The sequence below is a fragment of the Falco cherrug genome, chromosome 6 (genome assembly GCF_023634085.1).
Source record: "Falco cherrug isolate bFalChe1 chromosome 6, bFalChe1.pri, whole genome shotgun sequence".
NCBI lineage: Eukaryota > Metazoa > Chordata > Aves > Falconiformes > Falconidae > Falco > Falco cherrug.
Genome location: NC_073702.1, coordinates 66403582 through 66525477, shown reverse-complemented (window position 1 = coordinate 66525477; position 121896 = coordinate 66403582). Strand labels below are relative to the sequence as shown.

Here is a 121896-nt window from a genome sequence, read left to right as displayed (position 1 = left end):
ACATCATGAGTCCACTGAGTGGACACTGACAGATGGCATGCAAAGAAATCCAGGCATCTCAGCATGGATGCTTGGAGGAGCGAAGGCAAAGTCCCCGTTGTCACTGCTATCCCATTTCCCGGCTGCAGGAAACATCAGCCTGGCATATTGGTGAGTATGGTCTCATTCTGATCCCTGCATAGTTTGGGGTCTGTATCCACCACAGAGGAGAGAGCAGGGTGGGTTGACAGGGTATAATGGTACAGGGTATAAAGGCTACAAAAGATGCGGTATCTATGGCATACATGTGAACTCTGGTGATGGAAAACCATACCTGAAAGCCAGGAAAAACTTTTACAGCAAGGGCAGGATTTCATTTTCAGCCACCTTAAGTTCCAGGTGCCCTCATACCAGCCTGGCCTTTGGAGCGTCTAATAACCATGCTGAAGCAAAGCCAAAAGCAATGCCTGGTGATCCTCACCGGCCTGCGTGGGACCAGGAACGCCCCGGTGGCATCGGGGCTCTCCCAGATCAGGGACTCCTCTGCAGGAGATACCCACAAGATGTCCAGCTTTTCTAGGGTTTCTCCCCAGAATGCCTCCAGCTTTATGTTGTGAAGCATCTAGCTATGTTGCTTGCATAAAAAGGAAAGCACTCACACCTTATTTTAAAGTAAAGATGGATGAATTCAAAACAATTGCTCAAGGTGGTCCCTGCAGCCTCCACTGTGCCATTAAATTCCACACATGCAATGTAACAGTAACGTCTTCCCTGTTTAATTATTAGAGCATATACATGGAAAGCTTATACACAGTGAAAGGTTGAAAATGTTTCCTGACTCAGCACATGTTTGAAATTAAATTTTAGGTAGAGTGTATGCAATTTGGCTTTAAAATATTATTATTATTTTTACAATCTATTGTGCTAATTAGATTTATTAATAGGTTTGCTTGCCGGTAATAGTTCTGTTATTTAACTGAATGATAAATATAAGCAATTTTGGCAGAAAATTACTTCTGTTAACTATATAGTGTCTGTGTGGGCTCACATTGTGTCTTAAAACAAAACATTGACATGAAAGAAATTAAGTGCAAGCCATGAACATCACCCAGATGTATAGTGTGTACAAATTTGGTATCCCATCTAGAGCTCAATACTGACCACAAGTCACCCAAAGTTACCTCTTCTGTTTGTTCCCGGACTTGCTAAGGCCCCAACATAGCACCAACAGCAAAGCATCTGCTTACCTTACTGAACAGAAATGAGCTTAAGCTCAGCCTCTAGTCCAGCACTCGGAGGCTGTGCCAAGTCTTCGACAAACCCTAAGAAAAGAGAGCACCATCACCCTGCGCAATTTTAAAGACAATACTGCCAGGGGCATTTTTAAATGTGTTTCTGCACAGAATGTAAAACTCGAGTGACCATGGCACACTGTGGATGCCCGCAAGGCGCTCCAGGTACCCATAAATCAGCTCTTGGCGGTGTGGGCATCCTCATGGTAGAACCACCTAACATACCTCGCTTGGCAGAGTTTAAAATACAGCTGAATTGGAGATACCTTCACTTGTCTACCTTAAGCAAATACTTTTTTTTAAAAAAAAAAAAAAAAACCAAAAAAAAAACGGAGCAACGTTTAAGGCTCAAAATGGATGCTTAAGGCTCAAAATGGACTCGTTAACACCCCAATTCCTACTACAAAAGGAGGGTCTGCCTTTCTTTGCCTGCCAAGTTTTTATTTTAAAAGAATTAAATGATAATAATAATTTAAATGATTCCAATATTAGAATTAGTTTTCTTCATCAGTTTTTAAACAGTCAGTAAGCAGTCGGGGGGGGGGGGGGGACGACGACAACACAAGACCATGAATAAACATATAAAAATAGGGGGAATGCATGTGTAGCAGTAGAGTTTCTTTAAAAGAAAATAAATAGACAAAACAAAACACCATCTATGCCTTCCCTCTCCAGAAAGGGGGAAAACAAAACCAAACCTACAGCTCAAAATCCGCTAGGTCTCCCCTGGGAGAATCCCGGGGTTTCCTGAAGAAATCCATGCCCTTGCCTCCCTCTGCTGGAGTTCAGCCTGGAACTGCAGCCACGCGCTTGAAAAAGCACCATCTCTTCCTCTGCAGCCTAAGGGTTTTCCCGCTCACGAGACTTTTGCAACTTAGGGAAGGTTTATCCGGTTTTTGCACAAGTGTAACTTTCTGGTCACCCAGCATCACAATAGGAAAAAAGTGAAATTTCCTTTAATGTTAATCAACGACCGTCAAAATTGGGAGGGGTGGGGGGGGTGGGAGGGTGCATAAGGTTAAATCACTTGATACAAACAAAACAAACCTCCATTTTTATAACTTGTTCCTTTTATTTACACATATCTACTCCAAATTTTTCCCGTATTTCAACAAGCAGTGTTTATCTGCCCTAAATCTAATTCATGGTGCTTCCCTCTAGTAATTGGAAGTTACGGCACACGTATCCATACAAAAGCTGGGCCAGTTGTACCACATCATCATCCTGCCTATTTTAGCCAGGTCCAAATTTTTCCCTTTGGAAGCAGCTTACTGCAGTCCCTGAAGGTACTTGCAGCGTCTCTGCTTGGGTGGGCAGTCCAGCTGTGCACATGCCTGCTCTGATACAGAACAAAAGGCTGCAAAGAGGAGCGTGACAGCAGAAGGGCAGAAATACTAGATTCTTCCAAATTATGCTTGGGCTGCTATTGCACAGAGGGTGCAGCAGCAAAGCAGATTTTAGTTCTAGAGTATTTTTACTCTTCAGCTACTAGTCGAGTTTCAGAAGAGTTAGGTGTAACATTGGCTGAACTCATTGCTAAACTCTATCAAAAAGCAAGGCATATACAACAGTGAACACAAAATGCTCTTCTTCCTCTAAAGTTTTACCCCTGGTAACTGTTATTCAAGAGACAGTTAGTCAATCTTTGAATGACAATTCAAATTGTTATTAAAAAATGGTTATTAATAGACACACCACATGATAGATGAACCACCAATTTCATAATGTAGTAAACACTCGTAAGAGTGGTGCATCTGCAGTTGGTGTTTTTAACTGTGTGAAGCTCCATTTTGCCTCTGCCTTGAAGATGTTGCAAAATGATGCACAACTAAATAGCTGATATTCTTAGGAGAGAAAGGATCAGCATGCCTTCCTTGGATTTCCAATACCACTACAGTTCTTTCCCTCACATCTTCTGTTAAGTTACCTTGACTGTACAGGAGATCCGCATTTGAAGAAGTATTAGGTTTAGCCTTTGTTAGCCCAACAGAATTATCCTTGGTTCGCACACTTTCAGTGTAATCCCAGCTGTCAGCTTCGATCTTTAATACTTCAGTGTTCAGACAAGGAACCTAATTTTTCTTCTTTTTTAAAATCACCTCCATGTATTCACATCTTGCAAGTATATACCTTGACTTTTGATAGCAAAATTTAGGAATTAGTAGCAAGAGCACACACATACCCTGCCCCATGCTCTCGTTATCAATTATATCTCCTAACTATAGTCATAGAATTGTTCAGGTTGTAAAAGACCTTTAAGATCTTTGAGTCCAACCATTAACCTAGCACTGTCAAGTCCACTTGGCCACATCCCTAGACCAAGTGTGGTCCCTAAGCACAACATCTACACGTTTTTTAAATACCTCCAGGGATGGTGACTCAACAACTGCCCTGGGCAGCCTGTCCCAATGCTTGACCACGCTTTCGGGAAGAAATTTTCCCTAATATCCAATCTAAACCTCCCTGGCACAACTTGAGGCCGTTTCCTCTTCTCCTGTCACTTGTTACTTGGGAGAAGAGACCTACACCCAGCTCACTACAGCCTCCTTTCAGGCAGTTGTATAGAGTGCTAAGATCCCCCTGAGCCTCCTTTTCTCCCAGCTAAACAACCCCAGTTCCCTCAGCTGCTCCTCATAAGACTTTCTCTCTAGACCCTTCCCCAGCCCCGTTGCCCGTCTCTGGACACGCTCCAGCACCTCCACGTCCCTCTTGCAGCGAGGGGCCCAAAACTGAACACAGGATTCGAGGTCCGGCCTCACCAGTGCCCAGTACAGGGGACGGTCACTGCCCCAGTCCTGCTGGCCACGCTGTCTCAGATACCAGCCGGGATGCTGGTGGCCTCCTTGGCCACCTGGGCACACTGCTGGCTCACGTTCAGCTGGCTGCTGACCAGCACCCCCAGGCCCTTTCCAGCCACCCTTCCCCCAGCCTGTAGCGCTGCGTGGGGCTGGTGTGACCCAAGGGCAGGACCCGGCACTGAGCCTGGTTGAACCTCATGCAACTGGCCTGGGCCCATTGGTCCAGCCGGCCCAGCTCCCTCTGCAGAGCCTTCCTGCCCTCAGCAGATCAACATCCCGCTCAACTTGGTGCTGTCTGCAAACCTACTGAGGGTGCACTTGGTCCCCTTGTCCAGATTGTCAATAAAGATATTAAACAGGACTGGCCCTGATCCTGAGCCCTGGGGAACATCACTCGTGACTGGCCAGCAACCAAACTTAACCCCATTCACCACCACTCCTTGGGCTTGGACATCCAGTGGGTTTTTTAACCAGCAAAGCATATGCCCATCCAAGCCATTAGCAGCCAGTTTCTGCAGAACACAGAAATGATGTCAAAGTCTAGGTAGACAACATCCACAGCCCTTCCCGCATCCACTGAGCAGCTCACCTTGTCACAGAAGATCAGGTCAGTCAAGCAGGACCTGCCTTTCATAAACCCGTGCTGACAGAGCCTCATCAACTGGTTGTCCTGTACGTTCCACGTGACAGTGCTCAAGATGACCTGCTCCATAACCTGCCCTGGCACCAAGGTCAGAATGACAGGCCTGCAGTTTTTTAGATCCTCCTTCTGTCCCTTCTTGTAGATGGGCATCACAGTTGCTAACCTCCAGTCAACTGGGACCTCTTCTGTTCGGCAGGACTGCTGATAAACAATTGAAAGCGGCTCTATGAGCACTTTCACCAGCTTCCTCACTACCCCTGGATCACTTCCAACTTTTATCAACCATAGAAGTTCACTATCAATTGTTCTTGCAGAACAACACAAGTTTAGTATGCATTTTGCCTGCTTGATAACAAGGAGTCTTGTGACTCTTTTCTCAAGCATTCCTCTCACCAGTGTGGTATTTGGCTTGAAAGCCCATGGAATGCAACCAGTGCTTTTTTATTGTTATTTCTCTGCTGTATTTCGCAAATAAAAACTGGAGTTAAAGGGTATGAAGTGTACGAGCCGTTTAATTTAAACCTAATCTTCAGTCCTGAGTCTGCATACCCTGACACTGCTCATGCTTTACAGGTTTTTCCTGCACAACATGTACTAAGATACCATAATCTCATTGAGAACATTTTCAATTTTATTTGCTACTATTGCAATTACAAAGAATATAACAATGTAAATTTGCATTTTTAGTGACAACCCTTTCTAAAAAACAAGGTCAGAAATTAGTGTGCAACTATTCTGGCTTTGGGCAATTTTCATAGGATGGATATTTTCCTTCATGAACATTTGTCACATTTTACAGCATTGCATTTTCATAGTTCAGTACACAGGAACAGAAATACATCTGTTCCTACTTGCAGAACACTCATATGTATTTCTGAAATATAAAAATACAACTTCTAATTAATAAATTTCATTTGTTTTATTGAGAGGAAGGAAGAATCCATCCATGGCTTTTGTCATGTCATACAGCACACTACTAGCTCTGATTCTCTCCTCCCTGAATTTATTCTCTAATGAGACTTGGTTTTTTTAGCACAGGACATGGGATAGAATCACTGTCTTGCTCACAGCCCTGCAAGAGACTGAGGTAAAAACTCAAAGAGATGCACACTATTACAAATGCAAAACAGCCATCAAATTTTCCAGTTTATTGATGGGAATTCAAAATTGATACAAAACATGCCCTCTTTGCATGTTGTATTTTACCATTAAAATGCTTCCGACAGCGTCAGGTAGATTCAGAGTTAAGAATATACTTCAGCTTTTAGCATGTACCTTTTTTAAAGGTATTACACAAAAGCGTCTAACTTAGGTAACACATGGTCCCAAAATTGCTTTCAGACTTTTTCTTTATCAAAAGACTCAGATCTTCTGCTGATCTGATGAAATAAGGGCTTAAAAATGTTTTAAGCCATTAATAAGTATCCTGTGGCGGAGTCAAGGAAGTTTATGATTTCCATTATAATCTTGGGCATATAAAGGCAACAGTCCTATAAAAGCAGCCCTCCAGAATATATGGAAAGTGGCAATGGGTATGACGCCAATTTATATAATTATCAAGTAAAACAGATTTTTAAAGCTATGAATGTGAGCAGTATCACAGCAAAATATTTAATGAATACCACAGAACCAATCAAGTTTGAAAGTTGAGCAGATGTTGTTTCAATCAACAGAGATTTGTAATGTCAAATATACCAAAACGTTTTCTAAAATAAATTCCTAATGCAGAAAAATTGACTTAAACTTCGCTCCTAGCTAATAGTACCTTTTATTTAAATTGGACCCTAAACTGATCAGACAATACATAGCCCACACTTTCAGACATTTATAATAAAAAAGCTTTTATTTTCAATTGAAACAAACGCACCATCCTGCACTTGAAGGCTATAATGAGCCGTAAGCATATTCCAAGGTGTATCAATGGCAACAGATTGGTTTCACCTCCACTGAGAAGATACATAATGCACTCTTAATTGGTAAAGAAAATTAAACTGAGCCTTCTCAAAGTTTCTGTACTGTGTTTCTTATTATTGTACAGTTCCACAGTCAGACCAAGAGTTTGCAGTGTGTGCAGATATTGTAGTAAATCAACAGTATTGTTTAATCATCATCTTCCTCCTCTTCCTCTTCCTCCTCAAAACTGTCTTCAAAGCCCTCACTGTCCTCCTGGTCCTCATCACCTTCTATTGCCGTATCCCATTGTGGATGATTTTCTGGCACTGGTTTTGCTTCATGAACTTCCAGCTGTAATTGGGTAAAGAAAGAAAAGACAGGAAAAAAGGGTTACAAACAATACACACCAATGTGGAAAACCCCCCAAAAAAACACCAAATAACCAAAAAAACCCCAAACAAATGACACACCACACAAAGCTGACAGTTTAAAACCAACAACAACAAAAAACCCCCAAAAAAGACAGAACAAACCCCACCCAAAACAAAACAACAGCAGTTTTCTGGGTTTTTTTCTTATCAGAAGTAAGGCATGCCAGATTTTTCTCACTAACTAGATGTATCTAGGACTAAGGGCAGGGAAAAGGCATGGCAGACCTCAAGGTATAAAGCCAGAGCCAACCATACTGCAGAAACTGAATAAATGTGAGAAAGCATGTATTAAAATATGCAGACACTCAAAAAGCATCACAAACTAGTGCCATTTAATCCATTGTAAAATTGCCACTACTGGCATCAGACAGAGCTTGAGTCCCCCTCCTTGACACTATTTTAAAGTTTTATTTCTTAAAGATAACGGGATTTTGGGGGTTTAATAGCCCTATGAAGTAGCTTTTCATACAATACAAATACGTAACACAATTAACTATCACACCTTCAATGGTTTAATCTGGTCCAATCCCATATATGAATCCGATCTTAAATAAACTGTGTACTGATAGTTTCCAGGCTTGCCTGGCGCTGGGAACTTCAGCTCTACCTACAAAACAGAATCGTCATCATAAGCTCTTACTGCTTTCAAGAGACACATTAGAACAAGTACCCGAGTACCCTAATAAGCAGTAAATGCTACTACAGAAGAATAATACTTGTTTTCTTAAAACATTTTAGTTTCTTACAAGTGACATTTCTTTGAAAATCTCTACATAATAAAATACCCACAGAAGAGAGAATACCCAAACACAACACCTTCCATGAAAGCTGAATAATTAAGTCACATTTTTTTCTGAATTAGACCAAGTAACTTTACAACAAGTACAGTTTCACCCTCTTGTATGCCTCCTAAATCCCAAAAACCCCAAGAGGTTGAAATACTCGGTTTGTTGAAAATACTAGCTTCACTCTTCTGTTACTTGAAATTGAATATGAAATCTAGTTTGAAAGAACAAAATACATCAATTCTCCATTTTTCAGAAAAGCAAGGAACACAGCCAAAGGTTACAGTCTCAGAAAGGTTCATATGAGCCGAGGCTAATTAATTTGTCACAGTCTCTGCTTTACAGAAAAAGAACACTTAGTATTTCAAACACATTTGAGTAACTTTATTTAAGAATGATCACTGTGTACAAATACTTGTTTTCATCAGCTTTTGATATTGGGGAAAAGAAACATATAATGCCAAGAAACTTGAAAGTCTTAAACTATTTTTTCTTTCTCCATTATCAATTTTCACAGTTAAAAGGCTCTTCTCTACTTTTATCAGGAGAGTAGCGCGTGTTTTGCATATTAAAGAGATACATATGAGAAAATTAAAATCTAAATGTATTTGTATACTGTAAGACACATCAGTATAGTTTTTTAATACCCCAAAATAAAATTTTTCAAGTACATTACCTCTTCTTTATCTTTTAGCGTACAAACATGATATGGCATACATATTAGCATCTGCTCCTTCCGATCTGCAATATATAGCCACCACCATTCTTGTTTTTCCTTTCATAAAACAAAAAAAACAACCCAGGATTATTGAAGTCATATAGAATTATGCCCCTACACTTTATAACAGGTCCTTACAATACAGATAGAAAGGAGGTGGTTTGTGTTTGGCGAGGTTTGTAAAAACTCTTGGATGTGTATGAATAAAATACATAGTATGCACTGCACACTGAAAGCAAACAGGTTATCACAAGTAACTGACTGTCTCCAAAGGCTTCATTCCAGATATTCAAACTAAGCTACCCTGTGAGAGATGGAACCGTTGAAGAATTGTGTCCACTGAGGATTGACGAGCAACTTTATGCAACACAATACTACCTTAAGTCCTTCAACAGAAATCCAGCCTGGATAAAAAGGTCAGCATACAAAGCAAGGCATGCTAAAAGACTGATAAAGTTCTCTTTCCAGTAAAGGATCTTTTCCAGGTAAGTACCCTTTGCCCCACTTCTTCTCTCCCCCTCCAAAAAGTAGGAATCTGCTGAAAGTTGGAATTTGGACATACCAAGATTTCACTTCAAGGAAGCATGAACCGCAGGCACTACTGGTATTTGTTAAGGATACCCAACAACTGTTGCCTATCACACAGCCTTCAAAACAGCTACAGGTCTCAAAGGTCTTGCCACCGGAGGCACTAAAGCAGAGCTCCTAAACTAAATGTGTAGTCCTCATAAAAGACAGCAACATTGTACAAGAACAATAGTTTATCCCTCAACTGAGTCAAACTTTTAAGACTGTGGTGCAGTTCAGCAACTATTCTCAAATGGGAAAGACTACAGGTCTTCAGCATCAACTGTTCATTTAACCACTGTTCTTTGATTAACCCTCTGGCACACATTTTAGGCAAAATCCACTTTGTTTTAATAGAAGCTGAAACCTTTCTATTGCAAAAAAGTTAGTTTAGTACTGCAAAGTAAGTTTCCATTCCTTCACCTCCTTAAGTCTTGTCTTAAAAAAAAAAAAGAATGACAATAATGAGGGACAGGGGGACAGAGGGAAGACTTCTTCATATTTACGAATAAGTATTTTAGTAGACAGGTAACAGTCATAATAGCATAATCTTACCCTAGGGAAAAAAAGGGGGGAAACCCACACCTTTTAGACAGCCCTGATATTAGACTCCTGAATTGTGTTCCAAACCCGTTTTTATTCACTCCTGATGTTCTGGTAACTGTTCACATTTACAACGGACTGAAGCCCTAAAGCGTGAATCTTACAACAGTTGCAAGTCACGCTCCGAACCAGGAGACCAATTTTTGTATATTTACACCAACAATGATCAAGTAGTTGCTTCAGTGCCACCTGTAAATGGTTCTTCTGCTTTGTTTTTAATCTAACAACATTAGAAAGACTGAATGAAAGGATTTTAACGACACCACTGAGCCACTTTCAAATTCCACAGGTGGGAAGCAAATACTGTTAATATGTAGAATCTGAAGAATTTTTGTCTCTGCTGAAAGAGTCAAAAGTTCAGTAGCTTTGCTGTGTTGTTTTGGGGGAGGTTGTTTTGGGTTTTTTTTTTTTAAACACTTCAGAAGCCAATGGTTAGTGAACTGGAATTTAAATAATGCAGGTGAAAAATTACAAAAGCTAAATTAACTCCTTTTCTTTTTTGAAGTGACTAATTGTTATGCTGGTAATAACTGTCACCATCTCACTGAAATATTCAGCTAGCAAACTAGAGATTTACAATGGCAAGACACTCACACCAGCAACCAAAACACCATGATTAGCACCGTTGAGTCCCAGAGCAGAGGAGTGTAAAATTAACTCAATATGTTAATGCCCATTTTACAGCATATAAAAGTAAAAGGAACTGCATCACAGTAAAGGAACTGCATTCCTTCACGTACTTAGAAAAACAGGCTCTGAGAACAGGACAAAATCCTATTCATATACTACTTAAGACCAGAATCTGCAGAATTATAAGGAGTCCTTTTTACAAGTATTCCAAGTGATTTTATGAAAAACCATCCCATGTGATTACAAGACATAAGTTATTTTATCTGTAAGTTTCAACAATAAATATACTGTCAATCTGTTTGACAGCTGTAGCAAAGAGGAATCTTATGCAGTCAAAGTGTTTATTTCCCAGCCAAGGGGCCTCTAGAAATAGAAGGATAAACAGTATAAATAGTACAGATGAACAAGAACTACAGAAGCTAGATTCATTACAGAAATGGCTACTTGCCATTTGGGCCTGTAAGGATTCTGACCATAGGAAAAAAAGATCTGCATTTGTATGTTATTTTTTATTTTACCAAAACAGTGTGCTGACTTACTATACACTGTGTACATTTCCATCACTATCAATGGCAAGGAATTATTTTTTTTTTTTAGAACAAAGATCAAAACTGGATTTTCACAAAAAAACAGTAAAAACAGCCAAGGGGGGAAAGAAATACCAGAACAAATTACATTCATTGATCTAATGCTCAAAGGAATCTATAGCCTAAACTCTTTGGAAGTAAAGCTCCTGACCTCAAAAGCCATTGCTTTTTTATAGAAGGACAACTGTGCAGGAGTGTCATTTTCCTCTCTCTTATTGGGTGGAATTTAAAGTTTATGCCTGTGAGAATCTGGCAAGCCAACAGGCAAGCGGGCAAAATGCCCTTTAACAGATGGGTGCAAGGTTTGGCATGCCAGGGAACCAGTATGTTCAATGAAATTGGAACACCAGGGCCAGTTTCTACCTAAAAATGTTAAAACTACAATCTGTGCAGTTTCTGGATCCATGGATGCAAGAGCAGAAGATATTTAGGAACCTGCACAGATTAAATATGCATCTCTAGCAGTAATCAACTACCCAAAAACTTACATGAAACAGTGTTAAGGCTATCTCCCAAGAACAAGTGTATTAGGCTCACCATACTCAAATATATATGAGTATTATACACATATATATAAAAATGTATGGTGAGTGTATTATACTCACCATACCCATAAACTCTGGAAACTCAGATATTCATACAACTGCAGCATGTTATCCTTAACTCTGTACCTCTGAACTGGCCGTGACCACAGTACACATGATACTCTAAATCACAGATGAAAAACACACTTATAGAGTACGATAGCTTTTGTTCTTCAGACGCTGCAAATGAACTGCAGCTACAGCACCAAGTACAGCTGCGCTAAACTTTCAGGAAATCATTGAAGAGAGGCTGGAAAATTTACAGCTGCAGAACCCCGAGAGAATACACATGTATCTTCAAGTTCAAGCATTCAGTTCAGCCCTAGATTTATTTTTTTTTTTTTTTTTAGCACAGTAGTGTACTTAGGTTTTATCACAAAACCCACCAGCAGCTTGGTTACACAGAGCTGAAGCAGCTTTGTACAGAGTTAAGTATAAGCAAAGTCTCTGAAGGAACCCTCCAGTGCAGTCAAAGAAATATGAAAAGTTAGTGCCCGTGTGGCACTGGGCATAGCACATACCCTGTTTCAGCTCAAACTGATGACCAAAGCCAGCTGCCTTTGCAGCAAGGAGGTATTAAAACTCTGCTGCATATTTGACATGATCAAAGGCAGCCAGAAGAACAGAATGCCAGCACACCTTTTTCTGTTATGCTGGTGTACTGCTGGAAGCTTCACTGAGAGAGGGGAGAGTACCTAAATGTCAGGAAAATACAGCATTAATATCAGCCATTACAAAATTAGACGTCATGAGGCCACACAAATGTCAGCTAAGGCCTTCCAGAAAACAGCTTCTTTGGTTTATTTGTATATCTTGTCTGGCTCCTTAGCAACAGGTCTTGCTTCCCACACTTCACTTTCTAATGATGGCACAACTAGGTAAAAACAGCAGGAACAGTATGATCACAAGCATGGAAACAACAGAGCATTTTACAAATGCAAGAAGCTGTACACGGTATAAAGAGCCTTGGGGACTGAAAAGAGGGAGCAAATACATACAGTGTCTTCCTTTTTTCTGATGTTTCCCTGTTGGTTCTTCCCAGTCTCAGCTGCCTCCTTTAAACCACAAAAGCAGGCATAAGCCTTGCATCCCACCCCCCTGTTATTGGAGACAGCACAACGACAGAGAAGAGGATCCTAGATTAGTTCCCTAGTCAGACAGCAAGGAGGCAAAGGAAACCATCTGAACCACTGACTTGGAAAGAAAGCGTGGCCAAATACTCCTTCCTCCTGGTTCCAATCTGGTCACATCCCAAAGACCTAACTTATTTTCTCAGAACACAAAGCGCACGCTTTGAAAAAATCCTATCCTCTTCCAAAATTTTGTTGCTGTAATGTGTTGTCAGACAGCTACTGAGTGGTTACTTACACAAACACCTAACAACTGATACCTCAGAACACACTTTCAACACCAAAGGCTGCTGTAGATACCACAGCCTATCCACCATACTGAGTCACCACACGCTCAAATACATCCCTTTCTCTGATACCCATCCACACCTGATGATGTATTTTTGAACTCTACAGGAAAGACTGTTCCACAAATGCCTTTTGCCACTTCCAGACCACACTGGCAGAAAAGAGGCAGCTTTGCCAACCCTCTCCCATCTTCCACAGCTGCACACCGTGTTGCCACCACACTGTTGCACTGAGACCTGAAGTCAAGCAGCCAGCAAAAGAATCTGCTGATCCAAATGGCCGCCAAGCTCTCCTGTCACTACTGTTAACACAGGAGGGGTCGGGAGCTCCCCCACTCACAGGCACCTGCAGTTAGATAAAGAGCAAGTATACTCTACCCGTAACTCTACCTTAGAGCTACTGCTGTACTTTCACCTTCCATGGAAAAAAACAGAAAATACTGTAAATCAGAACCCTATATCTCTGAAAGGTTTAATTCTGAATCTATCTACATATAACAGATCAGCAGAAAAAAAGACCACTTTAGCACTACTGCCATCAAAAAGGAACCTTAAATTCTATACAAGTTTCCAAGTCTCTGGGAACTGGCTAGAAAGAATAATATATTAAAAGTTTTTAGGAAAGTATCTGAAGGAGTTTAAGAGGATTTTATAAATTAAATGAAGACTATTTATAAATGTAAATGAAGATTAGCGATTTTTTCAAATATTAGACTTTTTAAAAAGCCCAGTGTTTACAGTAAAAACATAAAAAGAGCAATTGATTTGTATGATATTAATTCTCATGTTTCACAGTTGTAACGTTTTCCATTACTGACCTCAGGAAAAAAAAGACTGTAAACAGGATGCGTTATCTTTGACTTCGTTTCAAGAAGGGCTCGTTCCTTTCTCTGTATACTTTGCTGTAGCTCTTGCCATTCCTGTCAAAGACAAGTTTAAAGGGTTACTGTGCACTAAAAAAAAAAATATCTTTTGCATTAAAAAAAAGAGAAAGTTTAGCCCATGGAATTGATACATATGACAGGTTCTCATGCTACACTACACATTATAAAAGGGAAAGGCACACAGGGATTAAGTTTACAGTATGATTAAAACCAAAAATAAAAAAATAATCAAGTAACAGTATTCATGTAAATATTAAAAAACAAAAAACAAAAAACACTAAAATTCAAAAACACAGACCTGCAGGGCTTACACACATTCTTCAAAACTCACTTCTACAGCACTGCCTATAAGCACTACCTGAGTTGTTACAAACTTGATCATCCTTATCCCATCAGCAGCTTATTCTCACCCTGTACAGGGCTTCCAGCTGTCACTCTCAAGGCTTTCATTGTAAGACCTGTGGTGCAGAAGCCATCTACCACCACAACGCCTCATTCTCAATTACAATTACAGTTTCGAACAACTAACTTCACCATTACTAGAGTTCAGTAAGCACATGTCTGAGTTTGTTCAACTACTGCATGCTTACAGTATGCATTATGCAGTATGCAACAGCCACTGCATGTAAAGAGCAAAGTTCAGAGGAGAGTATCTCACAAAATCCGCAGCAGCTAGTAATCAAATTAAGCTGAAAGAAACATTACTATCTTTCCCTAAAGTTAAGCTATTTTTCTCATGTCCTTTTGAGGTTTTCTGCCCATGCTGCAAAGACCCTTCACTGTTCTCTCTGAAACAGTCTTGCAATGACAAAGCTCTTATGCCAGAATGAGGTCTGAAAACCTCTGGAGAACCAATATTACTCCTTCATCCTAGTGTTGCCTAGCCTGAGGGGATGCTAGAGGATTAAAATGCATTTTCTCTTAACCCCAGAAGCAACATTACCCTTCAAGAAAAAGTAAGGCTTACAGCTTCATCATCTTTGTTTTGCTTCTCATCTTGTTCTCTGTCAGTGTCTCTGTCACTTCCATCATCTTTTTCACTTTGAGAGTCCCTGTTTGTTTCTTCTTCTTCAGATTCACTTCCTTTATCAGAGACCTCCTCCTCTTCTTCCTTCGCAACTATTTCCTAATGTGAAAAGAAAAAGAAGAAAAAACCCCAAAAACCTCTTAGTTTGTCTGCCTTATTGTAGTATGCAGCACTCAAAGCACCTGTCTCAAGGCCATAGACAGCCCTTATTTCCTATCTGGATCTACACTCTTCTGTGTCACAGAGTATGTCTACAGTGAAGATTAATCCTCTTCACCTCATGTGCTAAGAGAAGCAGGGAAGCAAATTTCCCTCTCCATATGGCACCCACAATATGAACAAGAGAAAACAGTATTTGATTCTGGGGTCACATTTTAAAAAGTCCTAACAAAATTAGAGAGAATAAAAGAAAGTACCTACAGCATAGCCCACGAAGTGGACAGAACACCATGCTGTGGGAGCATAAAGATACTAAAGCTACTTAATTTAAACCAGCTACTTACACAAGAATAAAATCTCATTTCAGTTTTTTCCCTTTAAAGGAAAAGCAGAGGGTACAGCACAATTCACCTCCCAGAAGGCTGCATAACTTGTAAGGGACTGTGAAGCCAGACTTCTAAAGTAGCTGGGCTCAACTTTCAGCAGGCCACTGGAAACATCACCGTGGCGGCTCCCAGATTATTTTACCAGTAATTTTAAAATGTAAAGAAAAAAAAAAGCTGGTTTAGGATATACTTTATGAATGCACAAAATTAAGATGTGACAGACATACAAAAACCCCACCAGATTTGAAGTGCTAAGATGAACAAAACAGTAAAGTATCAATGAATCTATGAGCTACCCCATTAGCTTGTTTTTGCTTCTGCTGTTTTGGTGGCTGCAATGAAGGTGGCACAGGTTTCTTTTTCAATGGTTTCTTCTTCTTTGATTTTGAAGCTTTCTTGGTTCCTTTATTCTTTTGCTGCCATCCTTTGCTCTTAACTTTGTTGACATCTCCTTGCTGTGTGAAAGCAGTATTTAAAATATTTATTGTTCATTAAATTTCAGGCATTCACTGTACTTTAAGCATTTTAAGCTGAAAACCAAAGTCAGAAAGCATAGCTCAAGACACTTCAGTAAGCCTTTCTAAAAAAAGTTTAAAATTTAAAAAAAAAAAAATGCTTGAGAAGCACACAATTAGCAACTCAAGATCTGAAAGAAAGTTCTCTTAGCTAGCAAGAGGAACATTCATTCTTCACTTACCCCATCTTCTGTTGGTTGTTCTTCCGCTGCACATATAGACTGTTCTTTTTCAAACACTTCCTGGTTAGAGAAAGATGTGAAAACTACTAATGCCTCTCTGTACCAAAAGAGTAAATTACTATTTTGTATTTTAATGTAATCACCTTAATCGGGTCTGAAAGTTTTACTCATTATGGCAAATTCGTTTATCACTGACAAACACAACAGGGGATTAACAGATCAAACTTAAACACTATTTTGAACATTTGGTCTAGGATTTTTCCATCACTAGCATTATAAAGAAATTTTGTAACAACATGTCATCTTGTTCCAAAGAATCTACTTGTTTCATAGAGCACAGAAATCCTGAATCACAAAAGCAAGCAGTAGTAAAATGCAAATTCTGCTCCAGTTGCCAGAGCATTAAAACTTCAACAGCTGCACTGCTACTCAGGGACAGAGGACAACAAATCACACCAGAAATATGAAACGTTAAGACAAAAACAATGTTAGTGTTGTGTAGACTAGAATATCTCTATGCAAATGGAATTTTTTCATGCATTTCTTTCTTCAAAACATACTATATGCCATTTAAAAAAAATCAGTCATAAGGAGCTGTCTTTATATAAAGATGGCAAATAGAAGATATGACCCACAAAAAAAGCATCATGTGAAAGGCCAGCTCTAGTTTTTTAGGTCCTGTATCTCAATGCCAGACTGCCTAGTGGAGTTCACATAGAAAACATCTTAAATGAGTTTTCTACATGCTGTCAGACATTTCAATTAATTTCAAAGTACAGTTCAATATGCTCACAATTTTCAGTTTCCTTCATTTTTAAGATCCAGCATAGTGATCTTTTACTTTCTGGCTACTGCATCTTCAGTTAACAATGAGATGATGCATTCTGAAATTCCATAGCACAAACACATAGCACATATATACAGACTGTTTTCTGCTGAACTGGCTTCATTGGTTAGTCTGATCCTCAGCTGTAATACGCACACTTGTATGCCTTACCTTAGAGGCATAACTCAGACTTTCTGTTTACTTAGATAATTATCTGAATAGTAGAGATGCAAAAATTGACACTGTAGGTTTTGTTAGGTAAGTTTCTATGCATTAAGTTTTTTGTTCAAATACAGTCATTACTGCCTTTTAAGCTAAAAAATACGCACATCAGAAGATTAACTACTAGGATGTAGTATAATTTTAGTTATGCTGCATTGCTACCCATGCAGGAGTCCACTTCATGTTGCACTGCTGTACCACCTTTATATTAAGTTATGCATATTTTGCTGGACTGAGTTTCTTTTATGAAAGTGTCTAAAACACCCAAGAGATTTGTAACATTAGGAGTCCACATAAAGTGAAATCAAACACTGTCCCAAGGACTTGAGTGAATACTTTATTCCAGTTCAAGAACTAAGTTTGAGCATCTCTTTTCCTGTTATTTACAAATCTCAGGCCAGTATCACTTGCCATATTCTTTTACTGTTCCCTAGACAACTGCAACAGGTCAGACTGAGCTTTGGTTTGATTCCAGGAAAACCTTCTCATTCAGAAACAAAAACACAAGGGAGGATTAAGAGCAGAAGTTCTGAATTTCAAATCTTAATTTTACAGTTATATTTACAAAACACTATGTTAGCTTGCAAAGAAGAAATGCCTGTTCATTGGCATATACTTGCACTTACACTGAAAAAACAAGTACTCTTGATACTTACCGCCATGGTCTGTCTTGTTAGTGTGACCAGAACAGTGACAAGAGAACCTACTGTAATATTGTTGCTGTCTTCATCATCCAAAACTAGTATAAAAAGAAACGCAACACATCTACTAAACTTCTTTAAAGCCTTTTTTTCCCATTAAACATTGTTTCTGCTATGTCTAAATTTAGGCATACAAATTCCAGAATTTTTAACAAAAAAATAATTCCAAAATATTATTTAATAAGTCTCTTACAACCTCAAGTATACTATCAGGATGAGGGCTGGTAATTCAGCAAACTATAAAATAGCAACACTGCGTTTGAAATTTTAATTGCATCAAAGCTAGAAAATTCAAAAGTTGTAGCTGTTGTGGGAACCATAATTCTGTTATATTGTGCATTATATATTAAAGCATAAAACTTCAGAAACATGAAATACCACACATGACCAAAGGGACCCTGTTATATTTGTTCTGGGAATCATAACTTTGTTTTTCTTGACTTTCATATGATTAACAACTCAATTTCAATGCCACATTAACCATCATGCATTTAATTCTTTTTTAAGTAGAAGACAAAAGAAAATAAAAGAATGGCAATGATTATTTTAACTAAAACATCAAACATAACACCCACAGGAAAGCCACTGAGGAGTTTATATCTCCAATCTATGAACTGGAGAATGTTCCACGTTAGGGAGGAATAAAGTTATATCCCAGCATAGACATGTCATTTATTTTCCCTGCCCTGCTCTGCCCCTCCTGAGAAAGCAGTTTTACTATTCACTAGTTTTACAGATATATTTGATATAATGGTAATACTGAGCTAAACAGAAAAGCATATGCGCTGTGTAATCCTCCATACCACACCTGAGTACAGTTGTGTGACAACTGAAGACTACAGGCAAAAAAGGGTTCCTTGCCAAAATATGGGAAGGTGCTCCAAGACTGAATTTTAAGCCGATTAACAGGACTGTGCACAATCCCGTGCTACAATAAAATAGTGTTTTGTTCGGTTGTGTTTTTTTTAAATGTACATAAACAACATTTAGAAATACCAAGGTTAGCAGACATTTGCTTCCTTAATGGATATTTCAATTAACATTTGCTTCTCACAGAGGATTACGCATAAGCCAAATTACAAATCAGGCTACCCAAAACATATCACATTTTGAATGCGATCACTGTAACCACAGTAACAATATAAATTAGGATCAGGTATTAGAACAATCTTTCAAATATCTGACATTTACTAGCACTGAACTACAAAGGAAAGGAGACTGCAGAACCAATTCACTTTCCACTGAAAGGCTGCCTACAGGAACAGCGTAAAAATATACCTAATCTTCAGAGGAAGAACATTATACATTCATTGAAACAATGCACACAAAAGGCAGCTAAGCATAGCATGGACAAATTCTGCCAGATATAGAAAATACACAAGGATTATCACAAAGGAACCCATGAATATTTAGTCATCGGGGCCTCCACTCAAAAAAATCTCACAGAGGACTCTCCATGTTGGAATAAACTGAGCATAAATTGTGGAATAACCACAACTTTTTAAGATAGCTAATAAAAGTGGTATTTCACCCAGAATTCCACATTGCTCATGAAATATTAAATCAACAGATGAAATATCAGATAAGCTCCTGTAGGAGCAACTACTGCTGGTTTGGGAATCTGAAATGTTCAACGTACTTTATCTCCTCAGGCTATAAATCTCATGTACAACAGCCCACTGCTCAAAAACCGATGTCATTTCCAGGCCAAATAATAACAGCGAGTTGTGTTTCAGCATCCTACAAAAGCTTACTGCCAACAGACTTATCAAAATGTCAGAAGAGCAACATACACAGAACAAAAGGACCTCCCACTCACCCTGTGGTTTTATATCCATAGTGACATACGGAAAGCTGCCAAGGACAGCCATAACTTCATCGTATTTCTTATCTTCTAGGAAGTGCAGTAAATTGCGACGATCAGAACCTTTCAAACTCACCAAATCCTGAATACTTTTGATTTTATACTGAATTAGGAAAAAAAAAGGAGTCGTGGTAGAAGAGAACATAGTCCACAAACTCTTAGTAATACATCACTTGTGTCCCCGTGTTACTAATATATACACACACCCCATTTGATTTGTTCTTTTAGAAACCCCAGACTTTAGGGAACTAGCAAGCCTATGTTTTGAGAAACAATAAACCACAGGGGCTGCATTCAAATCTACCAAATAGCACAGCTTTGAACATTGGGGTGTTCCTTAGTATGTCACCCCTTGGAAACTGGATACATTTCTTATAAAACTATTATTTCAGCCAGCTTTTTGAGAAAGCTGAGCTGAGAAATCTTACTGATCAGGTTCTTTATTTAGATAGAGTAGCTCAGTGCTTTGAGATTTATATTAGCAGGAACAACTAAGTGCAAGTTTTTTGTTTTGGTGTTGGTTTTTTTTCTTCATACCGAACTGCAAACAAATCTAAAACCAGATTTGCAGAACAGATCTAAAAGGATAAAACAAACAGATTCATCTGAACACCTGGTTATCTTACCATTACAAATGTACGCATCCAGATAGACTGATTGTACCTCAAATCTAGGGGACTATATTTTTGAAGAGCTCAAAGCATGAGAATCCTACCAAAACAAGCCTACTAAATTGGTCTCTTCCCTCTTTCACATGAAGGATAGGTAGGGTGAGACAGCCCAATGATTGATTTTTATACTTAGTTACACTGCATGTGAAAAAATACATCTCAAATCATGTACTTTTTTGTATGCTGCCTGTAGTTTAGGGCTGGATGAAGAAAAGTAATTTTCTCTAAGGGAATGATTCTTTTATTCATCCAAAGGAAGACTACTTGACTACCTGATGAACAAGCACCTTCAAAGGGGATTAAAAAAATGCAGTACTTTAAGTATTCTTTCTCTTCACACCAACACAAAAGCATTTAAACACCCCCTAAAGCTGTAGTTAAAGCTAAGCAAAAGTTTCATTAGATAAAGAATATTTTTGAGATTGGTCCAAACTAACCATTGTAATAAGACTCTCAGAAAAGTCAACAGCTTCTACTAGAAGATAACTGCTTGTTTCTAAGCAGGCATTCCTAGTAGATATACTACAGTCAAACAAACAGGTTTGAATACAGCAACAGTCTGACACATGGTGAAGAAACATACGCAGGTATTCATACAAGACTATTCACTTCTGTCCTTAAATTCTACAAATACCAACTACATAGAAAGAGCTTTATAAAGCATCCTCTTTCATACATGAAGGATCATAAAACCTGAAATACTTCCCACAGGAACTGATAACATTCTTCCCTTTAACGAACTCCTCTGTGCTACCTTCCAAATATACTTTCTATCAAACCAGATTAAGAATGACAAAGCCAAACAAACAAAAAAAAAAAGTCCCAGTAGGATATTCCAGCCACATTCTAGACAAATATTAAATAGGAGATTGTAATAAGAAATAAAGGGTTTCTTCTGTTTGTGAGGTCAACATACACTGATCTTTTACACTTAGCAGATCTCTGATCTTCATTCCCACCTCCTAACAGAGGAACTTTAAAGAAACAAAAACTACACAGATCACCCAGGAAGTATTGTAGTGAATTAATGAAAAATAAATGTATTTTTATTCTCTTAGTTAATTCATGTCCTTGCTTGCTTATAGACAAATAGGCAAGAGAAATAACAGGAAGTGTTTTAAGAAGTTACCAAGTATCATTTGTAGTTTTATACCTTCTTATGATTGGAGACTCGCCTAAGATTGTCCTCTTCAATGTGAGGCAGCTGCAAAAGGGGAGACTTGAACTGCTGAAGTCCCTGGACAGTCATCTGGGAAAGCTTCATGCAATTTTCCAAAGATCCCAAAGATGGAGCACGAAACTCCCTTTCTTGGGGAGAATGAAACAGATGACATCACTTTTATATTTTTTTCTCCTTCTTACACTTTTACAATGTATACTTGTATTACAGACTACAGAAAACAGGTTTTTCCAGTCAACCAAACAAGAAAGAGAGGCATCTTAAAATGTTCAGCGTAACTAACCAGGCAGCCTTGTTACTCTCACTGTAGTCACATAGCTCAGCAGACTGTTTTCTTCCCCCTTTTTAAATTATCACATCTGAACTCTAAGGAAGGGAAAGACTTCCATCTAACTTTGTCTCAGGGAACAACATGTTGCACAATGTATCTGTGCAATTATTATAGACAGAAACTTCACCATTTAAGTTTAAAAAAAGCAGCAGCAAAACCAACCTGGTTTAAATTTGTATATTTTATATATATGTGTGTATGTATAACGCTTAGCTCTACTTTGTAAGCGTATTGTTAAACATAGTTTATCATTCATCTTATGACAATATAAGATTTTCATCTTGAGAGATGAACATAAAGGTGGCAGCCTATTACATGCCAGAAAAAAACCGTAGGTATAACTGAAGCTAAGCAGAGCATGTTATGTTAGAAGGCAGTAACAGCTGTAAAAATATCAAAGGCGTGGCTTAAAAGAGGTGTCTGAGCAAACACCTATTTGACTTTTCTTTAAAATACTGAAGGAATTCTTGATAATTTCTGAAAGTATAAAAAAGTATACACTCTACATAATTAAAATTATTATAAGATAGACAAGGAGAAATCCTTAACCAGAACAGAGCAAAAGAAAAAAAATAAAACAGACATTTAATACTCTTCATTATGGCTGCAAAGAAATGAAAGACAGGTTTCCACATACTGTTATTTAACTTTGTTAGACAACCATCCATTCATACCTAAGACTTCTCAAAGCCCCATTTAGAAAACTCATTTCAGAATTCCATACAGCTCAAGAGCTGCTTCAGGTTTGGAACTGGCAATGTTCAGCTTACTCTATGTGTACTTTACAATGACACAGAAAAATAAGTTAGATTGTCTTCAGAGAGACAAGAGGAATTTAAGCTATTTGGGTCTTTTTCTGAACTTGTATGTGGCATACGAAAGAACCAAAGGCAATTTCTAACAAGTATTACAGAAGGCACCTGTAATTTACAATGTTTCTCATTTTATTTAAGAATCGGTATATGTATTTTCTTATACTTTAAAACCTTTCCTGAGAAACAATCAGCCTTTGATTACCTTGACTGTTACAGATATATTCTGTATATAAACATATAAAAATCAGTATGAATACAAATGTGTTGTGTACGTACACAAAAAATATATACGTACACAAATACATATACTTGGTATGGACATATTTGGGACACTACAACAGGGACATAGCAGTATCTTTCAATAGATTGGTCAGACAGATGGTCAGAAGGAATATGGCCACTCTGCTAGGGCTGTGTGATCAAGCTTATCACACTATCAAGGCGATTAGAAGTGTGGATAAAAGCAGGTTTACTTATGCCTGGGTGGGAAGGTAGACAGGCCATATATCACCTGCACTGACCAAAAGGGTCCTAAAGCCAAAAATTGCTGAATGTTTATTTTAAGTGCCAATGGCCATGTAAATAGATAAAAAGCAAGTTTAAATTAATCTTAGAACACTTTATAGAGGAAATACGAGAAGGTAATAAATCTGATGCAAAACTCCCAGATTTGGTGCCTTCAGTATGTTTCCTCCTTCCTTTACACCACTACCTTGCTACAAATTTATAAGCAACTACCAGGGCATGTTAAAGGCACATGAAAGATCACTCTCACCTCTGCTCCACCTACCCCTCTCCATTCAAATGGCCTGTTTCTTCATTAATTACACCAAGCTATAAATATAATCAGCTATCAAATCAAATTACATGGCAGGAGTTTGTTTTTTTTTAAAACCCAGTATATTACACTGTGAAGGTTATACAGAACGTAAAGAGAAAAATACCGTATGAATGGAACTATCTGGCTAGACATACTGATAAGTAACAAACATGTAACTTGACATTTAAAAAAAAAAAGGTAATGGAAAGGCTGATCTCCCAAATAAACAGCACAAAATTTACTTTTTGTCTTACCTATCTTCCACCTCCCCTGTAATTTTTTGGCTGCTGCTAAGGAGAATCACATAATTTTTTTAAATTAAAAACACCCACACTATAAACCAAGTTAATAAAAGAATCTTAAATACTCTCTGACAAACCGGCTTTTGCGGGACATTCACATAAAGCTTTGAGACCACAGAGCACTAGTCAAAGAGTAGAAATTCTTCTCTTTCTTAAAGCACTGACTCATAATCCATATGACAGCCGAAAAATATTTTAATAAAGTTGGAGAATATTATTTCTGTTTCCTGAAAATAACACTGCAATTCCCTGACAGTGGATCTAAGGACAGAGTATAGCTTTTAACACCACCTGACTGTCCCCGTAACATGAATGCCATTGTTGCACGTATTTTGACAGCTTCTGCTTGTCAAAGTGCACAAGACAAGATGACCTTTAAACTAAGGTCATCCAAAACATATGACATTAGTCAATCACAAATTCCAATGCAAATCATAGTTGCTTGTGAAGGAATGGAAGGATTGGTATACACCTCTGTCAAACCACCACCTCTACCTTACACCACAGCTTCCAACCTGAATTAAGAATCACACTTCGACTGGACAGCTGAACTGATGCCTAACCTTTCTGCAGACAGTTACCACAGCACATTCCATGTTTCTGGCAGCGAACGCCTTGCTTGGCAGGGCAGCTGCCTGTGATAGTTAAGGATGAAGAAAGAGTCAAAGAAGCCATCAAGATAATTTAGACCTGCTGATTATCAACTACCAGTTAATCACCACAAAACAATACATGCAAGCAAGGGATGCCACAGACCAAAGCGTATTTTCAGGGAAGAAAAAGAAAAAAAAAAAAAGAAAAAAAAAAGTCTCACAGACCATGTAGAAATCAGGCAAGAGAGTACAAGACATTTTATCTAGAGGTAGCTCACAATTGCCACCAGGCTGGAAAAGGCTTAGCACTGACTGGACTGAAACAAAAACATCAATTTTGGTTTTGTGAAACCAGATCCTTGCAAGTTCCTTGCAAGTAACAAACCCAAACTCATCTGCAAAGAATGATAGCTCTGTTAAAACTTAAGCAGTAACCACAATTAAATTATTTTTATGCCACATCTACACTCATTTGTTCAAGACAGATTGTTTCTAATGGCGCTTGTTAAGAAAGTCCCTGTCTTATGAGGATGTATCAGCAGCCTGAGGTACCACTTTTCACTATCTTGGGAGGCAAGATGCTTGTTCCTGTGAAGGGCTCACACAGAACTTCAAAAATCTCATTCTGTGATGTGCTGTTCTTAGTGTTTCTAAGTCTTTCCTGCACCTTCTCCAAGAACAGCTGGTACTGGACCAATAGTGGAATGCTATACGGACATTTTTAAAACTAAGAAAACTAAGTGCCAAGATCATGAAGATTCATCCAAGGTGGTTTTCTTCAAAAGATTTGACTAAAAAGTGTGCATAAATGGTTAGTTATTAGTTATGCTAATGACAATGATAATTATTATCGTAGTTATTGTGATATATTATTATGTATTATATTGTTATTATAATTCAGGGTATTTGAAAGACATAAATGAATGCAGCACAAACTGAGACTCCTTGTCCCACCATCAATTTAGGTTTCACAAAATAAGATTTGTCCCCAAAATATTTCTTTAGATAATATTAATGCATGCCATCACATTTTTCGCAAATCAGAACTGCTGAACATCTATGGCTAATTATAGCACGTAATAATTTTATGAACCATATCAAGGCTGATTTAAATGAAAATTAGGACTAAACCCAAAACCATCTGTAGTTAATTTTTAAGCTACTTGTGTTGAGATGACAAATACATGAAGAAAAACAGTCTCTCAAAAATTTCAATATCTGACCTTAATTTTACACATATTTTAACAGAAAAAAAAAACCACCCAAACAATGACACCTTTTAACTTTCCAGTTGTTTTCCAACAATAGTCAGGCATGGGGGCAAAATTATCACTACATGTACAGTCATCAAAAATAGGGTCAACATTTTAAATTTGCTGAGTGGTAAGTAGCAAAAATGGTGATTTCCTTTAGAACAAGGACCAAAATTCTGAAGTAGTTTACCTTCAAGTGCTCAAAATCGTTATTGTCAGCCTGATGGGTAACTGCTGGGTATCACCATCCCTTTGATGCTTTGTGCTGAGCATGCACTGGCATGGAAGTGAGAGGAAATGTTTGGTACAAATTTCTGAATATTGCCGTTTTAAAACTCTGGAAATAATTTTAAGAAAATCTGCTGAAGAAATACCAAACAAATCCTCAACTATATCTATGACACCCTTCTACTTTTTTTCAAAATTCTAGGAAAGTAACTTTTACCATACGTAATGACAGCTATAAATTCTCATCAACTTGCACAGACTTACTAAGGTTGGAAGGGATCATCATAATCTCTAGGAACAGTTATAACTAAAGGTTGTTTAGGTTTGGTTTTTTAATAACCATCACTTCCATTTCACATGCAAATAAATGGAAAATCAGTTTCCACTACTGTCTTCCAAAATACTGTTTGATTTTTTTCTTTTAATTTAAGCTAAAGTCTACATTTTCTGGAACTGCAGAGCAGTTTATTAAATACACTGCATCTATAAATAATCATTTTAATGTCAAATTAAAAAGATATCTCCACGTACATACAGAACTAGAGAAGAATACAGCTACCTGGAGGCCATTCAAGTTGTGAAGTACATCATGCACTCTGTTAAGTATCTGATTTCAGATTTTAAAAGAGCAGCTATAGGTGTTCTTCATTTTTCAAAGACTTCTGGTTCTGTTGCATGCAAAAGCTTCTATCTGTAATATTTTGGTTTCATTTTGCACATGACAAAACAAGTATTTGATAGCTGATCAATATATATATAGGCCATCTTAAAAGACATCTTTCAGAAGTTTCAAGTATTTTTATGCAAAAAACCTATCCAGGTTTTTTTAAAAATACCTACACATTTGGCATGCACAAGGGCTTATAAACAAGTAAAAAGATGCACTTTTCATAATTAGCTATAATATGAGGACTTGGTCTAGCTGAACTAGCAAAATTTCAAAAAAACCACCAACAAACTACCAAAACCAACAAAAAAAACACTACACTTCCAAAACAGCTACTTAGCTTTTTATGAAAAAAATGACTAAACTATTACACTAATAAAGTTTCAAGCATATCTCTATGACTTTTGTTGCAGTGCTAGTCTGGAGAATATTCACAAAAACATATCCACAACTGAGCTCTTAATATGATACCCATTAATAACAATACCATTTAGTGTTAGGTGAAGATTACTTCTACAATGAAAAATATGGCTCCTGCTTACTTCAAGGTTTCAAGTTTTCTCTCCAGCAGTCTCACAGACTGGTAAAGGTAAGGTTTAAAAGACAATTAGAAATACATTCCATCAATACTTCTTTCTAAAATAGGACGTAGGCCAGCACACAACATCCTTATCTGCTCATGTCCCCCCTTCTCACACTTTATTTAGTTATGGAGCACAATTTCCAGCACCACACCTGGGAAAGATCTTCCCCAAAACCATTCTTGTTAGGAGGCTATCTATGCTTGTTTTGTCTAGTAAAGATCAACCAGTAAGTATTACCTGATAACAACCAAAATGGTCACCAGTTTGGCATAAAAAAATGCCTTGCCTATGTTTGTTGTAATAAAGCAAGGAGATGCAAGCCCTTGTTTCTTCACACTGCAAGCAGCCATCTTTAGCATAACTGCCTTTTTACAGTAAGAATAAAAAAAGCTTAAATACTACATTTCAATTAAATTTAATTTTTATGGCAATTACAGCAAAGTAAACCTGCCCCTACAAGTTCAGGAAAAAAAAAAATCATAGCAGGCTAAACAGCACAGGATCCTAAAATGGAGAAATATAAGCAATAAAAAGAAATGATCCAAAAAACCAAATGATACTCAAACAGAAGAACTGTTCTTCACCAAGAGTGGTGAGGCACTGGAACAGGCTGCCCAGAGAAGCTGTGGATGCCCTATCTCTGAAAGTGTTCAAAGCCAGGCTGGATGGGGCTTGGAGCAACCTGGTCTGGTGGAAGGTGTCCCTGCCCATGGCAGGGGAGTTGGAGTTAGATGATCTTTATGGTCCCTTCCAACCAAAACCATTCTATGATTCTATGAACTGTAAAAGTGCAAATGAAAACATGGATGAACACAAGTAATTTGTCTTACATTAAGTGCTTTGCTACCAAAAATTGACCAGATCTTTAAGAAAAGGTTTTCAATTGCAGCATTTCAAGTGAAACTTCCAATTGCAAAAATTACAAGCTGAACACAAGATTTCAGAGTAGAAATGCTGCTGCCACTGCTAAGTGCAATCCTTAAGACAGAGAGTGCTCTCGTAACAGTAAAAAGAGCAAAAGTGCATTTAGGCGTTTCTAAATATCACAGGTTAAGTTTTCCACAAGAACCAAAGACTATGAAATACTGCAATGAAGAATCATATTTAATAATTTTAATTATACAGTTTCTTTTCTTACCTTCCCGGCTTCGAGCCATTATTATTAGTTGGCAGATCACATTAATCATTTCTTGCAGTAGTGCAGGACTCTTTTTCAGGATAAACTGCTGATCTGCAAGACATTAACTGGCTGCAATTATGCTGCACTTCTATTAGGAAAAAAGGAGGACAGTTTACATGAACTGGACATTTAATGATGTGGTTTTCATTTCTATTCATTCCTGTGTTACTGAAAGTACCACTTTATTCTCATTGACACATCCATCTATAACGCTCCCTAACAAAACCTGAAAGAGCAAGTGCAAACACAGATTTTGTATACCGGACAAGCAGCTTCCACATCGAACAAAGAGGTACTTACTAAATCCATCTAAAAAAGCAACAGGATAGCAAGCAATTTACCAGTCTTATTAAAACAGCGTGACCTCTTTAGGTAATCACAGGTTTAAAAAAAAAAAAAAAAAAGGATTTTTGAGTGAAACGTTAGTTTTGGCAAACATATTAGTTGTAAAGCACTAACTACGTTTGAATACAGATCTGGGAAGCTGTAAGTATGAACAGTAAGTAGCAAGCACGGTAAGAGATTTTTACTGACTGTTTAAAACTGATCATTTTTCTTTTGAAAGAAACTGGAAAGTTTGAACCAAAGCATCTTGACTGGTTTGTTGTTTGGTTGGGTTTTTTCAATTTGCATTAAGATACAGAACATATTCAGCTTGTTGGTCAGCCTAAGAAACCACGAGTTTCACAGCTGAAACTTAAGAACTGCATTTAGAAACATTTCAATTTGTATATTTACAAGTATGAAAAATTGTAAAACACAAACTGAAGCCCATCGGTAACTGATATTTAAAGTTCTGATCTTGCCATCTTTGCTTCACATAGTGGGCTAAAATACTCCAAAAATAACCACGTGTGGTGGAAATGTAACAGCAAGCAGTATTAGGCTTATCTTGGATTTCTTTACTCTGAAAAGCAAATATACTTCACATTTAACTTTTTTTCCTACTACAAAGAAAAAAAATGTCAAGGTCACATTTGTAGCCAAAAAGCACTTAAAAGTAGGATATCAGTATTACAGGGCTGTCAAGTGAAAGAGTAAATGTTTTAAAGAGTCATTAAAGTTGAAAAACCTAAGTACGCTGCATAAAGTATTGAGCAGAGATCCACGCAACTCCTTAATGAACAAGAATTAGGAGTACTAAAGCATGCAACATGTTGCTGTTTCCCACAATATCCCATTAGGGGAGAAGCTATTACCTTCTTCAAGCACTTCAGGAACTTTCATCCTGGCAAGATGGGTCAACAGCAGAACTCTGGCTTTCAGGCTGTAAGGGCAGGTGAGCGGAGGCTCATTCTTCTTTAAATTTATGCCACCGATTTCTCTGATTAGCTAAAATAAAATAATTAAACACACAAATACAGGAGGAGAACAGTTTACAAGGAAAAAAAATTACATTCAGAAAAGCAAGCCTTTAAATAACTTTTCCCTGGAAAGTTCTGTAGAGATGAATGTTAGCCATTTTTATTCATAACCCAGCTCCAGAAAGTCAAAAAGTATCTTCAAATGCCTTGCTTCAATGCAGGAGGGAGGTGGGAAGTAACAATTTGCACACAAGAAATATGCCTTGAATAACACTGAGTGAATCTGTATTGATAGATAAATAGTTTTTAAAATCTGATTTTATTGCCAAAGTTCACTGGATTCAATCATATTTCTAAGGTGTTTATATTAAACTCAATATGCACTAGCAACAGCATCACCTTGAGACCTTTCACCCACCTAAGACCCAGACAACTTCCTCAGAAGCAGTCTCAGGTGTCACAGGAAGGAGGGTTTATAAGCCTGGACTCCCTGGTAGGCTGAAGATCAAGTATTTTAACTTATTTCTAAACAGCACCAACGTGAAAAAAGCGTGGTGTTCTTCATTCAGGATGACCTCTCTTGATCCTGACTAGACCAAGACGTACAGTTTAAACAGGTTTCTCTCACCTGACTTTGTCGGAGATCCTGGAGGGAGAGGCTGCAAAGCTGAGTAAAAGAAGCTTACAGTTTGTAAGAATCAATACACGGCCCAGAAGCTTCACTTTTTAGGTCAACAGGTCACCTAAGCAGAGACTGAAGTTCCAAAAGCTCCAGTCACAAAGGGAATTTAGCATACCAACAGCCAGGCTACACTGACCTTCAACCAGCCTTTCCCTACACTTAAAAAAAGATCTTCTAACAAGAAGTTTGTTGTAAGTACATCCTGGTATAACACCAGATCAAGAGCAGCAACATTTTGGCAAGAAAACTTTATAAAAATTATCAATTCTTGGTTTATGATAAAACAGTGAAATAAAAATGGGAACAATGATCATGGCCCCAAAAGCAGGATACACTAACAAAGTATCAATACAGAAGGATGTTGCTAATAAAGAGACCTGTACTGCCATATACTTAGAAAAAAGAACACAGCAGATAACTGATTACTGGACTTTTAGAAATGGAACAAAATCCAAAAGCATAAAATGCAAGATCATGCACTTGCATGCTAACAAAAGTGCAGCTCAAATATGAGAGCTTGTTAGCTAGAAATCAGAGGTATATAAGACAAGAGAAATCCAGAAAACTGCAATCCCACACTAGTTGTATTAAATCACCGTATGAAACGGCTGTGGAAAACCATATGCTGAAAGATATTCCCTGCAGAAATTCAGGAATAGTTGTGCCACCGACTAAGGCACTGCTAAGACTTAATATGGAATACCGTAGAGAATTCCGAGCACAAAAATAAAATTAAAAAAATGTAAAATTTAGAAATATTTCAACTGGGAACAGTACCCCAATCCAGCACATAGCAGGATGAGGAAAGAGCCTTTTGGGAAAGAGGGGATTAAAAGACAGCAGCTTTTCTAGTTTAGCAAAATAAAGACAAAAATAGAACAAATAGGCTGTTGCTTCTGTCTATAAATGCATTAAGGATAAACACACCAAGAATCATTTAGACTCAAGAATAATGATGACAAAAAACATGGCTATAAACCGGTCACAAACAAGACTCCTTACTGTTAGAACAGCAAGTCCTAGAACAGCTTCTCAGTACAATATGGTTACAGAATGCTTGAGTGCCTTTTAAATAAAGAACGATTAAATGTAAAGGGCTTACACAATGCCACTGCTTGCAACAGCACAGGAGAAGAACTGATGATCAAGGTGATCTTTTCCAATCATGTGCTCCTACTGCCAAACCTCACCTAACCACAATTCCAGCTCCTTCTCTTAAAAGTCCACAAGATAAAGAATTTGTAAAAGAGACGATTAAGTATTCTCAGTGTATTTTCTTTATGTTTAGGACAAAGTACATTTATGACTTGAAAATTCAATTGTGTACATGCAAAGGTTAAATCTGTGAGACTACCACCCCCTCATTTTGTAAAATCTGAACATTTTCATTGGAGCATTTTGTATACTGCGCTTTAAACTTTTGAAAACCAAAGCATTCGTTTCTGATAAATAAGATGTCCTAAAGCTCTGCTAGCAGTAATTATTTGCCACAGTATGCATTATGGCATCTCTGTTGGGGACACTGAGTGGAAATGAAAATAAAAGGCAACCTGGGGGGGAACAGACATTCATGAAGGATTCTTTGTAATATTTAAAGACACTATTAATTCAGACATCAGATAATTTTATTTCATTATGAACATAATTAACCTGATCTGTGTTAATGATTTAAAAGAACTTTATCAAATGGCAATCACCTCTTTATATCAGTACTCAAAATGTCTTAAGGACTGACACTCTAATTCCCTATTTAGTTTATCCCTCCACAAAAACCCAACCCAGCAGTCTATATACTAAACTGAATCCATTTAAGCTAAGCATTATCACCAATAAATGTCATCTTTTAAAAAAATTAAATCAATCTAGCTTCTAATTCCTACTTCTGAAGGGATACAGTTGCATCTCAACAAAATTAATGCTTTTAGAACTTGAATTCTGTCTGCTAGTCACCTAGAAGTGCCATCTCTTTCTTCCCTTGATGGGGTCAATTATTTATATTCTTGATATAACGAACCTGTGGTATCTGAATGTTGTCTGCTGGTCTACTCGTAGCATCTTTGTTGTACTGAGGATCAAATTCAGATGCCCCTGCTAAAACCATGATAAGCCCTGCAAAGATAATCAGAGGCAGACAGAAAACATCAGCAACATGCTAAGCCATGAGTGATTTCTTCAGAACCCTCAGCCATAAAACTTATTCCCACTCTTCCCCCAACCCCCATGAATATTCACGTTCTCTATTTAGTGTGTCAGCTACTACTGCCACAGGAGGCAAGAACCAATGCCTGGTACAAGACAAAAAATGATCACTCAAAGCTCCATTTTGCATGGCATCAAGTCCACCATTTGACTCAATGTCTTCACAAAAGCATCATTAGGCTTCTTTAGGACTGGTAGATGTCACTGCACAGCAGCTTGGCAACTACTGCATGCTCACAGAACCATTCCTCTCAGCAAATCATGTGCCTGCACCACCACCACAGCATGTGTACTGGAGGGGAAGGCAGGAAGGATAAAATTTCAAGTCAATTATCTGTTCAGTCAGCACTGAAAATTCACCAAAAAAAATTTCTTTTAATTATTAAAAAAGTAAATACCCCTGCAAACAAATCCCATGAAGATGGACTGCTCTCTTCCTAACATGATTAGGAAAATCCATGCTACCTCAAAACATTCTGTTGTGTAATTAAGATTAAAGACCTACACAATAGGATATTTTAGCCCATTATGAGCTTTCTGCTGATGAACACAGACCCCTCAGCCACAGACAGTAAGAGAATGCTCACTCCATTTGCTCCAGTTAAAATCATTTTCAGCAATACTCAAGCTTCTTTCTTAAATTTCGAGTGAGTCCTCTTCTGAGCAAGTTAAAGTTATTTTGGCCTCCTCGCAGGGGTGAATTCCAACTACTAACAACTAGTCAAGTTCCCTGAGCATCAATTTTCATTTCTATTCCCATTCTCAATTATCTATTTACTTCCTGAGCAGAGCATATTGAAGAGTTCCAGACAACTACAACTTCTTTCCTATTATTTAAGATCAACAACTGTGGATCTTCAGGAAAGGGAAGTTTAAAAAAATCCGTTCATCCAGAACCCTAAATAAAACACCTAAAATAAGGCAAGTCATGCAGATTTTTCTCACCATTTCCCTAGCCTGGTTTGATTACATTTGCCCAGGCATAAACTGAGTTTTGGCACTGGTGCCTCACCACTGTGGGATTCACAACCAAGCAAAAGCCTTACTTGACCACTGTACAGTTTGTCTAAACCACCTCAGCTGCACAACAGACTTCAGTGGAAAAAAAACAACCTGCCTCTGACCCCAGGACTCCCTGAAAAGTGTTAAGACCTTAAATAAGGCCACTTAAACTTCGGGTTAACTTTTTAATCAGTCTGTAGGAGAGAAAAGGCAAGCTTCAAAGCTATGTTTCTCAGCAAGGTTCAACATGAAATAAACTACCGATGACAAGTTTGGAGAAAGAGACCAGAGTTTGCAGAGATCTCCCTAAACTTCTAAAGTAGTCTCACCTACTCTCCCACCCCTCCTTTCTCACCTACCTGTTTGGAGACAGGGAAAAGCATAACAGTACAAGGTGGAGAGCATAAACTGGTCTGAATTAATTCCACACACAAACCCACGTGTGCTGTGACTAGAAAGCTAACATATCTCCATATTCTTATCTCCTAGACCTCCTGGATTCCTTCTGTGAAGCATTTCTGTTCAGTAGGAAATAATGTATCAAGAGTGGGCTCCAGCAATGTTCCGGCAAATCTAAAGCAGAACAGTGCAATTCAAGGGAGTAAGAGAACACATTTATGAATCCTTTTCAGGGGTTTGGGAGGCTTTTTTATTCTGCTTTTCAATTGCTCACATTCAAGAGCACACATTCTAGTAAAATCTGATCTAGAACTAACTAGTACCATGCAAATTCTTCAGGCCCATGCTAGGCTCCAAACTGAAAGATCCAGTTCTGCACCAATACAATGTATTTACAGATTTCCGCAGAAAAAGTTTTTTTTAAATCCCTTAGAAGTGAGCAGACAAGAAAAATAAGTATATCAAAAACTATAAACGAGTAACAAAGTAACAGGAACTTGATAGGGAGCAAAATTTTTCAATGGAAATTTAACTATGACATAACAAAGTAAGCATTTCTGGTTCTCTATTTCGTTCTTTGGTGATACAAAAAAATTTGTGACAGCCCCTAAGAAAATTCCCAAAGCCTATTTTGTTATGGTAACTGAAGAAAACACAGAGATAGAGGCTTCGCTCCTACTGGCCACACAGTGACTCAAGACTACGGGCTGATCAGCAAGTTTTTCCCAACTTACAAGATCTTTTAAAAAAAAAATAAAAATGCACAGACAGACATAAACATACATCTATGTTACCCCCTCTCCCAAATACTTAAGTCTTCACCTGCAACAAAACGAAGTTTTTAAAAACACTCCAAAAGAATCAGAAACATTATTTTAACCTAACAAAGGCTTATAAAGCAGAAGCATTTTAACATCGGATCAACATTTCCAGATGAACAAATCAACATTTCAAGACGCCTTTTACTTACGTTTCATGTCCATGTTCCGTGTTTTATAGACAAAATATGTATATATTTGAGTTGTCCGAATGAGAATCTGATCTCCACTATATCGTATTGATCGGTACCACCAGGAACCCTGAAACATTTAACAAAAAACAAAATTATGTCAGCTACGATAAAGCATTGAAACATCTGGAAAACATCTGAAACACTGAAAAAGCTGGATCATCCCATATGTCTGTTCACAACCAGGTAACTCAGCCCAGCCATTTTACCTACGTTACAGTTAAATGAATTTCAGAAAGGTGGGATACAAAAATTTTTTACACAAATTTCAAAAGCATACCAATATATTTATCTGAGAGCATTTGATGCTAAAAATTTTTAGATGATCTCTAGCTAGAGAACTCCCTGACATGCATGCACATACATATACACTGCTTAGTTTATTTTTGGTGGGGTTTTTAGTGAATCACTAAGCAGTAAATCCACCGAATTTACCACTTTCTACATACATAGTAACTCCTTACTGTGCAACTCAGCATTCAAATGAAATTCAGTTTAGAAAGAACAAGGCCAAACCAAGAACAAAGTGAGACATTTATTCCACTGTAAGAAAATTTGCAAAAAATAATTTAAGTTACCTAATCAGAAAATGCTTTTCAGAAGGGGAACCTGGCAGTGGTCCAGTACCCTTGCTGCAAATTTTCAAACCCCTATGCCTTCAGGTTGACAGAAAAAGTTTTCCAAACCTGGAGAAACACTCCAGTAATTCCCTCATTAACATTATACTAGTGACTTCAAATTATGAAACTCACTTTACTGTGATTGTACTCTATAACATATTTTTAGAAAAATGGTGTGCCGAGTTAGGAATTGCAGTCTGTTCATTAAACTCCTCCTTATAAGCAAAGCTCATTGACATGAGAAAAAACATCCAAGATACATCTCAATCTATTGTAAAGTTTATCACAAGTGAAAAGTAACAAGCAGTAGTAAGTGATGTTTATCACTATTTAATTTAATAGCTAATAGTGGAAATTCCCCTACTACAGCAAGAACTTCAATTTACTTATTTGGGAAATACTCTAGGATTGGCTCCTCAATCTTTTTTTTTTTTTAATAAATCAGGTTTGATTCTTCTATAAATAGATGAACCCTGACACAACATAGTACAAAACTTTTTTTTTACAGTTTTTGTGCAGAAAAATTTAACTATAATCCCATAGCTATCAAATTTTTGTCCAGTATATGTAATGGAAGAAAAATATAACTATAGCCAGTCTACATGAAAGACGCTGCTTAACTGCTTTTGTAGCTACAGATAGTCTCTCTTGCCTCATGTACAGAACATTATTTAGGTCAGTAGAGGTCTAGGAAGAACTACGTATCAGTATTTTCCTTTTCTGTTGATCTGGATTCGAAGGGTAGAACCAGCCTTACTTTATTTTAGATGCCTGTCTGGGAGATACAATGACTACACTGTAGTTAAATTCAGCTTCTTTATTGATTCATAAAAGAGAAACAGGCCCATTAAAGCCATGAATCATCTTGTATGTCTACTTTAGAATGAAATGATAAAATAACTTGCTCCATAAAAATGACTATTCCTCTTCACTGACTACAAAAGAAATTTACAGTGACAAGTCTGAATGTACTGAATGCAGAAGTCTACATCTGGTATAGGGGCAAGAAGAGGCAGATTATTCTCTCCTGTGCTCAGGACATCTCTTCGTAGCAACAGAAAGGATGTTTACTTTCACTCGAGCTATGATAAACCTGACATAAATCACTAAAAGTACATGTATACAAAAAAGCCTCAACAAACACCAACTGAAACCAAAAAGGAAAGACAGGAAAACTGTGTCGACACTGTACCCTGGATTTTAGACTTCTTATTCAAGAACTTGTTGAAATCACCACAACTAACCTTCTACACTAAATCTACAATTATGCAAAAAGACTCTCAAAGAGAAGGGATACTGCCTGGCTGAGCCTCTGCACAGAGAGATGCAAGCAAGTTGCCAAGATCCCAGGGCACTTTTTCAAACGAGAATCTTCTTCCTTTCCAAGAGCATGAAGGTTTCTGGGTGTCAATTTTCTGAGTCTTTCTTCACGCCATACCCCAAATGCACAATTGCTGGAAAAGTGACATTGTTCAGAAACTATACTACAAGGCAAACCCAAGCCCTGAAATATCACTCACCTAGCAACTGATTTCTCACACAAAGGGCAGACACCTCGTGGTGTACAGAAGATCAGTAAAAACTGAAGTTATGAAAACAAAGGCAGCCAGGAAAAACAACAACCTGTTCCACATGCAGTAATCATTCTAGTACCACCAGCTACAGACATTTCAGTCTTGGCTCTACATGAACACCACTGAATATACTCAAGTTCATCACATCATACTCATTTTCACGTGATGACTGACAGAAGGTACAAGACAAGTTATATAACCCAGCTACATTTATATATACATATACCTATTTATATATACAGCAGCTAAATTTTTTTGCCATAACAAAATAATAACACACCCACACTAAAAAAAAAAAAAAAAAAAACACACACACACCACAAAACAAAAAAGCTCAGTTGCTCACTCTCTCCCTGAAAGGCAAGAATGAGCAACTCTATGTCTAAGAGAGCTTTGCTTACAGCTTGGTTACAGAGGGTAGAATATGAATTGGATAATACTTACCACAACAACTGGAAGAATAACCATAAATGCTAATCCATATACAAGCAAAACCTGAAGAAAAAATATGAAACATACTGCATTAGATACTTCCGTTAATGTCATTCTTGTTTAATCTTTATTCTAAAATACAGTCAAGCAGCATTACCACAAGCCTACTATAATGTAAGCTTATTGCATAATATCTGTCATTATTTCTGAGGAACAACTTACAAGTAATATAAACAGTTGGCCAGGTTTAAATAAGGAGTATCAGTTTAGTGCAAGTAATCTTTTAAATCATCCATGCATTGATGTAGGTGGGTTGGCAGGTAACTGATGTAGTGGACAGAGATGACTACTGCATTAAAAGAAATCAAGCAGGTAACCCAAATACCTTGCAGAAACAAATGCTACAGAAAAAACATTACAGCATTTCTAGCTAATCAAATGGAACTACAGAAATGCAGCAAACAAACAGTTCTACATGTATTTCCCTGCAACAGCAAACACACACTTTGTAGCAGGGATGACCACAGTACAACTTCGTTATCCTGAAATATGCTTCAAAGATGTGCATTTAGACCCAAGTATTATTACCTATGTGCTTCGACTAAAATGCACAGTATTAACCAGAAACATTTCAAGGTGAATACTTGGAACTCCACCTTAAAATCTTGAGCTAAGTAAGTTGACTCACCAAAATTGAATTTTTCTGATCCACAATCCAAGCTGGCAAAGCTATACCGAAGCTTGTAGCTGTAGAATGAAATTAGAGGAAATTCACTATAAGATATTAAGGAATTGTTCTGAAGTCACATTAAGTCTAAAAACCAAAAAAAAACCAATCCTCATGTGTATCACTTCAACAAGCAAAATTCAAACAGATTTAGCAAAATCAAAAAACAAATTAGAAAGACACTCAAGCGTGCAATAAAATAACAAGACTTAAATGCAACATCTGAAATACGAAAGATTTTAGCTTAACATATTGCAATAAAATAGATATGCAAGATTTATTAATATGTAAGAAAAGAGAAAGGTTTCACAGATGGAATGATTTATGCGTTTTGCTTTGCAGGGTTTTCAGCAGTTTAAATACATAGAGCTCAGTTAATACATGAGCTGCAAGAAAACTGTGCAAATGAATTCTATGGGAAAAGTTTTATTAGTTTGTAACTTCAGAAAAGTGTTCTAAGCTGTGTATTGTAAAAACAAAACTCTGCCAATTCAAATTCTTGTGTGATTGGCAAGAAAGAGAAAGGAACACTTTTCAATTCAAAAGGAGACAGGCTGCAGAAAATAGAAGACATGATTCTCTAACTATAACATTTACAGTACACAGACCCAAATACAGAATAGCATCAAACAGCTTGTCTGCAGACACTTTAGCAGTAATAAATTGAACTTCACAATTGCTACCTATTCCCACACTAAAAGTTCTAGGAAAACAAGAAAAAAAAAAAACAAACCACTTTACAAATTTCTAGGGCCTGTTTAAAAAACAAACAAACAAACAAAACCAAAAAACATGCTTTCCTCAGTACTAGCACGTATCAGCGAGGAGTACTCCCTTAAATAAGGACAGGCTAGGATCTTCTATGTAGTTAGATACTACTGTCTATTAACAGATTGCGACAGACATCAATTCAGACAACCTACTGGTTATGCACAAGCCTAACATGACTTCTATGTAGTTAAGTTGGAAATTACTATTTGTGGAGACTCAAATTAAACATCTGACCAACTTAACCACACCTCAAGCTGAGGAGTTCAACAGAATAACACTCAGTAAATTAACCACAAGTCATAGGAAATGCCCTGCTCTGGAGAAGAGTCTGGAGACACTGCTGTCTGTGAATGGTTATGGATTTTTAGAAGAATCTACTAAAAATGTGTGTCTTTTACTGGTGATACCAATTCCAGTTTCCCACAGTATTTTTGACCTTTAGGATTTTAGCTTCAAACTGTTCCAGGAACAGAAGTAGTTCAGTACAAAGCTCCTCTTCTTCTGTTCTGAGAGTCTCCTTGCCCCTATCCATGCTCGCTGAGCTGAAGCATCAGCAAATACAAGGGAAAATAGTCTACTAAAACTGCCTTACATTAATAAAAGTATATTTTTCTGCTCTCCAGGTCCCCTCACCTACTTTTTACTCTTCAAAAGATTTTGCACATTCAGTATTTTACTTCTAGTAAACAAGTCATGCCAAAGACAAGAATATCTTGCTTGCCTGCCTCTAACTTCCATGCTGCTTCGGTTGGGTGGACACAAATACTGCTTGCTGTTCCTTTGCGCTGGGCACAGAGGGTGGGATGGACCTCATGTAACTTGGTTTAGACATGTCTAACACCAGATGTGCTTCACCTTATCCCAGAATATACCTCTACAAGGGACTGTCTCCAGTCCTTAACTACACAGAACTGGAAAACTTAAGAGTGCATAGCTTGGATACAAATTTTACACTACTGGTATATAAATGAAAAGAAGATGAATTTCACTAAATTAGAAAGCTTCTCACACTTCAATGTGGAACAAGGTTACAGAAAAGAGGATGGGAGAAAGAAAATTCCAGGCTTCTGCCCACCATTCAGATGAACAATAAGAGACCTAGAAGCAAAGCAGGTAACTCCAGTTCCACTGTAGACTGAGTTCAAGTTTCAGAAGCGCAGGAGGCATCACACTTATAGTACGAAGTGCTACCCTACCAAAGGGTTCATTCATTTCACCCTCTGGGAAACCACAGTCCCTTAAGTTTGTGAAAGCAATCTGAGCCAACTACACAAGGATGTTCATGCCTTTAAAGTCTCAGCTTTTAGCTTTTCAAGTCACAGCTTCAGGTCCATTCAAGGACACAGACACACCGCCTAACTTGAAATCCTATGCCTTGGCAACACTAAGTTATTAGTTCACGGATGCAAAAAACAGTTTAGCGTCAGGAAAGGTCCTAAGCAAGCTATTTCTGCATATATACCAGACTAAAATTTACAGTACCATTTTGCTGATACTGTGATAGCATTTCTGAAGCAAGATGTTATTTTCATTTTGAAGCAAGAGGGAAAGATTCCTCCTACTTGAGTGGCTAGGAAACCAAGAGAAGCTAGGAACTGAAAGAAATTTCCTATGCTATAAAACACTGTGGTTAAGGAAAGCAAACCACCACTTTAGTGCATCAGAAATGCCTTTGTCAGGCTATGGTTTAGTTGGCATTGTTGGTTTTTTTTGAAGGGAGAGGGAAGATTGTTTCTTTGAAACACTAGTTCAGGGGCTGGGAGGGGGTCCCTTTTAAAATTTCCCATGTTGGATGGATCCAAGTCAGAAGAAGAATTTCCAGCACAGATTTCCCTCACATCATCCTGTAATTTCACAATTGGGTCACAAATCCCATTTATTACTCCCAAGCTGTCCTTAACTCATTCCACACAGATATGTAGTATAACTCAGTCCCACAAACTGCAACGCATCAGCAAGCAGAGATCTATGGAAGCCTGTCCTAACAGATGGCAAGTTTCCTTTTTGCTTGTAATGAGTATTAGAAGCAGCTAGAAACACACAATATTCTTCCTCACAATTAGTCCACTTAAACAGTCACAAAGATATTTTACAAGCAACTCACCAACTGCAAACAGGAGGGAAAAATATCTATTGACTTTCAGTCTTAAAATTATTTCAGTTTGGATCATCTACTGTAAAACTTAAATACACCATCATCAGGATTATTTTCAGGTAGCTACCTGCCCAGGAACAATCTAGCAGCACAGGGATAACCACCAGGACTTCTCAAGATGAAGGTGGCATAGAGCTACGTTTAAATAGCACTGCTTCCAGCAAATGGAAGGCAGATGTGTATGTAGTATTTACGTAAATAGATACATATCCTCACATACATCCCTTTGAAGTGTGTTTATTGCATTATGGCTAGTTGGTAATTTTTCAATATACATCTATATTATCTGATCATAAATACTAAGAAATGCTTAACATTGACCAGTTTCTGATGTGTATTATTCTATTTTTCACTTATACCTCCTTTTAACATTGGCAAGTCTCTCTACTGACTGAAGCTGACTAATTAAAAAAAAATACCCTTCCCTCTTTTCCCCCTGCCAATGAGAAGTTTGAGAAAAGTGAAAGCAAACTCTTTCCTGCCTTTCCCTCCCACCACCACCCCAGAATCAGTTTCACAAGCAAAGAATGTATTGGATGCATGGCTTCAAATCACAGGAAAAAGTTATTCTATATATATGAAGATCTCAGTGTTTCTTGAAAGATCTGATATTATATAGCTCAATGTACAGAAGTTACAGGACTTCCATCATTCGTAACTGTTACCTTGTGGTCCATCTGGATTACCAAATTCTTCCCAATTTTTTCGTGATTCTTCATCAGTTAAGCTAATTTCAAGAAGAGATATTAAGTTAATACAGAAGTAAAGACATTCCTCTAAAAATCATTAACATACAGAAACTTTAAAATGTGCCATTGGTACTATCCTTCAGAGACAGTTGGCAAGCTAAACCACTTCTGCTATTGTTTGTATGAAATCTGATATGAAACAATACTGCTATGTTCCTTCATGATACACAGGTGAATTCTTTTTGCACTCCGACAGCAAAAAAAAAAAAAAAAAAAAATCAAGACACAGAGAGCGTGCCCTTGTACAGGAGGTGGAACAATCACATCTCCTTTTCATGAGAGTGACCGCGTACCCATCCAGCAAAGAGTACTTTCAAAATCTGTTGTACCGTAACCTGACATTGAAAGACAACAAAAGGTTGAAAATATCTTTTTTTTAGAAGGAAGGAGAATATGCAAGATGAGCTGATACAGCAGAAATTGTCCATATGGACTTTTAATTCTCTTATCCTAGACTTTTAGCCTTTGATGGCATGGTGTTTGGTTGGTTGGTTGTTTTTCCTGGAACTCCCTAGTTTCATATTTAAGAATAGAGAAAAAAATAAAGCCACCACCTCCTAAATCTTACAGTTGCTATGCCTGTTCTGTAATGACAGTTTCTTGGCAATAATATACCACCTCAAACAGACTCCCTATTACTAGAAGGCAGAATACTGCTTTAGGAAACAGAACAAGGCATTTACTATACAGATTTTGTCTCACACAAGAAACCCAGTGAATAAGACATCTCCTGATCATTTCCAAGTCTCACATTTGTTAACAAGCAGACTCACTGAATGGGTAGCTTTTACATTCTTTCAAGACAGCATGGCCAAGAAATTTCACCACTGTTTACTTCAAGATATGCATCTGTCACAGCCCTTGTACTAGCATATGAAGTATCAAATTGTATCACCAAGCATTTGAGCACTAGCTTGCAAAGCAAAGTAGTGAGCTGTTTCAGGAGTTCAGAAAGCAATACCAGAATATCCTATGGAAAAGACTCATAGTAATGCAGATGGTGTTTAAGCAGAAAGTATGATTTCAAAACCATTCAAGTGATCACGGCATTGGTTCTCCTCACCTCAGCCCAAAAAGGACTCTCAAGCAGTCAGCAAGGTCAATCACATAGACAATTGATTTAAAAGCAGAAATCACCAACTTGCTAGGTTCCTTGATGATGTGACTGACCCAATAAATTCCTACAATGGAAGAAAGCTCAGAGGGGATGGGCAAGGGCGATGCACCGGGAAGCTCAGACTGACCATAGTAACTCACCACAGCTGCTGCAAAGAAGCTGACACTGTCTCACCACAAAAGCGGACCAGAGGGTGATCTTTGTTTTAGATACACATCAACATGTGATTAGATCAACTAACTGATGCTCTAAATGTTTCCCTCGAGTGCACTGGGAAACTATGAATGTCTCCTCAAGCTTGCAAGACCAACATGGGGCAAGTGCATACCTGGCTCAGCCCAACACAGTAAAAAACTAGACAACTAGCGAAAGAATTTTGAAAGGAGCAGTGGGCTTGAGCTGGCTTCAGCCCACATGTCTTCCCAGCACCTGGGGACACCCAGCATTGTGTCACTGAGTGTATCAGAGAGACCAGCAACAGGAATTACATTGGTATTGTGACTGAACTGTGTATTGAAATTCCTGTATTTTGCAAAGCCTAACTTTGTTTGTGGTAAACATTTGTTAAATGTTTGTGGGTTTAGTATACTTTGTAGCACCCTGCTAAATCAGAAATTGAATGTAACATCAAATGTCTTCAGATAAACAAATTTGGTATTAAACTTTACAAGCTCCACATGTGGAATATCTAATAGAACCAGGTCAGAGACTATTGGACTCTGACAAATTATCATCTAGAGTAGAAAAGAATATAAAGGTGTATTAACATTCTGTGTATGAACAGAATTAGAAAACCTAAACCCTCATCTTTACTATGGAAAAACTCAATAAAAAGGGACATCCTTTACACCAAATTCTAATATTAGACATCAACTCTCAAAAAAAAAAAAAAAATCACATACACAAAACCAAAAAACACTATAAGCAGAGATAAGGCCAAAAAATACTCTGGAGGAAAAGAGGATTTGAGGATTCAGCTTTCAAAAACTACATAGGTAACATGACACAACCACCCAGTAAAAAATCAGGACTGCAAGGCAAGGCGAGTGCAAATGAAAGGCGTGCGGGGGAGCCAAGAGAAAACTGAGTCAGAACCAAACTGAAATATCTTTATCGCTATATGGGAACAGAGTTAAAATAGGATCTCTTACTCTTTGGTTTTATCACCAGGCAAAATGAACAGTGTGTTTATTTTCTAAACCATGCTTCACAATTGCTGCGACAGGGCTGACTGGTTAAAAACTGCAACACCCATTTTGTTCTCTATCATCTTGAAAGATTTAATACTGGAAACACTTTTCCTAGCTGACATAGAAGTTTAATACAAAAATCTAACAGTATTCTCACAGTTACTAAACAATTAAATTATCCTTCCTAACTTGTACAAAGCAAATATGCACTGAACTGAGACATGTTTTGACTTTTGTTACATATCTAAACACATTTTTCCTGGCTGCTTAAGTCATCCCTGCTATTACCTTAAAGGTTTCCTTCCCCATAATATCAAGTTCCCATTTTTTATAGACAAAAAAAGAAACTTACGCTGCATAGGCCTTAGCAATCCTCATGAACATAACTTCATCTCCTCCTTTATCTGGGTGGTATTTGAGCGATAGTGCACGGTACTGCTTCCTAATTTCCGATATACTTGCTCCCTTAAAAAGAAAATTTCTGAGTTTATTAATAAATTCTTAAATCAAATCCATTATTCTATATCTATATTCTAAACACGTTGTGAGATATTTCTCCGAATCATTCACTGAAGAATTATACTCTAATATATGATCATGAAACTACATATGTATTTCATGGAAACATCATTTTATTATTTTTCTAATAACATTTTTATAAACATTATATTTTTAAATCAAGTCAGAAGTCACAGTCTAACCAAAAGATATGAAGGTGACTGGGTTGGGTTTTTTTCCTGGATTACTTTGTTCATCCATCTATAGGAAAAAAAAAATAAGGTCTTCTTATCTGTTTCACAAATCTTATCTTTTCCTAAACATATGCATGAATACAAGGAATTCTCACTTGCAATATACTTCTATTTAAGTAAGAGTTCATAGATCAGGTATGATGGTTCACTTGTAGCTTGTAGGCAGAAATAAATCTGTCAGTCACCAGGAACAGTGGATTACCCTGCCACTTAAGAATACCTTTGACTAGAATTATCGTACCCATGAATTATTTCAAACTTCTTGAACAAAGGGAATACATTACCTCTACCTGAGAAAGAGACTGATTTTTATTCCACTACAGCACTTCATAGTAAATGCAGACAAAGTTTTTCTAGTACACTGTTAAGTTTCACAGAACCATTACCACTGGACTTTCCAACATTTTGTGACAGAGGCCTGGCATGCTGACCTTAACTGTGTAACAAACACAAAGAAGTTATTTAAAGATGATGGTACTGTTTCAATAAATTTAAACCAGAAATTAAACTAACCTGAGGCTTCATTTGCTGTTACTTTATCTGTCTTTATACAATGTGTCTATCATTTTCCAACACTATTTTTCAACAGCATGCCTGCCTCATTTAATGCATAGGATGAATTTACTCCATAATAAATTAGACTTCAAGCAAAAACAGCCATTTCAGATGAAGATCAATCTTGAAGTGATCTATTTTCACACCCATCCCTTCATCCCCCTTGTAACATCTCTGACTAATTCAGCTTGTCCTTAGGACAACATACTCCATTCCTTTATCAACAGATGAAGAATGTCGGATGAGTAGCAGAAGCTAGAAAGTATGTGTGGAGGGGGGTGAGAGGGAAATTAGGTTGCTGGAGAGGAGATGGGTCTTCACGGCTCACATGAGTGCTGCCCATAAAAAGAAAAGATCCCCATTTTTTCTCTCTCTGCCACAGAGGGTGCATTGATCCCCAATAAGCTGATGACAAACTTTCTATTTATCATTAATTGCTTATTCCTCATTTTCAAAAGCCAGGCTACAGAGATTAGGCCTGACTTACACAAACACTTAGTACCCTAGGATAGTTGGTATCAGTCAGCGCTTTGCGTGAAACACAAAGCTCCCCTGTATTAACTACTTGCACAAAAAGAATTAAGGCCCCAGTTGTCTGTCTTTATTATTTTGAAATTATTTTTTAACTAATTATTTTTTAAAAATAAATATTATCTGTACTTTGTTTTGAACTTCATCTTTATGCCTTGGATCACACCTCTGAAATGGCAGTAAGGATACTTAATAAATCAGTAGTAACATCAAAGTGCCTTATGTATTAGTGAATTTAAGTGATGGGCTCCAAAAAAAAGCTATTCTGTTGACGCAGAAGGCTTGGACACAACTTATACAACCAATGTGATCAAGTTAGTGCCGCTTTATTAAGGGATACACAGTAGTTTATACTCTACAGGTGCTATTAATAGACCCACACCAATTTATACCCCCAGCTAAAAATACAGCTGCTACACAGGCTTTGTTATGTAAAAGGCGAGAGGTTAAAACTACTCGTTCACATGCTTCCACCTCCCTTATGATTGGTCCCGGTGTGGTGCCCACACGCTGCTCCCCCCTTGTGCAGGCATCCTGGTTTTTCTCATCTTTCTGTCCAACTCTCTTATCTCTCTGTGAATACACAGTTTCTTTGTCTCCCTTGGCCTTGCATATGACCTTCACAACACCTGCAGCTTGTTAGAGCTGCAGCCTGTTATTACAACGAAGTTATTTGGTCTGGATTGCTCATAATATGCCCGTTTTCTTCCAGCCACTCCACACTATTCTATGTTCAAAATAAAGTGCTGATACTATATATAAAATAAAGGTGCATGTACATTATCTGGACTTTGTGTTGTGATTCTCCTTTGCAGAAAAAAGCCTCTTGTTGTAAGTTGATATGCTAACATAAGATAAAAAAATTATCTTGGCCACAGTCTGAATGCAAGGAAGCAAATGAATTATTGTGTACCAAGTCTTTCAAGTGTTTGCACCTGCGACTTCTTTTCTTTTAGTTTGGATTTTTGTTTTTTGAACAGCAACAATTCCATTATCTTGCAACACTTCCAACATCTGTATCACTTCAACATCAGCAGGGCTGGAAACAATGCTAAAGGTTCCACTTTGATGGTAACAGAAGAAAGCTGTTAACTTTCATGTAGTCTGAACTACAAGTTTTCCAAGGGGATTGAGCAGACATCATCTGATAGCACAGAAATACGTAAAACAAACACAATCTGAAACATTGGACTACTTCAAGCCCTACTTCAACTTATCTATCTTCACACCCATCTCTTCTTCCTCCTTGTAACATCTCTGGCTTTAATTCAGCTTATCTTTGTGACATATATGCTCCATCCCTCTATCAGTTCTTGAAGCATTTCAGTATTGGTTTCTTTGAGTGCTTATACAAGTTTTCATTAATAAACATTAAGTTACAATTCACTACATACATACTTTTTTCCTCTCAGAGTTGTTACTCATAGAAATTTGCCAAAGATGACAAAAGACAATCCTCTGATGACCTAATCCCTAGCCTGATTTGTTTAAACAAAGTTAACCCAGATATATGAACATTTAAACTGCACGGTTACAACAGATACCATTCAGTATAAAAATTTAGCCTGCTCCTGTGCATCAGTGAGAGAACACAAGTCAGCAATTAAGCATTAACAGAGGAACTGAGCAGAGGTTGAATTTAAACAACTTTCCTCCACACATGACAGGCAGATCTCGTTCTACCTGTCTGGCTAGAAATAGGCTAGACTCATCTGCTACAATGGCTTTCCTAGGGTAGTAAAGCAGTACTAGTGATGCCTATTTTTATGCTGACAAGCCACATCACTAATGGCAGCAGATATGTTTGTTAATGTTCATATACATATTAAGCTCTCCCACACTATCAAAATATGTCAGGTTTAATCAAAACAAGTACATTCAAAGTTCCTCCATATTCTTGTGCTGAGATGTTTCCACAGTGTACTACTTCAGACTGGAGAGTAAAACATACCTCAGACTTCAGAACTGAAAAGATGACTCTACTGTTATTCAGAAGAGGAGCTTTGTAACAGGAAATAATTAACATAAGCAGGATTTGCTCAAGGTATTGTGATTAAGAGACGAGTTTGATGAGGCTAAGTAAGAGTTTAGGGGATGTCCGAAGGTCTATGTGTCACCTTGGAATATATAACTTATGTTTATTTATATTGAAGGTCTGATTCAAAATGAAGTACTGCATCTGTTTTCTAGATAAACACTACATTGGTTTTTTTCCAATTTAATAAACCAATTGGCTGGTATCACTATTTAGAATTTGTTGTTTGCATTCACAGATACAACAGATTCAAGGTAACCTTTATTACATCAAAATGTGCATCACCAACACCCTTTAGTGAAATCTTTCATTTTAGAAGAGAAATACTCCTGTACAACTGTAAATCAAATTAATCTACACTCTTGTTTATACAGTTCATTCAGCAGCATCCCTAAAAATCACTATGGAGAAAGTTTTCACAGGGCAAAGCAGAATGACTTTTTTGTTTTCCTGTACCAAGCAAGGAAAACAACAGAACAAGATTCAAAACAGGAAAAAAAAAAACCAAAACCCACCTCACTATATTAAGTCAGTCATTAGAATTTTGAAGGAGTTAGATATGAAAGTTACAAATTAGTACAGATATAGGCAAAGAATATCTAACAACTGACTTTGCAATATGCAGCAGCAACTTTCAGGTGCCAAAAAAAGAACAAAAACACATTCACTAAAGTTAAGTGATTTTGTTTAAAAAAAGAAAGTCTTAAATCTGACCTCTAGGCACAGAATATAGTTATACTAGTAGACTCATGAAAGATGCTATTACTTACAGGATCCAAATGTAAAACCTCATAAGGGTTGTATTCTTGATACTCTCGGTCTGTTTTGGAAACTTTGTATGCAAGAAACAAAAATAATGCCCAGCCAGCAAGGAGGACTATTTTCCTGTTTGGAAGAAAGAATTTTTTTAATGGATAAATCCACTAGCTCTAGTATAATTCTACAAGTAACATAAGAAGCCATTTGATACCAGTCTTCAAGCAACAATATTAAAATAACGAGAAATATTAAAGAGATTCTGAAGCAGGTATTCCAGTTATAATACCACTTTTGACACAGATGAGACAGCTGCTCTGACTTCTATTTATCTTCTCGCCTTTTTTTATCATAATAACAGCAAGCTACTATCAACGAAGACTTTTTCCATTCTTTAACTGTCTGTCTGCAGCAGGTATACAATAGTATTTCCTATTTTTAAAGGATGACTTTAACCTGATCCTAGACCAAGTAATGTTAAAAAAACAACAAGCTGGAACAGATGCTAACAGACAGCAAACCATTTTGAGGGTGGGAGTAATAAATAAAGAACTAAAGGATATAAACCATCACTTTGAACATACAAATTATTACTCATATCTGAATGTATGTTTACATATTAAATATTTAAAATCAAAAGACATCACTAGCATCACTAATTTCAATGAGGGAAGATTCGTTTTTTGAACATATAAATGCATTGTTTACTTATTTATTAGTGCTCAGGTTCACTGGTTTTATTTAACAGATATTTTCTAAAGGACAAACAGCATCCATCTTGATTTCAATCCCTACTAGATAATAATGATTAAAATGTTAATTATTCAAATACAGCAGATCGCAAATGTCTCTTCTGTGACACAAAAGCCATTATCATATAACTAATTCCAGCTGCTTTGTTTACAAAAAAATAATGTATTTTTATAAAAATAAAAATTTAGGAATTGCTTTAATGGAAAGTCACGCATGTGAAACATACTTACTTTACCGTAGGAATTATGTTTTGTTGTGGCTTTAACAGTCGCAAACGATACCACAAGCATCTTCCATACACATTTCTTATATTCTTTAATCGAATTTGCTCTATGAAAGAGAAAGATTGTGATTAACAATTTGACAAAAAGCAGAACGACAAACATGCTCACTTCATCCCAGAATGGATGCAAGGTCAGTTGGAGGACTAACAAAAGGTCCAGCAATACTGGAGGAAACAATAGGGTTTATCCATTTAAGTGACACTGTACATCCATAAACACAAGAAGTTGGTCAGATTATTCTCCACTACCTAAAAGGAATCCATTCTATTTTCCACATGTCACATAGCAATCATCACCTGAACACAGCCTTTGCCTGGCTAATGTGAACCTGTAAATTTTACTTCTGCCATTTTATATACAACTTCAACAAGTCTCCCGTTTCAGTATGTCAGCTACGGTGTGCAGGAAAAACAACCAAAAACCACCCAACCCACAGGCAAAGCAGTGTCTGTATACAACTAAAGAATACAGCCAGAGCAACAGCTGCTCCCTCAACTGAAAACACGATGCATTTTTCTCCCCTTTACAACAACTGTTTTGTTAGTGCCTTCATTTAGGTTTTTTCCCATTGAAGGGGGAAAGGAAGGAAGAATAAGATAACAGCTATTTGAAAGTCATGTAGCTCAGTAATATGGGCTGATGGCAAGAAAGCATAAACATTAGTGACAAACTGGCCAACAAGTTTTCCTCCCACACCCTTTCAGGACAGGACGGGGCTGCAAGGAAATTGTATTTATACTGTCAACATCAGTATGACAAGGCATAGAAGCTCTGTCTGTTAAGATAGTTTTAATTGTATTTCAGAGTTAATCAAGACCAACTTAGTCTTGGTCAAATAAGTCTTTTATTCTCAGAAAAGTATGGTGGAAAGCAAATAGATCGTACAGAATCTCTGTAAGCACCAGAATTGTATGTTATAAAGTGACTTCAGTCCTGTTTATCTTTTAAGTAACTTGTCTATGCATAGACTACACACTCTGACCTGTAGCGCTTCTGTATTGGTTTTCCATGGCAAGGTTTTGGTAGCAGGGGGCTGCAGGGGTGGCTCCTGTGAGAAGCTGCTAGAAGCTTCCCCCATGTATGACAGGGCCAATGACAGCTGGCTCTGAGATGGACCCACCGCTGGCCGAGGCCGAGCCCATCAGCAGCAGTCATAGCACCTCTGGGATGGTGTATTTAAGAAGGGGAGGGGGAAAACCTGTGCAACAGCAACTGCAGCCAGAGCGAGGGGTGAGAATGTGTGAGAGAAACAACCCAGCAGACACTGAGGTCAGTGAAGGAGGAGGCACCAGAGCAGAGATGCCCCTGCAGCCTGTGGTGAAGCCCACGGTGAGGCAGGCTGGGCCCCTGCAGCCCCTGGAGGGTAACGCTGGAGCAGATACCCACCTGCAGCCTGTGGAGGACCCCAGAGCAGGTGGATGCCCCAAGGAGGCTGTGACCCTGCAGGAAGCCTGTGCTGGAGCAGGCTTCTGGCAGGAGCTGTGGGGAGAGAGGAGCCCAGGCTGGAGCAGGTTTGCTGGCAGGAGCTGTGACTCCGCAAGGGACCCACGCTGGAGCAGTGTGTGCCTGAAGGACAGCACCCTGTGGAAGGGACCCACGCTGGAGCAGTGTGTGCCTGAAGGACAGCACCCTGTGGAAGGGACCCACGCTGGAGCAGTGTGTGCCTGAAGGACAGCACCCTGTGGAAGGGACCCACGCTGGAGCAGTGTGTGAAGAACTGCAGCCCATGGGAAGGACTCACATTGGAGCAGTTCATGGAGAACTGTCTCCTGTGGGACAGACCCCACACTGAGTAGGGGCAGAGTGTGAGGAGCCTCCCCCTGAGGGGGAAGTAGCAGCAAAGACAAGGTATGAGGGACTAACTGCAACCCCCGTTCCCCATCCCCCTGTGCCACGTGGGGGGAGGAGGCAGAGAATCCAGGAGTGAAGCTGAGCCTGGGAAGAAGGTGTGTTAAGATTTGGGTTTATTTCTCATTATCCTACTCTTACTTGAATGATAATAAATTAAACTAATTTCCCCAAGTCAAGTCTGTTTTGCCCATGCCGGTAACTGGCAAGTGACCTATCCCCCTGTCCTTGCCTCACCCCAGGAGCCTTTCGTTGTATTTTCTCTCCCCTGTCCAGTTTGAGGAGGGGAGTAATAGAATGGCTCTGGTGGGCACCTGGCATCCAGCCAGGGTCAACCCACAACTTCTGAAGTCTGGAGGTCACTATACTTACCTTATCTGCAAAAGAATAAGACCACTTGGCCCTTTTCAGACTAAAGCTGAAAGAATTAAAGAGAAAAAACTTCATCCTGTCTCAATGCATTTAGATATTGCTGGTAAACAAAGTGACTAAATTTGCCAATTTAAAAGACAACTGTGAATTATCTAAATGGAGGAATATATTAACAACTTTGATCCCAAGCACGTCAGTCACATCCTAAAAAATCTTACATCTCAACTTTGTAGTTATAACAATCTGATGCCCTCATCTTAACTAAAACAGCAGTTATGATACACAGAAATGTTTTTCTTTGGCAGTTTTCGAAAAGGTGGTTGTGGAAGACAGTGATGACCTCTGTTTAGTTATTCTGATAGGATATGGTGCTTGGTGATCTACTTGAATTTCTAAGCATGCATGCAGTTCAGGTGAAACATCCAGAACTTCAATTTGCAGTCACCAAACTATCTGAGGCTAGAGAAAACGTGACCATAAATGCCAATACTGCACACCAGATCAACCACAAGTTGAGATGTAACCACAGAACCATATTTTAAACCCTGGCTGATTTGGCTGGAGTGGAACAGAGATGACACCTGGCCACCCACAAACTAGTAAAGTAGACAAATATTAAAGCTTGCAGATACAAGGTACCAGAACAGGAAAAAGTGTATCAGCTTATTCTGAACTACCTAATTCTACAAAGTATATCCTCCCCAAAACTCAAAATAATATTAATCAGCTTGATGAGATTCCTTGAGAAAATTACATTAGTAGTCCCACCACCCCCAAAGAAGGAGAGAGTGAGTATAAAGGATTGAATTATCCTCCCTTGCATCCTATCCAACTCTTGCAAGGCTTCAAAATAAGCTTCCAAATCTGTCTTGCAGTTTTGTGCAACAGATAAGCCACACACATACTTTGCAGTTCTCCTGATCTACAAAGATTGTTCACATACTTAAGTACTAAACATGAAGCATTCTAAACAAAAAAGATGCAACTAATATTTGGTTAAGCAACTGCCCACTTATTTTCACTTGTGTAAGGCTTTAAAAAGCACTACGAAGAAAACATTTAATGACAATGAAAACAGGGCTAAAATGCAACACTGACTCCCTACCGGCAGAATGCAAATTAATTTGGCATTTTCCCTTCACAATCTTTTTTTTCTTTCAAGACAAAAATTGTGGGAGATCTCTATTGGTTCAGAACTGGATCCACACAACTAGAAGTGAGCTAACTGATATTTAAAATTAAACTACTATTTTTAATGCAGAACTAAGAGACATTACCAGCACATAAAATTGGCATTTCAAAAAAAGCTGATGGCATTAAAAACTAGACAGACAATTAAGTAATGAGGACTAAAAAGCTCTGCTACAGAAACAGAGGGGAAAACGTTCTGGGGGTTTTAGTTGCCTGTCTGTTGACCGTTTATAAGCCATAGCATGATGCCTGATATTTGAACAAACCAGGCATCAATTTGAACAAACAAGCCTCATAGAAGACCCATGTGCTTATATTAAGCATCAATCACTCATTCCAAATATTGTTGATAAATTCAGTTATGCAGTACTGAAGCAAGATGAACTGCTCAGTTCAACCACACTGATCCAGATCAGCTACCTGATCCAACTTGTATCACAGCCCCACAGACATTTCTGCAGCACAACCAAGGGGCAGTGCTGTTTGGTTAACTATCTTAACTGACTACGCTGCCTGCAGAAAGAAGTACCTAAAACCAACATGAAAACAGATTACCAGTGCTCTTTGGACAAACAGAAGATGACCAGGAGAACTTCGTTTACTTAATCCTGTAAAACTAAGCCTAACAGGATATGACTCCTTTTAGTGTTTTTGCTAGGAAGTTTTTATCAAGCTGCTGTGCCTCTATTTAAAAATCTGTGCCACTCTGTCTGAGACACAAAACCCCAGTTCTCAAACCTGCCTACTGTCCAGCCTGGCAAGTACCAGATGACTATCTCCTTTCCCCTCTCTGCATCCTCCCTGCAAGAATATGCTAACACCCTTCACCTTACCATGCCAAAAATCTTCCAGAAGGCCCTGAGGGGAAGGCACCCCTGGAGAAAAGAAACATAGTTGTGCAAGGTAAACTAAAAAGTTGGCATATGGTCAAAAAAAACTGACCATGGGGAAAAACGAGGCTAGAAACTAAAAGTGGTTTCTAATAACCAGAGACCTGAGGTTTCGCAACAGACTTCCAGTAACAGCTGCAGGAGTCACATTTTGCGAACAGTGTGACAGCAGTACCAAGAAATAAAAAAGTAAACCTGGAGGCAAGTGGTGTGCGCAAAAATTACACCCTTTGGATAGGTAAACAGTACCACCTAAGTCAGTCAAAGAGTCCCTGGAAGAGCTATGCTGCACATGGGGACCTCTTCAGACAAATACCGAACTAAAACATGAAGCTAAGCAGCCATCACTTTTTTTTTTTTTTCTCCACACTCATCGGAACAACTCTGGATCAAATCTAATTACAGTTGATTAAACCATATCAAAGCAAAAGCACCTCATTAATTTCTTTACTATCTTGGGATGGCAATAGTCTCATTTGATTAACAACCCCAAAAGGAAACAGGGCACTAAGATGAATGATTGTTTATAGTTATCTGTCTGGAACATAAAGAGAGAATCAAATCCTTCCCAAATTGAGGCTAAAGTCCAGACTATTCAAATTATTCAGCGTTATCCTGAGGCACTTCCTCTGTCACATGTCATCATTAACGCATATTAACTTGTGGAATTCAAAAACGGGCAGCTACTTGGGAGAAAGGCGGAATATAGACAGCATCACTCCCAGCTTAGGCAGAAAGCCACTGGCAAAACATCACCCTGAGTAAGAAAGCTGTATTCCTGCTGTATCCAGGAAAAACAGGCTTCCTGTTTATTTACAGACAATGTATGTAATTGCACAAAAAAAAAAATTATCTTGTTAGGAAGACATTGGTTGCATGGGGGAAAAGGGGGGGGGAAGACTAGCAAGAGCCAGAATACCAGATAATTACTGTGCTTAACAAAAGCAGCAATGTATTCCTAATGAGCAAGTTGTGGATAAATCATGTACTTTTTTCCTTTGCCTTCCTCTCCCAAGGAGTTTCCTTTCACACAAGTGCATTGCCATGTCACAGAACTGGCACACGGTCCCTGCAGTATCTTGCAGACCTCAAGCACACAGGAGTAAACACATTACAATGCTGCTAAGGGTAAAGCTTTGCAGTGAAATCGGAACTGTACCTTCTTTGCACTTCAGCTCTGGCATCCTTGCTTTGTCAGAGAAAGAGGTTCTGAAAAGCAGGTAGCAGGCAAGAGTTCTCTGTTTCTTCTCACTCCAGATTGTGGTTCCCCATTAAAGCATAACAGCACTTCAGACACTGTCCTTTGATACGGGATTACAGGGAGACAAGGGGCAGGGTCGGAATGCTTTTCTTCTAGCCAAGAGCTTCTCATTTAATGGGTAAAACCCTTAAAGTTTTTAAAATAGGTATTAAAGAGTCTTGAAAAGCAGAGGCGTCATGCATCCCTTGGCTTTAGAATTAACCTCTCCAACAATATTCCACCCATCAAGGTATCGCTAAAGCACCCCTCTCACAAGAGGACTGTAGACTGCCAGTTCATTTCTGTAAATCATCCGGGGAAGTCCCATGCTTTCTCCATTTCCTCCCAAACTGTTCTAGATTCATCCAAAGTTCTTGACATTCACAAGCAATTTTTCATCAGTACAACACTCACTTTCAGAGGGTTCACATGTGCCTGTTACAGTATCATAACAAATGTATGTGAACATCCAGCCAAAGCTAAATCTTAATATGCTCTTCAAGCTCTCAAATAGAACAATTACTAGTACAAAAGGAAGGCTGAGCATCATCTCTTTCAATTATTCACAAAGAGTTACTCAGGTCCTCCAGTGATACTAGTAGGTAATTTAGCTTTTAGACAAATGAAAATAAAATCAAGACCCTAGCATAACCAAGCTATTAATAACTAAATGGGAAAAAAGTTTACTTGTACAGTAATCTGCTTACTACTTTTGGATTAAAATAAAGTGATTAGTAAGTATTTTAGACTTGTGCTTCCTTAAAGGTAGCTGTCCATTTGGCTATACACCTTAACTAGAGAATGACTACAGATCACTGACTGATATGTAAGTCCGAGATACAGTCAACTTTATGTTGAATCCAAAGAGGTATGCAACATTTGAACAACAAGCTCAATGCAATTATAAAAAAAAAAAAAAAAGAGAGAGAGAAAAAGATACCATCTTCGATCCTTCTTTCTTTTATTTGGTGACTAAAGGTTTTCTTCCCTTGTATTCCAGGTGACAATACAGGTATCAGTAGAGAATGCTTAAGGAAACACTAAATTGACTTCTATTTGTCAGAACTTATATATGCCTTTTGAATATCTTGGTCTTTAGAGAGAGTGATTTCAGGATAAGCAAGCTGCTTGTTCTGGGTGGGCAACCAGACCACACAGTTCTTGGGCATCACAAAACAGTGGAACACTTGAAGTCGGGAGAGACCTCTGGAGATTATCTAATTGAACCCTGCTGCTCAGAGGAAGGTCAACAGAGCAGGTTGCTCAGGGCTCTGGCTGTAGGCCTTTGAATATCTTCAAGGACAGAGACCCCACAGTCTTTCTGACCAACCTGTTCTAGTGTTTGATCACCCTCACAGGGCAAAAATTTTATCTCATGTATGTCTCAACATTTGTTCATTCACCCATCACATGATGGGTGAGGAACACAGGACACACACGAGAGTAGGAAGCCAACCACAGGCTGGACTTGCTGCTTCCATAGGTGACATACAGGCTGTGGCCTACAACTCAGCTGAAGGTTGGTTTTGACATTCACCCATAGCCACACCTTACTGACACACACCCTGCCTTTCTGTGCTTCTCCCCTGACCTCTCATCATAAGAATACGAAGTCTCTGGCATCTAATATAAATATTGTCTTCAAAAACCAAGACCTTTACAAAATGCAGCAACTGCACATTGTTTTACCATGCTCTGATCACCACCTCTGCACCAGCAGCGAAGACGAACAGACACGGTTCTATCAGCACATGAGGAACACCAAGGACGCTGGCCATGGGGGCACTGCCAGGCAGCTCAGGAAGACAAGCACTTCTATCATCAGAAGAATCTGTGATACACATGCTGGCACGACTTCACAAAACATGTTAAAAAAATAGTACCACAGAAAGAACAAACTACTTCTGTGGGCAATGACAAAGGCACCAGATGACTACGCCAAGAAACCAAAAGAAAGATTTGGGCTACAAGTCATTTTGGGGTGAACATCACGAAGCAATATAAATACAACAGCACTGCACAAGATTTGTTTCATTTTTAGTAACCTCTGTAGGGTAACCTAACCTAGTTGTTGCTGCAGAAATTACTTCTGCCCTACTCCTTCCTGACAGTGAAGCAGAAGTGGTCTTCACTGTTCTACTATTAGAAGTGCTTATTTATTATTTTTTTCTGAAGAAACAGGAGCATCTATTTTATCCTTAGGAATGCTTGACAAATGATCCCTACCTAGACCTAAGCTTTTTGTTTCAAGTTCTAGAGGCTCCCGTAAGTACTCCCAAAAGAAAACCTAAGGAAGGTTATTTTTCCTTCGTAACAAGATTACACATTTATTGGAGATGGGCAACTCTGGAAGAAAGTGAAGGGAAAGAAGTACACTTGAAATTATATAGAGGAGGAAAGTTTTAATCACCAGAACCCTGTTTCAGCTGCAACAAACACAGGTCAGTTTTAGGATGAAATAGCACAAAATAAGATAATGGCATCAGTACTCTTATGTAAAGCACATAGTTTAAAGAGATCACACAGACAATTTTTAAAACAACAAAAAAACTAGTTAGTTAGTTCCAGAATAAATGGAATACACCAGTTTTCCAATGTTCTGCCTCAAACAGTAAGAAAGAACAGAAGCATGTCCTAGCCTCTTGCATCCCTTCTGCCTTAAGGCTACTAAGAAAAGTAAAGGCAGCAAGTCTAAGATACAGCTCCAGTGGACTCTCAGAAAAAGATATTTGAGGAAGCGTGTATGAAACATTCTTCCCACCAGATGGAGACAATTCACCCAAAGGAGAACGCTGCTTGGCTTCAAAAGAAAAGGACTTCTTTCAGCATGGAATACTGCATGACTGAGTTCTGCAGCCTAGGAAATGCAGAGATCTCTTCACAGACAAGACTTCCACAAAACATAACTGCAGCATGTCATCCTCTCTCTACCCCTTGTCTTGGAAACTTGTACCTTTGGAACATTTCAAGAGATGCAAGTAATACACACAGCATGCAAGGCTTAAGTAAAGATTTTGATCCAAGGGTACTGCTGCTCTAAGCATTAAACCTATTCTGTTAAACCTGAGGGTAACAGGCTCAGCTGGCACCCTGCTCTTGAGAGTTTCTGATTCTGCTGGTTTTCACTCAGAGTTCTACAGTTTTAATCCTCTAAATTGCACACTAGGTTCCTGTTTTCTCTCAACAACTATGTATATGTATATGCAATGTATACACACACATATGCAAAAGCTGAAGTCTTGGACTTTTTCCTACTTCAACAATCACAGAAATTAAACAATGGTATGAACAATTTATTTGCTGAGATCTTGAACTGGGGCTCTCTAAACAAATTTACTTTTTTAATCACATAACCATTTCTCCGGTGATTAATACAAGTATAAAAATGCTACTCTACTGCCTTACTAGATCATTTTTGCTTAACTATTGATATTTTCCTTGATAATTATTGTAAAATAGACTCCAAATGGATCTAGTACAGTTTCCTGGAATAATTTAAAAATCACAGGATTAGGAAAAAAACCTACACTTACTTTCAAGAGATGCCACTGACAAACACTGTTAACGAAGTTTTAAAGCAGTAATACATCTTCCCCAGTAACTAAGAGGCAACACACAAACTCACAAAGTCAGCAACATCTCTGAATCTTTCAAACCTACTCAAAAATATAATAGAATTGACTTCTAGTGTAAAACCCCAAATTATGAGGCATAAAGTCAATTAAATTGACTTAAAAGTATTCTAAAATGCAGTTGCTTAAACCCAAAAGGCTTCAAGTAACACCAGTGTTCCAGTTAAAATTATTTAAAAAAAAAAACCAAACTGGAAAGTATGTTTCAGGACTTTGAGCTGACCATACCAGTGAAGAATTAAATAATCTGAACAGATGCTTTCTAATCTTAATTTCTATTGTTGTAAGAATTGTACTCACTACCCCGAGTTTATCCATAAGGAGGTTTAAGCTAGCCTCTTCACTAAAATGTTTATAGCTGAATCTGATGCTGACCCTCGTTGTTTTCTAAAAGATTTTTTTCTGCCTAATAAATATTCATAGAAATAATTAAAAAATATGTTTTAATACATTGTCAACTACTAAAATTCCAAGCAGCTCATAAACCACAGAAAGTCCTGGAAAAGACCTCAATAGCAAGCCTGCTTCTTTTCTAGAGTATGTTTTACAGCAACTAGATTAAGTGTAAAAGGGCAAGTAACCTATTTTTTCATTCACACTGTTCCACACCTATTTGCTGACCAAAAGATAGCATTTGTTACTAAAAACTTTAATAAATAGTAATAGAAGATGATTCAACATCTTGAAAGTTAACTTCTTTTCAGAGTTTACTTACTTGGACTTGCTGTTTATAGCCAGCCTCACTGGTCTCAGGGCAGTTCCGCATCACATTATTCCTACTCAAGCCTATTCCAAACCTTCTCCTTCCTATTAGTATACAGTCTCATTTGTGCTGACAAAATCCTGAATTATCAAATTTATAGTAGGGCTATGCCCACAGGTACATCAGCAAAACTTCAACGGCATCTGAGAGGAATCAGAAAACTATCCATTTTAATATGGCATGACACCCATGAGTCAGAAGTTAACAATTCTAGATGAAATCAACAACACTGGGCTCTAAGACTTCCACATCTTTAATTAATAGCTTGATTTTATCGATTTGGTGTGGGGAAGAAATGAGTAAACATTCAATCCAAAACAAATGTAGACAAAAGTCACTTAGCATACCACCAATCACTGAAAATGCCTCTATTCAGTATTGTTCTGATGCACACCTCAAATAAACTATAATAAAGGACAGAATTAGTGGACATAGGGATAAGTACCATACATCCATTTATCATCAGTGGTGCTTTTGTAAAGGCAAAGTCCTCTAAACAAAGTAAACATGGAAGAAGACATCCTACAGATACAGTCTATGGTTTCCAAAAAGCTTTTGAAAGGTTCCTCTTAGAAGTCTTTCAGGGCAACTATCTATTGCAAAAGTAAGTATGTGACTGCAAGGCCGAATGAATGGCCAATTCCTGCAGCAGAAGGAAACTGACAATTCTGCAGGAATCCATGCTGGAACTACAATATATTTCACTACTAAGTAACCTGGGTGAAGGTGTGAGCAGTAAAATAAAGCTTCTGGATGGTATTAACTTATTCCGGGTAACAAGGGCAAGGGTATCCTAAAGAATTGTAGAGATCAAGCAAGTGGACTACAGAACGGCACATGGAATTCAGGGCATAAAAACAAAGAGCAATGGGGACTACCCTAATTTTAGATATATATAAAGGATGAGCTTGGTGCTGATCATTACCTCGCAGGAATGCTATCTTGGTGTTGTGAGAAACTGTTCTATGAAAACCTCAGCTAAATACTTATTAGTTATAAGGAGCAAAGCACATATTTAGAGCATTCCTGTGAGGAAGAGAACATTATTTCACCACATAAGCTTAAGGTATGTACAACCTTGAGTATGATGCACAGTCCTAGTCCCCACCTCTTAAAGAGCGGCAACTAGAAAACATTCAATTAAGGTGAACATGGGCCACTGAACATAAGAAAAGATTTATGTCCAAAATATAAGCTACAAATCTTTCAGCTCGGAGAAAGAAAAGTGCGAGGAGAGATAACAGAAGGCTGTAAAAAAACCTTAAGTGACAGCCAGGACAGACAGGACTGAAAGTTTACTGGCCTCTTCCAGTACAGCAAATAAGGATCATCAAATAAAATCAGAAGCAGATGCAAAACAAAGATAATTATTTGCAGCCACAGGATGGTATAGATGCTATGCTAAAATAGAGTCATTGAACTAAAAACCATTGGAAACTGGGAGAATATGCAAAGGAAACACTATTTATGCTTGTCATGTTATTCTCTCCTTAAGGCATACACTTTTTAGTATCATGTAAAGACGACATCTGACCTGACCCAGTATATCCACTCTTGTTTCTAAAAATAAAAAAAATAAAAAATCTGAAACATTATTAGTAAGCCTTTCTAGAAGTCACAATGCCAGCAAGTATCCTAGTCTCAAACAGCTCAACTAGCCAACCAAGATAAAGACATCTTTTGAGTCTAAAATGCATCACCTCCCGCAGACATTTAGAATGCTTGTAAGTAATTTTCTGTAAAAGGGAAATATTACGCAAAAATTTGAAAACACTTCTTCAATCTTCTCAATTGTACACTTACTTAAGAACTGGCACAGACAAAAACCTTTTTGCTCATAAAAGAAATGAAGAAACTATTTTGGGCTTCTCCCTACTCTTTGTATGGTCCAGCCAGCACGACCTCCCTCACCACAAAATGAGAGGCATGTTTGTGTCAGGTCCTGGCTAACAGCTGAGGAAAAGGACTACAAATCCCTCAGTGGGAGAAGGCAGCAGTGCAGGACGAAAGCACACAGCCGCAGCCTCGCCTAGGTTTGCCCAAGCTGCTGTAGATCTGCACCTTTCTTGACAGGCATGAATTTGAACAAAAACAACACAAAAAAACCCACTTCAAAACCCTCACTTTGGAATCGCTGTCAACCCCATTTCCTCATCATTTACCCTGCTCTCTCAAATTCGTGCTCCTTCTGCAAGAATGGTTTATCTGCTCATGAAACCAACTGAACCATCGTACTTTACCCTTGAATACCTCAGGTTAAATAGCACTAACCTGAATTCTCTGACACACAGCCTGTACATCCTGATAGTTCCATGTCATCTACACGAATAGTCAAGAAATCCTTGCAGCAAGTAGAAAAAGAACAATGAGGTATATAATAAAACTTCTACAACACCAGTTCTCATGAGCTTCCATAAGAAAGGCTGACTTTTAAAAAAAAATACAACAGCTTTATTTTCATGTCTATGTAATGAGAGATAAAGTTCTTCTAATAGCTTGATCTTTATCTTGCATATTCTGAAAAAAGCTTTTCAGAATTAAGTGTTCTGGACAGTCTTGAAGCTACTCAGCTAACCTCTAACACAGGGTTATTAATTTTATTTTACTGCTAGGAGACTACAATGCTTAGAATAAGATTGCAATACTTCAAAACAATTCCATGAAAAGACATGCTTTTTTTCCAAATAACAGAGCAGTTTAGATTACTCTGTCCAAATACTTTGTTTCAAAAAGTATTTTTAGAGATAATTGCTAGGCATTACTAATGACATCTCATGATGTTTGCCCTTTTTTCAAATGTTTCTGCAAAAAATCCTACTGCTTCAAAACAGCAATATAGTAAAAAAATTAACAAAATAGTATGAATATTACCATTATAATCTATTCTCCCTTTTAAGAGTTACCTAATAAGCTGTATTTTTCCGAACTTGAAATGGTTTAAGGTAACCATAGTACACTCAATCTCTCAATACCTAAAAAAATTTCAATTTATATGAAATAACAGTTCCTAAATGCTTAACTGAGTTTCATTAACTCTCCTCCCACTTCCTGACACCATGCTCCAAGGTTGTATTAACAGGAAAGGATAAAAGCACACACATACAGGCACAAAACACTTTATAATCACAGGTATCAAGTTTTCACACCCATGCTTGTCCACCGCATTAGCATTAGCAATGAGCTTAGCATCCTGTGTTTTTGTCCTGTCCTTTTATCCCATCCTCTACCAGCATCCTGTACTTTTAGTCTGTACTACCAAACGCCAAAATGCTGTGAAATACTTTTCAGGTAAGTTAATGAGATTTCAGTGAACTGTGAGAAGGACAGTAGTCACAGTTAACCCCCTACAACCAACCTTACCTCACCAGCGGATTAGAGGCAGCACAGAAGAATTTTACCCCAAAGCAGGATCAGCAGTATTAGGTAGTTCTGAGATGCCCTTCCTCTCCCCCAGCTGCTGTAAGGTGCAAGTGCTCATTACTCCATTACAGATAAAACAGAAGAAATGCTGCCCGCATTCTCTGCATTGGTTTGAGTCACATCCAAATTGCAGACTCACTGTTTGTCCTTAACAAGCAAAAAACTTCATAGCCTCAGTTCCTCTACTTCTATCTTAAAGCAGGGGATTAACATGGATCTCTGAAGACAGCCTGAAGATCTACAGATGAAAAATGCACCAAAAACCTACAGAGAAACCTTCATATTTACATTACTATATAGTGATATCCAGTATAGTGGGCAGATATACAGAGAAGTATGGTTCCTAATACAGTAAACCTTCAAAGAAGGACTTTCTCAGGACTTCTTTTCAAGGTTTTGAATATGGCTGCCAACTACTACCCATTTACCTGCAAAAAAAACCCTGTTTCCAAGTAGTAATACAGTAAAAAGTAACAAAATATTAAGTATCACCATTATTTCTATTCTCCCTTTTAACAGTCACCCAGTAAGCTGTATTTCTTAAGTATTTCTGTACTTCGCCCAGCCCCAACACAAAAAAGCTGGACTAGAGCAGGGGTTCTCAAACCGCCTATGCTTCTTCCGAGAGGCATGGTATCTTTGAAGATTATTAACGAACAACCTCCTTTAACCAGAACTTTTAAAGGTGAGGTTTTAGGGCTTTTTTAACCAGCCCAGTGTTCTTCCAGAAAACTTTAGCTACATCTTAGAAACATTTGAAGGCAGAGGGTGCAGGGGTAAAATGTTAGTGAGCAACAGGACAACATATAGCTGGGGACTGACCAAAAAGAAAAAAGCGCCACAGAAACACCCCACATACTTTATATTGATTTATATCACAATGAAAAGAAATTGAACAGCTTTTAGCCGTTTCTTATCAATAATTTTTCCTAGATTCAAAAGTGCAGCAGGTTATCTTCCCCCTCTCCCATTCCTACAGTAGGTTCTTCTGGTCTTGTACCTCAAGAAGATCTATGTTCCAAGCAGAACAGCTCCTACAGCCTCTTTTCTCTCAAAGAAGAAACCGCAAGAGAAAACTTTCATTAGCATTATCCCTGCATTCACAGCTATTATTCTTTGAGGTTTTTATCCAGTTTTCAACATCTTTTGTTCAAGTTACTGTAGAAGACTCAGGATAGAGACTTTTGTTCTTTCCAACAGCTTTGTAACACGTTATGAATGCCCAGTGCTCTAAAACAGGGTATTTTTTTTAATGTAGACCTAAATCAACTAAAAAAAAAAAAAAATAAGACAAACTTTCACAGATACATGTGCAGATCACAGTCTATGACCACCTGTTTCAGCACAGCTTGATAATTATGTGTCCTAATTCAGCAACACAGGTCTGAGCCAAAAAGTACACAAAGTTCAGCAAACGCATTAGCATTTTGCAACAACTGGCACATTACCCAACTCAATTCATTCACCTCTTGCTCTCCTTTTAGATGCTGATGTTTAATCTACACAAGCCGACAGGTAAGTCCAACAACACGAAGATACTCTGATGGGCGCTTATCCATGCCTAATTGCTGAGAAAAAAACCCCACGTTTTCTTCAACTCTCACAATTAACTTGTTGAAAAACAACGTTAAAATTCCTATTGCAGAAAATACTTTTTAGTTAAGAAGTGAATCTGCACCAGAATAACTTTTTAGCAACAGCATTTTTTGTTCCAAATTGGGAATAGTCCTTGTAATAGTTTCTCTCATAGTAATTACGCTAAAGTTATACCAATATTCACCCAAAAGAGAGATAATCCACAAAAAGTATGAACTGGTTTTTAGGGGCTTTCTTTTTTTTTTTTACTAATAAAACACATATACACATAAATATGTTTTAAAGATACAAGTCAAGGATAAACAACATAGAAGTTTAACCACCACCTAGAAGAACCAGCCTTCTCCCCTCCCAGCTCACAGTCACATCCTGCACCATCCAAGACATCACGGAGTCCTACCCAGAAACCAATACACTTTAAAAGACAAAAAAAACAAAAAATTCCTTTTAGCTCAATGTTCCAGTCCCTCACACTGCTCAGGTGCTCTATTTGACACAAGGGAGAGAGAGAGAAATAAAAGACTTACCCTGTTAGAGAACTGTTACCTTGAAGTAGTTATGAAACTGCAGCCCAAGACACAAAGCTGAACAATTAACCTTTTACAAGAGCCTTATGAGCTCTACAATGAACACTGAGGAGATAAAGTCATTGGGACAAATCCGTTCTACAAAGTCAATTACTTGCTTGTTTGGTTTATCAAAGCTGAGGTAATGAAATTATAGGACAGTTCACGGTGGTGACTACCACACCACAGCAAAACCCTCCCAAATATAAGTATCGATCCCTACTGCAGACTGCAGCAATGCTTCATACAGACTCTCAGAATGCCTGGAGAAAGCAGATTTAGATACCCAGAAAATAAATAGCTCAAATTTTACTCAAAGCTTGAGAGAGACAAGTCAAATCATGCTATTCTTCAAGACAGTAGTATTGAAAAGGCCTTTCAAAAGTTCATTTTAAAATTAACTAAGAGCAAAATCCTAACGGCTTGCTAAAAAACTATCCTGTTAAAAATCTGACACGAGGTAACGCATTGTGAGTTTTCTCATAGTAGTAAAGCAGTACAGATATATTCTTACCTTCCAATCTTCACTATGGCAAAAATATATGCTGATTTATGGGGGTTTTCTCCTTTTAATTTACTTTACGGTCATTTACTACAAAGCTACAGAACAAATCCCAAAATGTTATGAACCATTAGCATCTTTGGTGCTAAACCTTACTTGAAGAAAGCTGTGAGTGTTTTGCACTCTTATTTGTCTCTCCTTTTTTTCTCCTCTGTCTCGTGCTCTTTGCTGTATCAAGTACCAGCAATCCATGGCAGTGCATTTGTAGAAGGAAAGAGCAAGCACCAAGGGCTCAGCCTCCCTCTCTAACTCTTGCTTCAGCCTAGCTCTAGCACTCTTGCAAATCTATGTGGCTGAAGGTCATCTTCCAAACTAGTTTTTACAAAAAAAAAAGGCACCTGCTCTATGTCTTTTGAGTGCTCTGTTTTGCATTGCAAAAGGGTCTTGAGGGGAGGAGGCCAAGCATATGATTTGCTTCAAAAGTTCACTCTGATCTGGTCTTCTCACTCCTGGCAGGCTCTGCTGCAGCAGGAGCTGAAACAGCTAGCTAGTCCACCCGGGCCTTACCAGGTCTGCTCGGGGCCACAAAGGCACCTCTGCACTGGGTTCTCTAGCACAGGTAGGACAAAACACAATTCCAGAATGAAAACGTTAGTTGGTCCTACACAGAGAGAACAAGAGGTCTTGACAGAGCTTATTCAGTTCGGCCCAGTACTGTGCCCCACTGGTTGGAAAACCTGCTCTAAATTACCATCAAAATAATCACCTCATACCAACATTCAGATATTCCTGCTTATTACAACAATAAAAAGTTAGCAGTGCTGGAGGATTCCTGTTCTCAAGACATAGCCTTCTCTTAGTTTCTGAAATGACACGTGGTTTTGGTCTGGTTTGGGTTTTTTCGGTTGTTTCATTTTTAAAAAAAAACTCATGAATTATTCTGAAAACACGAACTCATGGCTAAACAATTGCTACTTTGCATCAGCACAAGGTTGAACTTTTTCCTGAAATCTGGTTCAAATGGTGGAACAGGTATGGTTAAATACATACAAAGCTGTGAGAAAACTATGATAGGATTTCGCTGGAAATGCATCACATGAGCTGTACGCTTAAAGAACTAGAACACCACAATGAAGCAAAAGAGCACTCCGGTAGTCCCAAACATGACTAGCACAACACCTCAACTCTTCATTTAAAAAGAGACTGCAGACCAGAACTCACACAGGAGACTGCAGGCATGCTATTAAATGTATGCTAAACCCTGGACTATACTCACATTTTAAAATCCATTAAGACAATTACAAGGCAGAAATCATTCTTTCATTTCCATCCATTGCCATGCCTGGTTCTTTTCACTTACTTGACTTGTTTTTGTACCAACAGTACAATAAAATTTTACCTTGTGTTTTGGAAAGTATGATTTGATACAGCTTTGTAAGAGTCCAGCACCAGTTGCAGAACAATATGCAGCAGGCCCTCCATGTACTCAGCAATGCTGGCAAGAGGGAAAGATACTAGTAAAGTTTAACGGCAGCCCAAGTTGGAAACAGAGTACAATCCATAGCCATATTCCAAAGTCAGGTTCACATTTTCTGCCATTCTGGAAAGATATATGAAGATCAAATATAAAGCTAGTAAAGTGTTTCCAAGTTTGACACCAGTTCTACAGCTTTTCCTGCTTCTGTCAGCCCTCTGAAACCAAGCTTAACAGCACTGAGCATCACTGCTGGCCATACCGTTCTGCACGGCATCTCTAAGTCACACGTTTCCCCCAAGAAGCTGCTGCTAAGAACTACAGAGGAACTAAAACATTATTCAAGAGAATAATTTTCTCCCTCGCTGCCTCCCACCCTTCACCAGAACAAAAATAAAACAAAACCACTGAGGTTACAGAAGTAAAGTTTTCTCCAAAACTATCTTCTCTCTCTGATCTCCTGCTCCTTAAGAACAACCCAACCATTACAAAATGTCTTCAATAACAGTAACGTCTCCCTTCTGCAACAGTCAGGACTCAGAAAGATAAGGCAGAGAAACCTTTCTCTGCAACAGAAAGAACTAACTCCTCAGCCATACAACAGGTAGTACCTGGAGGGCAGAGATCAATCCTCCAAAGAGGTTCTCTAGCCAGTACCCTGTCAGAAGCTGCAGGCATGACTGTCAGCAACCACGACTGTAAACAGCTATGATTTAGCACCAAAACAGCATTTCTTCTATCATTTTTTTTCTACTTACGCCTTACTATAGAAGGTACAGGAATAAGATCTCATTGTTAATTATTTATTTTACACATAAAACTAAGAGAAAGAGAGCCACGCAATTTAAAATGGCACACAAAAACCACGAAATAACCACCAGATATCAGACATAAAAAGATGCAGTGAACGTAAGGGATTCCTCTCAGATTGCAAAGCACAGGCGTTCTTAAAAGGTCAGTAGTTTCAGCGATGGGAATCGGCATGAAGCACCCCTGTTCCACTGGGTGGTTTAACACCCTGCCTTTAAACACAGTTTCTACAGCTTTTTTCACCTCCCAACTGCAGTTAAAAACGTGTTCTTGTGCAGCCTGCGTACCAAAATGCCTTCTCCTTCCAAGAACAGAGGGATACGCGAAAGACAAAGAGGGAAATGACTGTGGAAATAAATTTTTTAAGTATTCAGGGAAACTTTCTAACGTTGCTGGGGGCTGCAAAGCATCACCCCGAAGGGGCACCTGGCGCTTCGGACAGCCAACCCTGACTTCCAATGGGAAAAATTACAGCCCCACTCTCACACTCGCTGCGACCTCACAGCGCACAAAAGCTGAGCCCGGTAACTTTTCCTCTTTGGCCTCCACTCCACAGTTTATGCTCTTCCCACGGTGAAGATTTAGGTCACCCGCCCCGCAACCCCCCGGGAAGGAAAGAGAACACCCAACAAACCAAAACAAAGCACCAGACCCCAGCGCAGCAATGACTCTGCAGGCGCAGGGGCGCGGAGCCGAGCGCGCCTTCGGGAGGGGGCTGGGCTGAGCCTCCCCCCGGCTGCCCCCGGGCACCGCTAAATGGCTGACAGCGGCGGCAGCGCCGGCCCGCGCCCCCCAGCACGGCACCCCCCGGGGCCGCGCTCCCCGCAGGGCCGGCCGGGCGCCCCAGGCGGGGCGGGGCGGAGCGGCGCCACCGCGGGCCCGGCCCGGCGGGAGGCACGGTACGGCCCGGTACGGCCCGGCCCGGCCCGGTCCCGCTCCGCCGCGGCGCGGGGGCGCGCGCGGGCGGGGGGCGCGCGCCGCCGGCAGGGGGGGAGCGGGGGGAGGGGAAGGGAGGGGACGCCCACGGCAGCAGGCGGCGGCGCAGGCCGAGCGCGGGGCAGGGCCGCTCACCGGCGTGCTGGTCCCGCGGCCACAGGTAGTAGGTGGCGGGGATGACGATGAGCCCCACGAAGCTGGTGAGGAAGTAGAAGAACGTGTTGCCGCTGTCGTCGTACTGGAACTGCTGCCCCGCCATGGCCGCGCCGCGCCGACCGCCCGTCCCCGCCGCTGGCGTCCCCGCCGGCGGCCCGCTCGCACCGTCCCGGCTCGCGCGGGGCCGAGCCAACCGCTCCGGGATCCCGCGAGAACGGGCGCTCCCCCCGCCCCCTCCCGGCCGCCGCCGCCGCGGAAGGAGACGTGTCACTGTGCAGCCACCATAGCCATTGTAGCGTCACGGGCGGCGCGCGCGCGCTCCCGCCCACACCCCCACCCGGCCGCTGATTGGCTCGCCGGAAGCCCCGCCCCTCGCCTTCTGCCGCGCCGGGAGAGCCGCCTCGGGAGAGGCCGGCGGGGGCGGCCTAGTCCCCGGCCCCGGCGCCGGCCCCGGCCCCGTCCGGAGGGGCATCGTGACCCCACCCAGCCCTCGCAGGCGGGTGGCCGAAGCCGGTGGCCTGCCCGCAGCGGGATGTTGACCTCCGCCTTGCTCCCGGGCCGCCGCCTCTTCCCCGCAAGATGGCGCCCCTGCCCCGAGGTGGCGGCCTGACTGGCCGCTGCCCGTTCCCTACCCTCAGCCCCGCGCGATGCGGGTGTCCCCGGGGACCGCGGGGGCGCTGAGGCCGGGCAGGGGCGCGAGTGGCGGCCGCGGTGCGCGGAAGTGCTGCGGGGTCAGCGCTGGGCTTAGCCCAAGTGCGATCGAAGCTGGGCCGGTCTGCGGGTGCGGGCGTGGGGCGGGGAGGAGACGGGAGCTGGGGAGGCTGCAGGAATAGGGCCCGGGAAGAGAGGAGGGCGGTGAGGGTAGAAGCCACGAAGCATTTAGGGAGTAAGGGACCGACAGGCACACTGTTCGTAAGATGGGTAAGAACTTGGGTAAGAAGACATACGAAGTCCTCAGGATTTGGAGGGTGGACCATGTGAGGGCAGACGTTTAAAATGCGTCTAATTCTGAACTTACTTGCAGGAATGGTCATACTGTACAAGAGGATGTGACCCTAAAGGTGTGAAATCAAAAGGCTGTGTTGGTGTTCATCACACCGGTAGTGGCAGGCTACCTGTTTGAAGTAAAAAAGGTTGCTTATCATGCCTATCCATGAGAATATGCCAGTCGCTACAGCTTCATGGTCCAGTGCACAGCCACTCCGAAACGTGATCCCATCGATACCTCACAGTTTCAGTACCTGTAAGTTCAGAGTATGGGAAAACGTGACACAGAGTTGGTGTTGACATCACATGCAAAAGAAGCATTAGGCATACACCTTAGTGGGAAAGAAGTGCTGTTCCAACACTAAAGAAGACTGATACAGGAAGTGGAGAGAAAGGTAATAACACCACAACCAGCAAGTGGTACCATATACCCTGGTGCCATGATAATCCATAGTAATCCATAGATGGAAGAAATCTATTTTTTCAGAGGAAGGATTTTGTATTAATTAAATGGGCTTTTTTTAAAGATTTAATTTTTTTCATTGATACTCTTTGTAATTGTTCCCAGTTAGATCCTTGTAGGGTTCACAGGCAAAGCTCAAGATACTACCTTTTTTTTTTTTTTTTGCTATTTACACTGCCTTTTGAGTATTGTACACCTTTTGACAACTCTTGCAGTAGCTGTTTTGGAAGATAACCTGAATGCATGAAACTCACCAGTCTGTGGGTTTCTAGTCCTAAATGTTTCACAGTGAGGCCATGGAAAGCTTCTGTACCATAAAGAAGATGCAAGACAGGTAAAAACCTGCACATGTACTTATCCCAGTTTTGTAAGCAGAGAAAACGCTCTTTCTGCAACTGCGTTCATCTGCTGGGTTTGTTACTTCAAACAGAGGGGCAGAGCTTTCAGAGATCATTAAGTGGATTTTCTATCAGTTGTTGGCAACATCCTTCTTTTGCCCTCTTGGCGTGAGGGACTTGCCTGTGGCATTAACTGACCTAGTGCAGGAATCCAAAGGTCTGCTCTCGGCCTCATCCTGTCTATGCTTTCCCCCTGGCCAGCTGTTAGCCAGGAGCCACTGGAAAGGAGGGCCTGAGAAAAATAATTCCTGCAGCCCAGCTCTGGTAGCGCAGGAGTCCCCAGCCAGGAGGTGACATGCCCAGTAACTGAATAGCAGTAAGCAGAGGTCATTCTAGCATACTCCACTGGTTTATTGGAGTGCCATTGGTTATGTACACAATTTCCCCATGAACAGTGATGGTGATCCCTTGCTTCCCAGGGGAAAGAGTGAAGCAGTGCTTCTTTCTCCACTCATGGCCTGTCTGGAAGGTCACCCAAGTAAAAAAAAAAAAAAAACACCTGCTTGGACTTCAGGGCTGCTGGTCCACTGGAGGTGAAGATAACATTAAGGGAACTCCCCAGTAGACATTTATTTCTACACTAGCAGAATCTGTTCTTCCCAAAATGCTCATTGTGACTGTCAGCTCACAGAAATGCCCTTTTTACCAGCACAGTACTGTCATGCTACTATCAGTCATAGTGGGCCCTTCCATGCGGGCAGGCTTAGCGCAAGTGGGTTACTACAGCCGTGAGGGCTGCCCCCAGCATCTCATAGCACACGTCTGCAGTACAGCTCGCTTCCCTTCAGCACCCTGCACCAGGTTCACATTGCTCAGTGTTAGGTGCGTGGTCATTTGCACAGTGGTTTCACAGTCACCAGCATCTCTCTTGCACATCCAGTATTAATGTGTCTGATCTCATTGTCAGCTGCTGACTGCCTGTACCAAGCATGCGCCTTTTGTGCTTTTATGCAGCCTATTGAGTTCAGTCCTAACCACACAAGCCAAGACACAAATTACTGGCAGCAGAAAGAGTGCTTCAACAAGATCCCATAACATCTCTGAAAAAAAGGCAACAACAAACCTGGTAAGGAACCACAGATGACAGTCAGACTGGTTTAGCAGGTAGGGATGGTGAAATCTAGAACATTTCAGCTGTAACAGATACGTAGTTTCCAAATGGAATGGAAGATTTTATGATTGTGAAATGGAAAATACAATCTAGCAGATACATCTACAGCTATGGGAAATTTTGTCCCAGCTGTTATGGCCATCCTGATCTTCTGTAAGATGGCGCACTGCCTTCCTGCAGCTAATGGAGTCTGGAGAGCAGGTATTTCCGAAGGTACTGACAGCAATTGCACCCCTACAGTCTTAAGTTCCCCACCCCTCACACACAACAGTTTGGACCAATAGTAATATTAAGGTCTGGGGTCTTCTCGCTCTTTATTGGTTTGATTTGCTCACTGTTCCATTACCAAGCAGTTGCTAAGTGTCATCTTACACAATATACAGTGGTTCTATATCCTATTTCACATCCTCTTAGGGTGGTTTTGGCCAGTTCTGTAAGTTAGCTATTGGGCATGTTGTAATACATACAGTTCATATTCCAGAATCTATAAGTTTTGTCTGCTCTAGCTATTACTGTTGTAGCTACTAGTGCTAAGTTTTCACTACCTTTTGTACAACAGTCCTTTTGTTTTTATTAACGTTCCCATTATCATATGGGAGCAGAATATTTGTAGCCTCTAAGGTGTGAGCACAGCTGAGTACAGCAAATTTTACATTGAATACAAACAAACAGTGTTACAAAGATCATTATAAAAATTAATAAACCATAACGAATTCATTTTGCCTAAGCTGCTAAAGCTGGTACCCAGGAGGTGAGCCAAGACCATACTTCTTGGAATCCTGGTAAAGTATTGTCCAGTTACACTTTATGCATTAATTGTACTTGTTCCCAGAACTTCTGGGCATCAGTTGAAATCCTTCCACTTTGGTCAGCGTACATGCAACAACCGGTATTAGTAATTGTACCTACTCCCCCTTGTGAAGCTAACAAAGTATCTAGTGCCATTCTGTTTTGCAGTGTAATTCTGGAGAGCTACGAAACCTCTTCTTGTAATGCCATAATTGCATCAGCAGTATTACTGCCTAGAATGTCTATTGCTGCTGAAATGTTAATTAAGGCCTTTTCTAATCTGCTCACTCCCGACGAGGGAAGAAATGATCTAGTGAAGGAGAGGAGTGTGGTCAGCCTTTTTACTAGTGGATTACTACATTTGGTCTTATGAACAAATGTTCACAACCGTGATCCTGATTCCACAGTCACATTTGAGAACACAGAAATATTAGGGTTAACCACTCCTAAGGCACACAAGTTCTTGACCAATCTCCTGGTGATGTTTTGCAAACTCTCTTGCCACTTACCCAAAACCACCCTTTTCCCTCAGGTACAGGCCAAGGTGTATTGGAAAAGTCCCCAAGTATTCCCGCTTTTACTATTTTCATTGTTTGGTTACAGTCGTTAAAGCTGCCCACAACGGTAGTACTGTTGTACAGGAGCTTAAGTTGACTGGGGAGAGTCTGATGTTTTACACACGTTGGATATTTGCTGTGTTCTGGGATTACCACCTCCCATTGTTGTGAATCATTGTGGTCTCTGGAAAGTAGTTATTTGGTATAGGGATCCCTAACAGGGGAATGCTTGAATCTGAGTGGCTGGGGAGCTGGGTACATACCCAACAGTTAGTTTTCTTAGTGATTTGGACTATGGTTTGTGACAAGTTAAGACAGAGGTTTTCTCTCCACACGTAATGGGGCTGTACAGACTTAAGAGATTTCCTTTACCTGTGTAATAAGCACAGCAAATGTTAGTAACTTTATCCATAAAATCTCTATAACCTCTCTTATAAGGGTGGCATATATACCAAGAGGGGTAAAACTTCTTATTAAGTCTCAGATGGTCCACTTAACCAGGTGTCTGGGGAGTCGTACATCCAAGGAGCTCTGGAAAAGAAACAAAAATGACACATATTCAGAACTCTGTCCTTTGGAAATTCAAATGGTTTCAGCTTCTGAAGTAGCTATTACGACAGATTCCTCCATCGCTGGTCATTGTTCATCTATCAAGTGGTCCTCAGGTAGGTGTTTAGCATGGGAGTGGGGGATCCAGGCTTCCTTCCCTGCAACCTTTACAGCAAAGTAAGGCAGTATATGGCCCCTTCCACCTGGGTTCCAGTTTAGATTTACAGGAAAATATTTTTATTAAAACTTTATTCCCAGGCTGCAAATCATGTACCTGTATCCCTGGAGAGGTGGGTTGGTACCACTGAGCATGCTCCCTTTTAAGTTTGAAACTTTATTGTAAATTTACAACGTGCTGTGTTAAATGTTCATTTCCATTCAAGAGCCTGGTTTTGGCTGGGATAGAAGTTCCTGGTATAGTTAAATGTCTCCCAAAAAAACTTCAGCGGGTTATAGTCCTAAGCGTTGCCTTGGGACATTCAAAATGTCCTGTAAGGCTGATTTTAATGTTTCTGCCCATTTTAACCTTGTATGTGTGCAAATTTTAGCTATTCTCTCCTAAAGAGTTCTATTCATTCTTTTGTACTTGCCCAGGTGCTTCAGGGTGATAAGCAGTGTGCAATCTTTCTTTACCCCTAAACTCTTACAAACCTGGTTGATTATTTCTGCAGTGAAATGCAACCTTCTGATTTAATAGATCCTGGGGCTCCATACCTAGGCATAATTTCTTTAAGGAGAGCTCTTATTACTCCTCCGGTGTCTGCTTTTCTTGTTGGGAAAGCCTCTACCCATCCTGATAATTGATCTATCACCACTAGGAAATGTTTATATCCACACGCTGCTGGCATATCAGCATAATCTATTTGCAATCTTTTGAATGGGAAAAACACCCATGGCCGATTTCCCAATTCATGCACAAGTTTTATATTTGAGAATTTCTGACAGGCAGGACAGGTATTAGTAGTTTTTTTCTGCAGCTGCATAGACACCTGGAGCCGCCCATACTTGCTGTACTCGGTTAGCCACTGTGTCCACTCCTCCATCAGCTTTATTGTGGAACCGTCTAGTTATAGTCATCAGGTAAGACAGGATTTCCGCCTGTTGTCAATATTCCACCTTCATCTTCTACTGCTTCCCATTTTTCTGCTGTTCCTTCACTTCACTTGTCACATCTGATTGGGGTAATTCTTTTGAATGGTTGACATCGGGCCATGAGCACTTACCCAAGGTAGCTGCCATAGCCTTCACCGCGGGTTGATGAGCCATAGCTATCGCTGCTGTACCGGCTGAGGCATTCCCTTGGCTGGGTACGGTGGTGTCCCGTGTATGGGCTGGACAGTGAACCGCAGCAATCTCTGTGGGAAGTTGAACTGCATCCAGCAGGTCCCAAATTCCTGTTCCATTAGCCACAGCTTTTCCCGAGGAGGTGGAAAACCCCTGTTCCTTCCACAATATGCCTATTGCATGGCACACGCCACGAGCGTATACCTTGAGACTGCATAGATGATAGAGAATTGGTTAGGTTGGAAGAGAATGGTGGGGGTCGGAAGGGGCCTCTGGAGACCACCTGGTCCAGCTAAGCCCCCGCTGGAGCAGGTTCCCCTAGAGCAGGTCGCACGGGGCTTTGCCCGGCCTGGGTTTTGCTAGCGGCAGCATTGGGGTACCGGGGGGCGGGGGTGCCGCACACTGCCGGCGCTGCTGGGGCGCGGCACTGCGGCGCGGGTGAGCGCTCCGCTCCGCTCCGCTGGCCGAGGCCGGGGTGCCGCGCCGTGCGGCAGGGGGCGCCCCGCGCTCTGTTTTCGCCGGTTGGCGCGGCGCCGCGTGCGGCCCGCCCCGCCCCCGGAGCCCCGCCCCGCCCCCGGGCCCCGCCCCGCCCCCGTGGGCGCGTCCCCGCCGCTGTCACGCCGGTGCGGCGGGTGGGAGGTGTGACCGTACCTCCGGGGGGGTGGAGATCGCGTCCCAATAAACGGGGTGCGGGCCCTTGTGCTTGTACAAACCTTCCCCACGCCCCTGCATTTCCTGGCGTGAACAGTTAGCGGTTTACTTAAAACAAGTTCTGCTTTTCCCACCGCCCCCTGAAGCCATACCCTGTCCTGCGATACAGAGCACTTCAGCACAAAATTTAGAAGTGACAGTGTTGCTTCTACATCGACTAAAAATTCAACTTCTTTTCCTTCATTTTTCCAATGATGTGTCCCATATGATTCAGCTGAGCTTTCCACATCCCACAGACGCTAACCTCCGCAGAGAGAGTGCGTGCCCTGCCTCCAGGCATTGCGGATTACTTCTTCATTCCTGCCTTACACCGCCCATGTCCAGTTCCTTTCAAGCCCCCCTTGGACGGAGCGGGCATTCTCTTTGCCACCGACCAAGCTTCCCCAGTAATGACACTTTTCCTCCCAGTTACTTCCAAGTCTTCTCATTCCTCTTCCAAATCTCCAGTCCGAGATTTGTCTGCCTCTTCCCGTGTTCTCTTTATGGGAGAAAACCCCTCCCCCACCCTCCTGGTTGTAAGCTCTGTGCCGGTGCTGCCACTAAAAGACTAGCTTCTTGTTGCTTTTCCTGGTCCTTTTCCTTTGCCTGTTCAGCTCTCTGGCTTTCCTCCTATCCATCAAACATAAACACCGCCGTGCTTAGGATCTTTTGTAATGCCTCCCCTTGCAACCCAGACATATGTTCTTTAAAATATTTCCATATAGCTGGGGTGGCTTGATCAACACATACACTTGCCACTAGCTCAATGTTCAAGTTCTGCACGGTCGTTCCTCCATATTTTAATAAAGCCCACCACAATCATCCCCAATAGTCACTAGGGCATTCATCTAGCCTCTGCCTACATTCCTGTACTTTTATTCAGTTCACTCCCAATTCTCCACAAGCTCTAATAGCTTCCAGGAAATTCTGAATCGCTGTCTGACAGTTGGCTCTGTCTCCTGCATTATTATAATCCCAATTTGGATCATTTGCCAGTCAAAGATTCCTATTTCCCTCATGTCATTCCATTAATTCTGCATCCTTTTCAATTATTTTATCACTTTCATCAGATTAAAATAACCCCTGCAATAATAATATGAATTTCCGTGATGGATTATATCCATTACAAACCAACTTGAAAATAATTGGCCACACTGATTCGCACCTTCCCTCAATGTAGGCATTTTACTTCCCCACACAGCTAAATCTCCTGGATTCCAGGGTTGATCAGTAAATACACGCAATACTGGAGGAGGAATGTTAGCTCCCCCTGCTACAGGCGGCGTCACAGCTGGATTTGAAAGAACGTTGGCAGAAGCAGTAGCAAAAGATGGGTTAGAAGAAAGCGGAGAGGGGGGTGCATAGGGTGGAGCAGATTCCACAAGCATATCTGTTGGATCACTCACGACTGTTGCAGCTAGAGTTGTAACCCACGTTCTCTGTGAACTTGTCCAACCACCTTCTTTATGGCAGTCATATGCCCAATTGTCCCATACATACCAAAAGTCTGCTTGATAAGGTTTTTCATTTTCCAGAATATGTTGTAGCAAAGTTAATTTCTTTTGGTCAAAGGATCCTTCACAGGCCCACTACCCCCCCCCCCCCCCCTTCTTCTTGGCATGATGCCATTGCTTGTTTTTTTGATAGACTTGCAGTGCCATCTATTTTCCTCCAATTTTCTAGTACCTAGGACTAAGGGCATTCCCTTCTCTATGCTGAGTACGTTCACAGTATCTGTATGCCACATTCATGTGCCTTAGGCTGATCAGGCCACACACACCTCTCCTAGCATGCTTGTGAGCTGGGACTTGAACCTGCTCAAACCCAGAATATCCAGAATTTAGTAGCACTCACCAACTGGCACCTCCCATCCCCAAAGTTTCCAGGTGAACTCACATGATGCCAGCAGCTGGACACTGGAGACAAGAGGGTCCAACATCCAGTGGTGGTTACCTAAAGTCCCACCTGAGTCACCAAACTGATGGAAATCACACATACCGGCCACCATAACAGGGTTTGACTCTAGGTTTCTGCTGAATCAGTAAGCCAAAAAGAGAGTCTTCTATAAAGTCCGTTGTACTAGCAGTGCTACAGCTCGAGCTGGGTGCCTGCAAAGAAGGACCCTGAGCAAAGAAATCCCCCAGCAATTGCACCCCTACAGTCTTAAGTTCCCCACCCCTCACACGCAACAGTTTGGACCAATAGTAATATTAAGGTCTGGGGTCTTCTCGCTCTTTATTGGTTTGATTTGCTCACTGTTTCATTACCAAACAGTTGCTAAGTGGTCATCTTACACAATATACAGTGGTTCTATATCCTATTTCACATCCTTTTAGGGTGGTTTTAAAGTTAGCTATTGGGCACGTTGTAATACAGTTCATATACCACAATCTGTAAGCTTTGTCTACTCTAGCTATTAATGTTTTAGCTAAGTTTTCACTAACTTTTTCTACTACGATGGCAATCCAACACAGCACTGGGAAGTTCTCTAGCTCTCACCATCGCCAAACAAGTCTGATAAGGAGGTGATGGATTTCCAGCGATTTGTCAGTTTTCTAGGTGCATTAATTTCCAGCAATGCAATGTCACATTATATAAATGTGGTGTATCTGGGTCATTAAACCAACAAAGGAAGAAGGCTCTTGGTGTATGTAGGTGAGAAAGCGAGAAGATAACAGGTTTGCATGGCATATTTCATTGAAATGGGCATTGCTAATAAAGCAGTTCTTTGTAAGAGCTTCAGAAGCACCTGTAGCCATGGAAAAGCTACAGGCAGGAGAAAGACAGCAGGATCTGCACTGTGTGTGTGGCTGGGATCCACCTCAGGCTGCCCGGCAGTGTTGGGTGGCTAGGCAGATCCCTGCCTTTGTCCTGTTCCTGGTCCATTCTGCAGGCTGTGTCATGCAGGAGCCTTTCTTTGTGTTTGGCCCAGCTATTTTAGAAATGTTCATCCTGTGTGTGTGTCTTGCGACACAAGATGGTCCATTCAATTAGTTCCAGTCAGCAAAAAGTTGAGTGTGACCAGCTTGAAGAGTCATGAACCAAAAAAAGACTTTCATGGAGGGAAGGTACCTGCAGCTAGTTCTACTAGAGCAGGTGAGTCCCTGCACCCACTTCCCTGCAAGCACCACTGTTCTTCTTACTGGCACTTTTTATTGCTGTTATTTTATTTATTTCTGACGGAGAAGCCAGATTCAAATTGATGGTCCAGTGATGCACCCTGGGACCACAGTGGACCAGCCTTCTTTGGATTTGTGTGTTGGTTTCGATGGGAATAAAACTAGCAGCTGCCCAGAACCATAGAGGAGTTGAGCTGTGCAACACACCTAACAAGTTACAAGGAAGAAAGGTCCCGTATTTTAACCTCTTCTTGGGGTGCCCACAAGAGCGTAACTCCCTCTGGTTGAGATCACCACATTCTTGTGTCCCCCAGTGACCGATTTGCTTCTGCACTGGGATGAGAAAAGGTATGTATCGTATTCTCCTTGGCGTGCTTCCTAACATTTTGGTGTGATTTCCACAAAAACTTCTGTAGACCCACTCCTGACTAGCTACAAGAATTGGGCCAGATTGATAGCCATGGGATGAGGGAGGTGGGGGAGAAGTGCTGAGGGGTAGTGGTGTGGAGATCTGTAACATGGGTGGTATAGTTTAACCCCAGCTGGCTGCTGAAGGACAAGGTGAATCAAGTCAGTTTGCAGAGGTGAAAGCTCTCCAGCTGGCTTTAGATCTTCTACAACAAGATTCAGGATATAAACTAGGGGGAAAGCTGGCCAGGGGCTGCTGCTTGGGAACTGGCTGGGCATCGGTCAGTGGGTGCTGAGCAATTGCTCTATGATACTGTACATCACCGCTGCTATGGTTGCTGTAGGCCATATCTATGGTATTACATTAAAAATTACCTGGACAAATGAAGAATAAATTTTGATGAAACTGGGCAAAGTACAGCCATGATGGAACTGAACAGGTGCAGCAGTGATGGAACCAGAACTGGCTTCAGCCACCAAGGAAGCCCCACACAGCCTCTCACTCACACACACTCACACACACACACCCCCTTCGGTGGGATGGGGGACAGAATTGGAAGAGTAAAAGAGAGAAAACTCATGGGTTGAGGTAAAGACAGTTTAACAAGTAAAGCTAAAGCCACACACACAAGCAAAGACAAACAAGGAATGCGTTCAGCACTTCCCATGGGCAGGCAGGTATCAGCCATCCCCAGGACAGCAGGGCTCCGTCACACATAATGGTTACTTGAAGACAAACGCCATCACTCTGAACATGCCCCTTCCTTCTTCTTCCCCCAGCTTTATATGCTGAGCATGACATCATATGGTATGGAGTATCCCTTTAGTCACCTGGGGTCAGCTGTCCCGGCTGTGTCCCCTCCCACCTCCCTGTGCACCCCCAGCCCCCTCAATGGTGGGGTGAGCGAGAGGCAGAAAAGTCCTTCACTTAGTGTAAGCACTGCTCAGCAAGAACAAAAACATCCTGAATTATCAACACTGTTTTCAGCTTAAATCCAAAACACAGCCCCACACTAGCTACTGTGAAGAAAATTAACTCTATCCCAGCCAAAACCAGCACAATGGTGGAATAGAGCTTTGCTGGGCAGTGCACCAAGTACGGCAGAACATCATGCAGTGGGTGGCTACAGATGACAAGAAACGGGGGGGGGGGGGGGGGAGGGGGAGTTGTGCAGCGAGGTGACACATTTGTGAAAAAGGTACCAGAGCAAGTTGCTGGCAGCTTGCATCTTAGTTGTGTAGAGGTTAAGGGCAGCCCAAACCCCCACAATGCTCCTGAACAAAGGCGGTGCCAGAAGAGCCGGGAGAGTGGGAAGGTAAAAAGCTGTGCACCTCATGAGCACATCTGTGATGACTGGGCTGTGATTCCCTGGAGTCCTATCCTTAGCAGAAAATGCAACAATTGAGTTATATCAAAAAACCGTTTCGTTGGCATTTTGTCCTACTTTATTCTTTCCTGTTGGGTGCAAGGAGTAGTAATTGTGGGGATGCAATACTGAAGCTGAGCAGTGCTTTAGGGGTCGAGTTTTTCCACTGACCTAGGTTCAAAATGCTGACCTTCCTCCTCTTTCTTCTTTCTCTTTTCTCTTCTTCCTCTGTTCTCATCTTTTTCTCTTTCTCTTCTTTCTCTCTCTCTCCTTTTCTCTGCCTTTCCCCAGGCTCACACAGGGAACAGCCATGAGGGTTTTGCCCTTGAGGAGGTGCTGGCTTTGCCGCAGGGCTTCACAGGCTTTGGAACGGGCACTGATGTTGGGAATACCAACAATGAAAGCTGGAGTGCAGCTGCTGCTTCTCTGGAAATGAAGTGTTGCAGTTAAATCCAGCAGCCGGGGCTCGGAGGTATTATGAGGATAGGCACAACAAAGATGTAGTAAGTGGATTATCTGAAAAGTCCTTGCCCCCCTTTTCCCTCCAAGTTTCCCATTTTTGTTTAAATTAACTATTTTATGCCATATTTTTAAACATGGCCTAAAAATGATGGAATAGCACTGCTTTTAGACACGGAAAGTAATTTGTAAAATATGCTTACTACTTGGCATTCAGAGCTCTTCGAACAATATCTGTTTTGATAGTTGACCTTGCAAACTGGGGAAGACAGAAGTAAGTCACAAAGATTCCTGCGGGTTAAACTATTTTCCAAGCTGATTATGAAGCTTAGAGCTCAAATGGTATTTGCACAGAAACTCACAAAATACCTTTTTGAAGGGTTATCACCACCTAATTCACTTTCCCTCTGATTTTGCATTAGAGGTATTGTTTACTCCTCTGCTGCTCAGGAAACGCTCAGGAAGTGTGATATTATGGTCCACCCCACAAGCCTGCTCCGAGGTACAGCAGCTTAGCACAGCACAACAGCTGCCATCTGTTTGCCATGGCTGCGCTTTGTTAACGAATATTGTTGGAGTGTTTAAGGGCTTTCCCTGACACTTTATTTATTCCTCAATAATCTCAACCATGCTTCCAGTGATCAGGCAAAATTCACATTGACACCATTGCCTGGCTGCTACCAGTGCAAGATTTGCCCAAGAAAAAGTTGCAAAACCATGAATGCAGTGTTATGCACTGGGACTTGTGCTGGCTTCCAGAGACTTTTTATCAGCTTTTATCAGCAATTTATAATTAACTACAGTTCTCTGGTTTACTTTGGCCTCTTCTTATTTTTAAGGGGCAGGAGTGTCTGGGTTTAGATTAAAGTGTCAGAGGGCAAAGGATAAAAATTGTTTTTCATTGAGATTAAAAAGCAATTAATGTCAAAGAGAAGTCATAGCAAAAATAAAAGAGACTTTAAAAATAGTATTTATTGTCTGAACTGATCTACATCTCACATTTGTGGGTAGAGCGGATGCTTGTTGGTATATACGCTTCATATAGAAAGCGGACCTAGAGGAGGCATAGGGAAGGGCAACTGAAACTGTCAAGGAGATGGGCTTAAGGTCATTTGACAGGGAGCAAGGGGGCAGGCTGGGACTCCGCAGAGGAGGTGGCCAGGAAGGACGTGTTGAAGGTTTGCAAAGCTTCGGCAGCCATGGCCAAACAGAAGAGCTGCTCCCAAGTGTTGCAATGCCAGCATGGGGAAAACTAGCAGGAGACTGGTTAAAAACAGACATTCTTTATACAGACGTAGCGAACTTTTGTTGCCGGTAGCTACACAAGGCTGAGGAGTCAGGCAGTATCAGCAAGCTGGTAAAGGGGATAGATGGACAGTAGCTCCATGGAGGATACTAAAAGGACTAGGCCAGGACATACCCTGAACATCCCTAGCACAGTGGTGCTAGATACGGCAGAGAACGGGGGCAACGGACTACAGGAGGTGGCTAGGCTCACGTGGGGCCTGTAGCAATAGGGGAAGGGGGAATGGTTTTAACCTAAAAGAGGGTAGATCTAGATCACATATTAGGAAAAAAATCTTTACGGTGAGGCACTGGAACAGGCTGCCCAGAGAAGCTGTGGATGCCCCATCCCTGGAAGTGTTCAAGGCCAGGCTGGATGGGGCTTTGAGCAACCTGGTCTGGTGGAAGGTGTCCCTGCCCATGGCAGGGGGGTTGGAACGATATGAGCTTTAAGGTCCCTTCCAACCAAAACCAATCTATGATTAGCCTCTCCTGTTGCCTCTACTCAGTGAAAGTAGCAATATTTGTGCTTACATTCATGCATACCCACTGAGTTCAGCCCACTTTTTCTGGTAGAGAGGATTCTTTGCTTCAAAAAATGATTATTTTTTTTTCATGAACAGCCTTCTTGTCTGCAGTATAATCAACAATCTCTTGAAGACACTTCAACTTTTCTTCTTCTGCATTAGAAATGCCCAGCCCAAATTCATCTTCCTCAGCCAAGGTGACTTCCACTCAGTCCCAGCCATCCCAGACAAGATCTTCCATGCAATGGGAATTGGCTGCAGGATCTGTCTGGCCACACAGCTCAGTGGCACATATGTCATTGCTGCCCACGGTAAGAGGTGGGAAGTGTGCAGTAAACGAAGATGGGGGCAAAGCCTCTTTTGTAAGCAGTGGAGCCAAGGAGTGCTCTGAAACTGTCCTGGTGCGTCACGGCAGCAGCCCAGCCTGTGAACTCCCAGTATGGGGCACCTGCAGCAGTGAGATTTGCTGGTGAGGAGCTGGGCAGCTCAGGATGGAACAGAACATGAGCAACTTATAGCTGCGCACCCCTGAGCGCTGCCTGAATTGAGCACCCAGGGTTTCAGGAGTAAGATGACCTTTGGTGCCAGAGTCTGGTCTTCTGCTCAGTGAGCTAAAATAACGATTATGGGAGATCCAGGCACAGAAGGCAGGGAGTGCAGGTAAATGCTTGAATCAGAGGGATTTAGCCTGGCCTGGGAGGAACAGGGACATGCACATCTTTGCTATGGATAGGGCCAGGCCACCACTCCAGGAGGTCCAGGCCAGCAAATACACAATAGCTTCAGCCCAGCTGAGCACAACTCTCACAGCTGCAATGGGGACAGCATGCCTAGGTAACAGGCAGCTTTGCTGCTCAGTGGAGGTGTATTTTAAAGCTTTTTTCTTTTTCTTCAAGGCAGACCTTGATGTCTGCCAATCTGTATGAAATAAAGATCTGTAAGAATACCATTATGCACTTTCATATTTGCTTTTCCTTTATTGATTTCGAGTTTGCCTTTTTTTTTTTTTCCCTCTTTAACTATCAGGCTGACAAACCCAAGGCTGTATAGTGTTCTCCATCTTGTATGTCAGGCGTCGGGTGATAAAGATCTGTAAACCAAATGCAGAGGCTGTGCAAGCATAATGAAGGGAATAATGTAATTCTGTAGAGCTTTTATTATCGTTCCTCATGAAAGCACCGTACTTTGTGACATAAATCTGTGACCACCTTTTCAAACATGGGCTACTATAGAGTTATCAGTTAGGTGAGGATGTAAGATTGATTTGTACAATGTCATCATACCGTGATGACACTGATTCCATTACCAGTATTTATTTTCTAAGCTTTTCCATATACAGGTCATTTACCTTTTTAAACTGCTGTAGCAAATGGAAGGGCTGTGTTCAGTGCCACATCCACAGCTGTACTTGGGCTCCCCCTTCTCCCCAGAATAGTGTACACCCCCTGCCCAAACTCTGCTGAGCATTTCACTTTATTCTTTCAGACGTGTAATGCTCTGCATTTTGCTACAATGAGATAATTTTCTGATTTAATAAGGAAGAAGGAAAATGTACTAACACATTTTTGTGTGCTTCTAAAACTTACTTAAAATTGATGAAGCAAAGGTTTACAGGCCAATGCAAGGACCTTCAGCGCTCTTCTGCAACTCTGTCGAAGGATTAACAGAGACTGCCACTATGCTGAGACTTTGTATGATGTTACATTGATTTTTTTTTCACAGCTGAGCTATGTATTTCGAAGCACCAGGGTTTCTAATGCAAATGCTACAGCCTTTCACTGTAGCAACTTAGAGGAGCAATGCTATGATTTTAATAAAGCTGTCAGATTAAGTGACTGCATGGTTACACCATGATATTAATACACGTTCTTAACTGTCAATTAGTTAACTGGCTAATAAAAAGAGCCTAGCTTATAGGATTTTACTAATGAATATAATGCTTTGTTTCTGGGCAAAACATATGCTTTGGATATATAATTAGAAAAAGCCCCCCTCTCTCTCCCCCATCGAGAGAGCATGTGCAGCTGAATAAAGGAGCTCATTATACCTGCAAGGGGTCAAAGTCTGTGGATCTGTAGCTTATGGTATTATGACAGATTACAAAATCACTCTATTATGTTAGTCAATCTGTTTCCAAGCACAAACTAGCAGGGAGCAGGGCACTAGAACCTCCCGAGCAGAGCACCCATTGGCTTTCCCCGGAGGTCTTATGATGGGTCAGCTGGCAGTGACACCACCTCTGACAGCTCACATGTCAGACCTTCCCTGCCTGACTTCTGCCTTTGTTATCACAGAGCCTCTTCACCAACAATCAATCCCTGCTTCAGGTTGCAAAGAGCTCCCAGTAAGAGCTGAAACAAATTTGAAATCTGTGGGTAGCTATCACTTGTGCTAATGAATGCACTTATGCTCCAGCCGACCTCTCTCAGGCTCTCGCCTTAAAAAAAAAAAAAAAAATTAAAAGTTTTTAAGTGGAAAGGGGAGCAGCTACACAGCAACAGCTGGAAGGGAAAGCATTGGGTTCGGCTTTAGTGCATGCATCAGTTTAAAAGGAAAAAAGTAATACATATGTGGGATAAAGAGACTTCAGACATGATAGAGATCCTAGGAAATATGTGACTTTCCTAATCTTTCAGGGAAATTATTCTGCTGGAAAGTCTTATTCAGTCAACTCAGCATAAAACTCCTTGGTACCAAGTGGAAAGAAAATCCTCTTGTATTCGAGAAACACAGTGACAGTCAGCACTGTGGGCACACACATTTCTGACAGATCGCACCTTTCTGAGACCCTCGGAAGATGGGTGGTCCCACTGCTGCCTTGGGCTGGATATTTCACCTTTGCACCAGCCCAGCAGCTGCACCAGAGCCAGGAGGGCCCCAGCGCTGCCAGTGAGGCACAGAACGATGGGGGGCAAACCAGAACCAGCAGGCTGGCTTAGGTAGCCCCCAAGGACTGGAACTAACAAAGCCGCATTTGTGCTCTCTGGTCAATTGGTTGTGGTGTCCAGGAAGATAGAAAGTCTGACCGAAGCTTTCCCTGCAGCTGGGACTTGTACAGGCTCTGTCACATGGGATTTTGTCATGTCTAACCAACAGTGAGGTCAAGGTGCAGCCTTTCTGAGGGGCGATTTCTATGTGATTTCTTTCCTCTCCTCGGCTGCCCTTATCATGAAACCTGTAGGAACTCATTGCTCCTTGCATGTTCTTCCCTGAGTCCAGTTTGATTAAGATTTGCCAAGAGATTCAAAAGCTGGGTGTAAATTACCCTTGTAATTTTAACTTTGCTATTTTTGGTACCCCTCCAAATTAGCTGAAAAAATGGTGAAGTAAAATACATGGTGAAAAATTAAAGTAGGAACCCCCTTCCTTTCTCTTTGAACCATCGGCTTGGGTGAGGAGAGGGAGAATTTCCCATAGTTGAGCTTTGCTGTTATTATACCAAGAGCTGAACAAGACCTTCTCCTCTGCTGGGAAGCAGCCTTCCCTGGCAAACAGTGGGAAGTCAGAACTGGAGTATTTAGAGTAAAGCAAGGTTTTGAATCAAAATTCCCAGGTTTTTAGAAAAGATGGGGGGTGGGGGGGATGTCCTATTAATTGTCTCAAAAATAGACAGCCTGGCAGTCTCTTTCTGTTTCATTTCTGTTTCATCTGTTTTAGTTCAGGAGCTAGCTTCTCCTCTCAGATACATTCACAGGTTCTGAAACACATTTATCCCATTTCTTAGCAGAACATACATACAGCATTACCAGTCCTACAAACATCTTGTTAATCCCCAGAGGCTGAATCCAGGCATGGTGAAAGTCAGTTCATGTCCCTGGAGATCAGCAGAGCGACCTTAGTTTACACTGGGGAACACTTTGGCCCATATGCTCTGATGTATTTGGCTAGCAGCCAAGGAGTTCATGACTTTTATATGTTTGAACAAAAGGCGTTGAAAAGAGCTTTTGATATGGTTATTTGGTGAAAGAGATCAAACGTTTCCCCTTTGCATTAATCCTTTTCATGTTTTCAGTATATAAACTAATTTTTTATAAAAACTTCATCCTGCAGGTGCACATGGTTTGAGAAAGAGTTATTTGGGGCATACGTGCTACTGGGGCAACTGCAGAAGAGAAATGGCAAAGGTTTAGGAAATCAACCAGCACAGAGAACGTGGACAGAAAATTATGAGTCCTACTTGTCATGCCAGAACCAGCAGGCACGGTGGAGACAGGCTCCTAGACTAGAGATGACCCACTACAGCAGCTCTTACTTCTTGAGTCAGCACTGTTCTTATGCAGTTGTCACCTCAAAGCTCATCCCTGTGAAGCTACAGATGCTCAGGGCACATGTTTCAATGACACAAGAGATGTATGACAGCAGCCCCACCGAGCTGCTGTGTGAGCGGTGCTGGGCTGCTCCCGGGCTCACCCCAGGCTCGGGCAGGTGCAAGTTTGCTGGTGTGTGCAGGGAGCTGGCGGCTTTCCTCCTGCTGGAGCATCCCTCCTGCTGGAGCATCCCTCCTGGTGTGGAGCATCCCTCCTGGTGCAGAGCATCCCTCCTGCTGGAGCATCCCTCCTGGTGCAGAGCATCCCTCCTGCTGGAGCATCCCTCCTGGTGCAGAGCATCCCTCCTGGTGTGGAGCATCCCTCCTGGTGCGGAGCATCCCTCCTGGTGCGGAGCATCCCTCCTGCTGGAGCATCCCTCCTGGTGTGGAGCATCCCTCCTGGTGCAGAGCATCCCTCCTGCTGGAGCATCCCTCCTGGTGCAGAGCATCCCTCCTGGTGTGGAGCATCCCTCCTGGTGCAGAGCATCCCTCCTGGTGTGGAGCATCCCTCCTGGTGCGGAGTGAGGGCAGAAAGGCTCCTGCTTCCACGGCAGCAAACCTTGGGTGGATCCCTCTGAAAGCAGAAGGCACAGGAGGGTTTGCCTGAGCGTCAGGAGAGGCTGAACTCATTTACCCACCACTTGGCACTTGTTTTCTGACCTCTGCAGCCCCTTTGTGAGCCCCAGACAGCACTTGCTTGTCTGTGTGCTGGGCTTTACTGCTGTTCTTGAAAGCTGCCCCAAAATGAGATTTACTTCTAAGAAATAACAAAACCCAGGCAGGCAGGCATGATCTCTTCATCTTTGCGGGGGTTTTGATTCCTTTTTAAATGACCTCTAAAATATTTTCCCATTAATGCAAGATCTATTTTTAAGCTACCAATGTCATTTAATTAGTCATTTTTCATGAAAGGCACATCTGACTGGAATTTATGCTCTTTTTATCCCCTTTTAGCAGCATACATTATCTTTCCTACCAGTGAGTAAGATGAGGTCTCTTAGTCTTAGGTCTAACAATCACTAGGGCTTTTTTCCATTTTCCCTCATCCCCCTCAGATGCTGGAAGTGAGTACAGCAGACAGTCTGTGCACCCCCATTTCACAGATCGTCTGACTCATGCTACAGGAGCGAAGAAGCGACACCTCTGAAATCAAGAAGAAGCACTTAGCAGAAAAAGTGATACATGTATATATTTTTAAATCTATTTTAGACATTTTTTCTGTCACTTCTACACCTGTCCATGTTGTCTTACACTTATTGTCCCCTTGGAATGAGTTTCCAGTGTAAAAATATGAGAGTTTACTAGTGTCAGACTATTAAGATAACTTAGAGATTAACTTCTGCCCCAATCACGTAAAGGACGGTGCTGTTACTTTACTCAGCACTCAGAGCTGGGTCAACATAAATTTTCAGGAAAAAAAGGTGCAGATTTTGAATTGAAATGATCATAAATACAAACCAAAGCAGAGAACAAAAACATTGTTTTGCCCAGCTTAAGTGCCTTCACGATCTTACAGCTGCTTCAGCATAGTTCAAATGCAGAGCATGTGGGTCACATCCTGGCATCCTCACACAGAACGGCCATGCCTCCAGGTCCCTGGAAGAGGCCGTTTTGGTTACAGACTTCTAGACATGGCAGCATCAAAAACCTTGAGAAGGTGAGAGATCAGGCAGAGCCAGACAGAGACCATCTGTACATGCTGTCTTGAGGTTACCTACCTATATGCAAGACCACTGGCTGCTGTAGAGCGAGGTGTGTGCTGTGGGGCAGTCACCCCATCTGGGGACAAACCTCGAGTCCAAGAAAAAAGCCTGGTCCCCGTCCCAGAGCTGTAGTCCCTCTGCATCACCAGCAGAAAGCAAAGAACATTTGGTTTACTTCTTATCTCTTATTATGGGGGTTGCTTTTGCTTGAACTGAAGTGGACATATCTATGCATAAGAAGCAGAAATCTGCCCCGTTACCAGTCACTGGGGGTCAGCTTTCGTACACAATCTGCTAAGGAATGCGAGAGAGGAGCTGTTATAAAGGAACTGGATATAGGAAGTCCCTTCGCCAGCCCCATTTTTTGAGCAGTTCCTCGCTATCCAGCTGTTGTGTGAGGCAGCTGCATGCTCCCCAGCAAGACTCTGGCACTCTTGGGGTACTGAGTCAAAGCAGCCTTTGCCACACGGCTCTTTGGGGATGCAGAGTGTGCACGCTGGTGGCACTGCTTCTCAGGGCTCTCTAAGCCTCTACTCAGAGTTGTAAAGCCAACAACTACTGTTATCATAAGTGCCCTGAATGTCTCCTTACGTAGCAGAACCTCTGCACAACCCATGCTGAACATCTGGTGACCCTCCTCTGAGGCAGACGGCAAGAGCATTGCCAGCAGCCCCAACAGCAGCGCGGCTGCGCGTCCCTGACAGCAGCCATACAGGGGAAGGAGCTCATGGCCGAGTGAACTGCAAAGGAGGCCAGGTGCTTCGCCCAACAAAATGAAACGTGTCGGTACCGTTTCCACCTCTAAACCAACACCAGGCAGGAGAGAGCAGCCTCCCTGCTCTCTGCTTGGGAAGAGCCACATTGACATTTGCTTACTTGCTTCACGGGCAGCTTTCCTTTCAGCCCGGTGCCCATGGGTGTGCAGGACCAGCCTCTGCTCACTAAGGGCTCCAGTACCCTGCAGCCCCCTGCAAAGTACAAGGATTTGTAGCATCTGGTCACTTGTGAGCTTGGAATTACTATTGAATATATTACTGGGAAGAAAATCTGTGTTCGGGTATAAAGCTCTTTTTTAAGTATTTGGGTACCAGAGAGAGATAAACATCGCCTCCTAGTAACAAGCCATTGTCTGCTTGTGATGCAAAACATCAAGTATTAAAATTATTCTGCTACAAGATTGTCTTTGCCCAGCACTTTGGGAGACAGCCTATGTAAACTTGCTTTCACCTCCAGTAGTGTCTCTTGCCCTCTAGACTATGGACTTCTCTTTGCTTTCTGACCCTAGTGATCATGAATCTTTGCTGTGCCTCACAACTGAATAATGCGTCCTCAAGGAAAGCTGCCATAGCCATTTGCATTATCACAAGAACCCAGCTCCCATCTGGTGAAACCGCAGGAAGCTGCGCCCACCCTGCCTAAATCAGGACCACAAATATTAAAGACAGAGCAGCAACCACAGGGTAGAGAAACCACTTCCGAGATGCCAAATATTACTCCATCATGTTGCAGTAGCACAGAGCCAGAAGAACCAGCAAACACTGTGGACTTTAGAGCTGGGAGAGGTGACACCAAGGCCTGGGAAAACAGGAGAACACCTGAAAGGCGTTGACTGTAGATTTTAAACCCAGAAGAAACAGTCAGAGAAGCTGAGGATAATAATGCCTTGAATAAAGCAAGGTCAAAGCCTCACTAGTGAAAAAACAGGAGACTACCAAAGTTGACAAGCATGAACTAAAGACCATTTGAATGCTGAACTTGACCAAATATTTTCAAAAATACCTTACAGCTGAAAAAGAAGGAATATTGTTCAGAAACAGTAAGTCTTACAGGAGCCCAAGTCCTGCTTTCAAAGTGGCTTGGCTATTGGGATGCTACATTGTACTGTGGGCCACTGAGTTTGACCATACTTCTTAAGGCTGGATTTAGACTCCCTAAAGTCACTAAATGAGGAAAAGTTACCATTTTTCCCCTCAGAAGTCCTAGCTGTTGCATCATGGGTGCAACAAATGTGGGGACAGCTGCCACAGGGAAAGATGCTTTAAAGCTGCAAGCGTAAAAGCAGGCTGCTGGGCTTTGGCACGGCCCGTCAGTGTATCGGACCCCAGCAGCCACCCAGCACACAAAGATGCCGCAGCACTGCTGGTGGTGGCAGGCTGAAGCCAGAGGCCCCAGTCCCTCACATTACTGTGAATAAAAACCTAAAAGGCAGAAAGCCTTATGCCTCCTGGAGAAACTAAACTCCGGCAGGTCCTGCTTTTCAAGCAGTGAGATTAATTTTATTCAGGAGCTTGCAGTTGCTTTGCTCAGCTGAAGGGTGTTGTTATATTTACCATATTTTTCTTTATTTACCCAACAGTGCTGTTGCCAGCAAAGAACAAACACCATTTCTGGTGCATGGTGAGCCTCCTGGCAGTGGCCCTCCCTGGTGAGATGCTGCTGCGGGACTCCACGGAGGAAGCTGGGTGCACACGTTTCACAGAGTACAGACAGCTAAACATCATAGAAATAAACAAGCGAGGTTGCCTTGGCCATGCCAGCCAACAGGCAAGCTAAAAGCCAAGGAAATTGTTCCAGGAAAAAGAAAAGCTTAATCTTAGTAAAAATATAGTCCCTGAGCACTGGCAGGGTCAGGGTCAGATTGGGTTACGTGTTGTATAAGCCCCCGTTACACAAGCCAAGGCAGGGCAGAGGCTTTCCCAGGACTACGCAATCCTGCTTTCTCTTGCTCGGTTTTGCTCTTGCTTGCTCATTCCTTCCTTCTCACTGTCCCTTCTTCCAGTGCTTGCTTGGGCATCAAACAGGTCAGTCCAAGTGCTTCCATTGCCCTGATTCAGTAGATGGCATAAATCACTTGGTCTTTAAATAAAATATGAGTGTGGGAGCTTGTGAGTGGACCTAAGTAACTCATATGAGTGGCTGCAATAAAGGCAGCTCTTTATGTGCTGCTTATCTGTGTAACAGACACCAAAGCGTATTATGCACTAGGGACCGGCCTGCTGTAATGCAGAGCGATCAGAGCCCAGGGGCTAGATGGAAGCATCACTTAGACCTCTGCAGCCTGGGCAACAACAGCGAACAGTGCTGAGCGGGCTCCTGATAACTGAGAAAAAACACACCACATGCATGTTTCATAGAAATGACGTGACTATTCATCCCCTAACCAACTTCGAGCCAGCTGTTAAGGACATTATTTTCCCCTCAAAGCATGCATGTACCTTTCATGGCACTCCATCCCATTCACCTTGATAGTCTGTTTTTCCACGAAGAAGTGTCATTATCCGTGATCAACTAATATCTTTGCCAACACTCAACGGTGCACTCTTTGCATCCCAGTGCTCACCCTTCAGGCAGACGTTCTGAAGGCATCTCCAGGCTGCTTTTTTTGTTTGTTTGTTTGTTTTTGTAAATTTAAGGGAGCAATGCAAAGTAAGGCTGCTCCTCCTAACAGACTTCCACACTGCATTTCCTTCTCCAGAAACAGTTGCCTTCAGCCCTCAACTCTCCCTTTGCCAGATCACTTCCAATTCTGTTCTGAACACCTGGAGAAAAGCAGCATTCACCAGTAGAAACATGCACTTTCCAGAGTCAGAACCACATCCTCATTTGAAAACCTACTCCAGCACAGTACAAACAAACTACTTCTGACATTTTTTGTAATTTCTACCTGTTTGAGTAATTGCTCTGAACTCAGCACACTTCTGCAATACTTTGAAACTCATCTTCCTGGTTTTAATATTCTAGGTTTGACACCAAGACCCTAAAAAACTGCTGAAATATATATTGGCAACTCATCATAGTCTTCCAAAGAAAAAGAAATAAAACATGGTACTGCAAACAGAAAATGTAATGCCATTTTTAGAAATATGGAGAATACATGGATGCCATAAGAAATACAATACAGCTTGCTTCTTAATCAGCAAGAAGGGAAGGTAATTATCTAAAGCAGTCTTTTCATTACAGAGGGAAAGAACGAAACAGTAACCAAAATCCTCTGGCTTTACGGGCTCCCAGTTGAGGCTTGCCCCTGTAGTAGAAAGTGTTTTATCTGGAAACTGGAGAGCCTAAACTTTTCAGACCTGGCCAGTATTATACAAAGGAACAGATTTCTATTATATAATACCAGAGAGTTATAAAGTACCTGTACTACTCATACTTCCCTGTCCCCTTCTACAGACTCCTTTGAAAACCTTCAGTTATTACCACAACTCTTAGGACTCTTCCCTGCAAAGTCTGCTCCCTGCAGTCTGGTTTTTTCTGCAGCACAGTAAATCGCTACTGTTTCAAATGCTTGAAAAAAAAAATTTTGAATGAAGTCCAAAAGAATATTCCAATTGCCAGTGGCTGTTCTCTCTGTCTTAACCTAGATCAGTTTGACATAAGCCATTTACTTCATAGTTAACCCCGGAAAAATCCTGCAGGGAATATAAATTCATGCATTAATCCTGCTCACCAATTTGGTTCCACTGAGGTTTGGATGATGGATGTGCCACATTGCAACTTTGGCTCAAATTTACTGCTTCGAACGTTTTAACAAAACACCACTCAGGATCCCTCTGTGATCCTCACAAACTCTTCATTGCAGAGGAGAGAAAGAGACACGACTGTAAGTGCTGAGCATTACAATGAAACATAAAGCAGCATTAAAGTTGCTCCGTGCTTAATGCTGCGGTTTAAGCAGCTAATGTTGTTTTGGTTGAATGGCATGTTCATTACAGCAAATAAATCAGTAATGTGTGGGATTATTGAAGAGGAAAGACATATTAAACCAGTTTAGGGCATCATATTGATTATTTTTGTGTGTGTGTGTCCGATTTAGCTTGGCGTTTTTCAACAGTCAGTTCTAATAAACACTTGTATAGCACAGATTAAGCTGGTGGGAATGCTGCCCAGAAAGAGTATTATGAATAACTTAAAGCACTGGTTTAATTGCAGCAATCCATGATACTTACCATGCTGGCACCAGAGCGGAATTTTCAGTATTAAAAGTTAAAACTTCGACCAAGCTACTAGCAAGTATCTCTCTCTTATTAAATATTTGAAAAAGCTTTCCAACACTTTTACCTCAGATGACAGTAGTTCATTTAACCATTTAACTTATTTCCACCACAACTCATTAACTTATTTTTAAAAAATAATTAGTGGTTTACTTGACTAATTAGCGGTTTACTTGGCGCAACTTTGTGTCTCTGATGCTGCAAAACATTGCAACGGTGTCCCTGCTGTCCCACCACCCAATCAGCCCTATTCTGCCTGGTCAGATTTATAAGGAAGATGAACCGAAGCAAAAAAGCATAAATGAGCTCACACTTCAAGCAGCAGGCTCCCTTCAAAGCTGTGCTATAGAGTATCCCCATACTCCTTCCCCACAGTGCCAGTTCCCTGGCGCTATCCTGGCTACAGCTCAAGAGAAACTAGTAGGAGCAGCCTGATCCAACTTCGGAGATGGCTCTGCTTGAGCAGGGACTAGGTGACCTCCAGGGGTCTCAAAGTTGGACTGACAGGAGGGGAATAAACACAGTTAATGCTTAGGTGAAAGAGCAAAGCACTCCCCAGCGCCGAATGACCTCCCCTCAGCAATTTGTCCATGCAGAATGGAGATCCCCTGTAAAACACCAATGACATCTGCAATAAGCAACCTCCCAGCCCACGCACCCACACAACAAAGCGGGGATTCAGCGGGAAATGGGGCTGGGGGAAAAAAAAAAAAAAAAAAAAAAAAGTCCCCCATTTAGTGCTAAGCAGGAGTCCTCACTGAAGCAGAACAGGAGCTTTGTGAAGAGCCTTTGAACGAGGATTACTTCAACGCCATCCACTTCAACAGCACCACACAATCCAGGCACCCTCCCAGAAGAAAGTGGTTGCTTTTCAGTAAACTGGAAGCAAGTCCCTGTTGCCATCCCATTACTGGCTGCCATTGCCCACCTGCCCACAGGCAGCCCACGCGTGTGTCCTGCCACAGACCAGCGGGGGACCTGGGCTCAGTTGTTCCGCTTCCCTGCTACCACCCCGCAACCTCACCTTCACCAAGGAGCCAGAGCCTCCCTCTTCCAGCTCAGCTGCAAGCAAGACCCCATTTCTACCCTCTTTTCTCAGGACCTTTCAACCACCTGTGAAATTTAGCAGCCTCTCCCTCCAAAACACTTTGCTCCGAGTGTGCTTACAGACCCCCATTTCTACCCTCAATTACTGCCTGAGCCTCTGCTCCACTCATTGAGTAAATCCCCCTCTTCTCCCGTGCTTACTCCTTTTCAAGTCCCTCTCCCAAGCATACAGGTAACCAGAACCGTTCCTAGTTCTCCAGCTGAAGCCACACCTCATACACTGGCATTACAACTTTCCCAGCCTTCCTGGAAGTCCCTTGCAAACGATGCACTGAGATTTACATTTGCCTTCGAGACATCCACATCCTGCCACTAGCACACGAGGCTGCTACCATCAGGCAAGGCACCAGGCTCTCTCCATGGTGAGGCACTGTGCGACCATTTTTAAAGAAATCTTCCAAGTCAACAGCAATCCAACACTGTGCCTGCTGAAGCTGAAAGAGTAGCCAGTGCAGGCAACCAAAAGCTTCCCCCAAAAGACAGCAAGCTATCCCCACTAGCCTTACTCACGCACACCCACCCAAGAAACTCCGTTGCAAGTAACAGGAGCCTTTCCATATACTTCAGCAGGCTTTGACTAAGCTGAAACTCCACCCTTTCCTAGCAGTTGCAGTATATTTGTTCTGTAATTCAGTGCAGCACTGCTTTGAAAACAACTTTCTGATGCTGTTTTCCTGCAAATAGCATAATGGGGAATAATAAGCAGGTGCTTCTGAACAGAAACCCGGAACAGCAGAAGTGTTAAACTACTATAAATGAAGCAATTAAGTAACCACACTGTTCATTGTTTATTGACAATCTTTATTAGAGCTGACTTTCTGTACTTAGAGGGTAAGTATAAATACAAATCAAAGTGCTACCCTGCAGTAAGAAATCTTTATTTGCACAAAAAAAGGTACAAACAACTAGTATTTCAAAGTTCATCCTATTTAGTACATATAATACCAAAAAGGCAAAAAATAAACCAAGATGAAAGACTAGCAGCAAAAAGAATTCTAGTTCTCCTTCAACACAGTCTCTGTGCTTCCACATTTCTCTAGGAAATAGAGTATAAAGAGAATTCAATCAATTTATATACGAAATATCCTACCAAAAATATAACACTGTGTAAAGAAAGTTAGTAGTACAAAGTTGGGGGGGGGGCAGGACACAAAGAAAAATGAGAAAATAGTAGATATAATATTAAAAATCTCAAATGTAAACTTGACTGCTGCTTTAACATTAAAAAAAAACCCCACCAAAAGTCACATGAGTATTTCCGTTTGGCTTAGCAGCCAGGAAAATAAGAAAAGCTGATTTTTTAAATTTATTTTTTTTTTTAAAGTGCTTAACCACCATATCCAAAAGTAATGACTTTCAGACCTACTTAACATGAATGTGCTCAAAAAGCCACTGCTTACAGTATAAAAGCTGTCATTCTGAAATGCTGCACATACAAACTGGCTTTATCTGCACGAATGAAAGATTCCTTTGAACAGCTCTCAATCATATGATGTCCCAAATCAATGTAATGCTATTACAGTGGGCAGCTGAATAAGTCCCAGAAAGTTGAAGTTTAAGAATAATAGATATAAAAAGTAATCTTTTTTTTTCCTTTTTAAAGGCAGCATGCCTCTCCCAGCCGCAAGAAGGTAAATTTATGTAATAAGCAAGAGAAACAGAGTTTTATGGCATTGTTGTAAACTACCTAGAACAAATGTGACTGTGGACATGTTTACAGAGGGAGATAAACACTTACTGATAAAGTATAAAAAGGCAACCACTTGGGTAGGACCAATTGCTAACACAGTATTTTACTTGGTATTAAACATACTGTCCACTTGCTTTATAACCAATAGTATGTCCTAACTCAAAAAACCACAGTAACAAGAAAACCAAGAAAACAGATGACTTTAAGAGCTTTAGGACTTTTTGTTACACTGTTAAATATTTATTTGAGCCTTAGTGCAAAGGAAAAAAAATTAACATTCTAGGCTCCAAAGCAAGTCAAATACATAAGACTATTTCACGGGGTTTTGACAGACATGAGACACACAGATTCCAAGAGAAAATTAATTTTTTAGCTGTAATGGCCACTCATTTTTATCTCAGGGTTAGAAAACACATTTAAAAATGGGAGCAAAGACTCTGGCATTCATTAACCTCAAGTACAGCTACAAATCATTCCAACCCTACCACCCTCCCAAATCTAAACCGTCAGTATTGCTGCAGCTGTCGAATTGTGCCCACAGCCTATCACTAGCACTGTCCACCCCCACATTATCGCAATAATTTCTCCATCAGCTCTGGAATCCTGCAAGCTTGCATTTGTTTACATTCATCTATTTCACAGGCCTAATTTTTGTAAACTATTTCTTGAAAGCCATCAGTTCCCAACACAGTATCTTCATTGTCCTTCAGGACAGTTTTTAAGTCAGAGAACCCTCTGGTTCATTTACCACTAAAACACATTATCTAGAAATGGTAACTTTTTCCCTACAAAGTTCCTGTAAACACTTCTGTGTTAAGCCACAGTAAGCTTTAGACCAGGAAATTCAGCATCTCCAGTGAATTGACTTCACCTCACTTCTCTACAAAAAGAGCAACCAAAAAAAACCCAAACAAAAAAACCCCTTTATAATTAAAAAGGAAAGGATATAACACAACAATGAAGCATTCAGTTAACTAAGCAGACATCTAAAATAAGCCTCTGAAAATGTAACATTTGAAAAGCAATTATTTTAGTGGTTAAAGTGTGCAAAGGACTAAATACGCCATATGTTTCAGAGATAACCCAATACTGTAGTCGTCAATGATTACTATTCAAGTCTAGCACGGGCAGTTCTGTTGCTTTTGTTGCTGGCTTTGGACATTATATATTACCACTTTCTCTTTATATTTGGGCATTATATACTACCACAGCTTTCATGTCTTTTTTTTAAAATAGATACCAGCAACATGACTTTAGAGTGGTATAGGAAATACGGGTTTCTTTTTTAAATGTTTCCTGTTCACCCCAAGTATGGCAAGACTGAATATTATGTGGAATTAAACACAGTGTTTCAAGCAGGAACATCAAATATTATTTCAAGTTTTGTCTACGAAAATCACCTCAAAAAGATCCAGAATTTCAGGTTTCTGTGAAACAAATACAGTAATTATGGAAAAATACCATGCAAGGAAAGTATAGCTATGCTATTGATGAGAAGTACAAAAGCTTAGAACCAGAAAAACACCAGCTTCAGCCTGAGACTGAAAAAAACCACAGATTTTTCAAAACCAGAGTCCATACAGTGTCCAACAGCCCTGCCTTGTCATGTTTGTTAATAATCTCGCTTAGAAGTCAGACAGCATTTTGTTTAACTTGTGTTGCTCTGTATCATTACACTAAACCATAATTAACTCCTCTTTTGTCCCGGCCTCATTCCAACACAATTGTACCCACTGTATACCAGCAGCAGTTCTCAGGTTTTGTTTTGCAGCTCAGCTGTATTTTTCTTGGATGTTCACAAGACTGGCATTTGACTGGATGCGCTTGGCTGGAAAAGGAAAAATTATATGAAAATTAAACACAAAGAATTCCACAAAACTCTACTCCCTCTATTTATCCGACACAGACTTGCAAACAGCTTTCTGTTCACGTCCAGAAACTTCAATGAAAAGATACGGCTGAAGCTCTTTACTACCCTCCTTCAGGGGACAGCAGCAGACTATTAGTTGCTATTAGTGCTGTCAGCACAGCTGCAGACAGATCTGGCTGGGCCCCCTCTCCCACAAGAGCCAAAGCAAGTCCCTGGCACCACCCAACTCCAAGAGCCAGCACCACCACTTACGCAAAATGAGAATCCGTTTCTTCTGCTTTGAGTGAAGGAAGCTACTAAGGTAAAAAACAATAGGTAGGAAGAGAATAAAGGATGAAACTGCAATCACTGGGACCGTATCACTGCAGGGAACAGAACAGTTGAAAGTCCTGCTCCAAAGCTTACGTGTGATGTTCATCTAAAAGAAAAACATAGGCCATGAAAGCAAGCACATGTATTTTTGCTGTGCAGCATAGCAAACACTCAGGCCTCAAGACATTCAAGTGTTCATATAATGACCTCAGAAAACAATACTTTAACAGATCTCCCCCCAAAAGCAAGCAAACCCCTAGAAATGTAGAGACAGACAATTTTAATGGAGCCAAGATGTCCACATCTAAACTTTTACAAGCGTCAAAACCAGACTGTGCTCAGATACACTGTAGACATTGCCACATGCCCATTTCCCAGAGAACTCACTGACAGCCTGTGGGGACAGGGCTAATCCCATACTTTCGACAGCACTCCTTTTGCCCAACCACTTAAAACCCCACAATACAGCAAAGCTTTTTCCAAACACATGTCACTAGCGCTGAGGACCCCTATAAACAGAAGGAATCAATTATCACACTGGCTAGAACAATAGCAGTAAAGCTTCACATTAAAAGCCAGAAGATTAAGAGATTATTTTTAAATCCATCCCCTTCGCAGGAACAAGAAATGGAAGTGCAGCTACTCAAACTGGAATGCACTTGGGTGATCAGGAGCTTCAGCCATGCTGCTGCTGCACTGACTGAGGACAGGACCTAGCAAGACAGCCCCACCAAGGTAACCTCCCCTCCATGGGACATCAGCTTACCAAAGGCACTGCTGCCCATGCTGTCCCCCACTGAAAGGGAAAAGGCAATCCCTCACAAGACAAGCACAAGTGGCTCAGATTAGTAAAGACCTCCATGACAAGGACTCCCTGTTGAATGTTAATAAATACTTACGGCATCTTCCACGTCGATACACAAGTGTGCGGAGTGCCCAGACTCACCACCTTGCCTGTTCATCCTTTGCAAGTTGTTATACAGGTCATTCAACATTTTGTAGGTTTCGTTGCAGTTTTTACATACTTCTGTGTAGTTGTTTGGTGACAGATAGATTGTTTGTCCCTAGGGTTATAAAGCTCTGTATGAATGTTGTTTTATGGCATCATTAAAAAAAAAAAAAAACACCTTAAAAAAATAGAGCCAAGTTTGAACCAAAATCCAGATTTCTAGCATCCTACACTGAGTAAAGGCCCAGACAGACAACTCATACTCATGACTAGGGACAGAATCCTTTTCCTGCAGGTTCTGCATCTCAAACTGTTCTTTGAACTAGCAGTTTTATTTAAACATTTTTCAAGTACCAGTTCCCAGAAAAGAGGGTGGGGGTGGGAAGAATTACTAGTAATCCAATGTTATTCTGAAGCCAGAGATATCAGTTTTCTTAATAGTATTTTGTTTGGTTTTTGTTTGTCCATACCTAACAACTGTTAGGTTGCTGCTGCTGAACTATATTGACGGATACAGACTGTGCCATAGTCAGAAATTCTTTCCATTTGCGGCCTTCACCACACCTGAACGCAATAGGACACACTTGAAAACAATACCACAATCCTACAATCTCTATAGGTATTGCAGTCCAGTAATGGTTGTACCAGGTACCCACCAACCACTGGATTAAGTACTAGTTCAGACACTTTAAGTGATCCGCGGGCCAGTTCACACTGCTCCTGACCAAGGCCTATAAAGGTACATTTCCTAAAGATCATTAATAATAAAAAAAGCAGTTTTCTCAAGAGATTGTCCCACAGCCACCATTTACAGTTTTTACTATTGAACAATCCTGAAATTTGGCCAGTTTCTGACTGAAATGGAACATTGCAGTTTCTTCGGCTATTTAAGGTGGGGTTTTTTTAGGACAATTACCACATGTATTTCACTAAGTTATATTGCCTTTGCAATATGGACAAACTTTAACTACCCATAATTTTACTAGTCAAAATAATTGTTACAATGATTTAAGATAGCTGGTCTTTCTGAACTAGACTATATTATCAAAAGGTTATTTAAAGATTGAATTGTTAAGTCAGAAGATAATTCTACAAAGAGATAGAAAAAGAGACTTACAGCACGCAGACATGCCATTCTTTACTATATAATTATCAACTATTGTAAATTCAGAAATTCTGATGTGAAGTAGCACTGCAATTACATACAAAATGAAGTCAAGGTGACTATCAGTTACAATTGTTAGGTTCTCAATCTGTAAACATCTGCATTTTACAGATCATTGCTTTCTCTGCCTAAAATTCAGAAACTCACCAGCAGTTTATTTGCCTAATCTATAACTTCAGTTTATTCAGCATAAATAAGATTTTGCTAGCCATTAGAGGATTTAGTGCTTCTTTTACATACACAGCATAAATACCTGAAGGTTATGTTCAAAACATGTCAGAGATTTATTGAATAAATCCAGGAATTCTACAGTAGAATCTGATAATCCCTCACTGTTGTTCTTTAAACAATCTGTCAAAGAGAAAGAAAAACATCAGGATATTCTAATTTCTAACATTTCCATAGCTGATAAGCCCCAGATACTCCACTCCTGCAAAAAGAGCTCTCGACTATAAAAGACAGGTCTAGTCAACACTGCGGTTTCCTTATCTGCCTGCCACTGATGTCTCAGACCTGCTGACCTAACTCTTCATCGAGAACATATTTCAGAATTAATTGGCCTTGATTAAGTGAAAGATGAAGACTATCATCAAGAGCTTTCTGAAGAGGGGGTCTGAATTATCTTTGGACTTAAAGATAAAACAAGACATTAATTTTCTAGCCCACCAATCTGGCTTTGCCCAGCAAAAGTAACAGCCATTTTGTGAAAACAGAAGCACCAGCAGTAGAGATGAAACAGAGAGCATCCAGTAGAGACAGACCGTGAACACAATAGCAGAAATCAGAGCGTAGGTTATTAATGTCTAAGAAAAGAGCTGACCATTTCACCAGCTTTGAGGGGAGCTCTGGGGCTTTCCTCCTAGGCAAAGGCTCAACCCTACCATGTTACTGCTTCCACCCATCTCACCCCACTTTAGGTGCTCTAATCACACAGAGCCTTGAAAACAACAGTGGTTTGGGAATTTAGACATTCAGTGACAGCACCGTGTGAGCAAGCCAATATCCTAGAAAATTCTCCTGAAAGGAGGAAGTGCCATCAGTAACGAGGGCAAGCATCCAGCTGGACACTGGGCAGAGGCTAAGCACGGCAGGACAGCACAGACCACAGAGCTGCTCCTGTACTGCCTTTCACAGCCCTCACACAGCCCAGATGCAGGAATGAAAGCAAACACTTCTGGGCTCTCAAGGGACACTGCAGTAAACTTTAACACTTTACACTCAACTCCATAGTGCTACTCCCACTGTTTTCTAGTGTACCTGTTAGTGTAGGGTCCCACTCCCCACACCAAGGGAATGACAAAAAGCCATAGTTTAGCTGTAGGCATGGCACAGTATCATCAGCATGGGGACAGTGAGATACAGGGATAGACCCGGACACCCGCCATGCATAAAATGAAATCAAAAGCATGGCTATGGAGGCAGATACTGTTCAATGTGCAGCCATTCCAGAGTTACTGACTTTACTAACAAACAAGGAAAAAAATTTTTATATAAGTCTCTTAAAAAACGGGAAAACTGAGAAAAACAGAAGAAACCACACTGAAGCTAAGGAGAATCTCCAGCAAGGTCTGTAGATCACAAACTAGCAAGACTAGCTTTTGCGAGAATAGTCTAAAAGAATAATTATATAACAGCTAAGTTTTCTGACAGACTAATGCCCTCAGATTTTGGCAGTATCCCTTACAGAATAAAAAGCTCATGCCCTTCATTAGAGCAGCTCCAACAATTTTTGTGTTATCTACTCACTGTATTTAAACAAATACATACAATTCCTATCTGTGCAGTTTTTAAGGGCTAAATCATAACAGTGGCATGAAAGCTACAGAACAAGTCACATACTTGCACAGTTGGCTGCATCCCAGGTTTCATTAAAGAACTCCGAAAGGGTCACAACTATCTGCAGCCTGTCTGAGGTCAAGATGCTTTTGGCACAATTGTGGCTCTCAGAAGAATTCTACAAGGAAAAGGAAACAACAAGTGTTAAAAATACAAAGGGAAAATTTTGAAAAGTTTTTTAGGCAAGCACAGCTAAGCAATCACAATGCATCACATCAATATTTCTAGAACAGACAGAGCAGAACTGATGGAACAAGAAAACTCTTTTGATCCTCCAATTCATACTATGAGCAACACAACTCACAGTCTTTGAAAATCTACTAGGACTGCATGGAAGTCAATCAAAAATATGCAACTGAAAGGTGGGGGGGGGAAGCAGCAAGCACAGAAATAGGGCTTCCTCTGCCAAGTAGCTCAAATTCATCTATTTCTGGGCCACTGCCCCAGAAGCCAGCTCAAGGCGTTTGCAGTCAGAGAGAAGACACGATTGTTCTTGATAGACTGAAGGAATATTTGAAGGAGCTGAACCAACAGACTGGCCTCAAAACAAAGCAAACCCAAACAACAGAAAACAACCTCCAAACACACCGTACCAATACACTGCATCAGCAGCAAACTTCCCCCTGATGCAGCAATATCAGGAACGCAGTCCTCTGTGAAGCAGCACCCATGGCTGCTCCCCCAAGCCTATGACCAGGCCGGGCTCTCATCCTCCCCAGACACGGGTACCAAGCTCATCTGTCTTAGAGAGCCGTACGACACACCCCATCCTCAAAGCAGGCACTGGCGCAACTCTTGCAACAATGTATTCTCTGAACCAAGCTCATAAAAAAAAAAGAAAGAAAAAAAAAAGAGTAACTATAGAAGCAGTTACAAAATAAACAGCAAGAACCCCTATCGGAATTCAGAACAATGTTTTTCTCCTTCAAAGCTTTATTTTGTCCCTCAAATCCCTGATATGAAACCATGACCTCAGTCAGCTGACTCCTGTGCTCCAGCTCCTGGTTTCTGGCTGCTAAATTGACTTAAGCACTCTTGAAATTGTAAAAGCTGCCAAAAGCCTCTTTGATAAGTGACGTGGGACATAAGAGAAAATAATCTCTTTAACAAGAAATATGTTCCTTACAGAGCTTTATAAGAGATCCAGTTTCCATCTCTCTTTGTTAAAACAGGTTTATTTTTAAACAAGAAGTTTCCCTTGGAGACTCAACGGCAGAAGTTGAGTATCGCCACATCTGGTAACTCCTACATTCACCCACTTTCACTTCTGCTAAATTACAAACGGATATGCAAAAAAGTTATTTATGCAGGAAACTCTCTAGTTGCTTCATTAAGGCCTCTAACTGTGAAACTTCCTCGCTAGCTAGACTTATGAGTGGGAAAAAGCACTTCAAATCCAAAACTGAACCAAGTCGACCTATATCATTCCTTAAATGTTTGCCTAATTTATTAATCAGTCTACTGCCAAGAATTTCATATTTCAAAAGATACCCAAAACTTAACTTGGCTGCTTCTTTCATGTTGCACTGTAATTATTGTAGGAATGCGAAGATAAAAACATCAGGTATCTGATTACTTGTGATCATGGATTGAGGTTGCAAGAGGTCACCTACTTTATTTATTTGGTTAGTTAATCCACACACAGAAGGAGACGCAAATGCTCTTTAGTACAGATGTGTCTTCCAGACCACATAGTGGACCAGTCCTCCCAGGCTGCCAGTACACAAGCACAGCAGCTGCAATGACTTCATACATATTGTAAGTACTGGGATACATTTAGCAACCTAATCCTAGCCAAGACATCATGCTGAAAATACCAAGAGAATTACATACCGAGTTTCTCACTTTCACACTACCTAGTCACTGGTATGAAACAGCTTCCGTATGAGAAACAAATAAAACAGATTACAGGTTTGCAAACTAGAACAAGAGACCACTGGCTAGATATTTGCCCTAGAAAGGACAATTATCAAATGAACATCCATGTCCTTTTCCAATACAGGCACTGGGGTGGTGAAGGGAAACAGGCAGACAACACACCAAAAGCAGAAAGTGATACTTCTTCACACAACAGGTAACTAAGCTGTGAAACAGTTTGCAGCAGGACACTGTGGCACCAGAAGTTTACCTGGGTTTAAAGAGCAACAGATTTTTTTTCTTGTCAATTGCAATTCTAAATAAAGATTCAGAAATCCCAAGATTGGAAGCACAATCCACATTGTTATAAACTCACTCTTTGCTTGTACTCTTACCAGGACACCCACTTCTAGCCATCACCACTGAACAGACAAAGGTCCTTTGGTCTGATGCACTGTCATCCTCACATCATCCCAGAGACCAACTTTTACAAATGGGTAAACTGGCCAAAAACATGCAAAACTAGTTGTGAATCACCTCCAACACTAAGAAATTTAAAAAAAAAAAAAAAAAAAAGAGAGAGAGAGTGAGAGTTGATCAAGAGTCTGGAGAATGTAAACACAAGATCCAGCTTCAGTCAAAGTTTCCCACTGGTGGGGTCCACAGACTCCAGCCAGTGCTCAGGACTTCTAGCTTGCTGCCACACACTCCCACCAGCTCTGGAGCCAAGAACACTGTGGCATGGTTCCCCACAGATGATGTGCATCACTCGCCACAGCTTCAGAGACCACCAATTTTCCAAGAAGCAACAGGCACCTAAGCTCTGGCAACGTTCCTGGTTAGCACTACACAACAACCTGTGAGCCAGCGCACGGCTTGAGCCATTGCTACATCAGCAAGAACAGCTCAAGTTTTTCCACTCGCACAGAGAAGCAAGGCTTCTTTCTGCAGGTGAAGCTGCTTGCCCCTAACCACGCCAGGAGCTGGCTGCACAGACCATGTCACCACGCCGGGCTGCAGAAGGTATCGCTGACAGCGGCGCTCCCCACATGCTCCCAGCCTCTCCTCAACTGCCTCACGCACCCGGTGGGGCTTCCGGTGCGGGAACGGACCCCTGCGGGCTGGAGATGCCCTACCCGAGACACGGGTACCCCGCTCACTGCCTCGGCGGGGCAGGCCACCCCGACAGCCGCGCCCAGGCCCGGCCCAGCGCACGGCGCCCCCCACCCGGCGCAGGGCCGGGGCGCAGGGCCGGGCAGACACCGGCTGCGGGGGCCGCCGGCAAGGGCGAAGCAGCCCCGGACCCCACGTCCACGTGCGTGGGGCCCAGCCGCGCTCCGCACCGCACTGCCGTGACTGGAAGCCTCAAGGCAACAGCCCGGGCCCCCCAACCCGGCAGAGGTGCGGGAAGGGCCGCACGCTGGTCCCCGCCCCGGGCAGCCCCCCTCGCCCGCTCGCCCCCCGGCCGGCCCCGCGGACGCACCCCGACGGCGCGGGCGATGCTGCCGTACTGTGCGAGGAGGCGGCGGTAGTGGCGGTGGCAGGCCTGGCAGAGCCGCACCGGGCGGGCGCGGCGGCCCAGGCAGCCCGTCAGCGCCGCGCTGCCCTCCGCGAAGGCGGCGAGAAGGCGGCGGCACTCGGGCTCCAGCTCGGGCAGGTCGCCGGGCAGCCCGGCGCCCCACAGCTCCTCCGCCAGCTCCTCCGCCTCACCCAGCGCCTCCAGCGCCAGGGGCCGGCGCGCCTTCCCGGCGGCGGGGCCGAGGGCGAGAGCCAGGGCCAGCAGCAGGGGCAGCAGCAGGCACGGCTGCGGCGCCATGGCGGCCGCGCCGAGGAACCGGAAGCGCAGCGCCGGCAAACGACCCGCCTCCGCCGCGGGACGCCGCCGCTCATTGGCTGCGGTTGGGAGGGGCGGGGCGAGAGGCGGGGATGGGGCGGGGCGTCTTTCCGGGGCGCGGCGGTGGGGTCTGCCGGTCCCGGCGCGGGCAGGGGCTGACCGCCCGGGGGGTGCCCGGACCGCCCGAGGGGTGCCCGGACCGGGAGCGCGGTTTCTGTGCCGTGCATTTCAGCCAGGTAACATTCTTTTAATCTGAAAAGGGGATTTGAAAGTATCGGCCGTGTGGGAAGTGACTTTCAAATGTACTGAAAATACAGCAACTATTAGGAAAAAATCCTCAAACCGGAGGCCGAGTGGATGAGGGAGGAACAAGCCGCGTATTTCTGCAGGCAAAGTGTTTCCCATGTTTTGTCTCAAGCCGGACACCTTTGCTGGTACCTGGCCCCCAACTTTCCCGTGGCTGCCTCCGAACAGAACTGCGGTCACCAAAGGAAAACTCTGCCCAGAGCAGGAGCGAGCGCAGCAGCGGGTAACCCCGCTCCCGGGGCTGTAGTGCCAGGCTGCCTGGTAACTCCTCTGTCTGGCAGGACCTTGACCCCGTCCGTGCCTGTCCATGCCTGTCCCACCTGGATAAAGCCCTTCCCAGCCATTCCGGTGGGATTTTGACCGAGTCTGGGTTTGTTGGTGCTCTGGCCAGACACACATCCGAGAGGCAGAGCAGAGCCCTGCAACTCCAGACCGTGGTGCCTTTGGGAAGAACAGAGCCGAGCAGGATGGCTCACCATCCGTTGCGTGCGGCTGGTTCGGTTCTGCACACTTGGCACCGGTGACAGGAGGCAGCGCTGGCTGGCAGTGGCCTGATGGTTGTGGCAGCTGCTGGGAGTTCAGTGCTGCTTGAACTGTTTCCCTGTGCACGCAGCCGTGCCCAGCTCCGCCGGCTCCCTGTCACCTGGCCCACCTGGCCTGAGCTTGTGCCAGCCAGCCATGCAGTAAATGTCACAGGGTGGAAATGTCCAGGATGGATTTGTGCAGTCAGGTGACAACACATCAGTAAAGGTGATGATAAAGGTGCATCAGGCAGGCAAAGAGCACCTGACAGAGACCGTCTGGCTTCTCTGAGTGGGCTGAACACCACAGCTCGGAAGAAATGGCTTTCAAAACAATGAAGGAAACCAAATGAAAACCATGACACAGACATGACAAAGACAAGACAGAGTGTGGCCGAAAATGTACCAGATTGCCTGTAGCTGCAAACCGATTGGGGTGAGGGCCCTCGTTTGGGTGCCGGAGCATCCCGGCACCGTGCTGCCCAGGCTCCCATCGCCCCGCCGGGGTCTGGCCAAGGCCAGGCGCTGCTGCTTTGAGTCACCGCGTTCGGGAACCTGAAGCTGCTTAGCGGGACGCACGTGGCTGGGGTGGCCCCAGGGCTGGACGGTGGCCCCCCGTGCTCAGTTCCGTAGCCGGGGTGCAGCTGGGCGCCGGGAAGCTTTGGGGCCGCGGCGCTGCCTGCACCGAGCCGGCGGCCTCAGCCCTGAGACGGGGAGAAGGGCCGCTGGCCTCCCCTAAGCGACCCTCGGCCCAGCCGGCGGCCATAGAGCCTCGCTGGCCCGTGGCAGGGGACGGGGTGGCCCCGCACCGCGACACCCCGGGCAGCCCCGGCCGGGCGGGCAGGAGCGCGGGCGGGACGGGGCGGGGCGCCTGCCTCCCGCAGCCCCCAGGAGGGGGCAGCAGCGCTCCCGCGCAGCGCCCCACCGAGGGGCGGGGGGAGGGGGGGGCTGGGAAGGGCCCTCGGCTTGTCCCGCACCTGCGTCCCTGGGCGGCGATGGAAACGGCGGCACGGACCAGCCGCTCGCCATCCTCACTGGGGGTCTCCCTCCCCTGGGCCTGCGCCGGCACCGGCGGGGACCGGCGGGGGGGCAGAGCGGGCAAGGGGGGGCGTTTTGCCGCGTCTTGGGAGTTAAACACTCTCCTGCGAGAGAATGTGTTCTTCCGAACAGTGAAAAACAGGGCGGGGGGGGAGGAGGATATAAGAAGAGGGGAAAGGGAAAGGAAAAAAAAATAAAAAAAAAAGGGGGAAAGAGGAAAAAGGGGGGGGGGGGGGGAAGGAAAAAAGAATAAAAACTTTAAGAGTTTCAGATTATACCTCTGAGGCATAATTGGGATATAAACATTTCTGGCATTAATAAATGTGTTGCTGCACGCCTGTAAGGAAGATGTCTGGTCATTAAGTACTTATTTTTTTCAATAATAAACAGCACATTACAAAGCGAAATTAGAAAGTCACTAACTTTTTCATCTGTGGTTCAGAAGCAGGGCTTGAAGAAGGCATGGGCCTCTTCTCGGGTAATAGATGAGTTTTGTTACCAGGCTGAAATCAGCACTTACCCTAACTGACAATTCGGCTGTCAAGCAAACTTGGTTACTTTTCTTACCCAAGCGGTGCCATTGCCTGTCTGCTCAGCCCCCTCAAAGGGGCTGTTATGGCTAAAACAAGCAGGATTTGGCCTTGGCCACATATCTCAGAAATAACTCTAAGAATTTCAGATGGCTTGTGTTGTTATATAGTCCCGATTATTCTTGAAAACACATCCAAATATTTCAACGCCTGCCCTGACTACAGGAGAAAGTGTGTTTCATTCAGCAGAAGGAAGAGTCTTACCTGAACAGTTTAGAAACAGAACACAGCAAATGAATATCCATTTCCTATGCCATCTTGCTGGATCTGTGGAGACAGCAGCGTGAACCAGGGAAAACGAGCAGTTTGAAGCTGTGAAGCTGGTTGCCTTCAGTGCTCTTTCTCCTCATTTATGCCTCTGTGAGCTGAGAACCGAACCCCTTTTTCACGTTTTCTTGTTGTCTTTGAAGAACGATGGCTTGGATAAAGCCTTCTAACAAAAGGGCTGGAAAAGGAGGGACAGGCCATAAATGTCAAGGCAATGCCAGAAAATTAGTTGATATTCTGAATGTAAGGAATAAAGAGGGAAAGGAGTCAGGGATGACTGGGAGGCTGGGTGCCTGGGGAGCAGGACAGTCTCAGGAAGGGATATTGGGGCAGGCAGTGCTCAGAGGGCAGGAAGAAAAGGGAGAAGGGGCTCTGCCTCCTGACCTGAAACTGCTGCCCAGGAGACAGACATCGTCAGGACAGGGGCCAGCAAGAGCAAGGAGGTGTGAGGGCTGTCCACTGATAGCTGTCTCCGGAGCTGTGGAAATGGAAACCTTCCTTTTTTAATCTTGACTAGTTTCATTGCAGAGATGGCAAAGCTCGTCATGAGCAAAGAAAGGATCAGCATATTATGTCCTTCTTGCACAACCATCCCCTGCCTATGGAAAGCTTTTCTCCCCCATCCCCGTTACAGTCTTGTGGGTCCCTGTTTATTCATAGGGCCAATGTTGGCTCCTTCATGTGCTGGTGGTGACTGATGTTGAAGCCTGACAGCAGGTCACCCAATTCAATGACTGTTTTCCAGACTCCACAGAGCATCAGAAAGTGGTCCAGAAGGCCATTGCATATAAGTGATTAACTAAGGGCAAGCACAGATCCCCATCACACCCAAGAAAATGCACTTGTGAGGAAATAAATATGCTAAATAAACTATCGGCATGTTGAGGCATTTTTGGTCAGTTGCAAGTGAAAATCCTCCCAGCAATACTGGTCTGAGATAATTCTTATTTTCAAAAGATTATGTGAGCTTCATTTAAAAGCTATCAAGAGACACTTGTCTAGTTGCACAAGTTTTCTGACAAGCCTGAGGTACCGTGCCTCTTAGCACTGTCCTGTTGAAGCACTGTTTGTCTATGTGCATAGCAAAGAATACGAAAGCCTTTTCACTCAGGGAAAGAAGTCAGAGTCACATCTGCACTAAACTACAAAGAACGAAAAAACAAGAAGTAAAAAAAAAAAAAAGTAGTTGATTTACAATCATTTCAGTCTTTAGTTCAGAAGAATCCCGAAATTTATCAGTGGCTTTGCAAACAAGATGCCAAATCTTGTCCTTCAGCCTCAAGCACTTGGGAGCAATGACATTGCATCGGCTACTTGGGAATCAAGGAATGTCAGACACTTGAAATGTGAAGACACACTCAGGAACATCATTCTCTGGGTGACTACAAGAGACTGCTACCACCAACTAAAACTTCAGGACTTTCAAACTTACAGAAAAGGCGTGTCAGTGCCTCATACAGAATGCTTTTTTAGGAACACTCTGCAAATTCAGGGTATATTCCCTGAACTGCCAAATGAAATGAGGAAGTATTAATAGCATATAAATTTTCTGAAGAGCTGTTGACTAGACTGCTGTGCTTGACTGGCCAACTCGACCAGAATCTGCAACCTGTTTGTCTTGTTCAGTTATATAGCAAATCGTGAAGCAGATGATTTTCTCACCTAATCCAAACCACCACATTCTCACCACACAATCATGAACCTCGTTCATGTCAGAGTAAGGTGTAATCAGTTAGATGCCACCTAGTACATCCAACTCCTCCTTATAGTTAGCTGGTTCATTTGTGGAGAGGCTGAACATCCGCTAAATCCTCAAGGGATCGGAGGTTACTGTTCTGACCACCACTGCCCACAGACCTGGACACATCTGCATTTTTCCATAGCCACCCGCTCCTGCAGCTTACAGCTGTTGTAGCCACTGGTGGATACTCAGGCTACCTTCAGCCAGAACAAGCTGGGTGGAGGAATCCTGGACACTGTCCTGTCCCTGGGGCTAAGGTATCAGAAGGCACTGAAGTGACCTGTGATGGTGAGCCAGAAAGCCAGCAATAATTTTCCCATTTCCAAACAGATACAGAGAGAACACCAAGACACACCATCCATCAGCTAATCTTCTTCCCTATTTAGCACCATCACACTCCTGAAGAGGGAAAACAACCCCACATCTTCATATGAAGACTTTTATTTTCTGTAAGCATATGTAATAGCTTGAGAAATCATAGATAGCACCATAGGATCTTTGCTTAGGCCTTACATATTTGCATATAATATCTCTATGAATCCAATGCACAGAGACATGTCATTTCTATGCACCTGTCAGAATTTTTGCTCAGGAAAGGGGAAAAAAAAGTACATTATCTTTTAAGAATCATGACTAGAAAACAATTAATTGTCAGTAGGCAATCACACCAGTCTGACAAGATCCAGTTTGAAATAAGTTTATGGGATTTTTGTTGTAGTCGTTGTTGTTGTTCTCAGGATGCTGCACTTGAGCAACTGAATGATATCACATTTAAGGCCCTGGGTGGCATGCCATTTCCTTATTCATATGTGTCTAATTAAGTCTTAATTGTGCCATTCGTTATGAAATGAAAGAAGAGCTGTTAGACTGCATATCTTTTATGACAGTAAAACAGGATGACACTAATGAAATAGCTAATGTCTAGAAAAAGAACGAACATATGCAGGGGACTTTCGAAGATAATGACGTTTAAAACACAGCAGAAACATTAGAAGCAGCATAATAGTGAAATTACCACAAATAACTTCTTGATTAACACTAGTATGAAAGGTACATTCTTTTTATAGTTCACTGAAGTGTGGATGACTGTCCATGCTCAGAAATACCCAGCGAGCCACATTCTGCTTTTAGTTACCCTGGTGTCAGTGTGGTATTGTCTCACTGTCCTTTTTATAAGGAAGCAACTCAAAACTGTTCTTCACTTTTGCAGATTGTTTCTTGCTGCTTATATATCTCCATTGAATTTCACCAAGTTCCCAAAGCACAGGCTAAAACATGGCTCATAAGGGAAGAGAATGGCCAGGCTTCAGTAGACCTTGGCTCTGCTTGTGCACCCGTCAAGTTTCATTCCTTGTATTGCAGCCCCCCAGGACAGGTCAGTGGAGGACACCCCCCAGCACTCCCGCAGAAGCAGGAGTCCTTCCCTCCTGCACACACATGGGACTGAAGCAATGGTGCAGAAGCTGTTGTGGACATCTGGACTAATCACCTGAGCTAAGGGAGAACATTTTCACAGGTGTCTCCACTTCAAACGTGTCTGTCATGGTGAGTTCTTTGCTTTGCATCTCCTCTTTGCATTGTACTTCCTTCTACCCTTGGCATTAGAAGAGGATCTAGGGGAGGTTTAGATCGGATATTAAGAAAAATTTCTTCACTGAAAGGGTGGTTAAGCATTGGAACAGGCTGCCCAGGGAAGTGGTGGAATCACCATCCCTGGTATTTAAAAAATGCGTAGATGCAGTGCTTAGGGACATTATTTAGTGATGGACTTGGCAGTGCTGGGTTAGCGGTTGGATTTAATAATCTCAAAGGTCTTTTCCAGACTAAATGATTCTATGATTCTGTGATCTATTTACTAATATAATCCCCTAGTAAAAGGTTTTACTTTCCTCTCTGGATAGAGGATCACAGAAAGATGAACCGTAACAGAAGATAACATAAACATGAGAGGTTATTTCAGTAAAGGTATCAAAATGTAAGGACTGATCATCCTACAGTTGCAATCTCACCTGAAGTGTGCCCCGTTTATGTTGGTTCTAGAAGAACAAAAAAAAAGAGTCTTTGGCACAATTTCAGGTTATTATTACAGCAAGCTGCCTGCTGGTGAGGAGGCAGCAGAGACACAGCTGGAGGGGAGAGCGTGGGGGGGCAGTGAATGAAGTCCACCATGGCTGCTTCCCACCCAGCCTCAGCCAGCCGCAGCCACCGCACCACAAAATAGGCTGGGGGCTCTGAGCTGGTGGGAGCTGCAAGGGACTTGGGAAGAACCAAGTGTTGCTACCACTTGGGGTATGTCACCAGCGTTGGTCCATTACGGTTTTCACAAAGGGCCAAACTTCATCTGTGAATCTGCAAGTCCACTCAGCGGAGTTCACCGAGGTTGCGGGCATGCAAGAAAGAGCATGCTCTGGTAAAGAGGCTATAAACATACTATTGAGTACCAGATGGCTTTCCTTCTGCTAGCAGGAGCCAGCAGGCACTTCCAAAAGGCTACAGGCAGTTGAAGACCTTGATGAAATTTTGTGAACAGTTGTTGTCACCCTCGCAGCGCTCATTGCTATGTTTCAGTCCCAGCCCGCTGCTGTGAACTGAAAGTCACTTCCCCTCCTCCAGGGGTTCACATGGAATTTATAAATGCCCACACAGGAACAAATAGTATCTCAGATGTAAATATCACGTGGTGAATGCATCTTATACTGCTGGGATGATATTTATCGATTTTTTATTCTCAATTGCTTCTTTTCCAAGTTCTTTATTCCATTTAGAGTGTTTTCATTTTAAAAAAACATTAGTTCCACCTGTCCCCTCAAAAAAGCCTCCAACCAACAGCAACAGACACCTCACACCCAACCCATTCCCAGTCTTAAAACTGATCTGACACCGTGTACTTGATTTTTCTCTGCTGGCAGGAATCGTACAAGCCTACCTGCAGAGCCAGTGCAGGCAGCCTAGCCATCCCGGCCACAGCACGCCCCTGAAATCTCCAGCTGGCAGGATTTAGCCCTATTCCGTATGCCAGGGACAGTTGCTCTGGCTTCTTCCAGGGATGACGGACCCCAAGCAAATCATCGAGAAAGGAAAGTTTCAGCAGCAAGAGGAGAGGTCAGGCTGTGGGAGCCTAGAAAAGAATAAATTGTGATTTTCTGCTCCTCATAGACTGTATTAAATGAAGTGTTTGAAAGAGAGGAGTTACTCATTCAACACGAACCTGTAAGTAACGGGCTTGTGAATGTCTTGGACTTGAACTGATGTCCCACCATCCACCATCTATTCCGAGCCTGTGTATCTTTGTCCACAAATGATAAAAAAATAAGGAACAGCTGATCCCGGGAATTTCCCACGGGGTTTTCAACACCTTTGCTCCTGGTGAACGACAGGGCCGGGGATGACTGGCGAGTCCCCAGCACCGGCTGGGGCCAGCCCCTGCTTTCCATGAGCTCCATCTGACAGCTGGACACGGGCCGTAGGACCCTCCGTCCCCAGAGCCGGGGCGCCGTGTCGGGGGCACCGGGTCGGGGGCACCGGGCCGGGGGGCAGGCTGCGGCGGGGGAGGGGGTAGGTGAGCGCCCAGACGGGCGGACAGGCTCCAGGTGCGCCCTTCCCCTCGCTCACGGCTCCGTCTGGGCGAGGACAGCGCCTGGGGCAGACCCCCGGGGCTCACTCCCCGCAGACCCCCGGAGAGCTGCCGTGATTTATTTTTCCCTCGGAGCGCGGAAACCGGGAGACCAGATTCTGGGGCTCGTTGGGGTTTTTCCTAGTCAGGTATCCCCCTCCTCACCACCAGCCCTGACCTTGCCGCAGGGGAGGCTCAAGCGGCTCAGAGAAGGAACGGACGAGAGCCGCTGAAGCCAGCCCGGCGCACACCCGCGGAGCCCCCCGCAGGCCGGTGGGGACCCCCGGGCACCCCGCGCACGGGCCCGGGGTCGCTGCCGCAGTCGCAGGTGAAGCCGGCGCCGAGGGAGCGGGGCCGGGGCGCAGGGGGCCGGTAGCAACCTGTTGGCACCGCTGGCTGCCCAGGAGCCTCCCCGGGCCTGGGAGACGGCTTTCCACCCCCCGAAACGTAACCCAAAGCCACTACTTTCTCCTGGGCAGGGCAGGGGCTCGGTGCCGTGCAGGGGGTCCTGGATGTACCAGGCTGTCCTGCGCCCCTTGGGGAGTGGGGCTTGGGGGTGCCGGGGGTCTGAGAGCCGGCCACAGGCCGGGTGTTTTTGCACGGAGAGGGGGCTGTTCTGAGGAGCGGCCGCGCTTGCAGCCCCGGCGGTGGCTTTGGAAGCGGGTGCCGGCCGCCCCCCCCGGCTCCCCCGGTCCTGCCGCCCCCGGCCCGGCCCGGCCCGCCGCCGGGGTCGCCTCCCCTGCCCGGGGCCGCGCTGGGACTCGGCTTTTTGTTATTTTCACGGAGCAGATATTAATTAAAAGAAATACATGATTAAAAAGTAATGAGTTGAATAAAAATTATCTCCGCTCATTTTCTGATTATGTTAATTGTTAAAAACCCTTCAATCACGCTGTTGCAGTCAATGGGTTTTAATGTGAAATTAGTGGGCTCTTGATAACTTACAGTCCAGAATAATCCTGGAGGTTTAGTCATCATTCCTAATAACGAGATGTTACTGAGAACGGAGATTTTACATGATTTTGCTACATTCAGCCCTTCCCCCATGAAAGGGTCTGCCTTTGTGGCACACAACTTCAATTTTCATGCCTGCGACTACTTTGTTAGTCGTACCCTGTATACTGCTCCATTATAGGCCAATTACATATTTTATGTGTCTGTGTGTCGGCTGAATATTAAAAAAGACGCCTGCCCGTTGTAAAGGTAAAAAACCAATTTTGTCCATCATGACTTTCTATTTTTATTTTCCCCGTCTAACTCATCTTGAATCTTGCGACTGTTTCTCTGCTCTGATTTAATTTAGGTCCCTAAGCACAGGTTTACGCTGAAAGTATGAAAAGTAATTAAACGGCTAGGAAAAAAAATGTATATTTGCTGCAGGAGTTGGTATGCTTAAAGACTACGGCGAGGAAATAAATATGGAGAATTTCTCCGATAGGTGATCGCAAAGAGCCGGGGTTTGAAACAACTTCAGCCCCGCGGTTCGGAAGCGCTGTGCAATTCTCCTCTCATAGAGGAAAGAAATGACGGCCCCAGACCCCTCTCATCTTAGCCAACGTGTTTCTTCCCTAGAAATTCGTTTGAGAGGTGTCATTTTCATGCAGATAACTAAAGGTATCCTTTTCTGTTCGACAGCCTTGAAAATTTGCATCTAAAAACCGCTCCTCGCACCCACCTAACAATTTAGCTGAAATTTCGAACCCTGGCAGCGAACCGGCTCCTGGCTGGAAGGGAAGGAGCGGGGCGGCACGGAGGAGCGGCTGCGGGGGAGCGAGCGGCGCTGCCAGCCCGGGATGTGCCCGAATTCCTTCGCAGGGGCTGTCCCCGCCGCGGCCAGGAGCCCCCGGGCCGCCGGCGAGCGGGCGGGGGGCGGCCGGGACCCACGGCAGCGCCCGGCCCGCGGAGTCCCGCTCCCCGAGGTTACGGGCTGGGGGGGGGGGGGGGGGGAGAGAAAAGAAAAGGGGGGGGAAAGGCAGCAGGAAAATTGGAGCTCCCTGCTTGTACGTGTGTGTGTGCGCGCATACCCACGTATTCCTTCCCCCCCGAGACAAAGTGCTGGTGCTGTGCATCTCCCTGACACCGCAAGGATATCTAATTACTGCTGACAGATAAGAAAAGACGTTTTCGTGCTGACCGAGGGGGCTGGAGCGGGGGCGGCGGAGTGCGGGGCGCATTCCCGGACAGCCCTGCATAGAGCAGGCTGCGAAAAAGTCTCCGCCATGGCGACTTGGGCTGCTGCTAGTTTAATGTTGACCCTCTACCACCGCCGGCGGGGCGCGGGTGTCTGCTGGCCTTGCGAGGGGGCAGGGGGTGTCAGGCTGCCTCCTGCGCCCCTGCTTCTGGCACCTTTGGGGTGGGGGGAGGCCGGCCAGGATCGGGCCCTTTGGGTGCTTCCCCCACAGGGAGCGGCGGGCCAGGGGCAGCACCCCCGTTTCCCGCCGGTGCCTGCCTCCCGCCCCGGGCAGCTCCCGGGGGCGCCGGGCCTCGGGGAGGAGGGGGAAGGTTATGTCCTAATTTGTTGTGAAGGGGAAGTGCTTGGGAGGGTTGTGGTTTGGTTTGTTGTCTTTTTTTTACAAAAAACCTCGAGCTTCTCGTAAAAAAGAGCCATTTGTTTACAAAGCCCCACTGCCCCCGTCTGAGCCCACCCCCGGCAGAGCCCCCGAAAGGGGGCGGGGGGGGGGGGCATCCCTGCATCCCTCCGTGCCGGGCCCCCTCGCTGGTTCATTTCCCTATTTGCATCCGCTGTTAGCTGAAGATCATTTTAATAAAAAACAATGAAAGGGGAGCGCATCTAGAGGGCTTGTCGGCAGCATTCAAAAGCCAATAGAGTTTATAATTCTACTCTATCATTCCTTATTGATTAGAGTAATCAAGATAAAAAGCTAGCCGGGCTCCGAGAAGTTCAGCGGCATATCATTAAAGATAAGAGTCAGTTAATTCTGGCGCAGGGGTAATGGTGCCGGCGATGAAGAGTTCATTTGCATGAGATGCTGAGCCCCGTAACAAGAGGACAAAAATCACTAATTAGGACTGCAGAGTGTCTCGAGTTCTTCAAGCACCCTTTCGAGATGAGGGATGATGCAAAGAGAATGCACTTTCATGTAAACCCCTGGCAGGACACCGCGCCCGGGGTGCTGCTCCCCGGCAGGGATCGCGGAGCGGGGCCGGGCCGGGTCCCGGTGTGTGCGGCCGCCGCCGCCCCGAGCCTGCGGGACGCCGCCTGCCCCGAGCAGCCCGGGCACCCGGGGGAAGCGCGGCCGCAGCCGCCTCCGGGCTTGGCCTGAAATCTGCGGCGTGGGGGGGACACGGCAAGAAGCAAAAAAGATGGAAACACACCCCATAACTTTGCTCAAAGGTTTATTCGTGTTTTTTAAAAAACAATTGAGTGAACAACAAGCCTTATACCAACGAAAAATAAAAAAGCCTGCACTAAGGTGCTCGTGAGCCTGCGGGCAGCTACGAGTTGCTAGAAACCAGGGAAAGCGTTTCGCGGCAGCCCGCGAGCAGAGCCGCACCTCTGCGGACAGCGGGAAGAGCCCGCAGCCCCCACCGCCCGGGACGGCCGCGGGAGCCCGGGGGTCGCGCCTGGGCTTGGGACCCGCCACTCCCTCCCGGGCACCGGGACACCTCCTTCCCCACGGAGCACGTGGGGGGCCGGCGCCCTCTCCTTTCACCGTGGCTACTGTCTTCTCTCTCGTCCCCCTCTCTTGTCTCGCCCCCTCTACAGCCGCGCAGACAGACCCAAAGCCGAGCAAAGCCCCTCGGCTTCTGGCAGCCCTTCCGGGGAGGAAGGACACCCATGGGGCTTTCGGGAAGCTCCCCGCAAAAGCCGGGGGCCGCAGCGGCGGGCTGGTAGCTATAAAGTTGTTTACTTGCCCGAAAGGCATCAGCCGCGGGAGGCTTGGCAGCTGGCTATTAGCGCTAACTTTGCCCCTCGCTTGGCCGGGGAGCAAAGGATTCACGGCCTTCTTTTGGCTAATCGTAGGTGTCAGCGTGGAAAGCGGCAATGTCTGCCGCTTCTCAAAAGTCTCGCTGTCTCCGTGGCCCCCCAGCAGCCCCCCGCCAGCACCGCCGCTGCTCGCCGCCGCGTTCGCACCTCTCCGCCCACACGTGGCCCGGCTCACCCGCCCCCGCCGCGCGCACGGCCCACGCCCACGCGCTCGCGCCTGAGTGCTCCCCCCCTCCGCTTCTTGCACACCGCACTCGCCCGCAGGCGCGCACGCGGGCGTTGGTGCCCCGGGCGCGCGAGTTCTTCGCGTGGGCCGAGCCCCTCCGCACGCCCCTTCTTGCACACGTGCACCCCCCGGCACACCCGCACCCCCCGGCGGCTCTCACCTGCTCACACGCCCGCAGGCAGCAGGCGGGCAGCAGGCAGACCCCCGCCCCGCAAACGCCCCCCCCCCCCCCCCCCCCCGCCCCGCACACCCCCCGCCCCGGGCGCGGGGCCGCTGCGGAGGAGGTGGCGGCTCCTCCCGCCTCGCCGCCCCGGTCCCCGGCGCTTTGGACTTTTGTCTGGCTATGTGGCTGAGGGCTCCTTTCCCCTTGTTCTTCCCATAGAGAATAAAGTCAGTCTGTATTTAATGGTTATGGCGGATGTGAGGAGGATTTGGCAAATGAAGAGGCCTTTTGCTCTAAAATATTGTTCCTTACGTCGTGTGAGTCTACCAACCCACCACGACCCCATATTCTTCTCCGGGTGTCTGACTCGAATGACAAACGAGCTGATTTTTTCAGTACATCGCTGGGAAATGTAGTGAGTGATAATAGAGATTTCTCTTTCATTTTTTACGCTTGACTTGGTTATTGTTGCTTTTCTTTTCCCGTGATTCCTTCTGAGGATTAGCTCTGACTTCCCCACTATTGGCGGTCAAAGTGGCCCAAACTCTGGATGACAATTGATGGGGATCAGGGGATTGCCCATTCTGTGCCTGTAAGAACTGATTTGTGCCAGAGAAACTCATCAAGTATAGGCGAAGAATAAAAAGCATTTGGGGGTAAATGTATTCATTGAGAAGGGTTCTTCCAAATTGCTTCTAAGTTTTCTTAATGAAAAGTAACGCTTGCAGCAATCAACGGCTTTTTGACGGATTACAAACCTGGGTAGGACTATGGGGCTGCATTTAAAAGTGCCCCAGCCTTAGCATGGGGGCAACTTGCTCACAAAAGTGTAGGAACGAGGGTCAGGCCGCAAAATACAAAGCGGAGGTTTGATGCGTGTAGGAGTAATGAAAGGTGCATTAATTTATTAACATGGTGCGCGCAGGAAAAGTGAAAGAACAGCCCGGTGTAAGAAGAATCATTAACTCTCTACCCCAGGGACCCACCCAAGGCTTGCCATTTACATCAAAATAGTTATTGTATCTTTAGAGAGAGAGAAAAATCCCGCAGCAGCAACAGTCCGTGTTAGAGGTGGAGGACAGGAGAAAAGCGAAGAAAAGTGAAGAAAAGCGAAGAAAAGAAAAAAGAAAAGAAAAGAAAAGAGAAGAAAAGCGAAGAAAAGAAAAGAAAAGAAAAGAAAAAAGAGAAGAAAAGAGAAAAGAGAAGAAAAGAGAAGAAAAGAAAAGAGAAAAGAAAAGAGAAGAAAAGAAAAGAGAAGAAAAGAAAAAAGAAAAGAGAAGAAAAGAAGAAAAGAGAAGAAAAGAAAAGAGAAGAAAAGAAAAGAAAAAAGAAAAGAGAAGAAAAGAAGAAAAGAGAAGAAAAGAAAAAAGAAAAGAAAAAAGAAAAGAGAAGAAAAGAAGAAAAGAGAAGAAAAGAAAAAAGAAAAGAAAAAAGAAAAGAGAAGAAAAGAAGAAAAGAGAAGAAAAGAAAAAAGAAAAGAAAAGAGAAGAGAAGAGAAGAGAAGAAAAGAGAAGAAAAGAAAAGAGAGGAAAAGAGGAGAAAAGAAAAGAAGAAAAGGGAGGAGAAGAGAGGGGAAGGGAAGGGAAGGGAAGGGAAGGGAAGGGAAGGGAAGGGAAGGGAAGGGAAGGGAAGGGAAGGGAAGGGAAGGGAAGGGAAGGGAAGGGAAGGGAAGGGAAGGGAAGGGAAGGGAAGGGAGGTCTCAGCGGAGGTACAGGGCCGGAGGGAAGGTGCAGGGGCGCAGCGGCCCGGCCCCAGTCCCAGGCCCGGCCCTGGCCCGGGTCCCGCCGAGCCCCTTCGCCCCCGCTGTCGCCGGTGTCCCCGGGCGGTCTGCGGTGCGGGCTGTGCGGGGTCCGGTCCCGCCGTGGAGCACGGGGCAGCGCCGAGCAGCGGGACCCGGCATTCTCGCCTCTCCGCGCCCCCCCCGTCCCCGTCTCCGTCCCCACCCCCCCGTCCCCCCCCCGTCCCCTCCGTGTGGCTTCGGGCGTTTAAACATCGATTTTGTTAATTAGTCTAATCATTAAGGGCCGAAGAGAGCGGCCTGGGGAGGGGGGCCGGGCGGGAGGCGGCATTCAGCGGGGAGGGAAGGCTTTGTCCCGGGCTGCGTTAGCGCTCCGCCGGCCCGGGCTGCGCTGCATTTCGCTTTTCGTGGGGCTTTTTTTCTTTTTTTCTCTCGTATTTTTCTGAAGCGGTCGAAGGACACAATGAGAACGGCCCCGAAATGAAAAGGGTTAGACCGGGAAGGACAGCCGGGAGGAATCTCCAGTCCTTCCCCGCCTTCCCTGCAAACCCAAAAGGCCGGAATATTAACTTTTTTCCCCTGCATCTTGTCAATGCTATCATGGCTTTGATGGGAGGGTCTTCAAGGTGGCACATTTCTGAACTTAACCCCTTTTCAAACTAACTCTCTACCTCCCTTGTTAGTGCCCAGCTCTGAACTTCTGAAGAGTATTTTTGTGTGAGTCAGGGTTCATTCACTCGGGGGCTTTTGTAGGACTTTCTTCCTTTCAGCCCTCAGTGTGTTACACCAATTAAAGGACGACGTGCTGTAAATGTAATGG

The 121896-nt window shown here is 42.5% G+C and overlaps 2 protein-coding genes across 2 annotated transcripts; both read right to left on the bottom strand.

The window, feature by feature from the left end:
• Positions 1-5845: 5845 nt before the first annotated feature.
• Positions 5846-69591, bottom strand: SEC63 (SEC63 homolog, protein translocation regulator). The gene is made up of 21 exons (XM_055713750.1): positions 69289-69591; positions 49860-49959; positions 48891-49005; positions 44600-44712; positions 41857-41918; positions 38227-38285; positions 37551-37601; positions 34874-34982; positions 32318-32412; positions 29517-29649; positions 28276-28368; positions 21518-21672; positions 19649-19796; positions 17785-17867; positions 16081-16140; positions 15680-15838; positions 14779-14937; positions 13746-13847; positions 8498-8596; positions 7539-7643; positions 5846-6956 (listed from the first exon to the last, which is right to left on the bottom strand). Exons 1-21 carry the CDS (start codon positions 69410-69412, stop codon positions 6813-6815), a joined length of 2268 nt encoding a protein of 755 aa, XP_055569725.1. The 5' UTR covers positions 69413-69591; the 3' UTR covers positions 5846-6812.
• Positions 69592-96191: 26600 nt separating this feature from the next.
• Positions 96192-106933, bottom strand: OSTM1 (osteoclastogenesis associated transmembrane protein 1). The gene is made up of 6 exons (XM_055714333.1): positions 106574-106933; positions 103237-103351; positions 101651-101748; positions 100183-100347; positions 99224-99389; positions 96192-98929 (listed from the first exon to the last, which is right to left on the bottom strand). The coding sequence occupies exons 1-6, from the start codon at positions 106904-106906 to the stop codon at positions 98874-98876; spliced, it is 933 nt and encodes a 310-aa protein (XP_055570308.1). The 5' UTR covers positions 106907-106933; the 3' UTR covers positions 96192-98873.
• Between the last annotated feature and the right edge of the window lie 14963 nt (positions 106934-121896).

Coding starts and splice junctions, on each gene's coding strand:
- OSTM1 (XM_055714333.1), bottom strand. CDS start 106,906: ATGGCGCCGCAGCCGTGCCTGCTGCTGCCCCTGCTGCTGGCCCTGGCT. Junction 103,352..106,573: donor GCATCGCCCGCGCCGTCGGG/GTGCGTCCGCGG, acceptor TTTTCCTTGTAG/AATTCTTCTGAGAGCCACAA. Junction 98,930..99,223: donor GAAACGGATTCTCATTTTGC/GTAAGTGGTGGT, acceptor TTCCTTTTCCAG/CCAAGCGCATCCAGTCAAAT.
- SEC63 (XM_055713750.1), bottom strand. CDS start 69,412: ATGGCGGGGCAGCAGTTCCAGTACGACGACAGCGGCAACACGTTCTTC. Junction 32,413..34,873: donor ACGGAACATGGACATGAAAC/GTAAGTAAAAGG, acceptor TTATCTTTGCAG/GGCTTATCATGGTTTTAGCA. Junction 28,369..29,516: donor TCCTGAAGTGCTTGAAGAAG/GTAATAGCTTCT, acceptor AATGTCTTGCAG/ATCAGCAGTTTATCCTGAAA.